This window comes from Panthera uncia (genome assembly GCF_023721935.1).
Source record: "Panthera uncia isolate 11264 chromosome D3 unlocalized genomic scaffold, Puncia_PCG_1.0 HiC_scaffold_8, whole genome shotgun sequence".
NCBI classification, from domain to species: domain Eukaryota; kingdom Metazoa; phylum Chordata; class Mammalia; order Carnivora; family Felidae; genus Panthera; species Panthera uncia.
Window position 1 is genome coordinate 64,793,573 of NW_026057586.1, and position 130,932 is coordinate 64,924,504.

Here is a 130,932-nt window from a genome sequence, read left to right on the forward strand (position 1 = left end):
TTTTTAATTTATTTTTGGGACAGAGAGAGACAGAGCATGAACGGGGGAGGGGCAGAGAGAGAGGGAGACACAGAATCGGAAACAGGCTCCAGGCTCCGAGCCATCAGCCCAGAGCCTGACGCGGGGCTCGAACTCACGGACCGCGAGATCGTGACCTGGCTGAAGTCAGACGCTTAACCGACTGCGCCACCCAGGCGCCCCTCATGGTTTTCATTTAAAACTTTTAGCCATGCATCACGCATAAATACAATTATACCAAACTCACTAGTTTATATAAGAGTTGGACCTTATGTTTCTGGCAGATAGAGCAGGTTAGTTACCTGTTCAATAGGAAGGCTAAAGCTTTTCACCAGTGTTCACGGAGGAGGCCTTTAAGATCTTTTTGCCCTGATATATAATCTTATGGAGGCCATGGACTAAATGTTTGTTTCCATTTTGCTTTTTTTTTTTTTTTCAACCCCAGTGAGTTACTTTGTTACTCAGCAAGCCCTGTGAGTTACTCAGTGAGTTACTCAGCAAGCCCTGAGTCCTTTGAGAGCCCCCAGTGGGGCAGGGGGTCTACATGCTAGTGACTATGGGAGCTGAGGGGCTGGAGGGAAGGGGAAGGTATGGCAGGGTGGACTGGGACGAGGAGGGAGGGGCTTGCAGGGGTCATATCAGAGGATGTAAGGTTGCTGGAGGGGGAGCAAAGGTGGTAAGCTAGGAAGGAGGAGAAGAGTGGATGGAAGGGAGAGGTCTCAGAGGAGCCACTAGGGGAGATCAGCAGTTTCCCACGGAAGCCATTGAAGTTCCAAATTATCCTTAGTAAAGTCATGCCAACAGGAAAGGAAGCAGACAGAATTAGCACCGTGGTGGCATATTGTCAGCAGGGGTGCAAGAAGGGGGTTTCAGGGGACACCTGGGTGGCTCAGTCAGTTAAGCGTCCCAACTCTTGATTTCGGCTCAGGTCATAATCTCATGGTTTGCCCCACATCGGGCTCTGCGCTGTCAGCAGAGCCTGCTTGGGATTCTCTCCTCCTCTCTGCCCCTCCCTCTGCTCACGTGCGTGCTGTCTCTCTCAAAATAAATAAATAACGTTAAAAAAAAAAAAAAGAAGAAGAAGGGGGTTTCAATCTACTGAGAAGCTCCTATAGGAGGAGCAGGATCAACCAGAGAGACAAAAAGGTCTCCCCAGAAGCCAGGAAGGACTTCCAGCCCAGGAGCTACCTTCTGGAAGCTCCTCCCACCCACCCTCCAGAGTATATTCAGAATCATAGAATCAAAACCTGTCCTCACTGCTGTAATGGACATTTGTTGGGAGCACTGGATCAGGAGTCCGAATCGCTACCAGACTAGTGAGCAGTGAGCAGCAGACCAGAGATGGGACAAAGGTCCCTGTGGGTGTTGCCATCCAACCTTTGACGAGTGAAATGGGGAGTCCGTGTTCAGCTTGCACCCAGGGGCAGGGCTGAAACCACACAGTTGCTGGGGCTTGCTGATAGTGCCCATGAGCTGCCAGAGCTTCCCCAGTTCCCAGGCAGAACGGGATCTTGGGCTCTGTCCTGTAGGGCTGGCCTTGCGGCAAGTGGCCAAGTGTGGCTTGGCCATAATAAGGAAGGTTGGGGGGTGGGTGTTATTTTTGACATCTGGGGAAAGAGGTCTAAGAGAGGGACGCTGCATATACACTGTGGGCCCGTTGGAAGGAAGTACACAGGGCAAGCGGACTCTGCTGTGATAGGAAGGCCCCTTCCCCGGCCTCCAAGGACCCCGAGTGTAGAGGCAGGCGTCCCTCCCTGGTGTCTATGCAGCTCCCCACCCGCTACACTCCCCCCCGGCCCCCCCCCCCGGGGGCAGACAGCTGGAGGGTGGAGACAGACTCCTGAGTGCCTGGGTGCCCCAGGGAGATGAGAGCAACAGTTGTTTCTCTGGATCTTGCTTCCTTACTGGGGAATGGCACGTCCCTATTCCTTTTTTGGAACAGGGAGGGCCACAAACAGGGTTGCCGGTTTTGTCTTCCACTGTTTTCTTTGGACTGTAGTAAAACATACAGAAGTCAAAATTTGCCATTTTAACCTTTTCAATGCTACAGTTACACAATTCAGCGGTATTAACTACATTCATCTTGTGTACCCATCGTCACCATTTCCAGAGCTTTTTCATCCCCCCAAAACACAAACCCTTTACTCATTCAACATTTCCCCCCCCCCCCCCCCCCCCCCCCCCCCCCCCCCCCTCCTTTTTTACTTTCTGTCTCTATGGATTTGCTTTTTCTACTTATTTCATGAAGTGGAATCATACAGTGTCTACCCTTTTCTGTCTTTTTTTTTTACATAGCATGATGTCTTCCGAGGTTCATCCATCCATGTAGCAGCATGAATCATTGTCTCATTCATTTTAATGACGAAGTACTAATCCATTGTACGGACACACCACATTTTGCTTATCCATTCGTCTGTTGATAGATGGGCTGTTTTGAATAATGCCTCTATGAATATTGGTATGCAAATATCGGTTCAAGTCCCTGCTTTCGGTTCTTTTGCGTATGTACCCAGGAGTTGAATAGGTGGTCATATGGTAATTCTATATTTAACTTTTTGAGGAGCCACCAAACTGTTTTCCACAGCAGCTGCACCATTTTACATTGCTGTCAGCAGTGCACAAGTGTTCCAGTTTTCCCACATCCTCACCAACGTTTGTTATTTTACACACACAAACACACACACACACACACATATCTTTAAAAAAATTTTTTTTAACATTTATTTAGTTTTGAGAGACAGAGTGAGACAGAGCATGAGTGGGGAAGGGGCAGAGAGAGGGGGGTACACGGTATCCAAAGCTGGCCCCAGGCTCTGAGCTGTCAGCACAGAGCCTGACACAGGGCTCAAACTCACGGACTGTGAGATCATGACCTGAGCCGAAGTCAGACGCTTAACTGACTGAGCCACCCAGGCGCCCCCATATGTATATATTTTTAGGGGGAGAGTGAGAGAGCACACGCAAGTGGGAGAGGAGCAGGGGGAGGGAGAGAGAGAATCCTAAGCAGACTCCACACTCAGCGCAGAGCCTGACACAGGGCTCAATCCCAGGACCATGAGATCATGACCTGAGCTGAAATCAAGAGTCGGACGCTTAACTGACTGAACCACCGAGGTGCTCCTGCTATTTTCCGTTTAAAAAAAAAAAAAAGAAGAATTTTTTTTTTTTAAATAGCTATCCTGGGGTGCCAGATTGGCACAGTCGGTTAAGTGTCTGACTCTTGATCGCAGCTCAGATCATGATCTCACAGTTCATGAGTTCAAGCCTTGTTTCGGGCTCAGCGCTGATGGCACAGAGCCTACTTGAGATGCTGTCTCTCCTCTCTGCCCCTCTCCCGCTTGTGTGTGCACATTCTGTCTCTTTCCCCAAGTAAATAAATAAACTTTAAAAAAAAAGATAAAAAACAATAGAAAAGAAAATAGCCATCCCAATGGGTAGTATGAAGTAGTATCTCATGTGGTTTCAATTTGCATTGCCATGAATAATGATGTTGGGTATCTTTCCATATGCTTACTGGTCATTTGTGGATCTTTGGAGAAATGTCTATTCAAGACCTTTGTCCATTTTCTAATTGGGTTGTCTTTTTGTTGTTGCATTGTAGGAATTCATGATTTGCAAATATTTCCTCCCATTCTATGGGTTGTCCTTTGGTTCTCTTGATAGTGTCCTTTGATGCTTTTAAGTTTAATGAAATTCAATTTTTTTTCTTTTGTTACCTGTGTTTTTGAAGCCATATCTAAGAATCCATTGCCAAATCCACGGTCATGAAGATTTACTCCTATATTTTCTTCTAAGACTTTTATAGTTTTAGCTCTGAAAGTCAAGTCTTTGATTGATTTTCAGTTAATTTTTGTATGTGGTGTGTGGTAAGAGTCCAACTTCATTCTTTTGTAGGGGAATTTACTTGTCCCAGAACCATTTGTTAGAAAGACTGTTCTTTCCCATTGAGTGATCCTGGCACTCTTGTTACCAAATCATTTGATCATGGCACCTGAGTGGCTCAATCAGTTATGCTTCCAACTCTTGATTTCAACTAAGGTCATGATCTTTCAGTTGTGAGATTGATCCCTTCATCGGCCTCTGTGCTAGGCCTGAAGTCTGCTTAAGATTCTCTCCCCCCCCCCGCCCCTCCCCAACTCATGCTCTTGCTCTCTCTTACAAAGGAAAGGAATGGAAAGGGAAGGGAAGGGAAGGGAAGTTAAGGAAAGAAGGAAATAATTTGATTATAGATATGAGTGTCTGTTTCTGGCCTCAGTTCTGTTCTGTCAGTCTATATGTTTATCTTGTGCTAGTACCACACTGCCTTAATTACCATAGCTCTGTAATAAGTTTGAAATTAGGAAGTATGAGTCCTCCAACTTTATTCTTTCTCACAATTGTTTTGGCTATTCAGATTCCAAATGATCTTTCAAATGGATTTTTCTATTCTTGCGAAAAATGCCATTGGAATTTTGATAGGAATTGCATTGTATCTGTAGATGACTTTGGGTGGTATTGACATCTTAACAATACCAAATCTTGCAGTCCATGAACATGGGATGTATTTTTGTTAATTTATGTCTTCATTTCTTTCATGCCCTCATGATACTAAATGTATCATCTGTGGAGGCCTTATAAAGCTTCTTCAGTGAAACACTGAAGCCCATGAGCAGCTTTTCTTTGCCCACCACTGCCCTGAGGTCAACAGCCATGAGAGATAGGAATCCCAGGATCCTGCATTGAAGTTTTGCCTCCAACCCTCAATGTAGTCAAGAAAGCATGTATGAAACTGTGCTCAGTGAGCCACTTCAAAACTTACCTTATGGCCTGTCTGAACATACATAAAACAGAGAGGATCTTAGCATGCCATTTGGCTTCCACACCCTGGCCTTTTGGCCAGGGTTGAGTTTCCTTTATCCTCCTGATGATCCCTCCTCCCCTTGTGGTGGTTTAAAGTCCCATCATTGTGCTTTCTGTCTGCATGTCTGTTAGGTAACCAGGACTCAAGGTCAAAGCCGAGCCTCCCTTCAGGTGTGGCCCCTCCCTGTGCCCTCCTGTCAGCCCTAAGGAACACAGTGCTGTGCAAAGTTATGAACAGACAGACCTAGAGATTAGAGACTTAAAAGCCAAATTAAAAAAAAAATTTTTTTTTTTTAACGTTTATTTATTTTTGAGACAGAGAGAGACAGAGCATGAACGGGGGAGGGGCAGAGAGAGAGGGAGACACAGGATCCGAAGCAGGCTCCAGGCTCTGAGCCATCAGCCCAGGGCCCGACGCGGGGCTCGAACTCACGGACCGTGAGATCGTGACCTGAGCTGAAGTCGGACGCTTAACCGACTGAGCCACCCAGGCGCCCCTAAAAGCCAAATTTTTAACAGAATTCAAGTATTATGGAGATTGAAATTTATAGTTTATGACTCCAGGGTCCAGCAAGTAATTGATTATTTAAGTGGAATATTACTTCTTATTTTTGATATATATTTCCAACCTTTATTGGATATTTTTTTAAATACAGAGAATAAAACAACATGACGCATTATATCATCACCCAAACACTACTATGGGTATTAATAGTAATGCTAACAAACACAGATGTGTGGTTAGGAAATCCTGAGCAGTGGAAAGTTCTGGCTCCTTCAGGCTCCATGGGCCTCCCCTCATCGTTCCCTGTCATCTGTCCCCTAGAAAAGAGAAACTCTGCCCTTATCCACTGTACCCACCCCCCACCCTGTGTCCGCTCATCTGCCTCCTGGGTTATGGTGCATGCTGCCCTGCGGGAGCCCTTTCCCAGGGTGGCCCCTGGAGCTATGGCAGACAGAATACCCGATTCACACTTTCTGGCATGGTGGGACCCAGGGCACACCGCAGGCAGGGGCACCCCACTGTGGTGCCAAGACTTGCCATACCTGCTCTGGACTTTGGGCCTTCTGGTGTAATCTGTGTATTTGCCCTCTTGGCCCCTTTTTCTCTTTGGATCATCTTTTTCTCATTGATTTGTATGTGTTCTTTGTAACTCACTCTTGGTCTTCTATGTCATTTCCAAATTTATAGTTATTTTCCTGGGGAAATATGGCTTAAGCAAAGTGGTTCATTCATTTCTCCTGCTTTTCATAAGGGACAGATGCACATCCTGTCATAACTTGCAGGGCAGTGCTGATGAGGACCAGGGAGACTCTCCCTGGTGTCCCTGGCCGGGTGACACTGCAGGGGACATCTCACTACCTCTTTGGGGCCTTTTGCTCTCAGAGGATGGAAAAGTGAAGTGCTGCCCTGGTGGGCAGGGCTGGCCTTTGGGAAGGGGCCCAGATATCTGGACCCTGGTCATTTTTAGGCTACAGTTTCTGTTGGTGTTTATCTAAAGGCAAACGAATTCTGCACAAATGTTATCTGTCTTGCTGCTGAGCTCAGAGAAGGAGCACACAGACCCCTCAATCGGCATGGAGGGCAGGAGCCGGCTATGAGAGTGACTCTGAAGGTCAGGGTAGCACTGGGAGCAGAAGAGCAAGTGTGGGCCAAGGAACCGGGGCCACTGCATGTGCATACTCCGACCTGTTGCGAATACATCCACTCTGCCTTGTGTAAATAGGCCACATGGCCTATACCACCGGCATCTGGGTGTCTACACTCACCTGGGGCAGAGTCTCAGCTTCCTGTTCATCCTCTGCCCTGTTCTCCAAGCCACCACTGTCTCCTCATGGTCCAAGGTGTGGGGGTTTGGAGCCCTCAACGGTCCTCAAAGTACTCTTCCCACTGAGGCCCTCAGTCTGCCTGCTCTCCCTGATGTGCCTTTCCAAATGGGAGCTTCTGGGAGTGCAGAGTCCTGTATGGTGGTGGCTGTGGTTCAGCAAGCCTTTCCTGTGAATAATCTGTGGCAACCATGGGCCCCAACAGAGGCTTCCGTGTTCCTCTTTATTTTGTCCTTAACCATTTTATAAGGGGTCTAGCCTGAAATCTCAGCATCTACCCTGAATATCTTGAACTCTGCTCTGTGCTAATGAGGAACCCAGGGCTGAGTGGCTCAGCCTTGTCTGTATCTCCAGGGCCCCACCTGACTGGGTTCCGAGCTACCTGCCTAAAGGGTGGCTTGCCAGGGGAGGTTGTGCCACACTTGTCGTTAGTTGTCTGATAGAGCTGGCATGTCTCGCTTACCTATGGTATAGGAGGCAGGACTGGCCTTCATTCTGGGACAGACACATGACGTGTGGCCATCCCTGAGGGAAGTGGTGAGTGAGTCTATGCCCTGAGTGCCTGGCCTGAGAACTCACTTAAAGGGCCACACAAACCTCCTGGACTGTTCCTGGTGTGAGCACCCAAGGGGGCTGCACACAGGACAGAGCCTCCCCTGTGCCCACCTCTGTCAGAGCAGCAGCTGACCCAGGCTGTCTGGGAAAGCACCCAGGGAGGAGAGCTGTGATCAGCAGGTCCCCAGGCAGGACAGCCAGACATACCTACTCTGTGCACCTGATGGCACAGCCCTGGGGGCAGGAAGCTGTTTGGGGGCAGAAAGGTCTGCATTCCCCTGATGTTGAGATGAGCCAGGCAACTGGGACTCATAGCTAGCTTCTTGAACCCTGGGCCCCCATCAGCATTGGCAGCACCCCCAAACTGAGGAGAATGTGAGGAAGCCAGGAGGGGCAGGTCTGCAGTTAACGCCAGGGTGGTTTGAGCTCCAGAGCTGGCTGCAGGGCTTCCAGGCTAGTCACAAGGCACTGAAGCCCGCTGCCTCCCGCCTGGCTCTCTGCCCTGCCCCTTCTCCCCCCTCTTTCTCACTCCACCCTATCCCTACCCCTTCTCAGATGCTGGAGGCCCCACCCCTGCTGTTGGCAGCCTTCTCATTGGGCCTGGTGCTGCTGGTGCTGCTGCTGTGCCACTCCTACTCGGGCTTTCTCCTTATCTGCTGGAATGAGTTCGTCCTGCAGCCCCTCTACAACCTGTTCATGGGCGACACCAAGGAGCAGCGCATCCTGCGTCATGTGCTGCAGCATGCGGTGGCCGGGGACCCACAAAGTGTGCTGGAGGCCATCGATACCTACTGTTTACAGAAGGAGTGGGCTATGAATGTGGGTGACAAGAAAGGTAGGCAAGCCCAGCCTGCAGGTAGCGGGCCTGGGAATGGAGATCCCCGATGGAGCAGCACAGCCTGTAAAGGAGAGGCCTGTTATCACCCTGTTTCTGGATGCTGGGGTAGGGGCTTGTCTGGAGCCTGGAGGCTGGAGCTGATCACCCACCTTCCTCGGCCAGGGGCAAAGGCTGTGCAGAGACCCCAACACCCACATCGCTGTCCTCGTGGGGAAGGAGGGACATTTGATAAACTGCCTGGGACCCTTCCTTGCCCCATACCTACTCACCTACGAGTTGGTGGTAGGCCTGGCACTGGCATGCCGTCTGATGGAGCTGGGTGAGGGTGCAAGGCAGGCAGTGGGTTCCTGGCTGTCCCTGCTGGTCATGAGGGTGTACAGAGCTCCTTGGACTCTGCCCAGCGCAGGCACCAGGGCCCCCTCCTGACCTTTGGACTCCAGCCTGGGGCACAGGCATGTGCTGTGCTGCACTCCTGGGAGTTGGGCCCTCATGGGCAGGGTGGGGTGAGGGCTTCTACAGAGGGCAGCTCTCGTTTAGGACGAGTTGGGGTCAGCCAAGAATCATCTGAAAGAGAGGGACCAGAGTGCGCTGAGACCCAGAGGCCTGAGGGACCCTGGGAGTTTGGAGAGTGTGTTTAGTGGGACAAGGGGAACAGGGGAGGCAGGCATCTGTAGGGACTGATGCTCAGTTTGGAATGAGCAGGTCCAAGACCAGGAGTGGGTCACTTCCCTCTGCCCGTGCTCACCCTCTCATCTGCCCCGCAGGCCAGATCTTGGATGCAGTGGTGCGGGAGCAGCGCCCATCGGTGCTGCTAGAGCTGGGGGCCTACTGCGGCTACTCAGCCGTGCGCATGGCCCGCCTGCTGGAGCCCGGGGCCCGACTGCTCACCATTGAGCTCAACCCTGACTACGCCGCCATCACCCAGCAGATGCTGGACTTTGCAGGCCTGCAGGACAGGGTGTGTTGCTGCCCCAGGGTGATAAATGTGGACACTGAGACACCAGGGGTCAGGTGCAAGGGGGGAGGGGAAAGGTTTGGGTCGCCCCAATGCAGTTCAAGGCCACATTTATCCTGTTGTGCCTGGCCTCATGGCACCTCCTAGGCCAGGCTTCACGGAACCCCCAGCAGCTCTGTGAGGGAGGTCTTGCCACCCCACTCCACAGAGCAGGAAACTCCCAGGCTGTCCTTGGAGGGAAGGGGGTAGAGTGGAGACTTATCTCCCCAGAACCCCAGAGAAGACTGGTAAGGACATTTGAGTGTCCAGGAAGGGTAGCCTGTCCCATTTGGGTGTGGACACCAACAGAGTGCCGTTCCAGGTAACCGTTGTGGCCGGGCCATCCCAGGACATCATCCCCCAGCTGAAGAAGAAATACGATGTGGACATGCTAGACATGGTCTTCCTTGACCACTGGAAGGACCGGTACCTGCCAGACACTCTTCTCCTGGAGGTGAGCTCTGCACCCACCTGGTTCACATGGGCCTCAGTGTTGGTGGCTGGTGCAGGGGCCGCCCCAGGTGGCCCTGGTGGCACAGGTGATTTGGGCAGGCCCACCTGAGGTCACGGAGCATGGAGGGCCAGAGGAAGCCACAGGGGTGGTGTGGAGATGGGAGGAAGGTGGTTCTGGGCAAAAAGGCTCGGCTAGGCCCGCTAGGTAGCCTGTACAGGGGCGGCAGGGAGGGGCGAACACTAACAGGGCATCTCCTGCCCATTTTCCCCAAAGGCTCCTTATTGTGCATCCCCCTGCACCCCTATCTCACCATCCTCATACCCCATCCCATACCAGCCCTTAACGCTGCTGCTTGGCCAGCCCCAAAGTGGTGACTAGGGAGGCTGCCTCATCCCCAGGTAGAACCCTGGATGGGCTGTTAATGAGCTGACCCACGAAGCTTAATATTGATGACCGCTACCTTGTCTGTCCCAACTGGGCAGTCAAGATCACACTTAGTGGCTACTTGGCCCTCCACTGAGAACTGGGGAGGTTTTGCCCCACCACGGCCCCCCCACCTGGAGGCCAGCATGGAAGGGTCCCATGTTGTCTGTGTCATGCTAACCCATCTCAGCTCGCACAGGGGCTGGTCACTCGGCCCAGGGAAGAGAGGCCATGAGCATGGTATGCATGGCCATTGGAGCCACGGCTGAAGGCTGGGCAGGACCTTGCACACAGTGAGTGGTTCTGGAGCAGGCATGGAGGGCCAGGTGCCTGGATGCAGCAGGAAGGAACCAGCCCTGGCCTGGGGGCTATGAGGGCACAGGATGTTCTGGGAATGTGGGCCAGAGCCATGTGTGGAGGGCCTTGAATGCCACACAGGGTGGGGACATGAGGGGCTTTAAGCAGGTGAGAACAAGGTTAGATCTATCCTCAGGAAAGATCCCTGTTGGGGATAGTGGGGAGAGATGGCTATAGAGAGGGTGGTGCAGAGACCTGGAAACCTCAGGGAAGGGCTGAGAGTGGGGAGGGGATCCATGGGCTAGAAGTTGGACCGGTCACCTGCATTGGCTGAGATAGGTGGTCAGTGGAGGGATGTCAAGAAGACCCAAGGCCCAGGAACCAGGCAGCTGTGGGGAGCACAGCTCCCCACAGCTGCCTGGTGGAGGCCCAGCTCCAGGCCAGGGGTGTGAACCTGGAAATCTGGTGTGGAGGGCAGAGGCCAGGCAGCCAACCCAGCTGGGCCTGCACAGGGATTGGGGAAGGGATTTCAGCAGCTTTGGTGTATGTGATAATTACAAGGGCCTGCATTTATAGAAAAGTAGCAAATATTGCCATTTAGAAACTAGGAAACTAATAGTTTTCTCAGTGCTGCTTGTTCAAAGCTGGTAATTATCTCAAAAGAAAAGAAGTCATGAATTGGGAATGACTACTTTTTTAAACACACATTCTGAAGCCCTGCAGCTGGGCTCTGCGGGCCCTTGGTTTATGCTGGGTCAGCCTGGGGCTGCTGGCTGCTCTGAGGAGGCCCCACTGCCATGTCACACGGGCTCTCCACAGGGCAGCTTGAGTGTCCTCACAACATGGCGGCTGGCTTTCCCCACAGCCAGGAATGGGTGACAGAGACGGAAGGAGCAATAAGGGAGCCATCATGCCTTGTATAACCGTCTCTGAAGGCATACACTGCCACTTCTGCCTCCTTCTCTTTGTTACAAGACAGTCACTAAGCCTGGCACACACCCAGTGGAAAAGGAACCACAGAGTTTAAAAGCACCTCAAGTACAGGCTACCTGGTCCTCTGAGGGCTGTTTCCTCCCAGCAGGTTTGCTCAGGTTTGCTCAGACGGGGTGGGCTTCTCCAGGGGGGTCTGTGTCCTCCATCAGGAGGCGTGATGTGTGGTGAAAGGTGGGGTAAGTGCTGCCATTCTCTCCCTTCTGACCAGTTTCTTCAAGGATGGGTAGGCCCCAGCACCCTCCAAACACGTCCAAAGCTTCTTCCTTTCATTCCTTCTTTCATGGTCAGCTCGGTTTTTAGTGTCTGATGACTTGTCCCAGCTGGGGCCAGCAGTGCCTACTGAAGTCAGCTCCCGAGCAGCTCGACCCCACATATGAGGCTCAGAGCCCTACTCCTGGCTCACCTTGTCCATTTCCCACTGGAGACCTCAGCTCCCCTTCTAGGGCCTGGGCCGGGGTGCCTTCTCCCGGATAGCTGTTTTAGGTTTTTCTGGCCAAGATTGCTAGGGAGTTTTCTTTTTAGAAGAGAAAACGCCCCATGCTTCACAGTGGTACTTTCTGTTTAAATTCTGGCTCATGGATTGTCCCTAGCCTCACTGACCTCACAGCTGTGTTTTCCACTCTGGCCAGAGGACCCTTGGCTTCCCCCACAGCCCACAGGCTGAAAGTGACTGTGGTCACCACCAGAACTGAGACCCTTGTAAGACTCTGTCCTAGGGCACATCCCTGGAGGGGTACAGAGTTAAATCCCCATGTTTTAAAATCACTTAGAGATGCCCATTATGTGTGGTCCTGATGGCAATTTGAGACACTCCTGGGGTCACTTTGATTTTGCTTCTGATGTTTGGCATTGCTTTTTTTTTTTTTTTTTTTTAATTTTATGATCGTGTGAAAAAGAAGCTCCATGCTTCCAAAGTTAAATCTAGGACAAGGCAACTGGTGTGACCCATTGCCCTGGTCTGACCCTCTTCCACAGGCAACCATTTCCTCTCAAAGTTTTTTTCTATTGTTTCCTATATTCTAGGCAGCTCCACCCCCAGCTCACCATCCTGGCTGGGTCCAGCTGCTGCTTCTTCCTTCTGTAGAGCCCAGGCCCAGGCATTGGTAGAGATAGAGTGTTCAAATGCCAGAGTTTGGGGATGTCCAGGGCAAACCCCCAAGGGGCAGGCTTCTTGGTGGGGATGTCTGCCCTGCCTCCACCCCCATCCCTCCAGGGTCACCCTCGTCAGGCATTAGGACCTCCAGTGACAGTGCACAGCAGCCCGTGCGCTGGGCACCAGGCATCTCACCTGGAAGAACCATGTGTTCCTGGCACTGGGTGACTGAGGGCCCCACTAGCCTTGAATCAGTCCTGTGGCCTGAATCCTGGCTCCACTGCCTCCTCCATTTACTCATCCAGCTAGCATTATTAGCCACTGTGCGTGCCACATGTTGTTTTAGGGGCTGGGGATGCAGGACCTAACAAAGAGCAAAAGATTCGCCCTCACAGAGCCACATTCTGGAGGCAGGATTTGTGCTCAGCACAGCCCTTTCTTGGAGTGGCTGCTGCCAGGGAGGAGATGGAAGGCAGTGGGGAGACCCTCATGCCAGGAGCTGACTCCAGGCCAGACAGAGGCCAGTGTGTGGAGCCTCCACCTGGCCAAGAGCACCTAACCTCCCCATTTGTGGTTGGTTTAATGGGCACCTGTCACCCTCACCCCTTCCCACCATCTGTCCCCTGCAGGAGTGTGGCCTGCTACGGAAGGGGACAGTGTTGCTGGCCGACAACGTCATCTGCCCAGGAACACCAGAATTCCTGGCATATGTGCGCAACAGCAGCCGCTTTGAGTGCACACACTTCACCTCGTACCTGGAGTACTCGACAGTAGTGGATGGCCTCGAGAAGGCTGTCTACATGGGCCAGGATGGCCCAGCACAGCCTTGACCACCCACCCTGCTCCAGGCTCCCTTGCCAAGCCTGGTTATGAAAAGCACAACAGATGCACCTCCGCCAACCCTGCTTTTGCAGTTCTGGGGTCTGTCCTCAATGTAGCACACTTGAGGCTTGTGAGGCCAAAGCCTGCCTACACTGGACCCTCTGCACGGCGACTCTGGGCTGTCACCACTGGTCCACCCTAAGTGCAGCCAGCTTACCATGCACAATCACTGCAATACATCTGGAAAGTACGTTTGTAAATACCAATCAGAACAGGTGGTGCCTGTGATGGTGTCACTCACTCCCACCAGCATTTTCGATCAATTAGGTTTCTTACATCGACAGGTCCTCAGGCACTGACATATTCAGCAGACATTGGAAGTGGGGGGGGGGGGGGGGGGAGTTGGGAACATTTGGAAACTGTTGGGCTGTGCACTCAGTCTGTCCTTCAGGTTTGCCATCACCAGGTGGCAGCAATGCCTCAGTGATGGCACTGTGCCCAACAACTATCCACTTGTGATTCCTGCATTCTTTCACCTTCTTGTAAAGAATGAAACACAACTTTACTAACATCAGCTCAGTGTTAATAATCCTATATGCCAGTATCACATTTAAAAGATGCTAAAAAAGAAATTAAAAATCTAAATATTTAAATAAAAGAGATCAACTTAGTGCTTCTTTTTAACTGCTGCCCTGCTCCTTCTCTCCTGTGGTGCCATCAACTCTGGCACCACACCCAGTGTTCCCCTTCACTAGATGCTAATGCTGGCCGGGGGGCTCATGTGGCCGGGCTGAGGGTACCTGTTGCATCCCCATAGGAATGTCCGTAGCCCCCATCTGGTGACTGGGTGAGCCCCCATCTGGAGACTGTCCCGGGAAACTGGAACAGGGCACTTGGCCAGGCTGAGGGTACCTGTTGCATCCCCATAGGAATGTCCGTAGCCCCCATCTGGTGACTGGGTGAGCCCCCATCTGGTGACTGGGTGAGCCCCCGTCTGGAGACTGTCCCGGGAAACTGGAACAGGGCACTTGGTCAGCCTCTGTGTCCATTTCTGACCAAGCAGATACTAGGGAAAGGTAGACATGGGGCCCCACCACAGTGCAGGGTGTAGTCTCTGGCACCTGGCCCCTTGGGGTCCCTGGGTGGCAGTGAGTAGAAGCAACTTGCCCAGTCCTTCCTGGCCTTGTTTATGGAAGAGTGGGCTCAGACCAACTCTGGCATTTATAGATTGCCCAGCTAGCAAGTAATGAAGTAGAATTAGTTTGCATCTCTCTAAATCCACAGCTGCCTAAACCAACCCTGGCCCTCTGGCTCCCTCAGAGGCTCCTTAGGGATTCCCCTACCCACCCCACCCCCCTCACCCCATCCTGGCTGAGCCCACCTGCATGTAGACGAACCTCTGGCCAGGACACCACCCTGGGACCCAGGTCCCAGTTAACCACCCAGGAGCAAGCCCTCTCCTCTGAGTGTGTAGAAAGGGGATCACAGGAGCCTGGGAGTTCATGTGTGGAAACACTCCTGGGGCCTAGGAGCTGAGCCCCCTATGGACACCACCTCTACCCATTTCCCACCTGACAATCAGGGAGGAGCAAAAGATGTGAGCCATAGAAGATAGAAAGTTCCTTTGTTGCTTTTTTTAATTTTTAAATTTTCTTACAAAAATTTAGGTGTTTACCAATACAGTCTTATTTTGGTTTTGTTTTTAATGCTTTTTGTCAGTGTTCTTCTTCTGTTTTTAAGTCACAAACAGCAGGCACTAGGCAGCAGTCCCCCGCTGCTGCCGAAGGTCAGTCCCAGAGGTGTGACTCAGGGCTCCGGCAGACAGGATTGGCAGCCATGGCCTGGGCCAGAGTCGCTCAGAGAAGGCTCCTGACACCCATCTCACTGCCTCCAGAGCCTCTCTGCACGGCCAGCCCCTGCCCGTGTTCTGTCTGCCATGCAGGGTGAGACTCAGAGCCCAGTGGATCCCCTCCAGCTTCCAGAGTTAAACTCCTTCCCTGAGCCCCCCTCCCTGCTAGACTCCTCTGGGGCCTTGCACATACAAGAGCACACTCTTTTACATTACCAGCCCCAAAACAAAGCCCGGTGCCTTGTCCTGCCACCTCCCTGGGCCCCACCCTGGCAGCTCCACTGGCCTTCTCTCTCTCACTCACACACAGCACCATGTCAGTAAACAGCTAACTCAGCCTAAGGAGTTAGGAGGGGGGGCAGGAAGGGAGGTGTGTCCAGAATGTCCGGCCCTGGCTCCCAGGTGAGAGGCGCTGCCAACCCCTGGCGCCAGGGGGCTCCAAGCTCCACAGCAGGGTCTGTGAGGGCCGGCCCTGGAGTTCCCTTCTTCCCAAGATCAGATCCCTAAGAACAAATGGCTGGGCCCGAGCCCTAAGAAGGGAGAGGGGGAAGGTTGAGCAGGGTGGCCTGGTGGCTAGGTGGACCCCTCCACAGGCTATGCCAATGAAAATGTGGATAAAGGCGGCTGCTATGAGTGGTGCAGGCTGACCCCAAGAGTCTGGGCATCAGGGCCAATCTGACTTGCTGGTCCAGTGGGGGCACTGTGCTTAGGGCATTTAAATGTGGGGGGACCATCCCTGCTCTCTGGCCTTATCTCCTCTGGGTCCTTGATGACCTGGGCTGGGACTGAAGACCCAGGGAAGCATGTCCCTCTCCGACCTCAGCCTGTCCATAAAATGGGCATTTAAGCCTGATGAGTTTGAAGTCAGGGTCCCACCAGGGAGCACGGAGGGAAAGAACATGCAGCCAGCAGAGATTAACAAGAAGCCCCTGCCCAGAGGACGGGAAACAGTTGAATGAAAAACCAGACGAGAGAACGTACCAGGCATGCAAGCTAGACCCAGGAGTCAACGGGCTGAGGCTTAGCGTCCCCCACGGCGTCCACCAGCCTGACCGCAGGCCTGCTGGGCCCAGGCGGAGCCTTCCTGCCGGGGTCGGGCTGCAGCGGACGGGCAGTGGGCAGGAGGGCGTTAGAGGCAGAATACAGCATGTTAGTCAGTGCTGACAGGTTGGGGCTGGGCCGCTCAGCGGGTAAGGCCAGAGACAGGGTGCACAGGAAGGGGAAGCTGAGCTAGTGTGGCTCACATAGATGCGGAGTGACACGTGGACACACACAGGCCTGTGCCCAAAGCCAGGGGATTGTCACAGAGTGGACTGGGAGGTGTTGTCATGGAGGCAGGACCATGGTGGGCCCTCACCCACTGCCCACTCACACACACAGGCGGAGAAAGATGAAGAAGACACACTTGCTCAGACTCCCCTGGCTCTGTGCGTTGTTCTGGGCAGCGACCCTGTCCCGTGCCCCCTCTCTCCCAGTGCATATGAGCTTCAAGTCACCTGTACCCATAGACTGACTCTGCTGGTAATGTTCCTGAGGCGGGAGGGCCGGTCGTCAGGCTTGATCTCCCAGCCCAACTGCCTTTCAGATGAGCTCCACCCCAGGCTGACTGGGCAGCCTAAACTCAGCACCTCGCCGGCGCCCCTCTCAGGCAAGCCCTAGCTATGCCACATCTCTAGGCACCTGCCCACAGCCACTTACTTTCAACGGTTCCTTCTCAGAGGCCTCCCCCGCAGGGTCACTGCCTCGAGCCCTCCACTCCCTCCGGTCCACAGTAGAGTATCCATCTTGGGGTGGGGACATGAGGGGAACTCTGAGGGGCAGGCACCACAGGAGCAGATCTCCCTCTCAGCCCAGATGCAGGGGGGGGCCCACCTACCCTGCCCCAGCACTGTGCGGGAGGACTAGGTCAGGTCTTCTCACGACCCCTCCCATGATGGTGGCTCAGAACACACCAGCCCCCACCCAGTCCCCCGCAGCTGGCAGGCCAGATCCCAGCTAGGCACTGACCCCTCCCTGGCTGTCCACCCCTCTCACCAGTACCACTAAACTGAATCTCTTCCAACCAGCACCTCCTTGGAAGACCTCTCCAGCACCAAACACACAAGACAAAACCACCTGGCCCATCTCAGCACCTCTCCCCTCCTCCTCCCCAGAAAACAAGACGCCCTGCATTATCTGCACTCACCTGGGCCAAGTGCCTCCATGGGGATCACGTCCCGGCTGCCCGGTTTCTCACCATCTGCAAGGCACAAGCCAGGTGGCTGGGGATACAGTGCAGTGGGGATACCAGAACAGACAGACCCCCAGCACAGCTGGCCTCTTCATCACTAACTTCTTTGCACCATTCTGCCACACCTCTGTCATTGACAGCACCACCCCGGCTTAACATCAATGTGGACACCATGGGTGTAGAGGTGGTAGGAGGCTACAAGCCAGGAAAGCGCCCCCCACCCCTAGCCCTCACCTGCCTTGTCACTATCAGTGCCCCTGGGTAGAGGAGCATCTCATACCTTAGGGATAGGTTTCCATGCCCCCACTCGGTACTCACCAAGGCTCCTGTCCACCAGTGGCAGCGTGCTGTCGTCAAAGCCTCCAGGACTTGGTGCTCCTTTGGGTCCCTTGGCAGTAGCAGTGGCTGACTGTGTATGAGAAGAGGTGCACAAAACAGACAGGATAGGGTATAGGGTTAGGGGCGCTCCTGTGGGGGACCTGGCCTGGAGAAGTGAAAGAGGGAAAGAAAAGCCAGGCAGGCCGCACCTGGAAGCGTGCCTTGGTCCAGCCATCTTTCTGCAGGGCACCACGCAGCTCCTTGTAGCTCCATACAGTCTGTAGCACGTGGGATGCGGCCTTCGCCTCACGTACTGATTGGCTGCAGCCAGGTCCAGGGCGGGGTCAGCAACCGGCCACGCCCCCCTCCCACTGGGACCCCACCCTCCCCAGGCCAGGCCCTCAACCACCTGGTAGCGCCAAGTGCCACCAGCGCTGGAATGCCTCGGGCCTGTAGTAGTGAGCGTGCGTTGTCCAGGCTGTCAGACACGATCTCGTGGATGGTGTTGAGCACAGCCACCACCGTGTCCTCCTCCAGGCGGGCACCAGGTCGCGCCGGAGCCTGTGCATTGCGCACGTTCCGCACCAGCTCCGCCATGGCATAGCTCCCTGAAGGACAGGGGCAAGTGTTAGGACACGCCTCTGCTCACCACAGCGGGAAGGAAGGGGATTCAGACAGGGCCTCCACCAGGAAAGCCCCAGGAAGCTGCAACGTCACCTGCCGTGTACAGGGGATAGGCTCTGAGACGATTCAGGAAGACATGAGCTCCAGTGGCTGGGACAGAATGACAGGGGCAGGGCCGGGCCCTTGACCTCCCCACCCTGCCCGTCCCTCTGCCCCTGCCCGTGGGACCCCAGAGCAGACCACCGGGCTCTGTATCCTGGCTCAGCCCCACCAGTGTTCTCACCAATGAGGTCCTTGTTGCGCCGGTCCAGCGAGAGGTTGCGGAGGGCAATGGCAACAGCGCGCACCACCTTGTCAGTCTCGGACTGCAGCAGCTCCACGAGCACCGGAAGCCCACGCTCCTTGCGCACCGTGGCGCGGATGTACGTGGCCCACTGTGGCAGTGGAGCAGGTAGGGTGCTCAGCACACTCAGGCATGACTACATGCCCGGGCACTCTCCCACCTGAACCCTGGCTGTTCCCTCTGGCTGGACCCTCCTCCCTGGCATGACAAAATCCAACCCAAGCAACTCAACTCTATCTCCAGCTTGCATCCTTTGTGCCCCAAACCGCCCGGAACCTTGAACCTCCTGGACCTCGGGGAGACATGGTGTCCCCTACTCTCCCTCCCAACCTGGACAAAGTCAGAGGCAGGCACCAACAGGATACCTAAGATTTTCTCTGTCCCCTCCCTACCAGGCTTGGCCTCTCACCATCCAGTTGCCAGCGCTGAGGTTCTGCAGGGCGCCAGCGGCAGCCTCCAGGGTGTTAAAGTTCCGGCTCTCCGTGAGGAGGGAGAGGTAGAGACGTACCACCTCGGGCTGATACAGCAGCTCAAAGCCTGGGCACAGAGCACCCACCACCCACAGTCACCCACACCTGCCCCCATTATCCCCTCTCCTCCCAGGGTGAGAGTCAGCTGGGGCCAGGGATGGGTGTGGTGCAGTGAGGGAAAATTTAACATCAATGCATTCACTCTTTATGGGCCACCCAAAGGAGAAGGCATTCCCATTTCATGGAAGAACAGAAGCTCAGTGAGATGCAGTGGGTCTAAGTGAGGTCACTGTTCCTTTGCCCCTGGTGCAAAAGAAATGGTACTAGACCTGCCTGGCAGCCAGAGCATCCAGGAGGTCAGGGGTAGGGAGGGAGGTGGCAGCCAGGGTGGCTTCCCTAGCAACGGGACTCAAACTCCCTAATAACAGAGCCCGCCCGCCCATGTAGATAGGCTGTACAACTAAGAGGAGGAGCCCTAGCAACAAGACCCACCCTCCCTAGCAACAGGGCCCTATTCCCTCCTATGTAACTAAAGCTCTTTCCAGTGGCCACCCCTAGCAACAGGGCCTGCCTTCTCTGTCTACAACCTGCTCAACCACTCCGGGCTGCAGCAGAGTTGCCCCAAGGCACTCAGAGAGGAGGGCCTGAGCAGCCTTTCAGCTGGCCTGTACCCAAACATTACTCCCTCTTCCGGGTCCTCCCACCTGACATTTCATCACCCCCTCCACATTCCTCATGCCTCCTTGGTCCCTCTACTCCAGCCTCCCTGGGATTCCTGTTCCCCAAATGCTCCAAGAATGTCCCCCATGCAAAACACCCCTCAGGGTGTTTGCAGGAGCTGGTCCCTCTGCCTGTGATGCTTTCCTCTAGACCTCCCATGGCCGGGGTCTTCCACCCTGCTTGGGGGTGTCTGGGCTTGCAGGGTGGGCTGTGGCTTGGGACTCACTAGGGCAGATCTCTCTTACTCAGGCTGGATTCCCAGTGCCAGCACACAGGGCTCCAGACAGGGGATAAGAAAGACAAACTACTCTGCCCCCCGTGTGATCAGCCTCTGTACTAGATATGACTATACACCCCAACTCCCAAACCACCCTGAGTGAATGTGAGCTCCTCAGCTGATACTGGAAGGTCCTGCCCACCTGGTCTCTGCCCTTCACCGAAGGCCTCACTCTAGCCCCTCTAGTCTTTCATATGCTGTGTGACCTTGCAATCGCCTGGCCTCTCTGTGCCTGTTCCCCCCACTGCCTGAAGTGACCCACGGAACTGGCCCTGATTCTGAACCCTTAGCAGGTGCCCAGGGACTGGATGGTCCTCTGGGGAACCCCATACCTGTGGTCCTATTTTCCATCAGATCCCCAAGGCCCTTCAAGCCTGTTTAGTAGCACAAAGCTTCACTACCTGGATAGGCCTGTGCCTGAACTCTGCCTCTACCCACTCACCTTTGGCAGCCTCAGTTCGCTTGGGTAGGTCTAGCGTGTCAAAGTTCCGGTCCATCTCACCATCCTTCTTCCCTGGAACAGAGTAGGGGGAGGTGAAGCAGACTCTGCAGAGAATGGGTGTGCATCAGGAGGGCTGGACACAGCACTTTCCTTCCTGAAGCAAACCCAAGAGCACCCCCAAGAGGTCTTGGCAATGGAACACTATTCTGTGTTTAGGTAGGCAGGGAGGGCCGGAGAAGGGCAGTGGTGGCAGTGGGGACTGTGGATGTCCCAGCCTTGCCCCCAGAAGCCAGAACTCATCTCCTTCAGATGCTGGGAGCAGCACTGCAGACCACCCAAAGGCCTTGCAGCTGCCAGGAGCTAGGAGCCCAGGCTGGGTGGCAGGTAGGTACAAAGCTGAGGATTGGCAAGGACAGGATGTGCCTGGTTGAACAGTAAAGCAAAGCTGGGGCCAAGAGTCCCAGCCACAAGGAAATGCCCACCTGGGGTCAGAACCTGGTCCCAGGGTCTGCTGGCTAAGAGAGACCTCGGCCCACAGGCTGAGCCCCTACAGCAGCCCCACCTAACACTTGTCAGCCTCAGCCTGCACACCTCCATGAATGAGCTCGCTCTCTCCCACTCACCCTCATCTCAGATGAGGGAGCTGCTTCTCCTCTGAAAAGCAGCAGAGCAGAGTTCAGATGATCTGGGATCCCAGCCTCGTGGGGCCTCTCTGTCGTCCCTCTAAGCCATATATTGCCTCATTCCCAGGGACAGACTTTGTTCAGTTACCCCTGGGGACGAATATATCCAGGCCCTGCCCCCTCTTTGGCTCTTCCTGCTCCAGCTCCAGCTCCAGCCCTGCAGGGATAGCTGAGTCTGAAGTTATAGAGGAACAGCCTGTTGGCCTCCCAAAAGGTCCAGGGCTGACATTCCTGCCATTGTCATGCCCACACAGTTGTCATGGAAATGGCTGCTTGGAGAAGGGACTGGGGATGGGGCAGGGCCCTGAGACTGGACTGCCCTGTAGTTGTCATGGAGATAACTGCCTAAACAATAGGGCAGGGGGCACCTCCCTGGTGCCCACTGCACCCACCAGGCCTGGACAGCAGGACAAACAGGGACTCACCTTGATGGAACCACTCCTCTGGGCAGCCGGAGGAAGCACAGGAGAGAGGAGACGAGCCTGAGTGGGCAGCAACCCCCCCCCCAACACCCTCCCAGGAGGCCTCAACTTCCCACTGAATACCCTGGGTTGAGTAGATGGGTCATGGAATCCTACCGCGATTACTTTGGAGGGCTGAGTGCCAGCAAATGGGATAAGAAAGGGGAGGCCTGGAATCAGAACAGGTCCACATGATGGGGAGGAGTGGGTGAAGGCAGTGTACAGATGTCACCCGGCAGGTGCCAGGGAATGCAGATCCTGGAAGCTGTACCTAGCAAATGCTGGTCAGGATGGTGTGAAGGCAGGGTGGGGTGCTGCCCTCAGGGCATCTCAGGGTCTTCAGGTGCTCTATGAATGCCAGGAGGCAGCATCGTCTTTGATACTTCCCAAACATGAACCCATAGAACCCTTCCCAGAGCTGAGGGACCGAGTCGAGGCAGCAGCAGGGACACCACACAGGTTCACTCCTGTCCTCCCCTGGGGGACCCACAGTGCAGATGAGGGAACGCCGGCCTGACAGCTGGATGACCCAGGGGGCTGGGCCCAGCCTCCGAGGCTCCCGGCTTCCCCACCTGCCCATCAGGAGCTGACCAGGTGGTCTCTGGCTTCCGTGTCTGCCATGGGTATGGAAGAACTTTCAGCCTTGGGTTGCATGGGGAGTCCTAGAATGGTACCCCAGTCCCTCCCACACACCTTTGGCCTTCTTGCCACCGAAACAGCCAGCGTCATCCCGCTTCCGGCGCTGGGAGCCTGCAGCACCGCCTGGGGGCCCAGGCTCAGCCTCCTGGTACCTGTCGGCCCCAGGCACCTCCTTGTGCACATGGTAGGACAGGTTCCGCATGATACACACACAGTTCTCCACCGACTGTGGGGAGAGGAGAGTTGATGGAGCAGGGCCAGGTGGGCACGGAGACTGCTAACCTTCCTGGCGAAGACTGGCCACAGCCAGTGTGCACAGAAGGAACCAGGGATGCAAAGATGGGAAGGCCTAAGCTAGGGGGCCCATGTGGCTAAGAACTCCCAGAGAAGGGCTGAGGAAGAAAAAAGGTGGAAAACACACTGTGTGTAGGACCTCATCCAGGGCTTCGGGAATGTCCACTTCAGTGTGGCCACTATGAGATGGTCCATGCCCAGGGCGCTGCCCGAGACCGGTATGCCTACTCCCCCTGTACTGCCCAGATAGTTTAGGGCCCCCTGGGTCCGGTTCCTGCTCCATCTCCCAGGACCCTTTGTAGGAAGCTATGAGACTGCCCCTGCCTGGGACCTGCTAGAGCCCTCCCTGCCAGGCTCCACCCACCTTGTTGTCCGTGTCCTTCCTGCCCACAGCTGACTGCAAGGCGTGCAGCAGGGCGTCTACCAGCCCTTCACATTCCCGGAGGCGGCGCCGGGCCTCTGCACCATCCGAACTCACGTTCCTGGGTGGCCAAGAGCAAGCCCTGTGACCCCTGGCTCCCATGGCAAATTCCCAGCCCTCACCTGGCCTTGGGGTCTTGTCTTCATCTGTAAAACAGGCTCTGACACCACCCTGTTGGGGCTACTGACAGTTCCCTGACCACTGAGACCCCAGGAAGGAGCCTGAGCCAGGCAACTGTATGGCGCAGAGGGCCTTCTCTGATGACCGGCTGAATTGGAAATGGGCAGAAGTGGCTCCAGAGGTGTGAGTCCATTTGCAGGCAATTATGGGCTTTCCCTACCCCACGGGCAGTTCTGGGCTCCACCTTACCCTGAGGTGAGGACCCCATAGGGCCACGGGGGTACATCCTGATGGACAGGCAGGACAGTGGGGAGCCAGCGCTGCCTGTGGGGACTCCACAGGGTGGGAGGGTGAGGGCAGAGGTTGCAAGGAGGTAGAATGAGGCCTCTGAGGCCACCTGAAGATGAGGGTCCTGGCTCCCCCTACCCTGGCTGTCACGGTGATAGGAGAGTGTATCAAAACTGAGCAGGGCTGGGGCCATGGGGTACTACATGACAGCATAGCAGACCTTGTCCAGAGGCTGCCCTTGGGCTGAGTACAGCCTCATCAAGCCCCATTCTCAGGACTCAGGCAGGAACTGTGGTATGGCTGTGAAGCTCCTAAGACTTGGGTGGCTAGTTCTCTTCCACACTTTACAGGACATGAGAACATGGCTATTCCCAGTTTTGCATGTAGGCTCTGGTGCCTGGCTCCCGCCTCCTTGACCGGGAATAGCCCTGGGTGACCTCACAGGGAATGCCTAAGCCCAGCCCCCACCCACACCTCAAGCAGCCTGATGTGTTCTTGAAGACTGTTGTCCACTCGGCATCCCTTGGCTTGGAATCCTCGTTGGGCTCACGTTCCCAGCCCGAGTGGGGCACAATGACCTCATGGGTTAGTGTCTGCAGGCCGTGATCAATGATAACCATCTTCAGGGGCTCATAGGATGACAGGTTCCAGAGTGTGCCTGCAGGATGCCATCAAGCAGCCAGTGCTGACCACACAGGCAGTGACCTCCCTACCTCCCCATGTGACCTTGCTCAGGACCTGCCCCATCCTTCGTCAGCCCTACATCAGATTAGAAGATAGGAAGTGACAGGGGCGCCTGGGTGGCGCAGTCGGTTAAGCGTCCGACTTCAGCCAGGTCACGATCTCGCGGTCCGTGAGTTCGAGCCCCGCGTCAGGCTCTGGGCTGATGGCTCGGAGCCTGGAGCCTGTTTCCGATTCTGTGTCTCCCTCTCTCTCTGCCCCTCCCCCGTTCATGCTCTGTCTCTCTCTGTCCCAAAAATAAAATAAAAAAAAAAAAAAAAAGAAGATAGGAAGTGACAAAAGCCATGAGGAGTCTTGGGTGCCTACCCTGGCCCAGGCAAGATGTGCACAGGCACTCAATAATAGCTACTGGCTGGGAGGAAGCATCAGAGGGGCTGGGACGCAGAGGAAGGGCTGGTAAGGAGCCTGTGGCTAGACACACAGGTACCTTCTCTTCCTCCATCCCTTCTCAACCTCATGGGTGGATGGGACTACTGCTCCATTGGCTCTACCCAAAGTGGTCATGTGACCCTATCTGGCCAATTGGGTCCCATGAGGCACAATCACTCACCACTGCCCCATTGGAGGGTGGGACCAAGAGGCTGGACCTGGAGAGTACAGGGACATGGGGGCAAGTGGAGAGGGGTCCTGCCTGAGGGGCAGCAAAGTCCAGAGATAGAGACACTGGGGACCACTCAGTCTGAGCCTGATGCCTACCCCCCAGCAGCTGGGACTCCTGACTAAATGGGTGGGTGGGGGGAGGGGGGTCTTTTTCTGGCCAAGCCTCGCTCTCCTCCTCCCTGAGGGATGTGGGGAACCCAGGTACCACTCACCTGTGACGAGCTCTCGAACCTCATTGTCCCGGGCAGCCCGCAGTAGGCGCACCAGGGCAGGCACACCGCCACAGTCGCGGATGGCAGCCTTGTTGTCTGTATCTCGGCCATAGGAAAGGTTTCGCAGTGCCCCACAGGCCCGCCGCCGCACCTCTGCCCTTGGGTGGTCCAGCAGAGCGACGAGAAGAGGCAGGCCCCGCAGCTGCCGCACACGTCGCTTGATGCCCTCGTTCTCAAAGCACAGGTGTTGCAGGTAGGCAGCTGCGTTGGCTTTCACGGGATCCACGGGGTGCCGCAGCATGGCCAGTACCTCCGGCAGCTCAGGGTCCCGCCAACGTGGCTCCTTACGGGCGCTGTCCACTGAGGGCGACCGCCGTACCACCCGGTCCAGGCTACCCAGGCTGCCCCGTTCTGGCTGGGCCAGGGGTGCTGTCGCAGCTGGAAACGGGGGCCGCTCCTCCATCAGCTCACCGCCATCATCTGCCACATCCTCATAGGCCCTGTGCAGGCAGGCAGGGCATATGAACATCTCAGCACTGTCACAAGATGCCTGCTCCAGAGTGGCCTCACCATACTTTCTCCGGGGGACCATGAACCCATTAAGGGCAGGGATAGGCCAATAACCTCGGTATTTGACCCCAAGCACCGAGTGGGTGCTGAGAGTCATGACCTAGGCCAGCAAGAACGGACTCCCAGACAATGATGGAGCCAAACACCAGCCAATGGTTACCAAGGCTTGCATCAGGGAACTCACTCACTCTCATCACCATGCAGTGTTCCCCAATTCTGAGCTAAATGCGTTTCTATGAAACATCTGTGTCCATGACTGGGAGTCCTGCCTTTCCATGAGGCCCATCTCTGCAGTGCAGGATCTGCCAGGATCTGCAGGTAGGAGGTGACCCTCCCCTGCACACAGCCATCCTGGTGGGACTCTATGAGGAGCATTCAGGCCACCAGTCCCCCAGAGCATAAGATGTCTCTGTGGGTTGTCACCATCAAACCCACTTCCTAGGGCAGAGATTAAGGCTAGGAGGGGTCAGGTGTCTTGTCTGCGGTCACACAGCACAATCCATATGAAGGCTGTGATCACGTTCCCACTCTACAGATAGAGGAACTGAGGGCAGAGATGACAGAACCAGAGCCTGTGCTAGGAAGAGCTGGGTGGCTTAGGTTCTGGCTGCTTTTGTAGGGGAAACTGAGGCCCAGGGAAAGGCTGGAGCCTCAAACTCAGAGAAATGTGCTAAGCCTCTTGTGCTCATGTCTTCACGGTTATCTGACTAGAACAGGACTAGCAGGCACTGGGCACTGTCACTAACCTCCCTAATGTCCTAGACCCACAGGGAGGGTACCAACTGCAACTCCACCATCCCAGAGGCTGCCCTATTGCTGTCTTTGAAAAGGACTCAGTCCAATTCAAACTAACATGTGTAACTTAGCCCTGGCAGCTACACTTCCTGTGGAGGATTCTCTGGTGGGGGAGTGGAAGGCAGACTTCCTGGAGGCAGTCAGTGGCCGGACACAGGGTGCTCACCTGGTGCGAAAGCCACGCCCACACTCAGGCCTCCTCCTAGTGGCAGTGCCATAGTCAGGCTCCAGCTCCGGGCCACCCTCGTCATCGGCAGCCAGGCTGCGTGTGTCATCCTCCAAACCATATGGCTCCGCCTGAAAGCGCTCGGGCTGGGAGCGGCCGGCTGGCGGCACAGGCTCAGGGCCTGCAGGAAAGGCCTCACGTCGGCCAGGCAGTGTGAAGCAACCATCCACGGGGCCTGGGCCAAGGGGGCCACGTGGGGGCCGCACACCCAGCCCACGGGATAGACTGCCGTAGCTGGGGACATCACGGGGCTCAGTGCCGTCGGTAAAGCTGCCCCCACTGCTGAGGTAGGCACGGGAAAGCGTGGCTGCTGGGCCACCCCCACGTAGCAGGAAGTGCCGGTCCAGGGGGCCATCTGCGAAGGGGCCTAGCGGGGGGCCGCCGTCCAGCAGGGGGAGGCCATCTGGGCCTACAGGCACTTGGCGCACTGTTCTCGTGGTCACCGTCTTGACCGTCTTGGTGACCTGGTGGGTAAGTGGGTGGCCAATGGGCTGGGCAGCCTGAGAGGCCTGGACACTGCCCCAGCAGGGCCAGGGTGGCCTAGATCTTCCACCTGAGCAATAGGTGGCCCCTGGGAGGCCACTCTATAAACGGAACTATGGCTACACAGCCTACTTGCCCACTGCCTGGGCCCCGCCATACCTTGGTCTCAGTGCGCCGGGTAGTACCATCTTCTGATGTGACAATGGACACGTGAGAAGTAGGTGTACCAGGGTCCTCCTCTACCGTCACAGTCTCCTCCAGCACCTCGGGCGCCTCTGGCATTGTGGCCAGCGAGGCCTGGCTGCCCGGGCTCTGTTCCTGGGCAAGACGGGGGCTGTCAGTGTGAGGAGCCACAGTTCACCCAGCCCTGGAGTGCAGATGCTTGTACTGGCCTAGATGCCAGGAGTGCCTTCATCCTACCCCTGGAACCCATGGACCCCAAGGCCTGTCTCAGCAACAGCTAGTGAAGACAGCAGCTCCAGTCTTGTCTCTGAACACCATGGGGTGCCCTGGGGGCTGACCCCCAGTGCTGGGGCCTCCTTGGGCTGAGTTGGCAGATGAAGCCCCTGACCCCAGTAGTGCAGTCTTGGGCAGCCCTGTCTGAGCTGCAAGGTTCCTGGCTGCTACAGGTTCCTGGTGGGGCAAGGAAGTTGGTGGGATCTGCACGTTGCTCTCCTGACATGGCTCACTAGCCCTGGCTGGGCCCTCCCAGTATCCTGGGCCTCCTCCCTGACCCGCCCCAGAAGCCTCCAGTGCAGAGGCCTTGGGATAGCAGTTTCAGCACTGCTCACTGACTCCTCGTGGCCACGCCCAGGCTCCCACTGTTCCCAAGGCCAGCTAGACGCCCTCGCAGGACAGAAATACCCAGTTCCCAGAATGCCCAAAATACCCTTGCTCCTTCCGGCCTGGACACTCGTGGGGTGTTGAGTGGGCACAGCCTGGCCCTACCTCATTTGGCCCAATGGTTGGTGCCCCCCCCTGAAGTGCTGAGTGTTCTATCAGAGCCCAGAGATGGTGAATTCAGGCCGGGTGTACCTAGTTGGTCCTTGACAGGAATCCTGGTCCCCTCCCCACATACCTCTCCCTAAGCCTCTCCAACCTCAGTCACCCACCTCATTCTCAACCTGCAGCCCCCCCTTGCCTTCCTCTCTGCAGGGGCTGACCATGGTAGAATTACAGGCAAGATGGCTCTGGACGAGGCCCTCTTAAGGCCCATATGCCTATGGCCCGACTTGCCAGTGGAGAAACTGAGGCTCAAGGAGGACAGGCCAGTCCATAGCAGAGCTGAGCAGACTCCTGCTGTGCTGATTGGCAAAGGGGCCTGAGGGCCAAAGTCTATCTACCCCTGGGCCTCTGACTACATGGGTCCTCCACACCATGCCAATGTCCTAGGATAGCATCTGGCCAGGATGGGTAGGGGCTGAAACCCAAGCTGCAGTGGGCAGGCAAGTGGGGGCACATTCCTGGGCAGCCAGGGCCAGGTCAGCAGGAGGACAGGACCTGCTCTGTGGCTCAGATACTGTGCCTTGAAGGATCAGTCCCCCATCTGGGCCCCAGACCTCCGAGGCCTACACAGAAATGGAGCTGAGGCCCAGGGAAGGCCATACTCATATCTGCCTGCCACTAGACCCCTACTCTGTTCCTGGCCCTGGGCCTGAGCAGTGTGTAAGGCTAAGTGTCCACAGCTGCCCTAGGGTCTGCCTCCCTAGGTCCTCAGGGTGTGAAGTCTCCTCAGGTTAGTGTCCTGACCTGAAAAAAAATGCTTAACTGAACATAGTTGTTGAGGTTCTGGGCCCCTGAAAACTCTTCAGGGGTCCAGAGAGATGCCTGGACCATATCAGAACAGGTGTATCCCCTGGGTTCTGGTGACACAGGAAGGAAGAAATCACAGAATGCAGCCTCTTCTCCCAGAAGCAGGACCTCAGAGGACAACAATATGTGATTTTATAAAAAGGAAAATTGAGGCCTGACAGAAGGGAGAGGATTGACCAGGACTTCACAAACCTGGGGAATTTCAGGTATCCACAGAAAAGGCAAACTTTGCAAGGCCTTTTAGCTACACCTCACCCCTTGTGGGCCACAGCCTTGGTTGCCACTCAGTGTTGCAGGTGGAATGCCTGTTGGGGACCTGGCCAGGAAGGAGGAACATGTTCCCTGGGAAAGAGAATAAACTGAGACCCTAAATAGGGACATGCTGGTGAGCTGCCAGGCAAGGTGGCCTGGCCTCTTCTCTGAGGGCATTGGGAGATAGTTCTGGAGCAGATTCAGGGACAGCCTGTCACTGCTGAGGCCTCGGCTACCCCACCTGTATTTGGCAACTATGGGAGCAAATGTGTGGCAGGCACTGAGCTCTCTGCCAGGCTCTGGGAGCCAGGCATGGAGGGGTCTAGGACCACACGTTGGTGGCTGCAAGTGAAGGGGAGGGGTTCAGAGCAAGACTGACAGGAGGGGACCAGAGCACTGTCAGGAGGGCATGGGCCCTGAGTAGACTTGCATACATTTGCATAATTAACACTCTCAGAGAAGAGCCTCCTACTCCCTGGTTAGGGGGTGAGTGTGAGAAGGGAGGAGGAGGAGTAAGCAAACCTCAGACCTCAATGCTACTCTGAGGCTCAGTTTATTCTCACTCTAGTCTATGGTGAGGGTCTGACACAGTGCAGTGGGAGACAAAGGGATGCAGGTCTAGGAGAGCCAAGTTCACCCCCCCACCCTCTGCCAATGAGGCCTGACAACCCTGCAGCATCGCCTACTAATACCCAACCCAGGCAGCCCGGTAGTGGGATTCTGAGGCCCCAAGAGCCCCACTGGCAAATGACCTCAGGGAGCTAAAAATGGGTGATGACTTCACCCAGACGGGCAGGCAGGCAGGAGCGTGAGTCAGCCTGTGATCGCAGGAAGGCCTGGCCCCCGTTACACACTCCTGGGCACACATGCAGATAAGGACCTAGATACACATGCACATACCTGGTTCCTCCAACAGGGACGTATGCACATATATATACGTATGTATGAGCACCCAGCCCAGTGCACAGACCCAAGCACATCAACCCTAACAGCCCCCAGTGCACAGTGCCCACTGCCTCCGGAGGGACTTGCACATATGAACACATCCCATTACCTCCTCCTACCTCCTATCTCTGTGTCCAACTCCCTAGACATCCACTCAACCACTCACTATGGGAGTTTCAGAGCTGGCAGCAGAGTGGGGAACCAAAAGCCTACAGTAGGGATAGGCCCAAGGTCAACCTGATGCTCAGGCCTCTATAACATCTTTGGGGTAGTGACATGGGATGGACTGATGACCAGCACACAGTTGGCACTCAATAGAGGCAGTTACCCAGGGTGACTGCATCCCCTCAACTGGCTTCAAGACACTGGTCTAGGGCTGCAGGTCCACCTACAGCATACCCCAGGGACCCCTGGCCCTGCACCTGAGGTTCCCCCCTGCACCCCAGACACAGGCACCAGCCTGGACACACCACCCTTAGCCCTTCTCCATATCCCAAATCTTGCCAAATCCTGTCGACTTACTCTTGTCACCTTTCCCCAGCCCTAACTTCATTCTTGCCCCTCTTCCTGGGACCACTGACCTGCCTCCCATTACCTACCTCCAGGGCCCAAACTATCCCCTGGCACTCCCATCCATGGTCTACCTCGTCCATGGCCCACAGGTCTGGCCCAGAGTGGGGCTCCTGTCCAGACCTGGGGTTCCCCATGGGCTCCCTTGAACTTGTGGGAGGGGAGTGGCCCAAGACTCCAAGCCCAGAGCCAGAGTGGCCAGTACTCAGAGAGGTAAACCCACAACCAGTCACCACTGCTCTCGAGAGGGTCCCCAGAGGCATGGAGCTGGGCATAGCAAGAGGGCCCTAGGCTCTGTCACACACCTGGAGCTCAGCTTCCTCATCTGGAAGTGGGAAGTACCCAGGGTATCAAGGCCATGGGACAAGGGGGATAGTGCCAGTCCCACCTTTGTGGCCTGATCTAAGGAATGTGGGGAGTAGGAAACAATGTGGGACAATGTGTAGAGGGGCAGCCACCTGGGCAAAAGCCCACAATAACCTCTGAGGTACATGTGGGAATGGCAGAGAGAAGGAACAGGGATACAAGCCAAGTTACAATGGTGGAGTCTGGACTGGGGTCGCAGAGGCTCACCAACTGCACTTGATAGATGAGAACTCATGGTATGTATCATGAAAAACAAACCTCAGGGCAGGTGCCCCACCCTGTCCATGGTTTCACCTGCACACAGGGAATGCGTTAAGGTGGGATACCATACCTGGTTCCCACAATCCCTAGTCCTGGCTCACAGAGGGCACAAGACAGCTGGTACTGAATAAATGAATGAATGAATGAATGAATGAACGAGTGGAAGAGTAAAGGAATGAAAGTGTCCCCCTGCCCCCTCCACCCCCAGCACAGTCATCACGGATAGAGTCCAAGACAATCCAGGCTGGGTCTCTCACCAGAGAGTGAGCCCTTGGCTACCACAGATGTCATCTCTTGATGCCCACAGCCTCTGCCCAGCCCTGGCAGATGGGGAGCTCACACATCCACAGCAGCAGTCCACCTGCCAGGGCTTGCAGTCTACACTGAGTGGCCAAGAGGCCAGGGGGCAGTTGGTGCCCAGCAGACACCACTGGTTGCAGCGTTGCAGGGGATAGCAGGGCTGGCTTCACCCATCGCAGTTTCTCCAAGCCCAGCCCACATCCAACAGCTACACAATGGCCCCAACTCCCCCCAGCTGACCCCTAGATCTCTGGGACAGTCACTGGCCAGACCCTAGGGGCCATACCAGAGATGCACAGCAAGCAGAAACCCAGCTGCCAAAGGTAGGCAGGAGTGATCTACCCCCTAATCACAAAGGGCCTGGGGCAGTTGCTCCTCCAGTCAGCCTCAGTTTCCCTGCCTGTTACTGGACCACAAACACTCTGAGTACAAGGTGCGGGTAGCCCACACGCCTCCTTCCAGCTCCTTCCCAGTACTGGGAGGCTGACTGACCGGGTTTCCCTCAGAGACCCCCTCCCGCCTCCGCACGTGGGCAGGGCCCTCCTCCACCCCTCCCCTCACGTGCGCTGCCGAGGCAGACAGGGCTTCCATTAAAGCTCCAGAAGCGCCTTCTCAGGTCCCCAGAGTCAGAGCCCGCGCTGGGAGTGTGAAGGGGAGGGGAGGCCCACCAAGCTCCCCAGGGAGCAGGAGGCCTAGCCCGGCTGCTCTCTCTTGACTCGGCATCCCTCCTGCACGGAGCGGCTGCTCAGGAAGGCTCTCACCCACCACCCAAGACCTAGGCACCTGCCCTGGGCGCTGCCTTACGGTGCACCCACCCCGATCCCTGCCTTCTTCTTGGCGCGGAGTCGCACCGCCTGGGGTCCTTGCACCCGATCCCCAGAGACCTCGTGGCCCCCCCCCGCGCCTTGCACACTCCCCCCCCCCCCCCCCCCCCCCGGGCATCGCTCTCACTCCACCGCCCCGCCCGCCCCGGGCCGAACGGCGGCGCCGGTCCGAGGCACAGACAATAGCCGCCTTCGGCCGGCAGCTCCACGGAACAAAAGCAGGTCCTCCCGGGAAGGCCGGCGCCCCGCCCTCCGCCGCCGGGCCCCAGGGATGGTGCCCCCACGCCTGGGACCAAGTTCCCTCCAACCTGTCTGAGTTCGGCCGGCATCGGGCCGGGCTCGGCGGGGGGGTGGGGGGCTCGGGTCGTTAAGGGCGGCGGCGGCGGCGGCGGCAGCGGCAGCGGCGGCGGCAGCTGAACCGGAATCGGCTCCGGCGCCTCGGCCGCTCGGGCTCGGGCTCGGCGGACTCGCTCCCCGCGGGGGCGGATCTGGCGGCGGTCACGGCTAGCAGCCAATGGAGCGGGGCCGCGCCCAGGCGGGGCGGGGCGGGGCGGGGGTCGGTGGGGCGGGGCGAGGTCCCGCCCCCTACCCCCGCAGAGCGCGGCTCTGCAGCCAGGCCAGGGTTGCCCCTAACTCTGCGGCAGCGCGTCTGGGCTCCTCGTTCCTCTCCTCCCCACCGTTGGAGTGACATTTTCCCGCCGAGTGACTTTGGCCAAGTCCTGCTTCCCAGGACTCATTTTGCCTCCAGTATAAGAGTTCACGGGCCCCTCCCCGTGTAGAATTGGGGAAAGAGTTCTGGCAGAGCAGGGGCCAATGCAGCCATCCTCAATAGTACAAGCTGCTCTAACTTCAATTAGTTGCCCCCTGCTGTGAAATGAGGGCTGATCAGACAGTTGTTACAACGATGTCAGCACCGCAAGGCCTCTCGGGACTTCCAGATCTGGTCCAGGCCCTTGCCCAAAACCCCATGACGGACCCCGACAGAGCCTCAGTTGGGGCCTGCCAAATGGACCTGCACTGATCCACTTGTCTTGGGTTCTCCCCATCAAGATACAGAGGCCCCCACTCTCTGATAGGTGTCAGAGCAGATCAAATGGGGGTGGGGGGGTGCTCAATTGTTAGATGACCCTGGGTGAAAGCTCTTGAGCCAAACTAGCTTCAGACACTCTCTCTTCCATGCCTTTGATCCACTGGGAAGTGGTGGGTGGGGAGTGGTATCAGAGGGTCTGGTTTAATCAGAGCTTCTCCAAACTAGGGTGCACTCCAGCCTAGCGTGAAGGTATGGCCACACCCTGGGGAGTCTGGCTGTCCTGGATGGAAACGCAGACACAGAAGGCTGGTTTGGGCTGGGGCTCTCCTGGGTCATACCCTACAAAGGCAAGCCAATGACTCTTATATCATGAATAAGGGCACTAGGCTCTGAGATAATAACAGCAAGGGCAAGCCCAAGGAGGTCCATGGGTCTGGCAAGAGAGAAGGGCAGGGCCTGGGCTTCCTGCCCCCTCCTGCTTCTCCCTAGACCCCACTCAGAAAACCCAGCCAGCCCCCCAGGGGCCACTCTTCTTCCTGGACATGTCATGTACATAGCCCATGCAGCCAGCATACTCAAGCACTCTGGGTATCCACCGCATGTGGATCTGAGCCTCAGTTTTCCCACCTGCACAGGGATGAGTTGCCCTGACCACTGGCCCCTGTATCCTCCATCCATGGCAACCTCACATGGAGCCACCTGGGATAGGAGCAGCAGCAGGAGGAACTGGACCACTCCCCTGAAGAACTTACATTTGAGCTGCTTCGGCCTTCTCCCAAATTTCACCAGCTGCTAGTGCCCCAGCCACATACCCACCTTGGCCTAACCCATAGCTGGCAAGGTCACTAAAGGTGTTCTCCCATGAGGAGAGGCCGGTAAGGGCTGGTGAGGGCTAGTGAGGGCCAGCCCTGCTCCAGCCAGCTGTTTGGTGGGGTGGAGCTCTTCCTGCTGGAGGATTAAGGGCAGGTGGCCACGACAGTGGCACAATCTGGGGAGCATGGCAGTAGCCCTTAGCCTCTCAACCCCTGAGCCCCAGCTACCTGTCCTGCCACTGGCCCTGAGCTTCACAGATTCCAGCTCTGACCCTGAAGACCAGCTCCAGGAAGCCCTGGGCTCAGCAGGTAGGTCACTGGGCATCTCTTGCTGAGACAAATCTGGGAAGCAGTTTTGGCATCAAGGCTGCCAGGCCTGGCCAGCGGATATGGCCCCAATGTCCCCATCAGCCCTGCCAGTCTAGCCACAGCCCTGGGAACACATGCTCTCTCCGATCTCACCCTGAGAAAACCATCTCCTCCCAAGAGACAGAAAACCAAAGGCTGGCCGGGAGGGCAGTGGGTGGGGAGGGGTCGGGAGGGGTGGTGGCCTGAGGTCTTTAGTTCACAGCCCCAAGGAAGCCAGGGCAGCTCCAGGCTATGGGAACATCTTTCTGTGGGGGCATCAACCCTCTGGGCTGGAGGCTAAAGACCTTTCCGGCCTGGGAGGACTAGATAGAGAGCCTGGCGCCTGAAGGATGGCCTCAAGGTCACTGACTGCCACTGTCCCCATGTGCCCCAGCTGGGCTGCTCTGCTCCCCAACCACATCTGGGGGTACAGGCCTCACCCTTTGGAGTGCCTGAGATCCAGGGGGTGGAGGGGATGGCTCTAGCACCTCGCCCCATCCTGCCTCAGGCCTGGCCTCCTATGGACTGGCTCTGTGGCCCACCTCAGCACCAGGGGCTTGGAAAGACAGCTCCCCAATGGTGGGGGCTGCTGGTGGGTCTGGGCCCTCTGGAGACATGTCTGACTGTATGCCACGCTGAGCTGTGCATGTGGATTGCCCACAGACAAATGAGAACATCAAGGCTCTTGGGGTTAAGATCACTTGCCAGGTCCCCCAACCTGACACAGGCTGTTGCTTCTGAGCCCTCCATGCCCTAGCTAGGCAAAGCTAGCCCAAATGGGTCAGTCTCAATCGAGACCAATACCTTCCTCCCTTTCTGTCCAGCCACAGAGGTCCAGGCTGCCTCAAGCTGCCAGCAGTCTATCTGGTTCCCTGGAGCTGGGGCCCAGTGACCAGAGCATGTACTGGGGGACACACTGCGAGGAGGTGTGGCTGCCAGGTTTTGGAAGGCAATGGTGCTATGCCTGCTCATGGAGGTGAGCCAGGGAAACTGAGAACACTACTGGCAGGATCCTCTAGGGTCATTCTGAGAAACCCTGAAGACTCAGGAGGCCATGGCACCCCAGGCCTCTGGGACAGGTAGTGAGAAGGGGCAACAGTGGAAGTCCTGTAGGGTGGACTCCTACCCAGGGAGCCACCAGGGACAGCTCTGCCCTGCCTATCGCCTGCCTTGTGCCTCAGTCAATAATATGAACTGAAAAGTAACAATATGAACTGAAAAATCACACCAAACTCCAGATATCCCACGTTTTCTCATTCTGCCCCTACCACTCCATAAGCCGGTGCTCTTCCTGCCCCATCCGCAGATCAGGCCCTGGGATACAGTGGTGGAAGGAGGAGTCCTGGCCATCTGACTCCTGACTTTAAAGTTCTCAGGGCCTGGCCTCAGAGCAGACAAGGCTCCATGCATCTTGGGGCTGAGTTGGGGCCTGAGCCCAGTCTAAGGGCAATGGCTGGTGGGGAAATTGAGCATTCTAGGTCACCCTCTGAGCTGCAGTCAGAGCCTGGGGCCTTGCTCGAGCCTTACCCTAGGGCTGACTCACTGATGCATGCGACGAAGGAGAATACCATGGCAAGGAGACTCCAGGACTGGAAAAACCCAGTCACCAGGGTGACCACTGAGCTGCTCAGAACAGACCTTGCCCAGCTGCCTGGGCTCTGAGGACTCACTTGAGTGGAGGGTGCCATTCTGAGGATTGGGCTGTGTCCTGCCCATTCATCACTTGGTGTCCTACACACCCAAGTGAGACTTCCAGCCCCCCTTGGGGTCCCATTTTCCTCCCCTCCTCAGAAGTCCCAGGAAGTCTTACAATAAATCATTCAATTCAATGCTGGCTTGTGGTCCACCAAGGCCCCTTGATTGTTTCCCAACTTGGCCATTTTCACCCTTCCTGACTCACTGGGGTGTTACCTGCAGGACCAGCTGTTGCCAAGCCATCGGCAGGGGCTGCCCACTGCCCACACCACCACTGCCCACACCAGGCTGCTGGGCGCGCTCCAGCTGCAAGGCAACATGGCGCCTCTCCTGCTCCAGAGCTCGCGTCAGTCTCTCAAAGCGGGCCTCCTGCTCCTTCACTGAGGCCAGGATGCTGGCAGCTGAGTGCACGTTGCAGTCCTCCATGACCAGGATGCCGGCAGGCTGCAGGCAAAGCAGAGCATGGTCAAGGTGGGGCTGGGGTGGAGGCCTAGAGAGGCCATCATAGGCCCCCTGCCCACTGCACACATAGATCATAGGACTCACTCCCAGACCAGAGCATCCAGCTCTCCAGAGAGAAGCTGCATTGATTAAATTCTAAATTAAAAGCCATTAATCTGAGGCTGGCCAGAAGCAGCAGGCTCCCTCCCTAAAGAGTGTAGGGCTCTCAGCCGGGAGCCCCTGCTTCCTGCCAGGTTCAGCAGAACCTGAGGTTCTGGGTATCCCAGAGTCCTCTGGGAAGGGAAGGGTAGGAAGAGCTGGTGTGACAACCTCTCAGACTTCCCAGGGCCTCTGCTGTCCATAGCACATGCCAGTTCATCCCAACCTCATGGGGCCAGCACAGACCCACCTCACTGAGGCAGATGCTCTGTGGCCCAAAGAAATTGGGAAACCCATCCACAGCCACACAGCTGGTGTGGCAGAGCTGCTGTACCAGCGGGCAGGGAGACAGAAGCCATTCCATGGCCTCCTGGTGGGTCAGATACTGAGGCAGGTGAGGAGATGACACTGGTCTACAGACCAGCAGTCGGGCCTCCACTCACAGCCACACTGGCTGGGAACGAGAGTGGCATTTACCCACATGGCAGAGTAAAATTCAAGTTTAGCCTGGTTGAGATTCTGCACCAAGAAGTGGCCCATGTGCCTCATGCCTGACCTGGAGGGAGGTTGAGGGCAGGGTCCCAGGCATCTGAGGCCCAGTCTGTGGGGAAGGTCAGGCCTGCCTGGGGCCCTGCCCACTGCTGTTCCTGAGGGCCCCAGGATGGTGGGTGGGGGTGGCAGGGACTTGGCAGCTGCAACAAGCCAGCACTTTCCTCGCTGCTTGCTCCCTGGCTGCCCAGCATATTTGTTTTTCATGAACAAAAAGAAGCAGGGGAAGCATGTGGAGCACAGACCCAGGTGCATGGCAGCAGGCAGGGTGCAGGCCATGCAGCCATACCACTAGGCACTGTGGTGCAGTGCCCAGTCCTGCTCGGGGCCTCCTCCTGGCCCGGCCCACCCCAACCAGTTGAAGCTGACTCTGCCAGCCCCTGTGCCCCTGCACAACATAGGGGCTGAGCTTAGAGACACGGCACAGTGGGTAGCACCCCTGGAGGGCCAGCTCTGCTGCTCACTGGCCCAGGTGGAGCCAGCTTTAAGAACAGAATCCTAGAAAGGAGGGGGGGTCAGTGCTGGGCCTGATCACTGGTACCAGCTGAGCGAGGGACAGGGTTGGGGGGAACGGGTGTACTTCGAGGTGAAAAGACACCATAGAGCCCAACCCACTGTGAAGCTGGGGAAACCAAGGCCCACTGAAGGCAAGAGATCAACATAGGTCCCAGAAGCTGAGCTTCATTTCTCCAACACCTGTCACGCAAATAAAACCATCAGTGTGACCTAGCAGAGGGGCAGTGAAATCAGCATGGCCAGCTAGAAGAGGCAGTAGCTGGCAAGGGGGCAGGGGAGGAGCTTGGGGGGAATGAGGGGAGTGAGTTATAGACTGGGTCCTCTGGCCAAGAGGGAATGGAGGACAAACAGCATGGTATGTCCATGGCTGTGGGCACACAGCCTTCTGTGCACATCCACTGTTGCCTAGGCACGGGTCCCAGACACACACAGGCCCCATGCAGTGTCACGTAGGCACTAGGACTTGTGCATGGATAGACTGAACCTGGTAGCCCCAGGTGGGCATGGGTGGGGTCTTCCTCCCTGGAGGGCAGCACAAGGTGGGACAGGAGGTGGAGCCAGGTCACTCAAGCCCTTGGTTGCAGCATGGGTCTCAAGGCTCTGGGAGGTGATGATCAGGAAATCTACGGGCCTCATATCTAGGATTGCCCTTCCTCCTTGTGCCGAGACATGGGTTCCTGACTGACCTCAGGCTCCCCTTTCCTGCTCCCAGCAGGACCAGGCTAGGGCTACAGACCCTGGGGATAGCAGCTGAGGGGGCAGCACTGGCCTCCAGCTTTCCTGCTCCAGGCCCTCCAGCATATCCCAACTCTGAGGTCCAAGAAGCCTATGCAAGGGGTATCTACTTACTTTGACTGCCCCCATCCACCCAGCTAGGGCCCAGAAATCTAAGACTATGGTGAGAAGGTGGCCAAACCCATACTGACCTTTCCATTGCCCAGTTCTCTCAGCTGGAGCTAAATGACTGTGTGCCTCCCAGGAGACACCCTGAAATGCCAGCCAGCTTGGAGGAAGAGTGCCCTGCAGCCGTCCACAAAGAGCAGAGACTCTGGGTCTGGGGCCCATGCCCTCCACCCCAGCCCGAGGGTGTACCCCTCTGTCTGCCTGTGAGCAGGGATGCTGGGCATGGAGTCCCCTCCTCACCTGCCTTAAGTGTAGCCCTGGGGTATCCAAGAGGCATGGTGCTGGCTGAGGACATCCAGGAAGCAGGGAAGACCTAAGCCTACTTTTGTGACATGGTGGCCTTCCTGGGTCTGAGGTACATAGCCTGTGCATAGGAGCACGTGTAGGTACAGGTGAGCCAGGCCAGCATCCCAGAGAGCAGCTTTTCGGATGGTAACTCAAATGCTATTTTTATATTAAAACAATAAATATGTGATGACATGGAAGCAAATTGTACATGAATTTTTAAGATTGACCATGAGACTGGGGCACCTGGGTGGCTCAGTCAGTTAAGCATCTGACTCTTGATCTTGGCTCAGGTCATGATCTCATGGTTTCATGAGTTTGAGTCCTACATCAGCTTTGTGCTGACAGCATGGAGCCTGCCTAGGATTCTCTCTCCTCTCTCTCTGCCCCTCCCCCACTCATGCTGTGCCCCCTGCCAAAATAAATAAATGTTAAAAAATAAATTAAAAAGATCAACTATGAGATTTTTAAATATACTTTTTAGTTTATTTACTTACATTTTGAGAGACAGAGAGAGAGAGAGAGAGAGAGAGCAAGCAAGTGAGCACAGGAGGAGGGGCAGAGAGAGAGAATACCAATCAGGCTCTGCACTGGCAGCGCAGAGCCAGACATGGGGCTCAAACCCATGAACTATGAGATCATAACCTGAGCTGAAGCCGAGTCTGACATTAAACTTACTGAGCCACCCAGGCGCCCCAATGGACCATGAGACTTTAAAGACATTTTCCCCAGAGGGGTGTCGGGGCAGGGCCCAATCCTGGGGAGGGGTGGGCACCAGACTGGGAAGGCCTAGGGCAGGCAGGGAAGCACCACACTTGTGGGGTCTCAGCTCACCCTTGCTCTCCTCTCTGGCCAGTGTCATCACAGCTTCTATTCACCTGGCAAGGGTCCCACACTGTCCATCAGGTCAACCCCTCACAATCCCCACCCAGACCCCCACCGCTGGTTTGGCAGTCCTTGGTGGAGGCTGCTTCTCAGCATGCCCAACCACCTGTGGAGTTGACTTAGCAAGAAGACAGGAATGAGCATGCAGTGCAGAGCCAACCTCACCTGTCCCGGGCAGGAGTGAAAGTGGTGAACCTGGGGAAAGCCTGCCCTCACCTGGACACTCCAGGAGTGACCACAGGTGCTGAGTGGATAGAGGGATGGAAGGACAGGAGGCTGGACGGAAGGAGAAATGCATGAATGAGTGAACAAATGTGTGGATAGGAGGGTGAGTGGGTGGTTGTGTAAGAGGATGGCAGTGGATGGAGAGGGCTGGTTGTGTGAAAGGATGGCACTGGATGGAGAGATGGCTGGACAGTCAGATAGGCAGGTGAATGGGTACAAGGTCATCGGGGGGTTGATAGTCAGATAGGTGGATGAATGGGTACAAGGGGTGGGTGGGTAGATAGTCAGATGGGTGGATGAATGGGTAGGCAGGTGGGTAAGAACAAGGCTCTGAAACACTACTGGGTAGAGGGAGCCTGGACCCTGAACACTCTGGGACACGACTGTGGCTAGCACTTGCTCCATCAGGAAAGCAAAGGCACGATTAGAGGAACTACGGGGAGATGCTGATCATTCCCCGGAAACCTAAACCCACATTTGATGTCTTCCTGCTGACCCAGACATTCCTCCTCATAAGGAGTCCAGCCAAACCCTGCTCCAGAAAATCAAATTATGGGGCCTGAGTCCAATCTGGGTTGAGGAATTAGAGGAATTTCCTAAGGGTCAGGACGGCAGGGGGAGGCAGGCAGGAGGCCTGGGCGCCAGTCCCGACCCCTTGCCGGCCATCTGTCGGCACACTGCCAGCTGTCCCCCAAGAGGGGAGAGAGGGGACTGGCCACTGGTTGAACCTCATTCTGCCCCACTTGCCCCCCCTCCCAGATAGGGAGGAAATGGTGTAAGCAGAAGCAGAATCCAGGCCTGGTAGTGTCAAAGCCCCTTTGCCTGGGAGGGCATCATTTCCCCTATCCTCAACACTGCCAGCATGGAGACTTGCTCCCAACACTGCTGGCCAGGCCTCATGGGGAGCCCATTTTTACCCTGTCACCCCTACTGTGGTCAGATGGTACCCACAGCTGCGGGGATAGCTTCTGGCCAGCACACAAGGATGGGCACTGAGCCAAGGCTGGAGCCTGGGCCGTGGGGTTCACACAGGGCGGAGTCCATGTCTGCCTGTCCCACCCAGGACTATAGTGTTGCTCCCAAGTCAGTGTAGGGCCTGGGCTGTCTGGGCAGGAGGAGGCTATTCTTAACCTCAAAGCAGTGGAAGAAATTGCCAAGGAAAGACAAACCAGCTTGACTTTGTGAAAACGAACCATTACTGTACATCCCCCCCCCAAAAAAGGGCCACGTATTGTGGTTATGGTTTTTTGGTTTTGGTTTTTAAAGTGACACCATTTACAGTAACATATGCAGTGAGCATTTCAGACAAAAGATGATAACTTGCTTCTAGACCTTGACTTCATCACAGTGGAAGCTGGTGAGGGGCACGTGGGGACATGTCACACTAGCCCCTCTATCTCTGTGCATTTACAACCTTCCATAACAGAAAGTGGGAGAAAAAATATAAAGACAACCAAAAGACAATCAACACCTTGGGATTAGGTCTTTGTAACATCCAGCAGTAAAGTGACACCCTTCATCTAGAAGGTACTCTTGCAAGTCAATAAGGAAAAACCAGAACCTCAACTCCAAGTGAGTAAAGGCTATAAACAAGGGATGTGGCCAGAGATATAAGATGCAGAGCAATGAACGTGGACACCATCAAGCGTGCACGCACCCTGAGAAAAGACTGGAAGGAAAGGCCTTTCAGGCCGCTGGGGCACTCTGGGCGGCAAAGTTCTGTACACACCAGTGTTGCCAGTGCTCTGTGAGGACCCGAGTTACTGCTATAGTTGAAGGTAAGGAAGAGACGGAAAAGCAGCCACCTGCCCTAGCAGGCCGGCAAGTGAACAAGGAAGACTGGGAATTCAGCTCCCCAGGGGCCTGAGCAGTACCCCTTGCAGATCAAGGGAAGCAGAGGGATTTTCAGGGAGCTGATAGAGCCATAATTGGATTTAGCCTGGAAATTAGATTTCCCCAGCAGAGGAGGTACCCCTGTTGCAAGTGACCAGACGCCATGGTGGGGGTGAGGGTTGGAGAGATGGCCCCTTAGTGACCTCCTGCCCCCAGGCTATCCACACAGGCACCCAGCAGCACCCATCTGATGATCATATGGAGGACAACTCACATGTGCAGGGAGAACAGTCTGGGGAGGGAGGGCTCTTCCCCTGTGCCAATGGGGCACCCTAGGCCAAGTGCAGGCCAGGTCCAAGGCAGCACTGCTTAGCTCCAGGACAAGGGGGATGCTGAGCAGGTAATCAAAAGGACAAGGGGGCTGTGGCAGTACTTGATGCAGGAGGCTCAGGGACACATCAGGCAGGGACACCTGTAAGGGCCCAGAGAGCTTGAAGAGTGGGAGCTGAGAGCCTGGGACTAGGAGTGACTGGGTGACTGTGGGCTGGACATGGCAGAGGCAGGCCTCACCTGGATGTGAGTGCAGGGAGAGGCAGGTGAGTATACCAGCTGCTTTTCCTCGGTGGGAGGCCTGAGCACAAGGGGCCACCATGAGAGGCACCTAAAGGGGTGGCCTGAGATTCCCACTGGGGCAGGTCTCAGATACTTGCTCCATGTGCCAGCTATGGCACACCCCAAGTCTCCTTGGTTCCCTGGGAAGTGCCTGTCAGAACTCATGGAATGGAGATGGATAGCTCTCCCCCAGGCCCCAGGCTGGTATTCAGGGAAGTCCCCTTGCTGTCCCTCCTGTACCTGACCCAGATTCCAGCTGCAGCCATAGCCCAAGGGTGATGCCCTGCAGGTTCCAAGTGTGGGTATGGGCAGCAAGGATCCACCTCCTCTGGGGTCTCTGTTACAGCCAGTCCAGGAGCACCCCAAGGGCTCAAGTCCCCAGGGCTGGGGAGCCATGGGGCTCTAAATGGAGAGGGTGGGGACTGGCAGTCCCACTGCCCTCTCTGCTTGCACCAGTAGCCACCCACTCCACCTTGGTCATGAATGGGGAAACTGGGCGGGGGGCAATGGAATGGTCAAGCGCCAGGGTATCCTACTGTATGGAAGCTGGCTAGTTTGCTGCTTCCAACACCAATGCCACCAAGGGAACTTGAGTGGCTCCCTCATCTCTTCCAGCAGAGACTCATACTCACACCCTCCCCAACATACACTCTATCTCAAGGGCAGCAGAGCAGCATGCTGGGGCAGTGATGAGGGTTCAGGCTCAGAGTGCCACCCTACCACACTCTGGGGTGTGCAAAAGACCAAGGCATTCCTGAGGAGGGGGCTGAGGCTCAAGGCCAGGCTGGGACCAAATGCAGACAGATCCGATTGGCACCAGAGCCTGGGAGCCCAGTCCCTACTGAGGGGCCAAGGGGCCCATGAAATATCCTGATAGCCCCACTGAGGTATAGCTGGGCAGCTGTCCAGCCAGGTCAAGGGCCACAGTGAGGCAGATACAGCAGTCACCCACACTGGCTACCAGCCTGTGTATACCAGGAACACCCTTCCCCCCCCCACACAAGATGGTAGACCCCCTTCTTCCTGGCCCCCTCTATCACCATGGCAACACCCAGGCTTCTCTGTGAGGGACAGAGCCTCTTTGTGGTGGCACAAAGCCCCTTTGAGGGGCAGTGGAGGTGCAGCCCCCAGGAGCCTGTGGCCAATAAGCCTTTGGGGGGAGGGTGTGGTGAGGCAGGGCCCCTCAGCCCAGCTATCCCCCTCTTGCGTTGCAGAGCCAAGGAAGCTAGTATGGGAGAGCCTGGTGATTAGCAGCTAGAACGAAACCCCCCGCCGCAGTGCCACCTGCCCCAGCTGCCCACAGAAGTGTCCTTGGGATAAGCCCCACAGCTCTCTGCTAGAGTCTGGGGGATTTTCCATGTCTTCCTCATCATTTTGACAAGGAACACGTTCTGCCTAGATAAGTGGCTATGGGGAAACTCCTGCCTGATGGGAAACCAGGCTCAAGACCCAATGGGGACTGGGCACGGGAAGTGCTTGGTGGGCAGACAAGTCAGATGACAGCAAGTCTGGCAGCAGATCTGCTGAGGGGGCTGTGCATGGCATCCCAGCTCATGGTCCCTCGCTTCTCTCACCTGGCTTCCCCTCCTATAGGGGGTGCCTATCTTTGCCTGCTGGCCCCAGGGAGAATGCAACTGGCCCAGTTCTGTGGCCTAGCGCAGGCCTGCTGCAGAAACAACCTCAGGACAGACTTGTGTAAGAGGGAAACTGGCTATAACATAGTTTGCTCTAGGGTAGGGGAAATGAGACCCTGAGGGCAATGTGGGCCTGGTGACAGGGACCCAGCACAGAGCACTCCTGCCCACACTCCAGTGAGGAGGCTGCCTTGTCAGGGCCCCATCCCACAGAGAGGGAGGTTCACCCTACCGGGCTCCCAGCAGTGGAACCCCTCCCCACCCCAGCCTGTAGGTCCTTGCCACCCTGACGGCTGCTGACTAGGCACTTGGCAGTGCCCCTGCATGCTGGGCACCCTGCCCGGCAGCCCTCCCCAAGCAACCTCAATCTGACCCACTGCAGCTTTGCTAACTAAGCCACTGGGGTGGGGGATCATGGCCCTGGGGCAGCAGCTGGGGGTAGAGCTGGCCCCAGGAGAGATCAATCCCTTTTGTGGGCAGCTCTATGCGGGTCCCAGAGAGGCTGCCAAGGGACCAACCCTGACATGGCAGTGTCCACTGAGTCAATAAGCACCCCCTCCACCCCTACCTCTCCCTCCCTGTCTGGTTTCCCTGTCACATTCCTGCTAGCTGCTTGCGGGCACCAATGTGCTGCATTGGACAATCATTAGCAATAGCAGGTCAGTTTTCTCCACAGCCCTGGGAGGGGTGGGGGTGGTGGGGCCTATAGAGAGGGGGGCTGCCAATAAAGCCCAGCCCAGGTTCTCACTATCCTTGCTGCTGGGGCCTGGGCTTAGCAAGATCCTCCTCAGCCTTCTAAAGGAGGTTCCAGGGGAAGAGTGAGATGTGTGCAAAAGTTGGTCCCTCATTTATTTCCTCATTAGGAACACTGGAGACCCAGCAGGGAGACTCTGCTGGGCCTTTCCAGTACAGTGCCTGGGACAGGACCAACAAACACCAAGGTGGCAGGAAGACCCTCCAGGAAGACCCGAGAGGATGGCTTCAGCCATGGCCACCTGGTTCTAGATGGTTCAGAGGTGAGTGTGGGTGAAAGAGTAGAGCATGCCCTGCAGAGGGAGGTTCCAGGCCCTTCCACCCTTGCTCCTGGCCCCACAGCATCAAAGGGCCAAGTCCCCTCTAGTCTGTTTCTGCCCAGGGTCAACAAGCATGTGACCATGGCCAGCTCAGGCCTCTCCTGGGGCCCCCAGAAACATCCCTTCCCTCCCAGAAACTTAGCTGGCTACCAGCCTTGCTGCTCCTAACCCCCTCTCCAGGCTGGGAGCCAGCTCAGCTGCTCCTGAAGCTAGGGAGTGCCCATGGCAACAGGTCCAGACACCACCAACCTCCAGCCAGCAGCAAACTCCCGCCTTTTATATACAAATGACCCAGTGGGAAAGGGCAGGGGGCTCCACTCCACCAGCCCCAGCACAGACTTCAGGCCCTGCACGTCCTCTCTGGCTCCCCTACCCACCCACACATACCAAGAGAGCCTGCTAGAGGCTGGACTTGTCTGTGTGTCCTACCCCTGCCCAAAGGAGGTGGGAACACTGCAGAAGGCAGCTTACAGTTTGGGGGCCTCCTAAAACTCACCTGCAGGCACATGTGAACAGCCACCCACAGAAGCATGAACACCCCCCCCCAAGGATGCATGATACACCCACAGGCACATTTACACCCCACTATGCTGTGTGGTGGCTGCTGAGCTCACTATAGCTGCTCTGTGGGGCCTCACCTGCCCCACCGGAAAATGGGTGGTGGGTAGCCTGAAAGTCCTGACAGGTCCTAACTGGGGGAGGGGAAAGTAGGACTAGCACTCCTTAGCCATTGTGGCTCATGCTAAGGGTCAGCATCCTACACAGACCCCGTTACTGTCCGGAACACCTGCAAGGCTGCTGCCCCGCATTGAGACCTCTGAAGCCAGGCCTGTCTGTGGCACCACAGTCTGCAAATGGCCCCAGTCTCTGGTCCACACCAACGTCTCTCTGTAGCAGGTGAGGGTAGCCGGGCCACAGACCCTGGACACAAGCACCCAGCCAGCACAGAACTGCCTACAGCACACCAGCACCCTAAGGCAAATCCTACTGCCTTTGAAGGACCCGAGAAGAGTTGCGTTTCACTAAATTACATTTAGCATATTTATTAGCACAAGTATTAGGGAATAGCTGATACGTGTCCTCAAAAGGTCAAAGAGAGTGTTGAACTGATGAATTGGGAACATACCATAATGAAAAGGAGCAATCTGAAATGATGACCCAATGGAGATTTTAAACAAACAACAGCAGACAGGACACGGCAGCAAATCTGCAGAGTGAGGTAGCAGAAAGCATACTCGGGGCAGTCCTTCCAAAGCAGCAGAAAATGACAAAAAGTTGATGAAAGAGGGAAGACAGGAGATGTAGAAAATAGATCCCAGGGCTAAACTTCCACAGAACAGGAATTCCCTGAGGCAGGAAGAGTGGATCGGCACCCCACAACATTGCCAGAAGCGGGGCTTTCTGTCCAGAAAACAAGCTAAGAAAAGTGTGGATATGCCTATTTCTGGCATTTTACAATTCACTCTTGGTAGGCTGATGTTTCCCCCAGTCTCCTAAATGTTTGATATCGGCTCTGCAGTATGGGAAGGAGGCCCACCCCGCCTGATCTGCTGGCTGTGCAAACGTTCCCAGTACCCAGGCGCACTGAACTCTGGGTTCACATTCTCCACCAGGCTGTCCACATCCTGGCGGGGCTGGACATCGTCCATCCCCAGATGTCAGCTGCACATCGTCTTGCCCACTCACCATCTCTTGTGTTGCAGACACTTTTACAACCAGGAATAGCTGACAGCTTTGTTAAACAAGATGCCTGGCCTCCTTAAATCAAGATCTTTAAAAAAGTTAACCTAGCTCTGAAATTCCTTAAGGAAACTTCATAGTGAAATTCCAGGATTTTCAAAGTCATGATTTGCCATTCGCATGATCCATCTTTCCCTGGGAGGGAACAAACATGGCTCACTGGGAGCTCACCAGATTGCCCAGAGAAGTCCAGGCTATTTCAATTAGGGGGTCACCCTACCATAGGCAGAAGCTCCAGGCAACATCCCTTGGGGTACAAGGGCTGCTGAGAGGTTGAACTGTATTTTCCAGCAATGCCCTGATATGCCATGTGCCTTAAGATGACTAGCTGTTCCTAGCAGTCCTTTGTTAGCTGCCTGTGGGGAGTATTTTTACTGTCTCAGGATATCTGTGCATCTGTGGGCTGATGAGTATAAGAGATTAGGTATTAAAAAGAGAGAGAGAGAGAGAGAGAGAGACACTAGATATGAATCCATGAAACACAAAGTTCAGCCAAGCCAAACAACAACAACAACAACAGAAACCCAAACGATACACACAGATGCCGGTACACACACAAACATGAAAGTTAAGTATACGACGGATGTGTTCATTAACTAGAAGGTAGGAACGTTTTCACAATATATTTGTATATCCAATCCTTACAATGTACATTTCAAACAGCTTACAAGTTTATCAATTACACTCAGTGAAACTGAAAAAAAAAATGAAGTAAAACAAAGGAACATTTTAGCTATTTTAATTTTACAAATTCAGTTGCTTAAAAATAAACTTGAGGGGTGCCTGGGTGGCTCGGCTGGTTAAGCAGCTGACTTCGGCTCAGGTCATGATCTCATGGTTCATGAGTTCGAGCCCCGCATCAGGCTCCATGCTCACAGCTCAGAGCCTGGAGCCTGCTTTGGATTTTGTGTCTCCCTCTCTCTCTGCCCCTCCCCTGCTTGCTCTCTCTCTCTCAAAAATAAATAAACATTAAAAATTTTTTTTAAATAAAAATTTAAAAAAGTAAACTTGAAAAATGTAAAAAAAATTCCCAACAACACCCATCTCTTGTGTTCCATATGCCTTTTCTTTTATATTTTAAAATAAAAAAGATTATAACAGAGTACTATGAACAACTGCACACCAACAAATTGCATAACCTAAATGAACAAATTCCTACAAACACACAATCTACCAAAACTGACCCATGAAGAAACAAAACCTGAGCAGACCTGTAACTAGCAGGGAGACTGAATCAGTATTCAAAATCCTCTCAAAAAAGAAAGGCCCAGGACCAGGTGGCTTCACTGGTGAATTCTACCAAATATTCAAAGAGGAGTTAACATTAATCTTCAAACTGTCCCCCAAAATTGACAAGAAAGGAGCAGTTACTAACCCATTCTACAAGGCTGGAATTATTACCCTGATACCAAGCCATAAAAGAAAATTATAGACCGGGGCACCTGGGTCGCTTAGTCGGTTGAGCATCCAACTTTGGCTCAGGTCATGATCTCACAGTTCATGAGTTCGAGCCCTGCATCAGGCTCACTGCTGTCAGCAGAGAGCCTGCTATGGATCTTCTGCCCCCCTTTCTCTCTGCCCTTCCCACCCCCCTCAAAAATAGACATTAAAAAAATTATGGACCAATATCCCTTATGAATATTGATGCAAAAATATTCAACAAAACACCAACATACTGAATTCAGCAGTATATATATTTTTAAATGTTTATTTATATATTTTTGAAAGAGAGAAAGAGAGGGCAAGCACGTGTGCACACACACACTGGGGAGAGGCAGAGAGAAAGGTAGACAAAGAATCCCAAACAAAATCTGTGCTGTCAGCACAGAGTCCAACATGGGGCTCGAACTCATGAACCATGACATTATGACCTGAGACAAAATCCAGAGTCAGATGCTTAACTGACTTAATTGCCCAGGCACCCCATGAATTCAGAAGTATATTAGGATTATACATCATGACCAAGTAGGATTTATTCCTAAATGCAAGGATGGCTTACCACATGAAAGTCAATCAACATAATATCCTGTATATTAACAAAATAATGGGGGAAAATGGTCATTTCATTGGGGAATAAAAGACAAAATTCAACACTCTTTTATGATATAAACACAAAACAAACTTGGAATAGAAAGAAACTACCTTCATATGATAAAGGCCATACATAAAATGTTACATCATACTACGTATGCTACACATCATATTGTCACCACAGCTTACATCATACTCAATAATGAAAGACTTAAAGCTTTTCTCTTAACATCAAGAAGGCAGGGATGCTGCTTTTGTCATTTCTGTCCAAGTCTTCTATTAAATATCTTGGATCAAGAACTACCCTACGACCCAGCAATTGCACTACTAGGTATTTATCCAAAGGATACAGGTATGCTGTTTTGAAGGGGCACATGCACCCCAATGTTTATAGCAGCACTATCACAATAGCCAAAGTATGAAAAGAGCCCTAATGTCCACTGATGGATGAATGGATAAAGAAGATTATATATATATATATATATATATATATATATATATATATATATACATACACACACACACATACACAATGGAGTATTACTCGGCAATCAAAAAGAATGAAATCTTGCCATTCACAACTACGTGGATGGAACTAGAGGGTATTATGCTAAGCGAAATTAGTCAGTCAGAGAAAGACACATATCATATGACTTTACTCTTAAGAGGGCTTTAAGATACAAAACAGATGAACTTAAGGGAAGAGAAGCAAAAATAATATAAAAACAGGGAGGGGGACAAAAACATAAGAGACTCTTAAATATGGAGAACAAATAGAGGGTTACTGGAGGGGTTGTGGGAGGGGGGATGGGCTAAATGGATAAGGGGCATTAAGGAATCTACTCCTGAAATCATTGTTGCACTATGTGCTAACTTTTTTAATTTAAAAAATAAATTAAATTTAAAAAAAAAGGAAAAAAATCTTAGATCATTAGGCAGGAAAAAGAAATAAAAGGTATCCAAATTGGAAAGGAAGAAGTGAAATAATCTGTTTATAGATAACATCATTCATGTAGAAAATCCTCAAGATTATACACACACATACACACACACACACACACTCAGAACTGATAAACAAGTTCAGTGAAGTTATAGGGTACAATATAAAACAACAGAAATCACTAACAATGAGCAATTTAAAAAGGAAATTCAGAAAATGAATTTAGTTACAATAACATCAAGAAGAACAAAATACATAGGGATAAACTTAACAAAGGTGAAGAAGGACTTGTACACTGCAAAGTATATAACCTTCCTGAAAGAAATTAAAGCTGACATACATAAATGGAAAGATATCTCATGCTTCTGCAATGGATGACTTGGTATTGTTAAGATGTCAATATCACCCAAAGTAATCTACAGATTTAATTCTGTCCCTATCAAAATCCCAATGGCATTTTTTACAGAAATAGAAAACTCCATCCTAGAAGCCATATGGAATCTCAAAGGGCCATGAACAGCCAAAATAGTCATAAAAAAGAACAAAGTTGGAGGTCTCACACTTTCTGATTTCAAAATTTATTACAAAGCTATAGTAACCAAACTGTGCGGTCATAGCATGAAGGCAGACAAAGACCAGTGGAATAGAAAAGAAATAAATCCTCATATATATATGGTCAACTGATTTTTACAAGGATGCAGGAAGGAACTGTCTTTTCAACGAATGGTGCTGAGAAAACTGGATATCCACATGGAAAAGAATGAAGTTGAACCTTTATCTTACAACATATGCAAAAATTAACTCAAAATGCATCAAAGATCTAAACGTAAGAGCTAAAGCTATAAAACTCTTAGAAGAAAACACAGGGGAAAAACTTTGTGATGTTGGATTTGGCAATGATTTCTTGGATATGACATCAAAAGCATAGGCAACAAAAGTAAAAATAGATAAATCGAACTATATCAAAATTTAAAACTTCTGTTCAACTGACACAATCAACAGAGTAAAAAAACAATATAGAGAATGGGAGATTTTCAAATCATGTATCTGATAAGGGATTAATATCCAAAATACGTAAATAACTCCTACAACTCAACAACAAAAAATAACCCAATTTTAAAAATGGGCAAAGGATGTGAACAGACATTTCTCCAAAGAAAAATATATAAATGGCGAAGAAGTATATGAAAAGATGCCCAATCTTACTAATGTTAGAGAAATGCAAATCAAAACCACAGTGAAATGTCACCTTACACTCATTAGATGGCTACTCTCAAAAACACAAAATAACAAGTTTTGGTAAGGATGTGGAGAAATTGGAGCTCTTGCACAGTTAGTGGGATGTAAAATGGCATAGCCACTATGAAAATCAATACAGTGGTTCCTCAAAAACTTAAAAATAGAATTACTGTACAATCAACCAATTCCACTTCTGGTTATATATCCAAAAGAACTGAAAGCATGGTCTTGAAGACATATTGTACACCCATGTTCACAACAGCATTATTCATAAGTGCCAAAAGGTGAAGCAACTCAAGTGCCTACCAATAGATGAATAGAAAAACAAAATGTGACACAGACTAATGGATCATGAACCATTATTATCAATGGAATGTTATTCCACCTTTAAAAGGAAGGAAATTTTGACACATGCTACAACATGATAAATCTTGAGAACATCATACTAAGTGAAATAATCCACTCATAAAAAGACAAATACTGTATTATTCCACTTTTAGAAGGCATCTAAAGTAGTCAAATTTATAGAAAGACAAAGTGGAATGGTGGTTCCAAGGACTAGGGGGAGGAGGTAATGGGTCCACCAATGGAAACAGAGTGTGAATTTTGCAAAATAAAAAAGTTCTGGAGATTGGTTGCACAACAATGTGAATATACCTACTGATACTGAACAATACATCTAAGAATAGTTACAATGGTCAATTTTGTGTGTATTTTATCAAATAAACATTTAAAAAGAGCCATCTTGTGTAATAACTTAGAATATGCAAAACATTCTTTTAAATAAATAGATAAAAGATAAAAATTCAAGCATACATAGAGTTGACTATTTAGAAACAATGAAAAACTTATCCAGACATTATACATAAAAATGTATGGATTGTAGAATGATGGTGGTCAGGGGTTGAGGGGTAGAGGAAATGGGGAAATGCAGGTCAAAGGTTATACACTTTCAGTTATAAGATGAGTAAGTTCCAGGGATCTAATGTACAGCACGGTGACTATAGTTAACAACACTGTATCGTATACTTAGAAGTTGCTATGAGAGAAGTCATTGGTTAATGCTCTCACCATAACAACAAAAACAATGGTAATTATGTGGGATGAAGGATGTGTCAACTAATTTTATTATGTTTACCACAAAATGTTTACCATTTTGCAATACACATGTGTACCAAATCATCACACTGTATGCCTTAAATTACACAATACTATATGCCAATTATATCTTGACAAAGCTGGGGAAAAAAATAGCCAAAGCTATACTCAGAGGTAAATTCATAGTTTTAAATACTTTCATTAGAATACAATAAAGAATGACTATGAATACGAGTACACCAGAGCATAATGAAGAAACACTAAAACATCCTTTGCAGCAAGTTTCCTAAGTTTTCTCTCTGCCTATTTCTAAAGCTTCCCCAGGTATAATACCCAGACAATTTCCAACAGAGAGAATCAACAACATAACTGAATCCAAAATAAAGAATACTCAAATGTGGTTTAAAAAAAAAAAAGAATGAAGGGGCGCCTGGGTGGCTCAGTTGGTTAAACATCTGACTCTTGATTTCAGCTTAGGTCATGATCTCACAGTCATAGGATCTAGCCCAGCATAGGGCTCTGTGCTGGGTGTGGAGTCTACTTAAGATTCTCTCTCTCCCTCTGCCCCTGTCCCCCACTTGCTCTCTCTTTCTCTCTCTCTCAAATAAAAAGTTGAAAAATTTTTTTAAAAATTTAAAAAGAAGGAATATGAATAAAGTCCTCAAACCAAGATTCCCATTGAAAAGACCAATGCAACTCTGACCACCTTTTACATGCCAGAAACAGAAATTTCTAATGTATAGAGTTCAGAGAGAACAGGACCTAAAGAAGATACAGAAAATTAACCTGTAAGCCTAGGATTACACTGTAAAGTTCTGTCACCAGCTCTTAGGCCCCTGCACACACAAAACAGACACAATAAATCTAAACCTTCCCCTGCTGCCACAAATGGTACCAAAGGTGGGGGGGTGGGCAGTGGGGACACAGACCACCTTGGCCTCTGCTGGATTACAGGCCAGAGTGGAGTAGCAGCCACCATGGCACCTGGCAAGCAGCAGGTTTCTGTTGCAAGAAGGAAGCAAGGATGAGCGGCTGGAAAACAGTATCCACACCAACAGAGTACTGTGGCTCCCGTGCAGGGGCTGTACTGAGGAATCACAGCATGTGCTCTATGCTGAGGCCAATTTTTGCAAGAAACTAGAGAAATGTCAGGAGAAGGACTGCCTCAGGCCCCTGAAGGCTCAAGAGAATGCTGCCTTGCTGAGGGCATCTCTGCATCTAGAATGATGCAGAGTGTGAGTCTACATAGACCCTCACTCAGGCAGACCCTGCTGAGTCTGGAGGTGGGTATGGCAAGAAGCAGGGCTGCTGCTATCACAGGGACCAGGTATGGCTTTTATCCTGAAGGCAACAGGGGGATCTCATGTGAGGGAGAAACCAGACAAATATTTGCTGAAGGAGTCAACAAGAAAACCAGGCCCAGCTCAAAAGCTTTCCCTGCCCCCCAACCAGCTTCAAGGAAGGGATAGCTGACACTCCTCTACTCTCACCCAGCCCCCTCCTCCCACCCAAGGCAGCTGTTCTCAGACCAGGGGTCTTGTCTGAGGTTCACTCCTCCTGCCCATCGACTGTGGGGTCACTCTAAGCAAGCAGAGCAGGACAGCTGGAGTCATGGAAGGGGGACAGAGTTACCAGGAGCAAGGGGGACGTGCCTGCCTGCGTGCTAGGCCCAGGCTTCTCACAGGGCACGAGGCTTCTGCCTGTTACAGACGGCCGCCTTCCCTGCACCATGCCCCTGGGGAATCGCCCACCCCCACCCCTGGCAACACTACACCTCTGGACGTATTGGCCCCATAAAGACAAGAGCCTGCAAGCAGAAAGGCTTAATTAAAAATTAACCAATGTTGGGGCGCCTGGGTGGCGCAGTGAGTTAGGCGTCCGACTTCAGCCAGGTCACGATCTCGCGGTCCGTGAGTTCGAGCCCCGCGTCAGGCTCTGGGCTGATGGCTCGGAGCCTGGAGCCTGTTTCCGATTCTGTGTCTCCCTCTCTCTCTGCCCCTCCCCCGTTCATGCTCTGTCTCTCTCTGTCCCAAAAATAAATAAAAAACATTGAAAAAAAAATTTTAAAAAATTAACCAATGCCCTTGTTTCAAAGGTTTGGCAAATAAACGTCTGGAATTATTTCTTCAAATACAAATACTGAGATAGTCTCATTATAACCAATAGCTCCCTACAGATAGGCAAATGCCAGAGAACTGTCACCAAGAAGACTGGAAAGGGGAGGATGCGCTTGCCTGGAGCAGGCCTGGGAGCAAAGCCCAGCTCTGCTTGCTGAGCCTCAGTTTCCCCATCATAATCCCCCACCCCCTTGCTGGGAGGCCTAAAGGAGAAGATGGTTTTGGTCCCACACAAGTCCCTGCCTCAGTTGTGGTCCTAGCCATGGCCTGCCCACCCTGGGACTCTGGACAGATCACCTGCCACCCTGGGTGACAATGAGCCTGCCACTAACCCTGGACAGATGGCAGGTGAGGCTGATAGTCTGTGCCCACTGAGGGGGCAGGGAGCAAAATGGGGAACTTTGGTGCCATAGTCATTTGGCTTCTGTGGTTCAGTCTTGTGGCCTCTCCCAGCCCTTCAGGCACACCCAAGGGAGCCAGCAGGATCCAGGAGGCACCTCCCTTGGCCTTGATCTTGGGCCTGGGGTGTGGGAGGTGAAGAGAGATGCTGTTTTGTGAACGGTGGGCCTTGCTGGGGCTGAGACCCCTTCATCTACACCATCCCAGACTCCTCAGTGGCCCAGGCCTCACTTTCCCCATCTATATACTTGGTGCCCCCCCACCCCTAGGCACTGTGGCTCAGATCCCATGGGCAGCAATGGCCCATGGGGGTGCCAGCATCTCCCTCCAGGGCAGAAAGTGAAGGCCCTGGGAGCACAGGGATGGCAGCATCTCTGCAGCCTCATTATCTTGCAAAATGCAGAGAGCAGCAAGTACATTCAGACGAATGAATGGCCTAATTAGGATTTCACAGAGAGTGAAAATATTTTGAAAAGAAAAAGTTTAACTAAAGGCATATTCAAAATACCAAACTCATCAACTGCTAACATCAACCTGGCAAGATGTGCCATGGGGGTGGGGTACTTCTATCTCCCCACCTGATAGTGGGCAGTCTTCCTATGAGTGAGATAAGCTGGGGGTTGGGGGGCTGGGTAAATGCAGGGCCAGGGTAAATGCTACTGTGGGCTTGCAGAGACTGGCCAGGAGAGCCAGCACAGCACCATCTTGCCTGGTGGCCTGGGCGATGTAGGCCTCAGTAGTCTGGCCCTGCCGCACTGACCATACCACCAGCCGTGAATCACCCTGTACGAGGGATGGCACAGCCAGAAGCTGGTGCAGCGCTCATGCCATAACTGCAGCAGACCATCAGCTGTGCCAAGTTCTTCACAAGGCCAATAGGGTGAGCAGAGCCAGGGTCTGAACCCAAGTCCCACCACATAGAATGTTCTTCCTTCTGCCCTGCCTGAGAAGAATGGGTTGCTGGAGTGGGAAGGGGCTTGGGGCTCCCCTGGGGACTTGCCCACCTGGATATGACCCATGAGTCTAATCACAAAGGCCCTCAGATGCCTGGCTGAGAGTCACAAAGGAGAGACAGCAGCCAGTCTGCACCAGGCTCTCCAGCCACACCAACAAGGGCCCAGCAAAGGCTCTACGAGGGCGGGAACCTCTTCTCAGTAAACAAGAGTGCTCAGAGGAGGGACAGGCTCTCTTGCAAAGGCTCCGAGCCATGGGGAGACCAGCATAGGACATGCCACAGATACACACAGGGAGGGCCAACTGTCTCCAAAGAGTGCCAGGGAGAGGGACCTGACAGAGTGGTTCCAACACACACATGTAGGGTAAACATGCAGAATAACCATGACTTTTGAGGACAAAAGACTGATTGAGGGGAAGCTCTGGCCTGATCTTAATTTTTAACTAGGCAGTGGGTGTCGGCTAAGGGCTGGGAGCTTTCCACAGACACCGTAAACCTGAACACATTACACGATGCTTCCAATTTCCAGTGACAGAAAATGTTAGTCAGGAAATGGCTCAGATACAAGTGAAAAACAAAGTTAAATCCTCACCTTCTGTTTCTATCAAAATAAATTCTAGATGAATGAAATCTTGAGTGTAAAATGTTAAACTAGAAATACCTCAGGGTAAGATAAGGGTGTATTTACCTCATTAGGTGCTCAGGAAGGACAATGGGATAACTGAAAAGGGAAAACATTCAATGGATTTCACCACAAAATATGAAAGATCTCTGAAGATGAAAAACTGTCCTAAACAAAAACTGAAAGATGGGGAAAGAATGTGCAGTAGGCCAACAGATGAGGGATGAATTCATACTTTAATAATAAAGACTCCTATCAATGGCTGAGATACACATCGAAACGCCAAAAAAACCCAGCATGGGGCAGGTGGTCACAGGAGCACAGCCATGCTCAGCACAGCTGCATGGAGGCCAATGACAAGGCCACTGAGGGGCAAGGCCAGGCTCGGGGTGGTTTCCCAGAGGTGGTATTGGTGCTGGCATGGCTGCAATGGAGGGCACCCATGTACCCCAGGTATCAGCATCACTCCCTTACCGCCTTCTGGCTCCCCCTTCTCGGGGAGCCCTGCTACTCTCTTCACTACCTGGCAATTCTACAGGTGGTCACTTTCTCTGTAGCTGCCTCCTCAGCCAGGCTGGGGGCTTCCCAGGGGCATGTCTGTGCCTGATGTGGTCACAAAACCCAGTGTCTGATATAGAGCTCAGCACAGGGGTGCTGAATGGCTGAAGGTGAGTATGGGAGATAGATGGGTGCTTGCCATCGATTGCTGTCCCAATTTAGTCCCAAGGCCTCCCCATCCCTATCTCCCTTTTGATATGGGCAGGGCTGCACCCCAGGGCCTACAGAGCAGGGAGCTCCTAGCCAGAGCCCAGGTTCTGCTTCCCAGTTTGTGAAATGGTTTCAGCCCAGAGCAGAGATGGCATGAACGCCACTACTATCCCTCCAGTGCCCATGGCAGACATGAATAATCAATTACTATGGCAGACAAGAATAATCAATCACCACATTCAAGAAGAGCAGGACAGAAACAAAAGAGAGGAAAAGGCAGAGAGAAGCACAGAGAAGACAAGAGAAAAACTGGGAGAAGACCAGGAGGAGGTGGCAGGGATACACAGGGACAGGAAACAAGCAAGCAGTGCTAGGAAAGCGGGCAAAAGCAGCAGGCAGGATAAGGGAGACCCTGTGACCAGAGCTATCATTTGGTGTTTGGCTGGTCTGCAGACCTGAGGCCTGGTGGCCTACCAGGAGTTAAGGGGGGCAGGGGCCAGCCCCCTGCCAACCTTGCCCTTAGAAACCATGTCACTCATGCCACAAGCAATGCCAGATTCTGAGCCCAGGATGCAGCCTGGGCCTCTTCATCCCAATCCAGAGGTCCCCATGTGGCCCAACAGCCCACGACTGAGATGCCTGGCCTGAACTTGATCTGCCCAGGTGGTACACCACCAAATGGCAGCTTCCCACACCCACGGTCATGTGGAACAAGGAAGAAGGAGCCGGGCCCTGTCCCTCCCTGTTCTACAGCCCTTGGCATAGAACACTGAGGTGTCTAGAGGCCTGGGGTCTCCCAAGTTTGTCGCCTCTGCCTTCTCCCCACCACTTGAGTATGTCACTGGCTGGGCCAGGCCGTCCCCGCTGGATACACAGTACCACTGAGAATTCACAGGACTGGGTTGGCCAAGCCTCCCATAGAGACATCACCCAGTGGGGCAGGAGCAGATGCCCAGGCTGGGGACTGGGCACCCATACTGGCAGAACAAGAGTGACCAGAGGCATTTTTATGAGGCGTCTCTGTAAATACAGCCACCACAGCAAACCCTGAAAGACCAGGGTTCGAACAGGACATATCTTCCCACCATTCAGAGGGACCTGGGGGACACAGGGACCACACAGCCTCCCAACTCTGCCATACTTCCCAAGCACCATACCCTAGTCTTGCTGGAGGAGTGACTACCAGATGAACCCACAAACACAGAAAACATCCAAGGACACGGGCCAGCACGTGATGGCCTGTCCCCAGCTGGTAGCTCTAGTCTCCCCTGGGCAGCAGGGACCACCTGAGTTAAGAGCCAAGCTTGGTGGGCTATGCCGATACCAGACATGGTTATAGCGGGCATCCAAGTCAAGGTAAGTGAGGATCAGATCCAGCCAATGTCCTGGTTGGTCCACCCCACTGCAGGCTCACCCCTCGAGCCAGATATCAACCTGGTAACTGCTGACCACACTCAGGGCATCCATGAGTCCAAGCATTGGGAGGCCCCCATGCCCACCCCTGTCTAGCATTGGGGCTGTGCCCACCCAAGTGAGGCTGACCAGAAGAATACACCACCCCGGGTCATAGTCCATCCCTCAGTCAACCACACCTGACAGGCCCACTAGGACACTCTGCTGTCCTATGCAAAGAGGGGGATGTCCCCAGGCCAAGCCTTGGTTGCTTACCTATCTGGAGGGGAAATTAGCATGTCCCAACATCCATCCTGATGTCTCCAGATCCTGCAGGAAAACCAGAGGATACCTTGTGAAGCCAACCTGTTGGGCTAAGTCCTTTCTAGATGAAGCCAGACCCCTGGTGGGGGCACTGTCATCCCTGACCCCGAGGTCATCCTGTGGTGCTCCTGATGTGTACCCACACGTTCGTGCACATTCTCTTATCCCCACTCACCTGGACTACCGCTACCACAGTCCCTTGTAAATATTTCTAATGCTGTTCACTAGCTCCTTCAACACTGATTGTTCAGCTCTAGAATGATAATAACGTCTTCCCCATTCCAGAAAGCTGGATGTGTCTTGATGTGATAAACAGCACAGCAAGGAGAACTTCTGCACCAGGATCTCACTGGCCCTACCGAGTCGAACCCAACACCCGCCTAGTCCTGCTCTCCCCACCTGGACCCCACTCCTGCCCTGTGTAGCAGGCCACCTGCCTCTCCTGATGCTCCTTGGGGCCAGCCCAGAACTCGTGTCCCTGTGAGAAAGGCAGCCTAACTTCAAGATCCCAGGACCCAGGGGCCAGAGCTATAGCTAGGAGTACCTCACATGCAGGAGCTGTAGCCCCATGGGCTTTCTGTCTCATCCCATGACTCAGGAGACACATTCCCTGTCATTGTATCTAGGCCTGGGGACGATGCCAGAGAGTGTGTTATAAAAATGAAAAAACAGGGTGGAGGGGCACCTGGCTGGCTCAGTCGGTAGAGCGTGCAACTCTTAATCTTGGAGTTGCTGAGTTTGAGCCCTACGCTGATTGTAGGGTTTTAAAACAAAACCCAAATCTTTAAAACAAAAACCAAAAACCAAAACCAGGGTGGCACAGAGAGGAGCGGAGGTCTGAGAAAGTCATCCCTGGGGGGTCAGGGGTGATAGAAGCTCTCTCCCCTGGGCTCTACAGTGTTTTCCAGATTGTTCCGAGCCTCTAATTTCCTCTTGTGGACATGGCCTATTTGGGGGCCCTGAGAGTGGGTATCCCTGCCTCACAGCAGCCCCTTCATCATGAGGAGGGGTTCTGAGTCACAGTGGGATCAATGGAGGAACAGGATGCATGGGTTCAGAGGCAGGAAAGAACGGTGGCCTGAGCCAGGGAGCCAGGCATGTTTGCACGTACGCCTATATCCGTGCACACTCACTCTTGTGTGTGCCTGAAAGGGCAATCTGGGAGGGAGCCTGCCCCCCTGCTGCATCCGCCCTGCCTGCAGCAGAGGAGCTACTGTTCCTACCCTGAGGTCCGAGGCTCAGGGAGCAGCTTTGCTTGGAGTGTGACATTTCTGGGACACTTCTGTTTTTGGTTTAAATGTTTATATAGGTTTTGTCCCACAGAGCACCACATGCCTTCCTTAGTCCTGATAACTGCCGGCCTGGCCTCTTGTTCAGTGCTGGCCTTGTGCAAAGCTTCACGAGGTGCTGCCAAGTGCCTCATCTTACTCTTGCCAAGTGCCCTGGATTGGCCCAACACCCCATTTTACAGATGGGGAAACTGGGTCCAGGATTTGAACTCAGGTCTTCCTACTCCCTGCACCCCTACATCAGCTGGGGATATTTGTCTACAAGAAGAACATGTTCCCTCCCGTGGGGCTCTGGCCAGGCTCAGAGCTCCATAAATACAGAGGAGAGCCAGTATTAGACACCAGTGGGGGGTAGGGGAGGGCATTTGCAGGGCTGCTGTTGGGGGGAGGGCACTAAAGGTTTCCTGCAGGAGGGTAGGGGGAATGGGAGGGTCTGGAGGATGTAAAGTGGTGGCAGCTTTGGAAGGCCCCAGGTCCCTGGGGTGCCCCTGTCACAGGACACTACATAGGTGGGGGCAGGGCAGAGCCCTGAGGGAGTGGACATACGTGACATACGAAAATAGAATCAGTGACGGGATTTGTGATGAGAGCGCAGGGGGTACCTGTCTTGAGAATCCTTTCTTAGAGCCCTCTCAGGGCTGACTTGCAGGCTTTGGGGTCACTCATCTGGCCAAGGACACCTGAACAAGGGAGCCTGGGGGCTGAGGGGGCCACCAAACCTGCCCCTTATCGGGCTCCATCCTCAAATGGGGAGGGTCCTGAGAAATGGAGCAGTTCCATCTGCCTATAGTAACCTGGGCCTCATTTTGCCATGGGCCTCCTCACACTGGGTGCCCCGGAAATCTGTCCAGTCTGCCCCCAGTCTTGGGAAGGTCTGCTGCATCTCAGGTGGGGGCAAGAGCCCAGGACACAAGGGGCTGCCAAGCAGCCAGTCCTGCAAAGCCATGGACTTGTCGTGTGTCCGTAGCATGAGGCAGCTCCATGAGCACAAATGGAATCCAGAGGAGAGACAGGGCCCAGGCTGGGTGGGCGGGGCAGGCAACTCAGGGCTGTGGCAGGTGCTGAGGAACCCGCGTGGGGGGTCAGGCAGGTCTGCCTAGGAACCTGCTCTGCACTCAAGCCTCATGCCCTCCTCCACCATGAGAAATCCCAATGTGCTCTTCCAGGCCCCTGGCCACTTTGGATACAATGTGAAAAGGCACCCACTTCTGTTGCACCTTCTTTCACAAATGAACAGAAGAAGTGCAGCCTCATCCTGACTGGCTGGCTCAGAATCCTCACCTGGGTGGTGGCAGGGTCAGCTAAGGAGGCCCTTGGGGCACAGGCCTGAAGAAGGCCTCACTCAGAGCCTATCGTTGTCCTTGCCCAAGCCCCATTCAGTCCCTGCATCTCCTCTTGCCTGCACCAAAGGTGATGAGGGGCTCTCTGGTGGTTACTGAGGGGCCTCGCCCCAGGGATCCTTGCTCCTCTCCAGCTTGTACCCTGGACAGGCAGACTGGAGAAAGCAGAGCTCTGGCCCTACCAGGTGCCTCAGGGAGGGGTCCCAGCACAGAGGGAGGCTGGGTGGAGCCAGTCTTGCCTGCCATGGTGGTCCCTGGTGCCCTCTGGTGGCCGTATTCAGCTAGTTGTGGCTTTGCTAGAGGCTGTTGGCTCTTCAGGATCCACTGAAGCAGTGGGAAGGGCCTGTGCCTGACACACAGTAGGGGAAAGGAGGAGGGAAAGATGTGGATGAATGAAATGGGTGTCCATCAGCTCAGGGCCTGACCTGTGAAATAAGCTGAGATGTGCAGCTGTCCCAGTCAGGAAAGCTCAATATGGGATCCCTGACCCCATGTTCCCTCTGTTTATTCCCTGATTCTGGGTCTTCTGCTGAGCAGCCCAAAACAGCATCATGGTCTTGATGGAGGCTGATGTCAATAAAACAGATGCCTTCCCCTGACTTGAGCCGCCACTGAGAAGTTCCCAGAACCCCTTTTGGCCCCCCTGGCAGTCCTCAGGGCTTGCCTCCAGGACAAGCTTGACCCCCACTCCCTCCCACTGCTGAGGCTAGGCCAGGTCACAGGGAAGATGCTAGGGACTGGCTAGAGCTCTAGCATGCCTAGTGCCCTTGCTTCCCAGCTGTGTGTAACTCTTGGCTCCTCTGGAAGGTGCAGGATCCTACTGCTCATGCCCCTCAGGCCTGGCCCCTGAGGAGAAGAGAGTGCAGTACATCTACCTTGAATCCTTATGCAGCATAAATAGGGATGGAAGTACAGTCCTGCCTTTACAGAGCCTCAGAGATGCAGAGACCTCTGGAACTGGGAAGAGACCTGAGGGGCCACCTCTGGAGGGGGTGCTATGCAACCCCAATATGGCATGGTGGGGAGCTAACTTAGCAGGTCTGAGGACTAGCCCAGTTTATCTGGGAGGGTCTTGGTCAGCAAGTATTTGCGTCTGTAGAAAAGACTATAAAGAAGATCAGGGCAGGGCTGGCTTGGCTGTGACCTTCCTAGGCCAGCACCAGACACCTGAGCATAGTGAGTGCTCTGTGCCCAACCCCGTGCTGGGTGCTAATGGACCATAGACTTGAGGAAGCAGGGGACAGACATGGCACTGTGGGTGGGACAGGGCAAGGCTGGAGGAAAGCATGCATTTTTTTTTTTTAACATTTATTCATTATTGAGAGACAGAGAGAGACAGAGCACGGGCACGGGAGGGGCAGAGAGAGGGGGAGACACAGAATCTGAAGCATGCTCCAGGCTCCGAGCTGTCAGCAGAGAGCCCGACGCGGGGCTCGAACCCATGAGCAATGAGATCATGACCTGAGCCGAAGTCTGACGTCTAGCCGACTGAGCCACCCAGGTGCCCTGGAAAGCATGCATTCTTGATTCACAGCCCCACTTGCTATGGCGAGACTCAAGGACTGGATCACCTGCTCAGGAACTACTGGCCATGGGCCCAGTATACTGCCTAGAGGCTCTGACTGTCTCCTGTGTCCAGAACTGTCCCAAGTCCAGAGATACAGTGAGCACAGGACAGGCAGGACTTGCTCTGGACCAGCAGACCTCTGGTGGTGGCCCACATCTCTAGTGGTCGGGGCAGAGGGAGGGGATGGAGGCTGTCAGTCTACCTTTGCTGCATGTCTTCATGGGAGGAGATTGCCCTCTAAGCCTTAGTTAGTTGCCCAAGCCCCTGGGCTTATAAATCCTGACTTGGTGTGTGCCCTGCACAGTGATGCAAGTGACAACAGGAAGGGGTGTGAGAGGTGGGTAATCACCTGAGGTTACAATGAAGAGCCTAGCCCAAAGGATGAAACCCTGTTGGGGTGATACTTTTCCATGTTTCTAAACATGATTGGGTCTAAAGGGAAAACAAAGTCCCTGAGCAATGTTTTCAGTGATAACGCTACGCATAGGTTAGAAACGGTGACACGTTGTAAGTACCCAACGTTTAATTAAAGATTAAAATGGTAAGGCTCGGGATATGAGGCTGCCTTCGCTGGGGGAACACCTTGGCAAACCTAGGCTGAGTACCACCCCAGGTGGGGAGGACGCACCTCTGCCACGGGCCCGGTATCCCACAGAGGGGACTCAGGGGTGTCAGGAACGGGGGATCCCCGGTCGGGGCGGCCCCCGTTCAGGGCACCAGGCAGGAACCCCGGGTGGCATCCCCTCCCTCGTCCTCTAGGCGGCGGGAACACCGGGAGCAGGGACATCCCCTTGGCCCCGCCGTGCCCTCGCGCGTTCCGGTGGCGCGCCGCCCCGGGAAAGTTCCTCCGGCCCCGCCGTCCCTCTGACCGCTGTAAAGTTTCCGTGGCTACGGGACCCCAGCCGCAAGGCACCCGGCGTCGCGCAGGGCAGTAAAGGCTGCGGGTTCCGGCCGAGTCTCCACGGGGACGCGCGGTGCGGGATGCCCTGGCCCAGTCGGCAGGGCCCCGAGACCGTGCACAAAGGGACCCGCCCCCCGTAGTTCAGGGTTTCGCGCACCGCAGCGCCGGCAAGGTGCAGGTGGGGCGGGGCCCGGCTTCTACCCCGGCAGCTATGCCCGGCCAGACGTCGATTCCCGGCCCAGGACCCCATCTCGACCCAGCCCCTGCTAGACCGCAGTTGCGAACCCGTCCCGGACCTCTGGCCTCGTCCCAATCCGGGCCCCAACCTCCGGACCCCGCCCCCCCCGGCCCGAGCCTACCTGGAGCGCGGCGTGGGCGGCCCCGCAGCGTGGCCCCCGCCCCCAGACGGGCGTCCCCAGGTCTCTCGGCTCACGGGGCGCGACGTCCCCAGGGCGAGGCGCGGTTAGCGGTCCGCGGGGGCTCAACTTGGACGGGTGCAGGGGCGGACCCCTCCTGGGCCCAGCGTGCAGCCCCAGGGCCAGCCCTTCCCACCCCTCGCGCGGCCCGTGCGCAAAGCGGGTCTGGCCAGCGACGCGACCCTCCGCCCCGCCCCCTCCGAACGCGAATTTTCCGATTGGTCGGGAGACCCAGCGCGGCCCGGCAACCGGCGTCAATTGGACGGGCGCTGGGAGACGCCGGCTTGCCATTGGGCTCCCGGGGTGTCCGTCCCAGCCACGACCGTCCCCTTCGTGGAGGGGCCAAGGCCCGGGCACCTGCCGGGACCGCTGCGGCGGCCGCGGGATCCTCGGGGCCGCCCACTCTCGGCCGCCTTCCAGGATGTCCCCGTGCCGTCCGCCCCGAGCGGGGATTGGCAGACCCCGTGCTCCTTTCTCGGTTTCCAGTCTCGCCGGAACCGTTCCTAGTTCGCTAGGGTCCTTTCTCCGGCCCCTGCTGTTCGCCGGGAGCAGCGCGCCGCGCCCTTCCCTCAATATCTGATGGTATTCTTCACGCAAGCCGCGCGCGAGAGAGTTCCACTGACTTCCCATTTTACAGATGGGAAATTGAAGCTCAGAATTCTCACTTGCTTTAGGTCACCTGGCTCAAATCTAGTCCGTCACACTCTAGGGCCTATGGGTTCTCAGAGCAGAGATACGGGTCTGAACTTGGCTCAGCGAGGCAGGATGGAAGCCGTGTTTCTGAGGCAGAAAGGGCCTTTCGGTGAACCAGAGGTTTTCCTCCACCAGGTCTGAATCTACGGACACTTTGACTCAGCCCACCCTGCAGGACTGCCACAGGAGTGCCCTCCCTAACCTCCTCCATCAATCACAGCTCAGGGCCTGGGGGTGGGGAGGAGTTATACCCCCCTCCCCCCCCCAAACACTTCCTGGTGTCCCATTTTCTCCACCCTACTTGGGGTCTTGGAGGAACACTGTGGGGTACAGCCACCGGAGTAGAGTTTAGCACAAGGTGCATTTTTTTCTGCCAGATAGCAGCCACCTGTTCCCTGCAGTGACACGAGGCACACATATAACAACAAATGGGACCATAATCCTTGGCCAGCTCCTCTTAACTTTATGGTGTGAGGAGGAACCAATGGGGTTGCTGCCCATTGGGGTTATTTCAGGAAGTTCATGATATGATGGCCCCTTGGCCAGTGACTCTGGTGCATGCTTAGTTCTAAGCCTTTCCAGCCCTGGTCACACCTGGAAATCACCAGATTTTCAGCCCACCGTATTCCCCACGTCCACCCAGGGAGTCACAGGCCCATGACAGTGCTAATGGGGAGACCAGACATATATGTCTTATCCACCCACATCAGGAAGCCAGAGTGTTCACCCAATAGTTGCTTGATCAGAAGAAAGAAAGTGAAGTGATGTAGGGCCAGAACTCACCACTGGTACCAACATTGGGTCCCTCCTGTGGTACCTGGCACACACAGTAAATCCACCCTAACAGCCTTTTAGAGCCAGGCAGCCACAACCAATCAATTGAAGTTGACGCTTGAGGTGAGAGACATTTGACACTCTGGCATACTGATGTTGCTTGTGGCTCTGAGCAGGTAGAATGAAGTGTCCTTCTCTGGAACACAGGGGGCCCTAAGAGCAAGATAGCTCTTATCTTATGGAGCTGCACCACTGATGACATTCTGACCCAGCTGCTTTGTGGGCTTGGGGGTTCTCTTCCTTCCATTAGGAGTGGATTTCACTAGTCCAGCTGTCCTACAAACCTCCCCGGGGGCATTGGACCCTGGTCCTCCTGGAGCTCTATTCTCATAGTGAGCTTGTAGTCCAGCACCATCCCTTTCCCACACACTTGCTGATGGTGGCAGGAGGGGCTGGACAGGCCTTTGAGAGAGCAAAGGGGAGAATTGTGCTCCAAAACTGGCCTAAGTGAGGACTGCCTCCCTGCCTCCCACTCCAGGCAGGATTCTGTACCCCAAGCTGGATTACCAGCCATATACAGGGGAGCAGAGTAGACAGTGTCAGTGCCAAGAGGACTCAAGGCTACTCTCTGGCAGTGGGCCCACCATGACCCAGGCTGCAAGTAGGGGTCAGTAACAGTCCAAAAGCAGGATACATAGCCCCAAGTGCTTGACCACTGCCACAGGGACCAGTAACCCAGTCTCCTCCCTCTCTCCCAACCTCTCCACCCAGCTGGTGGGCATCTACGTAGGGACATCCCTGGGACATGTGAGGAAAGCTATAGAGGGAAAAAGGTTTCAGCTGGAGGTCAGGAAGAACTTCTCAACAGTGACAAATGTTCAGAGACTGAAAGGGTGACCAAACAAGGTAGTGAGCTCCCCATCTAAGGATGTGTGTCACCTGAGGTGGGGTGGCAGTGAACTCTTTCCAGTCCTGAGACCCCAGGGTTCAGCTTCCAACCCCAACCCATCTTATCTGGTCTTATCTGCTCCCTGGCACCAAATGTTGTCCAGACTGGAGTCAGTGGTGACAAAGAATATCAGAGTGCCTGCCATGGCTCCATCTAGATGGGGAGAGTGTAGCTGGAGGTGGGGCTGGCCCAGAGCCATATGCTTCCGTGGCAGACCAGGATTTGAACCTCTGTACAACCCACGCATGACCACATCCCCTTTTTCTGGCAATGGGAAGGCACCATTCTGTGTCCCACTCCTCTGAGGTATGTGGTCCAGTGTTTAGGAAAGACCGGTCTGCAGCTGCTGCCCTGTATCCCCGGGCATGGTCACATGTGCCTAAGCCCCAAGTCTTGCTTGTCTAACACTACCATCTCTTGGGTGGGCTGCAAGGTCTGGCTGCCTTGAGGGAAATGACTGGCACCAGCCCAGAAGGATTCTCCTGCTGGATGGTGGGAAGGAGGACCATGCATCAGGCTGGGTTTGCTGCCTGCTGGCCATGAGCCTTTGGACGTCTGGAGTCCTCAGTAAAGGGCTGTAAAGGGCTTCTGTTGGGTTCCAGGAGGAACACAGAAAAGATGGCCAGAGAGTTGGGCTGGAATGGGCCTTTCGGTGTGTCAGACAGGTTTGGGTTCAATTCTTGCTTTTGCTGATCACCAGCCAGGCCCTTTCCTTCTCTAAACCCCAGTTTTCCACAGGGCATCAGTGCTCTGAGTCAGGGTCAGTACAGTAGGTCTTCACACAGGACTGGGAAGCTAATCCAGCCAATGACACTTGCCATCTTTTTTTTTTTTTTTTTTTTTTACCTTAAGTGAGGTAACTGCACCGATCTTCAGTGTTTGCATCTGTAAAAAAGGGGGAATGACAGCTGTGGATTGAGACCCTAGGTGTAGCACATTGTTATTACCCTTTTTTTAAAAAAAGATTTTACTTTATTTTTTTAAAGTTTGCTTATTTTGAGAGAAACAGAGACAGCGCGAGTGGGGGAGGGGCAGAGAGAGAGTGAGAATCCCAAGCAGGCTCAGCCCTGTCAGTGCAGAGCCCTAGGCTGAGCTCGAACTCATGAAACTGTGAGGTCATGACCTGAGCCTAAATCAAGAGTCTGGTGCTCAACTGACTGAGCCACCCAGGTGCCCCAAAAGATTTTATTTAGTAATCTCTACACCCATCATGGGGCTCAAAGGTACAATCCCGAGGTCAAGTGTTGCATGCTCCACTGACTGAGCCAGCCAGGTGTCCATTATTATCCTTAATGTAACTGTCATCCTTGTTATAGTTTGCTGAGCGCCCACTTTGGAGTAGGCCCTGGTCCCTGGGCCTCTCACTCTCCACTCCCCCAGCCCCACACTCAGGCTCCAGACACAGCCCAGAGGTCAAAGAAGGCAGAGAGTCCAGTGAATGCCTCTGTCCTGTTGCGAGGGCCCCCAGTCAGTGCCCCTTCCCAGCTCTTGCTCACTTGCTCACCCATTACAGCTCAGGGTGGGCCAACTCTTCACCCTGGGGCCTGGACCTGTAGATCGGCCTCCGGGTGGGCTCAGAGACCACGGTGGCTGGGTGGGTCCGGAGAGCCTGGTCCAGGGTTTGTCCTGAGTGTGGAAGGGATTGCAGTAGGGAGGGAGGCCAAAGGCCAGAGTGGCAGAGGCTGGACAAAACTGAGGGCCATAAAGAAAAGGGAGGGATGGCCAGGTCCAGAGCCACGAACCCGCCTGAGGGATGGGTCCGGAAGTGGGCATCCTCCTATAGCTTCCAGCGAAGGCCGCCAGGTAGGTAGGTGACCTACGTCCCCTGGAGCTCAGGCCGCGTCCCTAATGGGCCCCCGAAGGCATGCTCTCGGGCCGCTGCAAGTGGCGCGACCTCCTGAGGGCGTCCTCCAAGCTGGGGCGCCCGGAAGGCTGGGAAAGCCGCGGGAGCCCCGAGGCCACCACACGCCCACGCAGCCCGGAGGCTTGGCGCAGCCCTGGGGGCGGGGCGCCGGGAGGGCTGCAGACCCCGAACGACAGCGCGCGCAGCCAACGGTGGTCCGGGTCGCGTTATGTCGCCCCGCCCCTAACGGCGCAGCCCAATGGCGGGCTCTCAGAGGGCGGGGGGGCGGGGCCTGGGCAGCGGCGGCGGCGCGCGGGCGCGGCACCCGGAAGTCTGTGGCGGCGGAGGCGGTGAGTGCGTGGCTGGCGGCTCGGGCCTGCGGACTCCGCTCCCTGCAGGGCCGGCCCGGGATCGGGGGCGCGGGGCTCCGGGGGCGCCGGTAGGGAGGAGAGGGGCGGGGCCTCACCTCCCCGCCCTGCCTGTTTCCCCTTCCCGAGGCGTGGAATGGAAATCCAACGCCGGGTCCTGAGAGACTAAACCGAGCCGGAGGAAGCGCCCCATGCGTTACTGGAAGGCGTTTCTAGTGATCCCCGCCAGAATGGGAAGCCGGGTCCACTGGCAAGGCAGGGCCGGTCTCGCTGCAGGGAAGCAGAGACTGGCTGGGCTGGGAGCTGCGTGGTCGCTGCGTGGTCGCTGCAGGGTGGGTGGGCTACGCCCTCAGACAGCTCTGAAGCCCTGAGTCACGGTGCCACCTCCATGTGGCCTGCTGCGGGGCAGCCAGGTGACAGCTGATGTATGTCTGAATAGGCAGCAAGTGCTGGGTCATCCCTGCACTTGGACACGCCTTTTCTGGGGTGGAGGAGTTGGTCAGACCATCTCCCAGGGCTTTGGGGGTGGGGGCTGGGCAGGGCTGCACCCAGGGCAGGGGCTAGCCCTGGTGCTGGGCTTTCAGACCCCCTTCCCTGACTGCAGCGTGTCAGGTGCTTCATGGCCTACCCCTGGGCCACAGCTTTAGACAGAGTCTTCTGCCCTTGGACCAATCCCTGAGCCTCAGCCCTTTTCCTCCAGCAGGGATATCACATGCTGGGCTCAGGCCTGGCCTGGCGTCCTGCTCCTGACCTGCTGACTGCTGTTTTGCTGCTGCTGTTTAGGCTCAGAGCTTTCTTCCGTGAGGCAGATGTGATGTGATGACAGCTATAAGAGGTGCCTACAGCTGGTAGCACTTTGGAATGCTTTCTCAAACTTGCTTGTTAATCCTCTGGGCAACTTTTTTGGGCAAATCTTCATTGATTGGATGCTGTCCACAGCGAAGAAAACTCAGGCTGAAGGGCAGATGGTGTTTCCAAGGTCACGCAGAGCCAGGGCCAGGTTCCAGTGCCTCTGTTCCACCTGGGCCACTGTCTCAGGATCCTGCCTGCTTTGGGTGACCTGTCTGGTGGCCTGGAGGCAGGAGGACGCAGTAGAGCCTCTGTCCCCTCCTCTCCAGGATCATAGTGCTCCTGTGTGGTGGGTGGGCTACCCTGGTGCGCCCCCCCCCCCCCTTATCTGGCCTTTGATCATTAGCCCCATTCCTGTGACTTCATGATACTGATGTGTCCACAGACTGCAGGCCACTCTGACTGGGTTGCTGCCACTGCCTGCTTGGATATGTGGTGACAACAGCCTTCCCTGAATGAAGGAAACTGGCCATCAGCTCTGCCCTGGCTGCCCAGTCCCTGAGCTGTTGTTACTGCCCTATGCTTCTTTTGTGACCTCATTTTGTGGGCTTTTAGTTATGTTTCACTGTGGATGTAATTGTGCAATGTCTTGGGGTCTCGTTCTTGTGTCTGGCTTCTGCACCAGAGGGCAAGCTCTCTGAAGTCATCCTTGGTGCCTGCCCGTGGAGGCTATTTCTCAGCCTGCTATTTCTGAGGATTTCTGTGGAGAAGTGAGGGGCCTCCAGAGTATGTCTGGAGTTAAATGGCCTATGGCAGAGAGGCTGGAAGGGCTTTTAGAAGTGGTGCCACACTTGTCATTGACACACCAGATGTGTGAGAACTGAGTCCATCCTTTGGTGACATGTCTGTTCGTGAGGACAGCACCATGGAGTCTGTTGGTCCAGACCATGGGGGTTGGGTGATGGATTCCATGAAAACAAGGTTGCCTCAGGACACTGAGCTGCCTTTCCAGGTTATCAGTGCAGCCTTTTTTTTTTTTTAAATCTCTCTCAACTTTTCTTTTTTAGATTTGCAAAAATGATATATATATACTTAAAAGTAAAAAAAAGCCGTCCACCATCTCTTGGTGGCTACTGACACTCAGGGTACATCTGTGAAAGATTTCAGGACCACACTAATTTTAAGTGCTTGCTTTCACCCTCTTTTGATCTTTTGAGGGGTTGGTGGGAATACTCCTTTGTCCTTTATTAAGCATGGGGGCAGTGGGGCCACTGTGAGGCTGGGCTGGCCCCTGGCTTGTGGGGAAGCCAGGAAGGGTTAAGGTACAGGGGCTGTCCTGTGTCCAGGGCTTTCTGTAATATTCATTGTTCCCCTCATGTGTGTCACTCCTTTGAAATGCAGGGACAGTGACACTTGGTGTGGGGTTGAATTAGTGCTCCCTAAGCATCGTGGAGATCTTAGGAGAGAGTATCCCTGTGGAAAATTTGTCACGGTGAAATGCCACTCAACCAGAACGACAAAGCATAGATTGTAGCGTCTCAGTTGCTGAGCTCAGCTGGGCTGGCGTGCTGGCGGCGGCGGGGCGGGGTTGGGGGGGGCATGTTGCAGTGGGCCGCTGCTCAGAATATTTACAGACGTCAGGGCTTTCTCAGCCAAGGCCCCCAGAACAGCAACACTGTGTTCCCATGTGTGTTTACCTCCTCTGCTGGCAGATGCTGGGAAGACATTACGCATCATGCGAAAAGAGCAGTGGATGCTTTCCAGCTCTGGCCCTGGGGGCTGCCACAGTGATAGCCTGGGCCGCATGGGGCGAGGATGAGGTGTCTGGCTCCTCAGCCCTGCCGTGTGAAGCTGGAGGGCCCCTGTCCTCTGCATGCTCTAAAGAAAAAGTCAGGCTGTCTAGCCTTAAAAATTATCCCAAAACGTGTAAAGTGCTTGGCAGAGTGAAATGGGGCTGCAGATTCTTGGGTCCAGGTAACCTCTGTGCAAAGCCTTAACGTGTGCAGCCAGCCTGGTAGGAGACTGATGTGATGTGAATCGGAAGCCTCAGTTTAACGAGTGTCTAGGCCCCCTCGGCTCTGTTGAGGCCAGAATACCTTCCCATTCATTCATGTGCATTCCTGTCATCCTTTGCTGCATTCTGGCCTAGCATGTCGTCCAGAGGCCTGTTGGCCTTTTTTTTTTTTTTTAATTTTTTTTTTTTAACGTTTATTTATTTTTGAGACAGAGAGAGACAGAGCATGAACGGGGGAGGGTCAGAGAGAGGGAGACACAGAATCCGAAACAGACTCCAGGCTCCTAGCTGTCAGCACAGAGCCCGACGCGGGGCTCGAACTCACGGACCGCGAGATCATGACCTGAGCCGAAGTCTGATGCCCAACCGACTGAGCCACCCAGGCGCCCCCCTGTTGGCTTTTTTAATTGACAAAGGAAAGTGATCCCACGGAGGGCTTAGGCTCCCCTCCTCTGGCACCCCGGTTGTCAGGTGTGGCTTTGCTCTCTGCTCATGTGGGTTGTGTGTCTCACAGCAGCTCAGCTGCAATGGGTCCTGCTTTGAAGGGTTTGAGCCAGGGCTGGGTCCACTCTTGCCCAGTCTCTCATAAACAAACAGCCTCTTCTTCAGCCTTTCCGGAATTCCTCCCCACGCCAGCCTGCCTGTAAGAGTGCATATGCTTTAAATGAGCACCTCCATGGGTTGTACAGTGGGCCCAGCCATACCATTAGCATCCATGTCAAGAAGCTATGCCAGTACCCCAATGTCCCCTGTGTCCCCTCTTGTCCCCCAGACCAGGTGGCCCTGCCCTGACTTCTGTCCTAATGGATGAGTCTTGCTTATTTCTGGTTTCTGTACAAGTGCTGAGCAGTGTGCTGTCTGCCATGGGGCTCGCTTGTGTCATTTCCTGGACACTGGCACACGCACAGTGCCAGGTGTGGTAAGCAGGGGTGGGGCATGGCCCAGCACAATTTGTTAGAGTTTTAGAAAATTCAGTGACTAGCCAAGAGGGAGACTTGTCCTCCAGACAGATACCAGAGCATGTGCCAAAGCTGAGAGGCTTCATGAATGACAGGGCCCTGCAGAGACCTGGGACTGGGTGTCTGGGTATGGCTGAGGTAGGAAGCCCAGCATGGACCGAATGGACGCCCAGTAGCTGGGAGGCAAGGGGGTCCGTACCGCACAGTACCCACCAGAGCAGACCACAGCCTGACCTGAGAACTAAGCCAAAATACAACCATACAAGGAAGCCCAGGGAAATGGGCTCTAACTTGGGGACAGGGAGGGTTGCTGCTCTGTAGTAGGAGTGGGAAAACTTGTGGTAAAGTAACACAGTTTCCGATAAGCAGTGCCACAGGCAAGGCTACAAGGCAGGGCAGTACGGGAAGAAAATATTTGTAGCTCCTGGAGCAGACAGGTTGTGAGCCTGCCCACACCACATGTACCTCACTACAGATTGCGCAATAAAAGCCCAGGATCCTGTACCCAAATTGGTGATTTGTGGACAAAGGCGTGTAGGTGGCTGTAAGATGCACAACCCCTGGGATTTGCCAGTGAAACCATGGTGAGGGTGTTTCCTGCCACCCTGAGGAGGGCTGCCATGGCAGGTTGTGGTGCTGGTCAGGACACTCCTCTTGCACAGCAGATGGTACCTGTGCCGGATATTTGGAGGGAGTTGGGCTCACCTAAGAGCATCATCCTCTCACTGGCCATTCTGCCTCCTGGGTCTCTGTACCCTCTTCAACCCATTTGCAGAGCATGTGCACACGGCTCCCCTGTGGCATTCTGCAGGGGGTAGAAACTTGATGGGACCAAAACACCGGGAAGAGCCAAGAGGTAGAGTGAAGGCACGTGTCCCCTGGGAAAGCTGTGCAGCAGCTAGCAGGCTGGGGGTCATTGCCCCTCAGTGAGGACAGGTGTGCACGGCCAGTCAGCAGGAAGACAGGACGTCAGGGTAACCCCACAACGCATACCCATACTTTGCTGAGAAAGATCTGGAAGCATATAGCTGACCAGATACGGGGCTCTTGTAGAATGTGTATGCTTGGAAACTTTCCAGATGAGAGTGTGCTCCTGGGTAACCTGGCTGTGGAAACCACAATCATAGACTCCGCTGGTCCATGGGAGCTGCTGGTTGTGGCTGCAGGGGGCATGGAGCCTTGGGCTGGGGATGGATGAGAGGGCAGCAGATGTAGGAGGACAGGTGGGACAGGAGGAAGGGAAGGGAGCAAGCCTTGGTGCAAACGCTGGAGGAGAGGATGCTGGTCGGTGTGGGGTGAGTGGCTGGCACAGTCAGTGTGTGCTGCCCATTAGCCCCCAGGCAGTGTGGGGCCGGCGGCTGTGTGGCATCAGGAATACATAAGAGGGAGATGGGCGACCCAGCAGTACTGAGGTCTGTCCCATCCCCCTGCCAGGTCCTTCCCCGTCTGGGCTGGCAGTGACAGTGAGGTCCTATCAGTGTGGCCCTAGGCCCCTCTTGCCTACTCTCCCAGTGAGCCTCCATGAGGTTGCTGACCTGCCCTCCCTGGCCAGGGAAATAGATCTTCACCATTGGTCAGTCCAGGTGCCAGGCCTTGTCCCCACATAGCCCTCACCTGAGCCATTGCAGCCGTCACTACATCTCTTGGCATGTGGCCCTGGCCCATCTTTGGCCAGGCTATCTGCCTGCCTGCTTGAGTTGTTTTCTTGTCACGCTCTTGTTAGATGCCACGTGGAGTGAGGTTTCGGGCTTGACTCAACTGAGGAGCCTGGTTCTTCTGAAAGAGGGAGTTTACCTGGCTGAACTTGGCCATTAGGATAGTGCTGTTGGTTTCTCTGGGAGGCAGGGGAGGAAAAAGGAGGCCTCAGCTGGAGAAGGCAGGTTTCAGAGGCAGCGGGTGAGCAGGCAGAATGGAGCATGCAGAGAACTCTCGAAAGCCTTATCAGCAGATGGGCTGGGAGTGCCTGGAAAGCTTCCGTGCTTTGCAGCCAGCACCGTGTGCTAAGAATAACTGGTGCCGAACTCATGACCCATTCTTCCGGTTTTGCAGAATTCTCAAGTGGTTAGGGCAGAGGAAAGCAGGAGTTATGACCTGGGAAGACTTCCTCTAGGTTTTTCAGAGAGAAAGGGGAAGCCCTTGGCTTTGGTTTGAAGTAAACTTCTTGCTTTTGCCTCACACCTCGTAGGTCCTTCAGGCTGGGGCTCAGGTGTGCTGAGGGGCTCCAGGGGTGTGCAGGGAGCGCAGGCCTGTGCTGCACAGGTGCTTACCTTGGATCCGCCCAGGCTCCCGGTGGAAGACGGGGCAGAGGTGCACCCTCAGGCTGTCACCCCAGGGGACATGGTGCTTCCTTCCACAGGGCTGTTTCTAGGCAGGCCAAGGACACAGCAGGAGGCCGAGGCTGAATGGGTAGGTGTGAGGCGGGCGGTGGGTGTGCTGCTCCCAGTACAGCCTCATGCACCTGCTTGGCCTGAGTCACAGTCCCTGGGCTGGGGGCCTTTGTCGGATGGCATCAGAGAACGTACTTCCAGAGCTGCAGCCTTTCTGTTTGCTGCAGGACTTTATGCTGAGCCCTATTTAATGCCAGAAAAGTCCTGGGTAGTTTTGTACAACAGAGTTGTCTTGGCCATGCTCACAGATTTTTATGTGAAATCTTGGTTATGACAAAGATTGCCTGGTTGCTGTGTGCAGTGAGGAGAGTCTGTGTGAGCTGTGGAATGTGGCGTCGCTAGGAACCCGTGGTGAGGATGCTCCAGAGGCATGGAGCTTGAGCAACTGACTGCTGATGCCACCTCCTCGCTAGTGGGGCCCAGCCCCGTGGTTTTCTTTACCGAACAGTCCAGGCCATAGTAAGTGTCTCTTCCACTGCACACAATTAGCATGAAGTGATTTGTTCCCACCCCCGCCAGCCACTGTGCCATGCAGGTATCTTGGACACTTGTCAGGACAGTTGGCCACCTGACAAGCTTCACTCTCTAGCCCCATTGCTCATGTGGCTTCCCCTGCACGGCCTGGGCCACTGTCTGGGATCTTCCATCCCTGTGGGCAGCTCTGAGGCCCGGCTGTACCCTTGAGTGAGACAGCAGCCCCAGTGGGACCGTGTGTGGACATGGTGACTTTTTTTGTCACCGATCACTAGCTTTCCCAGGGGCTTCTCAGGCCCTGGGGTGGGTCGACCACTGGGAGAATGGTGAGGCCACCAGGGCCACTGCAGTGGGCATGCCGGTTTCTGAGCATTTCTGTGATGTGGCTGGGTGGAGGGGGTTATGGATGTGCCAGGGCAGTGAAGATGTGCGGTGCTGGGGGTGTCTGGCCTTCTGGAGGCCTTCCTGGGAACATGTGCAGGGTCAGGAGGCCCACTTGATTCCAGCACCCCACATGTGCCTGCTCCTTCCCTCTGAGTACAGCATCAGATGGCTACCCCGTTACCAAGGCACATGGGCAAGGCTCCTAATCGGACCCCCTCAGCACCCTCCTGCCTGTCTCTTCCTCCAGCTGTGGGCTGGCCCTGGCTCTCTGGGGTGAGCCTTGGCTTATGGGCTTCCATGGGCATCCAGATACTCCATGAAGTCTTGGGCTTGCATGCCTCATAGAGGTGGGGACCAGTGGGGTGAGGATGTCATTGAGCCCAGGCATGCTTCTGCCCAGGACACCACCCTCCCTTACACATTTTACCAGCTCTGGTGTCCTTTGAGGGTAAGCTCCCCAAAACAAGCAGAGAAGCCACCTAGCATGGATGAGCCCCAGCCCCACCTGGCATGGTGGGGTCTATTGAAGCCGTTCCCCCTCCCTTTCCCACGGTGCCAGCCTCAGAACTGTGGAAAGTGGAGAGCAGTGTTTTAGTGTCCCAAGTTGCCAGGCAGGCAGGCATACAGCAACGGGGGCAGGATACTGTTTGCCACTGTTGGCAGTTTCAGCCTCCCGCCTATCCTGTGTTCAGCCCGTGGTGGCTGTCTCCAGAGCTTGCTCTGGGAGCCCGGAAAGTCAGCCCTGAAGGTGGCCCAACAAACAGAGTGTCAGGTAGCATTTCATCAGGGCCTGGGTGGGGGCATGCTGGGAAAAGGGCCTTGCACCCATGGGACCTGCCCAGGTGAAGGAGGGTGCTGGCATGGTGGGAAGTGAAGCCGCGAAGGGGTGGGGCCGGTGGGCAGCGGGCCTGGCTTGAGTGGGGGGTGAGGGATTGGAGAGAAAGGCAGTTCCTGATGGTCCCCTCCCCAGGGGCTGGCTTTCCTCTGGTCCTTCCCTCCCAATGACCACGTCTTCATCGAGGCCGCAGCCCTGGGCTTTGTGCCCACAACTCTGGCGCCAGGCTGCCTGGAGACTCATCAGTGGCCTTTCCTCCAACCGCAGAGCCCTCCCCACTACCACTGTCTGGAGGGCTGGTCTGCCACCCACACAGGCTGGCTAGGATGGTGAGGTCCTACAGCCAAGTTGGAGGGCTCTGCTTCTGGCTTGTGAGCTTCAGTAGCCAGAGCTGCTCCCGGCCAATGGCCTTGCTCAGTAACTGGGCACACAGCCCAGAGAGGTGCACAGCAGGCCAAGACATGATGACCTCTTCTGACAACCCAGAGCTGCATGTCCCTGGTGGGGCAGCATGTCCCTGGGGGAGCAGCCCTCAGAACAGCCCTCTGTCTCGGGGCTTCGGGTAGGTGGGATTTCAGAAGTGATGGGCTGGCAGGGTTTCCCCCACTGACCATGGTTGGTCTGGTTGCCATAGACAGTGCCAGTTGGCCTCCTCACCTGGAGAATTCTCGTTTGTGGGAGAGACCAGCTCCCTGGGGGTGAGAAGGCCTACGTCTTCGGTGCTGGGCTACAGCCATGTGGCAGGTGGGACACTTAGGTCCCCAGGAGGTGCCACATGCTTCCTACCTCCCTGTACTGCGTTCTGGACAAGTTGGTCTGTCTCATTAGCTGTGTCTAATCTGCTAATTTAGAACCCACCGCTGAGGTGGGTTTTTTTTTTTTTTAAGTTTATTTATTTTGAGAGAGAGAGAGAGACAGAGAGAGAGAGAGAGACAGAGAAAGAGAGACAGAGAGCGCACAGGGGAGGGGCAGAAAGAGGGAGAGAGAGAATCCCAAGCAGGCTCTGCGCTGTCAGCACAGAGCCCGATGAGGGGCTTAAACTCACAAATGGTGAGATCATGCCCTGAGCCAAAGTCAAGAGTTAGGCACTTAACCGACTGAGCCACCCGGGTGCCCCCATTGCTGAGTTTTAATTCATGGTTACTATAGCTTCTGATTTCTCAAAGTCCTCTCCAGTGCTTTGTGAACCTCCTGATTTACTCTGTCTCATGTACTTTTGCTGCACATATTCTCAAGCTTTTTCTGCAGTCAGAGCATGGTTGGTTTACTAGACATGTGGGGATCACTTTTTGCTGGCTCTTATGGTGCTTTGTTTCATTATGTGGTTCTTTCTGACTGTCCTTCTCTTTGTCCTTGAAATGATTTGTGAGCCCTCTTGGAGGTTTAGCATGAAGATGAGAACTTTGGCTTGCCAGGTGCCTGAGGGCACTTACCCGTGCAGGAGCCACTCAAACCAAGTCTTGGCATGAGGATCCCTGGACCCCCAGTGCGGACTGGCTGTGCTCATGTGGCTTCTCAGGGATTCTCTCCCCTTCTGTGTGCTGTCCCTGTGGCCCCTTGGGGTGGCTGTGGATATAGTCCATCCTTACCCTAGGAGCATTGCCTTTCAGGGGCCCAGCTTCACCCTGACGGGGTGGAGGGAGGGGGTGGGTTTCCTACTTCATTCCCATCTTGGGGCAGCCCTGGGCCTTGTCTTTGGTCTCACTTAGCTCCATGGTCACTAGAGTCCGGTTTGCCCAGATGGACCAGTGCCTCAGGACAGGAATCATAGCCAGGGTACTCTGCTTTCTTTCCTCTCTGGGTCTTCATGTTCTCTGAGATATTGCCTAAATCCTGCATGACTTTGTTAGTTCTTGGCTGCTTTTAAGATTTTTGCATATTGTTTTAAGCATTTTGAGTTGTTTTTGCTACAAGGGTCAGTCCCAACAGCCTGCCCACCAGTATTGATATCAGGTGACCCTACGATGATGGCCCTAGTGGGCACTACCAGGGCACCCAGGGGTGGGAACCCAGCCTGCTCCTGTCAACTCGGGGCCCTCTTCCACATCAGGCACTGCCTTTGGCTCTGTCCTGTGGGGGCCAGTGGCCAGCAGCCCATCTCACATAGCTGTTCATCTCCCAGCATCCTGCACTTCTGCAGTGGCACTGGTCACCATGGTGACGTCTCACCTGCACAGCCAAGGGCTTTGCTGAAGATAGGGATTGTTCCCCTGAGGTATCACCAATGTCCGTACCTTTGGGGACAGGGAGGAACTTGGGGCTGAGTTGTGGGGGTCCCTCGAGGGCCTGTGGGAGCCAGTGGTGGCTAGCAGAGTGGATCCTTTCTCCCTGACTCCCTCCCCTCACTTCCCATCCCTGCCAGACCAGTAAGCAGAAATGAATGGAGAGGTAGGGACATGGTGTCATCCACACGAAGACCTACAGGTGGCTCTGAGCTGTGGTTGTGTCCATAGTGCCAGCCTCAGGCTTTGGCCCCTCCTTGGCTCTTCTGTGTTCTGTCACCAGCTCCCTTGCCACCTGTCCACCCACCCTCCCACTCTTGGGTACTGCCACAGCTTCGATGGCAGGATTGTTGTGGTGGGAACTTCCTTCTGTGAGTCCTGAAACAGAAAATGTTTTACTTCACAGACCCAAGAACTGGGAGCAATTGCACTGGCATCAGAGAGGGGCTCTAAGCTCTCTTCAGTTCCTACCCACCCCCACGGCTGGGGTAGGCTTCTCTTGGAACTGTTCTGTATGGATGGAAGGGACCCTAGCTTGGGGCAGTGAGCTGGAGCCATCCTTGGCCTACTCCTGCTGCTCCCATGCCTGGGGGGTGGACTGTGCCAGTGCCCCTCATAGCAGGCTGGTCCCCTCCCCTGTGTGGCTGCTCCAAGGCTTGGGGGCAGAGGGGCAGGAGAGGCAGAGTGTTCATGGTTTATGTTGAAACCTGGAGCGAGGATGGGCAGTGTCTGGGCATCTCATTCTACCTTCTCTATGAGCTGGGGGCCAACTCATAGACCTTCTTTACAGATGTGATCCCTCTCCCACCCAGGGCAGAGCCCAGACCTTGCTCTGGTAGGCACTGTGTGCTTAATACTCTTGGGGGACAGGCTACTGCACAGACCCTCCCCAATCCTAGGGCACCCCAGGCTAACGTGCTTGGAGCTCAGTTGCCTCCTCTAGACACACACATGCACACAGTCACACACACACATGCAGACGTGCAGAAGCCCACATGTGCACACATACACAGACATGTCCTTATACTTACACATGTGCACAGACCTTCAGGCCTCACATACATGCACATACTTGCCCGTGAGGTTCTTTTGGAGGCATCTTTTTGGTCAGGGCATCTATGCAGCCTCTTTGCTATCCATTTCATGGCTGTAGGAGCTGGCTGTGCCCTGGAGTGGTGCCCTGGCTCATGCACACATACAGGACTAGAGACCCTCAAAGTCACCTCATCCCAGGTCAGTGGCCTCAGGATCTCATCTCTGTTCTCAACTTCGTTTGGGAAAAGACCTGCTGGTCCTAGAGGTCCCCAGGCACAGGGCCTGTGTGTGCAAAGGTATGCACTGAGTCCCCACTCCCCAGCACCTGGATGCATGTCCATATCACTAGCACATGTGCTTTGCCTCTTGTCTGCACCTGCTTACATGGGTGTGCAGGGTCCTCTGGGTCCTCTGGGTCCCCTGGCTCTGTATGTGCTGTCATGAGGGCATGTGCTGAGGGCCTGCTGTGGTCACTGCTGCAGAGCATCCCCAGGCCGGTTAGATATGATACAGCCCTGCCTTGAGGGGCTGGGGGGCTGGAATTGGTGCCATTTCCAGGGGCTAGGATGGATCAATCTGGGTGGTGGGCATGGAGCAAACCACAAAGCCACTCAGGTGTGGTGTGGGAGGGTACCCACCTGCTGCCCCCACCTCCCCCCCCCCCCCACGTGGTTCTTGTTCTTGCTGCCATGGCCACTCTCCTGTGGTGTGTCAAGGGCCAGTGAGCATTGTAGGCATCAGGGGACAGTCTGGCCTGTGCTGATATGTGTGAACATTTAAGGAGATGGTTATGTAGTGCTGGTGAGTGTCACAGTGTCTGGCACGTGGTTCTGCCATGTCGGTGAGGGTCAGGGATATCACAGAGGTGGTTCTGTTCTGGGCCAGGGAGCATTGCAGGTTCGGGAGGGGGCAGTGTTCTGTTGTCTGCCATTTACTCAATGCATTTTTTTTTTCCTTTTTTCGCAGACTGTGTGGCCCCGTGTGAACAAAGCTGCTCTCAGGGACCCATGTGCATCATCTTCTTTAAGTTTGATCCTCGCCCTGTTTCCAAAAATGCTTACAGGTAACCCCCTTGCTCTGTGTCTTCTGTCCTCTGTTTGGCATAGTGCCTGTGTAGGGACTGGCTCTACAGCCTGGGCCTGGCCTGTCCAACAGTGGTCACTCAGTGTGGGGCACAGCAGAGAATACCCCTTGCTGGTAGGAGCTCTGAACTGACGTGCAGAGGTGCTGAGACTTTGCTAACAGTCACTGTGCAAGCAGGACAGAGGAGCAATGGGGTCCAGGTGGGAGTGCAGTTCTGTGGTCTCTGTAGGGGCACCAGGGGCAACAGAGCTGGCATGATGATGACTAAGAGCCCAGTTTGGACTGGCTGGTCTGTGTTGCCAGTGGGAAGTGTGGGTGCTGGTGCTAACACGTAGGGTCTGTCAGTCCTGAGCTGGAGAATGAGGATGGGGGGGGGGGGGGGGGAAGCTGGGGGACCAGCAGAGGAGGTGGGGAACTGAGGCCAGAGAGGGGCGAGACGTGATCCAGTTCTCCCTGCTCCTCCCCATGACCCTGGGCTCTGGATGGTGCCCCTCCATCTCCCAGGTCACCCCAGTGGAAATCCATCCAAGTTTATCCAGGCTGAGGCTGAGAGGTAGCCCACAGCCAAAAGTGACATTCGAAACTGATCACTAGTACAATTGCCTGGGAAGTGTTCATTGTTTTAAAATCTGTACCAGGAATTATTTGAACGATTTTGACTAACTTCTCAGATTTGAGTCACCATGCAGAATTACACAGACACCATGCTGCCTAACTGTGCTTAATGAAACTCATTCCAGGCCAGGGGCTGGGGAATGAAGAGTGTCCAGTGTTTCCTTCATGCAGAGGAGTGGACAGAGGGGCCAGGCCAGAGTCCTGGAGCTGACCCTGATTAGCCCCCAGCAGCATGAGCTGTATGAGTCAGGATGCAGTGGGTGGGATCCAGGTGCAGTGATTTAAGCAGGGAAGTGTAATAGACAGAATTATTAACTGTAACAGGATTGGAATACCCTGGGCAGAGCCCTGTCCTCGCCCCCAGGCTGAGATTCAGACCTTGCTGGGGGCACAGCCATGGCGCACTAGATAACAAAGTAATCTCTGGGGTGCCACGGGCAGCAGAACTTGCTTGGAGTCTGCCCTCTAGGGTGCTGGCAACTGTTGCAAGAGGATGCTGGGGGAAGGCGCTGGCCACTGGGTGCATGCGGGAAGCCACAAGTGTATCTGGACTGATCTTAGGGAAGCCACACATGTTGCGGGAATGTCCTGAGGAAGCACATTGCATCCAGGAAAAGAAGCCTCTCCACCTGCGGTGTCTCTCCAGTGCCCTCTACTGATAAAACCTAATATGATACTAGCCACAAAGTTCAGCTCCTTTATCATGAGGAGAAAATGAAGGGCAAATTTGGGGCTGAGACATAATAAATGGATAACTGACACAATCTACCCCCTTGCTACTGAGGTTTCATGTGTGCCCTTCTATGCTCACATGAACTCTTACACACTGATAAAATGACTCTCCTTCCACCTGACAAATGCAGAATTTCTCACACATTTTGATAGCAGTCTGACAGTTACTGAGTCTGTTGCTGGCTATATCATTACTTCTAGATTTAGGGGCAGCCTCACTAGATATGCTGTTTCTGAAGGTTACCTCCAATCTCCTGCAAGTGTGGGAGGAGGAAGGAGGTCTCTTGCTTTCGCTCAGGACCTGTGCATCACTGCTAAGACCTCTCCTTATAGTGATTCATGGGTTGTGATTCAAGATGGCCTCAGTGTTTCTCTCCAGTGTATTTCAAAGCTCTAAGCCAAAAACTATATATGCCACCTCTGGTGACTGACCAAATACACTTGGTGTTTTCCCTGTTGTGGGAGGGCAAGAGGGGCTTCTGGTGGCTGGTCCTGTTCTTGCTGTGGGGCTGTCTGGCCCATGAGAATGGGTGGGCTGCAGGCCCTTGGTATCTGCGCTTCTGTACATTTGTGATGTGAGAAAAGGATGGGAGGAGCAAGGAGGAGGCTGCCTCGGGAGGTACACTGCAGCAGGGCCAGTGAAGAGACACCTGGTGAGCCGAGCCTAGGCTCATCAGAGATTACAGAGGGGCTCCCGGTGCCTGCAGTGAAATGGGGAGCAGGCCAGGCTCTGGGGCCATCAGCGTGATGGGGAGATCCTGGCTATGCAGTGCTGCCAGGAGCCATCTGGGCCAGCAGGGCCTGCCCCATTGCCCCTTACTTGGGCTCCCTCCTGCTTTAGCCATCCCTGTCCTGGCCTGGGATGCACCAGCCTCTGCCTGCCGCCTTAACATCCGCTGCTGTGTCTTCATCTTACCCCCATCTATTAACTGGCAGGAATGGGAGTGCGTGCTGTTCTAACCATTTACAAGTGTCCAGCACAGTGGCATTAAGCACATTCACATTATTGTGCAAGCATCCCCACCGTCCATCTCCAGAACTCTTCATTGTCCCCAAATGAAACTCTGTCTCCACTGAACACTAACTTTCCATTGTTCCCACCAGCTCCTAACAACCACAGTTCTAATTTCTGTCTCTATGACCTGGACTATTCTGGGGACCTCATTAGTGGAATCATAATATTTTTTTGTGACTGGCTTGTTTGACGTGGCATAGTGTCCTCAAGGTCCATCCCTGGTGTAGTATTGTCAGAATCTCCTTCCTTCTTACGGGTGAGTAACAGCCCATTGTATGCATGGACTGTATTTTTATCCATTCATCCATTGATGGACACTTGGACTATTTTCACTTCTTGGCTGTAACGCTGCCGTGAAGATTAGCGTTCAAGTGTCTGTTCGAGTCTTGCTTTCCATTTTTTTGTGTATGTACCCAGAAGCAGAATTGCTGGATCATATGGCAAGTCTGTATTTGACTTTCTGAAGAACTGCCCAACTGATTACCTCAAGTATCTTTGATGGCCATGCAATAGGCTTCCCAAGCCATGTCAGCCCGTGTCCTGTTTGGTGGCAGAGTTATGTCTTCACAGTGTGTCATCATTGAGTGCTGTCCAGACCAAGTCCTTTTGCGCCAAGCCAGACAAGCCAGGTGCTAGTGCCACCATCCACTTGGACTCTACTGCCCATAAAGCTGGTGCACAGGGCTGGGACCCATTGAAGACCCTGTGCTCCATGCGCTCTCTTGGGCGCCCTCAATATCATCACGTGTTCAGTAGCCTCTTGACCCTCAGTGTAATGGGAAGTACCTGTTTTTATTTGTGGGTTACGCTCATCCCTGAAGTCAGTGTTGCTCCAAGGTCAGATGATTGTAGAGGGGACTTTTTTAAAAAAATATTTATTTATTTATTTTGAGAGAAAGTGTGCATGAGCGGGGGAGGGGCAGAGAGGGGGGAGAGAGAAGCAGGATCCATGCTGTCAGTGCAGAGCCCAGCATGGGGCTCGATCTTATGAACTGGGAGATCATGACCTGAGCTGAAATCAGATGTTCAACTGACTGAGCCACTCAGGTGCCCCAAAGGGGACTTTCATAGCTGGAATGGTGGCCATCATTGCCATATAAAGTTGACCTTTAAACAACATGGATTTGAACTGTGTAGGTCTACTTACATGCAGATTTTTTAAAGTACAGTACTGTAAATGTATTTTCTGTTCCTTATAAATATTTTTAAGATTCTTAATTGAAAAAAAATTTTTTTAATGTTTATTTATTTTTGAGAGAGACAGAGCATGAGTGGGGGAGGGGCAGAGAGAGAGAGGGAGACACAGAATCCGAAACAGGCTCCAGGCTCTGAGCTGTCAGCACAGAGCCTGACGCGGAGCTTGAACTCACAAACTGCGAGATCATGACCTGAGCCAAAGTCGGATACTTAACCTACTGAGCCACCCAGGTGCCCTTAAGATTTTAATTTTTTTTTTTTTAAAGTAATCTCTATACCCAATGTGGGACTCGAACTTATTGCCCCTAGATCAAGAGTCGTGTGCTCCTTTATTTTCGGTAGCTTACTTTATACTAAGAATATGGTATGTAATACACATAGCATATAAAATATGTGTGAATCAACTGTTTACATAATTGGTGAGGTTTGTGGTGAACAGTAGGCCAGTAGTAGTCAAGTTTTGGTGGAGTCGAAAGTTATATGTGGATTTTTGACTGTGCAGGGAGGGAAGTTGATGCCTCTAACCCCTGTATTCAGCGGTCAACTGCATATGTAAATATTAACTTAAACGTTTCCTCTCTGCCCTACAGAAAAGACTGAAACATCCTCACTTTTGATGCTATGGGCAGTGTCATCCATGGCTCTGCCGTTGCCAGATGCTGATCTCATGGGAATGTGTTTTTTGGCTTCCCAGAAGTCAGTCTCTGGAAGACGAGCCTGTCCCTGTCATGCCCTCCTAGGACTGACCCAGCGATGTTGCCACTTTGCTGGCCTGTTGTGAAAGATGTGGCTCCTGAAGCATCTCTTCTTCTCTTGGGCCTCATTCAAGCATCATATCCTCTGTTTTCCCACAAGAGAAAGTGTGGCCCATTGCACAGCATGTATCTTGTGATCTGTCTGCCCAGATGTAGCAGTTATAGTCTGTTGCTGAGTGGCACTCAGGGGGCCCAGGAAGGGAGGGGGGAGCCAGCGCAGCACGTGCTCAGGGAGTGAATGTGAGCATGGCACCTTCTGCAGAACATCTCCAGGCCTGATACTGGGCTGGGCCCTGGTGTCATGGATCCCACGGGTCTACACCTCCCATCCGCCATGTCACTGCATCTCGCTGTTGGGGATGCCCATCCCTCCAGAGGTGGCAGCCATCCCCATGTCACATTCCACTGGTCCCTCCCCTCCAGGCACTTCCCTGGCATGACCCTCCAAGAGCCCTTGGGCCTTCCTGTCTGTCTTCTTGGTGCTGAGCTGGCCCTGGAAAGGTGGGCTCCTTGAGTGTCACTCTCTCCTGGGGTCACCCCGACATGGTGCATCATGACCCCTGCCCAGGGGTGTGATTCCCCTGGGTGGTCCCAGCCTCTGCCTTCCATGCCTGTTGTTACCTGCCACTTAGAACCTCCATTTTTTGGTGACAGTTACCCAGTGTGAGGACTGTCTGAGTGCCTGTTGGTTCTGCTTGTTTTTAATTTTAGTACCAATATCTGCAGCACTCCAGCAGGGAGCATAACAGATAAGAAATTATGTTAGCAGCCTATAAGATGCTGACTTAGAAGTTTTGTGTGGGCTGCAGCCTTGCCCCAGGGTCCCAAGTGACCTTACTCCATAGAGGCAGCTGTATTCCCATGGGATTCCAGTTATTTCCCTGATTGTAAAGGGGTATATCCTCTTTCAAAAAAAAGTCATACCCTACAAGCTATACAAAGTAAAATGGGAGCTCCCATAACCCTTGTGGCAGGCTGATGGCCACCAAGATTTCTGCCCCTGCGTACATACCTGTGTCATCTGTTCTCGTAGTTGTGTGTGGGACCATGGGGCTAAATGTGAAGGGATTTTGCCAATGTAATACAAGTCCCTAATCAGTTGACTTGGAGTTCATCAAATGAGAGCGATCCTGGATGGGTCTGACCCAGTCAGGAGAGCCCCCAAGTGGGACCAGGCCCCTCCTGAAGAGGTTAGCTGCCATGCTTGGAGGGGCCCACAGCTGGGAACCAGGGGTGGCCTCCAGGAGTTGAGTGTGACCCCAGCCAAGGATGGGAATTCTGCAGTAACCTCAGGAACGTAAGGAGGATGCCAAGTCTCAGTGAGACCCTGCCAGTCGGCACCTCGAGTGCCACCTCAGGGGGCCCTGAGCAGAGTACCCAGCACAGCCTGGCCTGCACTCCTGACTGCAGACTAAGATAAGAAGTAGGTGTTGCTCTAAGCCGCAATGTTTGGCAATTTGTTAGGCCACATAGAAAACCAGTACACTCCTGATCAGGTAACACCGTCCTGGCTATCACCTAACCACCATCTTTATCAAAATGTTTGTTTAGACTCCAGAGCTAATTCCCTTTATTGGCTCCAGACTGTAGGGGCTGCTGGGTGAGCTGTCACATCCTTCTGGGGGCTTCCATGTCACTGCTGGTGACATCACTAGGCCATGGGCCCATGCAACTGCTACCTGACACTAAACTGTCCCCAAATGGTGCACAGACTCACCCCCCGCCACCAGATGGTGCATAGGCCCACCCCAGATGGTATACTGACTCAGCTTCTAGAGGTGCACAACTCATCCCCCAGATGGTACACACCCCTCCCCCAGATGGTGCACTGACTCACCCCCCAGATGGTGTGTAGACTCTACCATCCCAGATGGTGCACAGACACCCCCCCTTCAAGATGGTGAGCCGACTCCATCATCCCAGATGGTGCACACTAACCCCAGATGATACACAGACTCATCCCCCCAGATGGTGTGTAGACTCACTCCCCCAGATAGTGCGCAGACTTACCCCCTCAGGTGGGACACAGACCCACCTCCCAGATGGGGCACAGACCCACACCCAGGTGATGCACAGACACCCTCAGTAGCAGGGTGAGGAGTGCCCGTTGGTGATGAATAATTAGCAGTTTCAGTTATTAGAACAAAACAAAGCCATGGGTGACTTGCTGTCCTCAGAGCCCCTGACTGTGGTTGGCCTATGCCCTGCCCCTGGGTGCTATGGCACAGATAGACTTTTATTGGTATTGAAGTACCCAGAAGTGGTGAGTGAGGGAATACTTTCTCTTACTTGGAGCCTTGATGTGGGTACTCATCACACCCACATGTTTCCGAATTAGGTATTTAATGAAATCCCCAGCAAACCACTAGAAATTCAGCTAAATAGCGACTCTTGCGACAAAAATAACCCAGCAGTTAATATTTCTAGTTAATAACAAATGCATGTCACTGCTCCATGTTTAAAAATAGGAATTGAGAATCATAGGACAGAAGGTTCTGCTCAGTCAGCTTTTTTTTTTTTTTTCCCCTCAATTTTTCCTTTTCTGGAGACTTATGTAAGAATCAGAACCAGAAGCCAACATCACCAGTCTTAATTCAGGTGCTGCCTTCCTGGCCTCCCAGCCTCCTGGCCTCTGCAGCCCCCTCTCCCCACAGGTATCGGGATGAGTGAGCAGAGGAGGGGTGCTGGGTGTCTGAAGGAGAACACTGTTTCCTGACCACAAGAAACAACCTCCACCCACAGGGGTTGGTGGGATGCCCGGCCCACAGAAGCAACCTGTGGGAGCAGTGCCAGCCAGGTTGGATCTGAAATTCAGTCGCAGAAGAAAGGGACAGAGTAGATGTGGCAGGAGGCAGGGGTCTGGGCCCAGCTGGCTTCTCCCTAAGGCTGACTGCCTCAGCCAGGGGCTGGGGTCTGGCACGTGGAGCTACAGAAGATTGTTCTATGGGTGGCTGGGGTTCGTATCAGGGACAGTGACCTCCCCCCCGCAGGGGCCTATCCCTGAGACCTGGACCACTGTGTCGGGATAGAGAGCTATCGCAGGCCAGACAGGTGTCTTTAAGGTGGTGAGACTCCCAGGGCAGACCCAGAGGGTTTGATGGCCATCCATAGTCCTTGGCCATGTTGGTGCTTGTGGAGGTGCAGAGTTGGGTGCTCACCCTCTGTGCACAGGATGAAGGCACATCTGTGGTCCTGGGCTGTGGTGCCAGTGCCAGTTTCACTTTCAGTTTTATGAACTTCTTTGTTAACTCACATTTCACCACAAGCAAATGTTCATAAAAATCTAAGATTAAAATCAAAAATTATTTTTGGAAACTTTTTAGGATCTGACCACATATTAACCCCAGCATGGCCACAGGCTGCCAAGCCATAGCTCCTGGCTCCACGTCCTCTGTGCACCTGCCCAAGGTGTTCAGGACCCTTTGGCAGTCACTTCCTAGACCCAGAGGTCTCATGGATGTAGCAGGGGTGGACCCCTTCCATTCAGTCACTGTCTATGGCCTTATTATATTTTAAATGGCAAAGCTGACTAGAAACTTTTGAAACTAGAACTAGAACTCTTTTGAAAACACGGACATCTTTTCTACTTGCCCACAAAATACTTGTTTGATTCATAATGCAAAAATCTAGAGAAACGCGGAAATCCTTACGTTATGAGCTTCCTTTCCCCAAACACCCCAGAACACAGGACAGCAGCTTCCAGAGTTCCTGCGCTTGGCTGCCGGCTACACGCGTCCCCAGGGCCCTTCTGAGAGGCATGCTTACACTTCCAGGAAGTTCACGGGCTCACTGGGGGTGGCCTCAGGGGAAGGAACACATGGACAGAGGGGGAGTACCTCTGCCACCTGAGCACCTGGGACATGCTTGGTGCCAGCTGCTCAGAGCCCTCCCCCGCGTAGGCCCTGATCTTGTGGCCCTTTTTGGGTGGGTAGGAATATGCAGGGTGGGATGGGATACGTACCTTCACCCAGCATCTGCTTGTTTCTTTGGCAGGGCCCTGGGGCACAGTCTTGGCCAGAGGCTCCCTAGGAAACAGCCCTATCTGGTGCCATCACTGACCTTTGTCTCCTGAGGTTTCCTGTCCTCACTAGGACTTGCCTATGTTGCTACTGAGGCGAATTCTTTGGTAACAGGAGAAATAAAACATGGCTTTTCTGTTTTCCCCTGAGACCCTTAGTCATCCTTTCTCTTTCAGGCTCATCTTGGCGGCCAACAGGGATGAATTTTACCACAGACCATCCAAGTTAGCAGACTTCTGGGGGAACAACAATGAGGTTCTCAGTGGTGAGTTTTTCCTCCCAGGGGGGTGGCCACAACATGGCAGAAAGTAGGCGCCCCCAAGTGGTTTTATCTGTTCCTGGTGCTGCTTCTGAGTATAAATGTGGAATGAGTAAGTGGACACTCATGGGGCAAGCTCCCAGTTTGGGGTCTGAGGCCAGCATCGGGGCAAGCAGCCCCAGAACTGTTTACCCAGCACTGTCCACGTGGTTTCATGTGTTGTGGATTCCCACAAAAGTAGCTGGAAGGATCAGTTGGTTTTATTTGGATTCATCTTTTCACTGTGGGCATATGGTTGGGTGTGTATGAAATGCAGGTTCACACTCGATCACTCTATGAAGCATCATAGTTGTGTGTGTGTGCTTGTATGACTGCACTTATGCCTCCATGTTTTTGTTTTTTGTTTTTTGTTTTTTAAATTTTTTAATGTTTTTTCATTTTTGAGAGAGAAAGAGAGAGTGTGTGTGTGCACGCGGGATAGGGGCAGAGATTGAGGGAGACACAGAATTTGAAGCAGGCTCCAGGCTCCGAGCTGTCAGCACAGAGCCTGATATGAGGCTCAAACTCACGAACCATGAGATCATGACCTGAGCCGAGGTAGGACGCTTAACTGACTGAGCCACCCAGGTGCCCCACACCTGCACTCATTTCTGTTTACACACCAGCACCCCTTGCTCCAGAACTGGCCTGAATTTGGGGAGTAGAGGCTTGGTTGGGTCATATTCAGATGGGAACTGCCTGAGGAGTTGTCGTGGAGGTAACAGTCATGTCTCCTGCCAGTCCAGGTGGCAGCCTCCCTGAGTCCCTTAGAGTGCAGTTCCTGCCCATGGGGCAGGCAGGGGTCTACTTAGAAAGATGTGGACAGGTGTTGGCCAGGCCAGGGGTCCATCTGTCTGTAAGCCAGGCATCAGGGAAGCACAAGAGAGCCTGGCAGAGCTGACAGGGATGCTCAGGTGCCCAGTGGGCTGAGTGGGTGGCCTCAGAGGCCTGGGGAGGCTGTGTGTGCCCTGCTTTGCCTGCGGTAGCTAAAAGCTCGACTGGGAGCACTTGGGTTGGCTCAGTTGGTTAAGCATCCGACTCTTTGGCTCAGGTCATGATCTCACAGTTCATGAATTTGAGCCCTACAATGGGCTCATGGCTGACAACCCAAAGCCTGCTTAGGATTCTCTGTCTCCTTCTCTCTCTCAAAATAAGTAAATAAACAAAACAAAACAAAACAAAAACTTTAAAAGTTTTAAAAACCTTAAAAAATTTTTTAAAAGCTTGACTGTGGAACTTCTATGGAAGGCCTCCTGTGTAGACTGGTCAGGTGGTTGTGTGAGGAAAACCCTGCCCAGGCTGGATCGTCCTGGTGCCGTGTGGGAGGACAGGAGTGGGGAGACTAAGGAAGGGCAGTGTTGTGGACAGGAAGTCTGGCAGGTGGTGGGGAAAGTTGTTGTGAGTCTGTGAAGGAGGCTCCACTCACTGAGTGCAAGAGGGAGAAGAGGCTGGGGCTCTGGACTGTGTATTGGCCTCATCAGAAGCTGCACAGGAGACATGTGAACTGAGGGGTGGGCTGGGACTGGCAAGGAGACCCCTGTATGTAAGCTCTAGGCACCGCAGGACAGTAATCTGTGTGAAGGGGGTGGCTTGTGTGTGGGGTCCTCAGCTGGGCCAACCACGGCTCTCCCAGAAGTGAAGGGGCAGGCCTGAGGGGCTATGTGATGAGGTTCTGAGGGGAACCTACGGGCCTGGCCAGTACCGTGCTGGCCATTCTTGGGCTAGGATGGAATGGGAGGGGGTCATGGGGATGGGGCAGTCTGTGCATGTCGCTGTTGCAGGGCATGATTGGGAGGCTGTAGTGGGGGGGGGGGACGAGGGGGATGAGGCCCTGATGGCACTTTTTTTTAATGCTTATTTATTTATCTTGAGAGAGAGAAAGAGCACGTGCACGCGCGTATGGAAGGGGCAGAGAGAAAGGGAGAAAGAGAGTCCCAACCAGGCTCCAGGCTCAACATGGAACCCAACACGGGGCTCTATCTCACTACCCTGAGATCATGACCTGATCCGAAATCGAGATTCAGACGCTTAACCAACTGAGCCACTCAGGTGCCCCATCTTACATTTTCGTACATGGTGTGAGGTAGGGTTTGAGGTTCCTATCTCCTACTACATCTCCCCAGTTCTTCTAGTCTTATTTATTGAATAGATACTCTTTCCCCTGTTGCATTCCTAGGGCAACTTGGTTGAACACATGTGTGTGGGTCTATTCTAGACTCTCTCATGTCCCATTGATCTGTTCCTCTGTCTTGATGCCAACGCCACACTGTCTTGATTACTGCAGGTTTTTAAGCAAGTTTTGAAATTAGGCAGGATTAAGTCCTCCGGCTTTGTTCTATCTCAGAACTTCTTTATCCATCCTGACTTCTTTGTGTATGCACATAAATTTTAGAGTCAGTGTAGTAATTTCTATAAAACAAAAAGCTTGCTGGAATTTGAATTTCAGTTCTGTTCACTCTTTTAGTCATTTGGAGAGAACTGTCATCTTACTAATATTGAGTCTTTGGTTGAAGAACAGGACATATTTTTCTCTCTTAATTAGAGCTGCTTGACTTCTCTCAGCGCTGCTCTGTGGTTTTTAGTCTTTAGGTGTTACACATTTTTCTTTAAATGTTTTCCTACTTTTTGGTTTGGTTTGGTTTAGTGCTATTGTAAATGGTATTATTAAATTTTCATTTTCTGATTTTGCTACTGTTTACTTACTAGTTCTTGTAGATTTTTAAAAATTAATTTATTATTATTTTTTTTTAATCTCTACACCCAAAGTAGAGCTTGAATTCAGGACCCTGAGATCAAGAGTCATAAGCTCTTCCAACTGAGCCAGCCAGGCGCCCCCTAGATTATATCTATATCTATATCTATATCTATATCTATATACCTATATACCTATATATCTATATATCTATATATCTATATATCTATATATCTCTATCTCTATCTCTATCACCTATATCTGTACATCTATATCTATATCTATGTAAATATAAATTTTTTTTTGGTTGAGGGGGTAGATTCCTTTTGGATTTTCTTTATATGTTATCCTGCTGTCTATAAACAGACAGTTTTACTTCTTCCTTTCTGATCTTTATATTTCTTATTTCTTTTATTGTTATAACTTATTATTATAAAAATGACATTTTAATGACTTAGTTGCTTTTACCCCAATCTTCAACTAAAATGATCCTCTAGTCTAGTAAGATGCTTTCCTGTGGCTTTAAGGGCCTCACTGACCCTGTGGCGAGGCCCCTTGGAGTACTAACCATGGCCTGGGCCTGTGGGGTGGGGATGAAGCTCACAGGTGGGCCTGGATATACCCCGGACTCCTAGTGAAGTACCCACCCTAAGGACCTGTGTGTCCTACTGGGAGAGGACAGCCAGTGGCCCTGCACCTGATCCAGGGTGTGGGATTGGGGCATGGTGCCGTTTCTAGGACAGAGCTGACACCGTGCTCCCAGCCCAATGCCGGTCCAGGCACCAGCATGCATTCTGCATGTGCCAGGTTTTACTGCAAGCTTTCAGGGACTCCTGTGGGTATCAGATGTCATCCTAGGGGGCAGAGTCTCTCTCATGTGCCCTGTGGGCTTTGGGGCTGTCTTGCAATGAGGAGTTCAAGCCCCTGTCCCATAGCTAGGACTGCTGGACTGATTATGTGTCTCCCTAGGACATAGGGACAGGGCTGTGGTAAGTGCTACTGGTGGTGACACCGTCATCTGTCACAGGACTTGACATGGAGGAAGGCAAGGAAGGAGGCACGTGGCTGGGCATTAGCACACGGGGGAAGCTGGCCGCGCTCACCAACTACCTGCAACCACGGCAGGACCGGGATGCCCGGGGCCGAGGTACCATGGGGCAGTGGTGGAGCGGGCAGGGCAGGGGGTGGGCTTTCCTTGGGCACATGTAGACACAGGAGGTGGAAGAAGGGGAAGAGGGGTGTTTCTGGTCCTGAGGCCCACTGGCTGCCATTACTGTGGGAACCACCTGCTGCCCGGCCCACGCAGCACCCACCTGCACAGATAGGGTTTGCCCCTCTCAGGGAACACTCTCCACATTTGTGCCCCAACCAAAGTGTCACTTCTGACTGTCGTCATTGTTCCCCACCTGTCAAATGTTTGCAGAGCAATACCCCCTTGGAAGACATACATTGTTCCCACGGAAGATTTTTTTCCCTCATGCTGTACTTCATTAGGGGGTATAATTGAAGAAAAAAAAAATTAAAACCCAACAAAAACAGAGTTCTTGATGCAGACCTCCTTAGCTGCTAGGTCAACGAGACATGGCTGGCATGGTGGTGTTTAGCTCGTACCAGCCCCATGTCAGTCTCCCCATGAAGAGGGACTCAGCCCTGCTGCCTTGGCCACGTGTGTCTGTCCCCTACCCACAGGTGAACTTGTGACCCACTTTCTGACTACAGACATGGACAGCTTGTCCTACTTGAAGAAGGTCTCTGCGGAGGGCCACCTGTACAACGGCTTTAACCTCATAGCAGCTGACCTGAGGTGGGTCTGCTGGGAGGGGGATGGCAACCCACTGGGTGCTGCCACAGAGCTGGGTCATGGGCTTGACAGGAAGTGGGGTTCCCACCCTGCCACTAAGCTTGGGGTACTGTGGTGGCCTCCCCAGGGACATTGCTCCTGTTGGACATGGTGAGGGTCCCGAGGACCAACCGACTATCATGGGGACTCAACGAACAGAGCTCGGGCTTTCTGTGGTGCCGTGAGGGCCACCAGCTCCTGCACGACAGCTGTAGCATGACTCCAGTGGGCATCTCCAGGCATGAGGTCTTCCCATGTCTGTGGCGAAGGAGTCCCCTGTTTTGGCGCTGCCCCTCACATGCCCTGCTCTCTGGTGGCAGAAGCGTCCCAGGCTAGAGAAGGAAGGTCCAAGCACCGCTGACTGGTGTGGAGCCCGGCACCACGGTGTGGTCGGGTGCTGCTGAGCACTGGAGCCTCATGGCGGCTTCTCCAGGGAGGCGTGTCTGAGCCTGCAGCACAGCTCATTTCAGGTTCTGCAAGGCACTCAATGGATAGCTCCCTCGGCCTGTCTGGAGTTGTCAAGGGGCAACAAAGCTGTCCCAGCTGCCCACGGGCCCTGTCACCGGAGGACATGGACACTCGCCTGTACAGGCGTTTGGGGCAAGTCTTTCCCTACTTGGAGTCAGACAAGTAGGCAAGGAGCAGAGGCAGGTGGAAGGGTCCCCAAGGAAGCACGGGCCTGGAGCCTCAGGGGTGCCTGTGCTGGCTGAGAGTTAGGAGTCTGGCTGCTGGAACCCAGCAGAGGGCCTGGGCCATGTGGGAAAGTGGCATTTGGGGATGTTGCCAGGTCCACGTGAGGCACACAGAGGTGCAGCAGCCAGCAGTTACCTGCCTGGCTGTTTGGGGGATGTGCTGAGCCCTTCATGTGCAACACTTGGCACGTCCTCACAGCCACCACCCTGTGTACACCTGATGTGGCTGAGCTCCGACAGGCAGCTGACATGGCTAAGACCCCTGCTGGAGTGACATAGGGCTGGGGTCTTGTGGTGCTTCTCTGGGCACCTGGCTGGGGGGTCCAGGTGCCTCTGGAGACAGTAGTCACATCCCATCAGGTGGGCACCAGGTTGGGAAGAAGCACTGCACGCACGGCCGTGGTGCCACTGGACACCAGCCGGTAGCATCTGTGTTTCTGGGCCGCCAGTGGCTGTAGCCTGGCTTCTCAGAGTGTGTTTATCTCTGTGACTCCCATGCCTGGACCCTGGCCACAACCCTGTATTAGCTCAGACACCAGCTACCCTGCTCTGGACCTCCACAGGGCTGCCCGTAGCCCAGGGCCTATTGGTCAGCAGCATTTGCTGAGTGTCAGTTGAGAAGCGGGCACTGCCTGTGGTCCACTTCCCACTGCGGACACTGAGCTTTGTGGTGAAGTAATTGTTGGTGTTTGGTGCAGGTTAGCAGGAGTCATGCGGGACCCATGTCCCTGGCGGGGGGGATCCCAGAGCCCGTGCCTAGGGCTGGCGGTCAGATGGCAGGCAGAAGCAGGGGGATGGCTGGGGTTGCATGTTAGGTGCCAGTCTCCCGCCTGGCCCTGTCTACAAGCGTGCAGACAAATGTGCAGACAGAAGAGTAGACGCTATTGACAGTCTTGGTGTATAAGGCAGATCACGTCAGGTGGGGGAGTGGTAATGTCACAGCCACGAAGGATGGCCAATGTGGAGAGGCCCTGGCTGGGTGTTCCCACCTCTGATGCCCCAGGGCCCATGTGCATTTCTCTGAGTAGGCCTTGCAGAGCTGCTGGAGGATTCAGGCATTTGTGGGAACAGCCCGACAAGGTGGGTAGGGTGTCCTGTGCTCCCTTCCACAGGACTTGTGCTTCAGAGATGTGGCCCAGGAACTGTAGGCGTTTTGTGTATTTTGCCCTTCGGTGAAGTGGGCATCCATCTCTCACATTCTCCCTCCCTGCTGCCCTCTCCTTGTGTGCCCCTGCTGCCAATGCCCCAGAGGTCAGTGGAGGTCGTCAGTTTCCATCAGGGTAGGTGGTCAGTGCCCCATGGTTTGCCAATGACCAGATGCCTGTCCTGAGCCTGTTTCCTTCTACAAGGAGCCCTAGGCCCACTGTGCCTTAATTGTCCACTGCATGTGGACACACACCTGCCGCGTGGATAGTCGCATTGATGTGGAGGCTGAAGTGTCCATGGGAGGAGGTGGGTGCTGGCACAGACACTTGTTCCCTTGCCCTCCATGCTCCCCCTGTACAGGGACCACTTTGCCTATCTGTCGTTCTGTGTACATCTGATCCAGTCTGGGAGACCAGTAACCCAGCAGGACTTGGTGCTCAGCAGCCATGTCAAGTGGCTGGGTGATGAGGGCCCTGTGCTCTGAGTGGATGCATGCATGGGCAGGTGGCTCCTATAGGTAGGACTTGGGCCCATCAGTGCCTGAACAGCTCTCCTGGCTCCTGGGGCCATAGGGTTGGACCATATCTCCCTAGACACAGCCCTCAAGGACGGGTGGCAGCCAGGGGAACCCAGCGGGTTATTCCCGAGTGCCAGGTGTGCAGGGCAGAGGCCAGAGGGAGTCAGTGGTAACCAAGCAGCCCTGGCGATAGGTGCCGGGAAGAAGTCAGGGCCGAGAAGAAAAGAATCCCATCATCATCATAGCTGGTCCCTAACTAGGCATGGGGAGAGTTGGTGTCCAATCCATGGGTCTTCATGCTTTCTAGGTTTTTGCCTACAAACAAAATTCCTGAAGTCATTAGCCAGATAGCTTAAGAAATGAGCCAGCAGCTGTGGGGAGGAAGAAGAGGAGCAGAATGTGAAGCCATGTGGGGCCAGAGTGGGCATTGCCGGTGGAACTCCCCGGTAGCCCCACCTGGTCTTTGCGATTGTTCATCTTGAAGGCTCAGGTCCCATGTGTGGTGGTCTCCGTGCCTCCAGGAGGGCGGCTCACAGGCCAGGAAGAGTCCTTCTCCAGTTTGCAGAGAAGGCAATTCTAAGTCTTAGTAGGAAGATTTGCTATGGTATTTAGTAGGAGTGGGAACATTTTCAGCTCTGAGCATTTTGAACTATTTTTAAATGTACATGCAGTGCATGAAAGTAGGCAAATGTGATCTTTGATGCTTTGTTCTGAAGCCTCTGTTACCCTGGGGCATCCCTCTCTGTCTGGAGGTATCCAGAGATGAGCTGTGTGGGTGGTGACCGGTGTTTATGGGTACAGAGCAGTTATCGACACATGAGCCTGCAAGTACCCATGCCACGGGAGCATTCAATGAGGCAGGAGGGTCTTTTAGATGCTGTCCCTCCCAGGCTGCTCCCAAGCCATTGGTCCCTGCAGTGGGCCGGGAGTCAGGAGCCAGGAGACTCAAAGCGCCTACCTGAGAGGCCCCTGAGAGGCTGGAGCCCTGACTAGCTCCTGCCCTGGCTATGGCGAGCCATTGTCCCTGTGCTGGGAATGGGGCCGTGGGGATTGCCAGGCAGTAAGAGATCAGAACCCCCCATGGCTCCCTTCTGACCCTCTCTCTCCTCCTGTCTACAGCACAGAGAAGGGAGATGTCGTTTGCTACTATGGAAACCGGGGGGAGCCTGAGCCTGTCGTCCTGGAACCAGGTAAGCCTCCTCTGGTGGATGGTGACAAAGTGGGGGCTGCTTCTATAGGGACACCTGTATACTTTTCAGAGCCTGGGTCCCTGTCACATTTCTCTCCTGGGACTATGCTCTTCTGCTGTTTGTGTATCTTACGGCCCCAGAGTCCACATGTCAGGCTGCCTACAGCCAAGGCCACCTGCCCACAGCTTAAGCCTTCCCTAGCACTGAGCTCTTAACTGCCAGAGAGAATCAAAAACTAAGAGGCAAAAAAGGACACAGGCCCCTCTTACCTTTCTTACACAGGCCCCTCTTACAATTCTATGCATTGGCTCAGAGGCCTTTGTGGAAGCATCTGGAAAACACCCCTGTGATGCCCTCCCTCAGTTTATCAGTACTTGAGATTCTGTGACTGGAGATGCTTGTTTTCTGCTCAAGAAAGGAAGGATGGGATAGAGGGAGGGAGGGAAATCATTTCAAATACATCATGTTGTTTCCTTGAGCTTGACCTTGCCTGATCCGTGTCACTTTTTTTGAATAGCAGCTTTGTTGGGGCGCCTGGGTAGCTCAGTCCATTGGGCATCCGACTTCAGCTCAGGTCATGATCTCATGTTCCATGAGTTCGAGCTCCGCGTCAGGCACTGTGCTGACAGCTCAGAGCCTGGAGCCTGCTTCAGATTCTGTGTCTCCTTCTCTCTCTGCCCCTCCCCCGCTCACACCCTGTTCCCCCGCCCTCAAAACATAAATAAACATCAAAAAAATGTAAATAGAAGCTTTGTTGAGATATAATTCATGTATCATATAATTTACTCATTTTAACTGTACCATTCAGTAGGTTTGAGTCTATTCTCAAAGGTGTGCAATTATCACACCTGCTGTTGAACTGCTATTGAATTCTGTCACATTTTCATCACCCTAAAGGGAAACCCCCATCCCCATTAGCATTTACCCCCCACTCTTCCTACCCCTCAGTTCTAGGGAGACGCAGAATCCAAAGCGGCTCCAGGCTCTGAGCTGTCAGCACAGAGCCCAATGCGGGGCTCAAACTCACTAACTGTGAGATCATGACCTGAGCTGATGTCGGATGCTCAACCGACTGAGCCACCCAGGCACCCCTCTTTCTTTCTTTCTTTTTTTTTTAAGTTTATTTATATTTTGAGAGAGAGAGAGAGACAGAGAATCCCAAGTAGGCTCCACACTGTCAGTGTTGAGCCTCATGTGGGGCCCAGACTCACAGACTGCGAGATCATGACCTGGGCCAAAGTCGGGTGTTTAACCAACTAAGCCACCCAGGCGTCCCCCACTAAGCTACTTTCTGTCTCTGTAGATCTGCTTGTTTTAGGTATTTCATATAAATGCAATCATACAATATGTGGCCTTTTGTGACTGGCTTCTTTCATACCATCATGTTTTCAATGTCCATCCATGTTGTAGCATGAATTAAGGATTCATTCCTTTTTACAGCTGAATACTAATTCCGTTGCCCAGATATTCTATATGTTGTTTCTCCATTCATCTGGTTGATGGACACTCAGGTTGCTTTCACCTTTTGGCTCTTGTGGGTAATGCTGCCGTGAACACTTGTTACAAGTTTTTGTGGGGACCCGTGTTTTCACCTTTCTTGTTTTTATACCTAGGAATGGAATTTCTGGGTGGTAAGGCCCCTGTGTAGCCTCTTTTGGGAGCTGCCAAACTGTTTTCCAAAGTAGCTGCACCATTTATGTTCTCCCTAGCAGCATGTGAGTTTCCGATTTTTCCACATCCTCACCAACAGTTATTATTCTTTTTTTTTTAATGTTTATTTTTGAGAGAAAGACAGAGCATGAGTGGGGGAGGAACAGAGGGAGAGGGAGACAGAGGATCTGAAGCAGGCTCCACACTGACAGCAGAGAGCCTGATGTGGGGCTTGAGCTCATGAACTGTGAGATCACTACCTGAGCCGAAGTCAGATGCTCAACTGACTGAGCCACCCAGGTGCCCTGTCTGTCTTTTTGATTATAGCCACCCTAGTGGATATGAAGTATCTTATGGTGGTTTCGATTTGTGTTTCTCTGATGGCAAATGATACTGAGCCTCTTTTCGTGTACTTATAATTCATTTACCTGTCTTCTTTAGTCCTTTGCCCATTTTTTAAAATTGGGTTCTTTGTATTTTTATTATTGAGTTGTTCTTTTTTTTATTTTTAATTTTTTTCGCATTAAAAAAAAACTTGTTGCTCTTGATGGATAAAGCACAATGATAACCCAGCCTGGTGGCCCAGCAGAGCCAGGGCTGTCTTCCTTGGAGGTGGCTATGGCCACCTCAGACTTAGGTTGAGATCCTCACCTGAAAGCTTGTGGCTCCCTGTCCTCAGTGCATCTTTCAGGGTGCATGACTCCGAGTTCACCTGCCACTGCTGCCTGCGGCTCCAGGGGCCTCTTCACTTCAAGGCCGTGCCTCTCCTTTTTTTGACATGAGAAACCCTTTTCTTTCTTGTCACACATTCTTTTAACCCACTGAGAACTTGTTCGGAGAAAGTAGCGCTGAGACTCTATGGCTCCCTCTTCAGGGTCCTGGCCAGTATAGAGTAGAGGTGGGCCCTGCCCACTCTCACTGAGTGAGGCTCTTGTGATGTTGGCAGGCTCCCTAACCACTGACATATCCAGCATGTACCCCTCTGGCCTCAGGTTGCTGATTCTCCCACCCTTGACCTTCTCAGGTGGATCCATACCTTGCAGCTTTTTCCAGCTTAGAGATGGCGGTGAGATGGGGAGATGGTTCCTTCTTGAGTATCCCCTTGCCTGTGCCCAGTCGGAATTTAGGTTGTCTATTCCCTATTATTCTGCCTATCAAGGCCCCTTGACACCTGTGCCTCAAGGTCTCCTGTGAATGCCCTGCTGTGTTGAGTTCTCCACTCCTTGCCACACAGACGGGTCAGAAATACACATAGAGAAGGTGCTAGAGTATGGGGTGGCCTGGCCTCAGTACCCCCGGACCATACTCTTGGCCCCTTGCCCAGGGTGGGTAGGTGGGTGGGTGGGAGTTTACCCTGAATTCAGACAGTGAGGTCTCTGCACCGGCTGGAGTATCCCCCTTTCTGCAGGGACCTATGGACTAAGCAATGCACTGCTGGAGACACCCTGGAGGAAGCTGTGCTTTGGAAAGCAGCTCTTCCTGGAGGCCGTGGAGCGGAGCCAGGAGCTGCCCAAGGATGCCCTCATCGCCCAGCTCCTGCACGTGCTCAACAATGATGAGGCGTGAGTGGGCAGGTCCAGCTGGGGCAATCAGAGCATCCCTCTTCTGCCCTAGCCCTGGACATAGAGTCAGGCAGACTCTCCTGTCCTGGGAGGCTCATGGAAGGGACTGGGACACGTTCCTCACCCTGGGGTAGCCTGTACGGACACACTGTTTTTTGCTCCTCTCCTACCTGCTCCCCTCCTGGGCCAGTGCACTTGGAAGCTCAGTGCTCTTAGAGGCTTGATGCAGGCCTTTGTGGGACAGAGAGTAGCTGGAGGTTCGCCACGTCCGCACACAGCTACTGGGAGATTGTAGAAAGCTCCCCGGTAGTTCAGAAACCACAGAAACAAGCAGACGACCTAGGGGTATGTCATCAGGTTAACTGTCCTTTCAACATGCTGTCCTATCAGTGCTGTGGCACAGACATGCCTGTCCCAGGAATTGCCTGGGGGAAAGTTGCCCCTGACCTGACTTCCTTTAGGCACTTCAGTGGCCTCTGCACAGGGCACCTGCCCTAGGGACACCACCCTCTGGTGTGTCTTGGCCATCAGCTGGGGGTCAAAGGTGCTGGCAAGCTACCTTCCTTCCATTCAGTAATGTGGCCCATACTCAGGCCAGGCCACTATCCTGCCCAGATGCCCCCGTAGCCCCTCAGAGGAGCCTCCACGGGCTGCCTCCCACTGTTCTCTCCTGGGACCCTCCTGGCCCCTTGCTTACTCTCCCTCTCTTCTCCAAACCACAAACCACGCTCCTTCTGCTTCAGCACAGCCGCCCCTCAGGAAAGTCCTACTTGGGCTGGCCCAGCATCCTATGCTCAGCTGCAAGTCCACGTGGCCCTTGGTCACTGTCTGCCATCCCCTCTGGCCTGAAATGGGGTCCTGGCTGCCTAGATTGACAGCTGTGGTCCCAGCACCAGCTTCAGTGGCTGGTAAGCCACAGGGCTTGAATGGGCTCCTGTCACATGGAGGGATGCCCGTGGGGTACCTCTTGGAGTAGGCAGGGAGTGTGTGGGGCCAGTGACTCCCTCAGCCAGGCCCCCACCCCTAGCACCCCAACCACTCAAACCTCACCAAGACAGGAAGGTGAGTTTGCTCCGGGAGATGGCTTCTGTCCTTCCTGTGGGTGGCCCTGTACAGCTCTGACTAGATGGACCCCTGACATTTGCAGATTCATCAGAGCCTTCCCCAGTGCTCAGCTCACAGGTGCTCATGTCCCTGGGTCCTAGGGAAGGCTCCTGGTGGTTCTGGAAGGGGGACTGGCCCGGCAATCACTATCTGGCAGCCGGGGCTCAGTGATGGAGTCCTGAATAAAAAATTGGACTGAGATTTGAGGCCTTCATCAGGAAAGTGCACAGAACAGTCCTCATGGATTCCCCAACCACTTCATGAAGCTGGTGGGCTCCTTAGACACCGCAGGCTTTGAGGACATCAGGAGAGGCTGCAGGTTGGGTGGGTGGAGGCAATGGTGACCCCTCCTCTTTCCTTCCAGGCAGCTGCCAGACCCAGCTATTGAGGACCAGGGCAGGGAGTATGTGCAGCCCTTTCTGAGCAAGTACGCAGCTGTGTGTGTGCGCTGCCCAGGCTATGGCACCAGGTACGAGGGGCTGCTGGGTGTGTTCAGTCCTGTCCCATGAGGAACCCGGCCTTCCCTCAACTCTATGGATCCCAGAGCCTCTGCCCTGTCTAAAAGCAGGTGCTATTTCAGCTTGGGGGGTTGTGGGGCCAGCAGATACCACATTAGTTAATGTTAGCATGAAATGCCTGCTGGCTCCCATGGGTGCTGCAAGAATGGTTCCTGGGCTGTTTCCTGCTCCCTACACAGCCATAGGGGAGCTGGGATGGCTATGGGCACCCTTGGGTTGGCAAATCCCTGTGGGCGCAGAGGTCCCACTGCCCGGCACTTCCCCTCGCTCGCCCTATGTCCTTGAGCCTGTCACATTCCCTGTGTGACCAGGGCAGGGATTATTAGGTTATCTCAGCCTGGGGACATCACCTAACGGAAGGGCAACTACTAGTCTCAGCTGCAAGGAGAGAATGCCTGGGAGGGAGGAGCTGTTGGCATCAGTGTCTCCTGTGCCAACAAGTTCCTTCCCTGTCTCTCTCCCTCCTGGGCAGAGGAAGATTGGCTCCGTGTGTGTCAGGGAGGCCCAGTCCGCCCATGTGGTTCTGCCCAGGGTAGCCCATATGCTATACTTGGACCTGCCTGGGAAGTACAGAAGAGGGTAGGCTTCTGGACCAGCCAGGATGCTCCAGGAGTGCGCATCTGACCCACCTGGCCTATAGGCCGACTGTAGCCGTGTGCACAGCCACATCTGCCTGGACTTGGCTTACACCAGGCCCCGTGGGTACCAGCCTCCTTCCAGGCTGGAAGCTTGCTGTGACTATGATGGATAGGCCAAGCTCTTAGGGGCCCACAGCCGTAAGGACTCAGGGATGGGGTGCTTGGGTGGTGGCAAGTGCTGAGTGATGCCAGGGTGATGTCACATGTACTCTGAGTGCATGGTGATGTTGCAAGTATGCTTGGTGTTCGGGTTCAGGTCAGCCCAAGTCTTCCATCCTCCAGGAAATGACAACTTCAAGCCCTCTAGCTGGGGAATAGGATGGTAGGCAGGGTCAGGGTGGTGTCAATGCCCAGCACTGATGCTCCAGCACCTGAGTGTTATAGACTTGAATGGTGGTCTTTCCATTGGGCAGGGTTTTCCCTTGGCAAGTGGCAGGGCATCAGTTTTTTTCAAGCTTGTCCTCTGTCATAGACTTATTTTCTTATTTTCCTGCTCACGTGTACTCATGTGCATGAGGCAGAGTGCCAGGTCTGCTCCCTGGCTGAGTGTGTGGCTGCTGGGTCCAGCTGCAGCTGGACCAGTCTTCAGCATGTGTGTGCCCACCCTGGGTGTTGGCCTGTGCTCAGCTGCTCAAGGACCTGGTGCCTGCCCTCTGTCAGGGGGAGACAGGAGCTGACTAAGTGAGGTATGGCCTTGGGGAGGGCTGGCAGGAGGAGAGAAGGTGCACTGAGCATTTGGGATGGGTAGTGGGGAAGGAGGACAGGAGAGAGTTCCCGGTGACCGAGGCCTCATTTGAGGCTCTGACAGGCAGGCAGGAGGCTGAGGGCAGAGGGCTAAACGTGGGCCCCTTGCTCTCTTTCAGAACCAACACAGTCATCCTCGTGGACGCGGATGGGCATGTGACCTTCACAGAACGTAGCATGCTGGACAAGGACCCCTCCTGCTGGGAGACCAGCACCCACGAGTTCAAGCTGCAGAGCTAACCCTTCCCCCTGGATGTGGCCACTGGGCTCCAGGAAGGCCCTGCCTCGAGGGCTAGTATGGATAGGAACTATCACATGTACTGCCTGTGACTTGGCCAGCATCCCCCAGGACCAGGGTCCTCTGGTGTTTGTGTGACCTGTCTGTGTTGTCATGTCCAGCTCAGGGTCCACCCTCATGCCAGTGGGAGTGACAGAGTCACATGGCCAGGTCTGAGGGGGGCTCAGGTGTGCTATGCATGTGTGAAGGCACCTGGGCCTACCCCCTGCCCAAGCACAGAGGCACATACTCAAGGCACATGTTTCCACGCATACCTGCAGGTGCATGGTCACACACACACACACACACACACACACACACACATGCACATATGAGCAACAGAGAGGTACACACACACACTCCCAGGCATACCCACACATGCGTGCCACACAGGCAGAGGTGTGCCTCTCACATCCACATGTGCTTCTGGCTAGTGGGTCTTTGCTTTGACCAAAACAACAGGAGTAGACTGTTATTTAAGAGTGGCTCCTCCTCTCCTGGCTGTAGTCCACTTCTGGACAACCAGACTTGCTCTTAGAGAGGAGAGGCCCCATTTGGAATGAGAAATGAGAACAACTCCAGAAGAACCTGCTTTCATAACAGAAGCACCGCCTGGTTGGTTGTCCTTTGTGCTCTGGGGGATCTCCTATGTGCATGGGGTGGTCCTGTGGGGGAGGGGAGCGGTCTTGCATGCACCAGGGGTCCTGTGTATGCTGAAACACCTTGCCACGCTCTCAGGCACCTACTTGCCTGCCCACTGGGATCATGGGTCCTGAGCAGGCCCATCTCAGCGATGGAACACGGCCAACCCTTGCTATTTCCCTTCTCCTTGGGGAGTCGGACTTCATAGGAATCTGTCCTTGAACGTGAGACCTTGATAATAAAACTCTGAGGTGTGGTGAGTCCATGCATTTCAGATCCTTGTGTGATGGGGGGACAGCTGTGCAGGGGATCAGTGGGGTTGCTCTCCTGGCCTGCAGGAGCTGCCAAGACATTTTCTTCAGAAGGAGCCTCTTCCCACTTTCTTCTTTTGCTCATGGGTTCCTGAGCACCATGATGGAAACCTTAGGGTCCGTTGACCTATCCATCCATCTGTCCTTGGGCAGAGGCTGGGGTCTGAGAGAGCTTGTGTGTATGGGACATGGTAGGTACCAGATACAGGGCCTCCTGAGCTGGACTGAGGAACCAGGGACTCATCTGGGTGAAGAGGAACCTCCTGAGAGTGTAGTGTGATCAAGCCTGCACTTGGGGTGGACTGTGGAGGCCAGGGGATGGTAGGAAGGAGTGGGTTTCAGGGCAAGAGGACAAGTGGAGTGTCTCTTAACCCCAGGATCCTGGTTTTGGACAAGCACTTGGGAATTCTTGTCCCTAGCCCCAGCTGAGTATCAAGGAGTCCCACGTGTGTCCAGTGCTGAGACCCAGGCTTCCATTGCCTTTGCAGCTGACCCCCAACTTGGCCTTTTCAGAGCCAATGAGAGCTTGGGGTAGGGTGTGGACCTGCACTGGGTCCTACTTGCGTCCTCAACCCTTCCCTCTTACCACCTCAAGCACCCCTCAGGGGCCCAATGTCCTCCTTGGCTCATTTTGAACTCAGGAAAAGTGTCTGAGCACGCTCAAGTTTGAATGGGATCCCCAGCAGCAGCATAGCCCATGCCTGCAGGCCCAGGGGTAAACTGGCCCCAAGTCCCACGTTTGCTGGTTGAGCCTACTGAGCCAGGCTCCTAGCCTGGGTACTGCTGATGCCCTTCGTCTGCCTCAGTGGGCCATGCCACATCATGGACCAGTGCTCCACACCAGCACTCACCCTGGCCAGGCGTGTCGGCCCTCATGGGGCACCACTGGGCTGGTGCAAAGCCATCTGAAGACTTTCCTAGTTGTTTGCCTCTACCCAAGGACAGGGCCTTCATGGAATACTCCTGCCCTCAGCCTGTCCTGAGCTCCCCAAGGGCCTGAGCCCTCTGAAGATAGGGCAGCCCAAGATGTAGTTCTATCATTATGGGTTGAGTTGTGTGCCCCCTGAAAGATCTGTTGGTGTCCTAGTGCCCGTGCCTCAGAATGTGACCTTAATTAGGGTCTTTACAGAAGTAATCAAGATAAAATGAAGTCATTAGGGTGGGCCCTAATCCATTGTGACTGATGTCCGTATCAAAAAGGGAAAATTCGGACACAGGGACAGACATGCATGCAGGCAGAATGGCCTATAAAGACGAGCTATGCTGCATCATGCTAAGAAACTACCAGAAGCTGAGAGAGACCTGGAACAGATCCTTCCCTGGTGCCTTCCAAGGGAGCGTGGCCCTGCTGACACCTTAATCTCAGACTTCTGGCCTCCAGAACTGTGAGACAATAAATTTCTGTGGTTTAAGCCACTCATTTGTGGTACTTTGTTATGGCACTCTAGCAAACTAATACAATTGTGACCTTCGCTCTACAGATGAGGAAATTGAAGCTTGGGGAGATACCATAATAGTGTGTCAGTCCCCTGGCAGGTGGGAAGGCAGAGTCATGAGGCCAGGAGGGAGCAGGATGAGGACAAGGTACATCCTGGGGTGTCTTCCCTTGGGCCATGGCCCTCCCATGTTGGTCTCATCTGCTGCCCTGTACCACCCCCATCACCTCACTTACCTTGCCCTTGCCCCTGCCCCCACCCTTGGCCATGCTTTCTGCACAGCTCCTGCCCCGGGGCCTTTGCACTTGCTGTCCCTTCTGGTTGAAGAACTCTTCTCCCCCTATATCCAAACCACACTCTCCCTCACATCCTGCAACTCTTTGGTAAAGTCTTGGGAGGCATCCCATGTAAAGTTGCATTCTGCCTTGCCTTGGTCCCTGCTCTATTTTCTATAGTGGTTAGCACTGTAACATGCTATACATTTTGCTTGATTGTTTCTTGAAAGTCTCCCTGTCAGAATGAGAGCTCCAGGAAGGCAAGGCCTTTCCTCTTTTGCCCATCACTGTATCCTCATGCTCAGGCCAAGTAGACATTTGAGCCAAGTATGATATTGCTGGCACTTCCCAAACTGCCATTCATTTAGGCCTTGAAGTGAGACCCTTTTGCAGTTAGAAGGGACCCTAGGAAACTATCCCTTCTAGAAGTGCTTTTGATGTGCCACACGGAAGGCTTGGACCTGACCTTGGCATAGCTTAGCTAGTCCTCTCTGCTCATCACCAGATGCATCGGATCCCTGAGTCCCCTGTATGGGTCCTCTTTTCCCAGATGGATGGGGAATTCACTGCCTCTTCAGATGCCCCTTCCCAGATGAGCTGCTTCTGCTCTCTAGCTCTGAACAGCCAGTTGAGGTATGTTGGTATGGAGTCTGGAGGTGTGGAGCTGACCAATATGGAAGCCAAATCTGTGAGTAAACAAGACCAGTCCAGGAATGCAGCTTGGCCTTGGGGCTTGTCTTGGCAGGTCTGAGCTGCTGGCCTTCTACCTGCAGAGACACCCTCCCATCCCTCTCCCTCCCCCGACAACCCCTCCTCTGCCCCCCACCAACACCTGGTTTTTTGGTCTCATCTGCCAGCAGATAGCATCATCTAGGCTCTTTAGCAGATACCTGGTTCAGCAGATACCTGGTGGAAACAGGAATCCAGAGAGAAAAGTTTCCTCCCACAGCTTGGGCTAGAGTTCCAGCTTCTAGGCATCCATCTGAGGATGGAGTCAGATGGAGACTGTGGGAAGCCAGCTGTAGTGTGTCTGAGGTCTCAAGGCTGAGGCAACTTGCCAAGCAAATGACAAAGTGTGGAGAGGTTGCTAAGGCTGGATGGTGCCATGCCAATGGATCCTATGAGCTCTGACCACTGGGCCAGGGCCAGCAGCTTGCCCAGCCACAGGGAAGCTGGCCTCCCTTGGCCAAGTCCAGGAGCCAGAACCTCATGGGGCTCGTTCACATTTTATTGTGAAGTAGCTTGTGCTAACCACTGGAGCAGCCAGGTGAACAGAAAAGGGGTAGGAAGGGACGGATGAGCCTGGGTAGGCCTCTAGCTTCCTCACCTGCAATACTCTCTCTCACCACCTTTTTGTTTTTGTTTTTCAAGTTTATTTTTTAGTAATCTCTACGCCCAACATGGGGCTTGAACTCACAACCCTGAGATCAAGAGTCACATGCTCTTCTGACTGAGCCAGTCAGGTGCCCCTTTCCCTACCTTTTAAAATATTTTCATTTTGAAATGATTTCAACTTAACCAAAACCTTGAAAAAATAGAACAAAATATTCCAGTGTCCTTCACCCCAGTTCCCCAACTATTAACACCCTATCATTAGCTCTAGTAATATAATTACGACCAGGAAATTAGTGTTGATATAATACCACCAGCTACCACCTACGTTGAATTTTTTTGTTTTTAATTTGAGAGAGAGGAGAGAGAGAAGGGCAGAGGGAGAGAAAGAGAATCTTAAGCAGGATCCACCCTGGGATCATGACTTGAGCTGAAATCAAGAGTCGAATGCTCAACAGACTGAGCCACCCAGGTGCCCCAGATCTTATTTGAATTTTACCAGTCGTTCCACTTATATCCCTTTCCTGAGTCAGGTTCCAATACAGGTTCCAATACAGGTTCCTGAGTCATGATCCCACATCACACTTAGTTGTGTCTCCTGTAATTGAAGACAGCTTCTCAGTGTATCTTTGACTTGAATGATCTTGACACGTGAAAAGCACCTGCCAATTTTTTTGTAGAATGTACCTCATTTGGGTCTGATCTTTCTTCATTCAGGTTTTGTCTTTTGGGTAGAAATACCCACAAGTCAGTCATGCATGTCCCTTCAAGAGGCCCAAAATATGTCCCTTTGCTGGTGCTGACTTTTCTCTTTATTTTTATTGAGGTTACATTAGTATACCACAGAAGGTACATTTTAAAAAATGTTTTATTTATTTTTGAGAGAGAGAGAGAGAGAGAGAGAGAGAGGCAGAGAGAGAGAGAGAAAAAATGCAAGTGGGGGAGGGGCAGAGAGAGAGGGAGACGGAATTCGAGGCAGGCTCCAGGCTCTGAGCTCTCAGCAGAGAGCCCTACCTGGGGCTTGAACCCACGAACCATGAGATCATGACCTGAGCTGAAATCCTAAGCTGAAGTCGGACTTAACGGACTGGGCTACCCAGGAGCCCTCAGAAGGTACATCTTTAAAGTGTAAATTTTATGTTAGGAGGTGTATACATTTGCTGGTGATCTCTTATATTTGGCTAGGTGGTGTCTCAGGTTTTTCTCCACTGCAGTTACTATTTTACCTTTGAAATTAGTGTCTCGGGGAGAAACTTTGCAGCTCCCTAAAACAACAAAAAAAGTCCCTGCCAGTTCTCACACTTTTGCCCGCTATTTTTAGCATCCATGACTTTTGTCTGCAGGTTTGTGCAGGCTGCCAAAAGGGAGATGTTCTATTTCCATTTATTCACTGGGATTCTGGTCTAAGGATAAACTGTCTCTTCTCCCATTTTACTCATACCCTCCCTTTTCTTAAGTTTCTGAAACGGTGTGTGTTATTACCGAGTGGAAAAATGCCGGACAGTTTAGCATATGTCTGTTGTTTTTTTTTTTCCTAATGATTATGTTTAATGGTTTTAATTGGAGACGTGTAATGCCGGTCTGTGTACTGTGTCGTCCGCATTATCTAACAAAAAATTTTTAACGTCTATTTATCTTTGAGAGAAACAGAGTGCAAGCAGGGGAAGGGCAGAGAGAGAGAGACACAGAATCCTAAGCGGGGTCCAGGCTCAGAGGTGTCAGCATAGAGGTCCACGCGGGGCTCGAACCCACGAACCGTGAGATCATGACCTGAGCTGAAGTCCGAGGCTTAACCGACTCAGCCACCCAGGCGCCCCCATTTTTTTTTTTTTTTTTTTTCCGAATGTTTTCCTCCGCAGGATCTAAAGCAGCTAGGCGCCCTATGCTCCCGGCGCTTCCCGCGCTCTCCCGTTCCCGGCATCCTCTGTGCTCCTCCTCCCCCCGGCATTCCCTGCGCTTCCCGCGCTCTCCTGTTCCCGGCATTCGCCGCGCTCCCAGTTCCCGGCGCTCCTCGCGGCCGCCGCCCTCCTCACGGTGAGCCCCGCCCAGGAGGCGACCGTTAGCGCGGCCGGGGCCTGAGCGCCTGGTTCCGCCCACGCGGCCGCGCTATTGGGCCTAGCGCCGTGGCCGCTAGCGCTGCGCTTCGCCGATTGGCAGCCTCCGCAGCCCGCTCGGCGGTCCCCCCCAATGCGGGGTGGCCGCGCGCAGGGATTGGCCGCGAGCCGCCAAGGCCCTCCCTCTGCTCGCCCCGCGCGGCAGGCGGGTCCCGCCGACCGGAGAGAGCTTGGGCGGCCTTTCTAGATAGCGGTATCCGTGGCGGTAGCGGCCAGGCCGTGAGGGTCTCCCTGCTTTGGTCGGGCTGCGGGCAGCTCGGGCAGGCCGCGGGTGCTGGAGGTAGGTGCGGGGCGCGAGGGGCGCCCCGCGGGGTCGGGGCGGGCGCTGCGGCCTGCGCGAGGGCGCGCCCTTCCCCTCCCTCCTTCTCGGGCCGAGGGCTAAGGGCCCGGGCAGCGAGGCGGGGCGGGACGGGAGGGCGCGAGGCGGGGCAGCCACGCGGAGTCCCAGTCTTTGTGAAGCATCATGGCCGCGGGCCTCAGAACGCGAGGCGGAGGTCCCGCTGTGGGGGGTGGAGGGGGGGCGGGCCCCAGGCCCAGGTGACGCCGACTCCGGTCGCACTCCCGCCCGGGTAAACAGCCCGAGTGTAAAGAGGCCCCTTACTCTGTGGGCCCGAAGCTGTAGCGTCGCTTTCAGGCGGGAAAGGTATGAACAAGAGTAGTGTTCGCCCAGGACCCTGCCGGGTGTAACAGTTTGGGAAATCTGAGAAGTCGCCCAAGTCTTTTTCTCCACCAAATGCTCATGGATTGAGTGTCACGTAGATGAACGGATTGTGGTTTTGTTGTAACAATGGTCGTGGTAAAAATAAACGGAGCGGGGCAACCTGTTGATAGTGATACCTGTCAAGTATCATTCGATGGACTTGGGTTGCTCATGGTAGGAATTTGATTTGCTGTTCTGCATGCTTGCATGTACCTTGTTATCTGATGCACGGCAGTCCAGGCTAGGGCTGGTGACTGTGAGGACAACCACCAGGTGGAGACCCTCTGTTTCCTGGCCGCAGACTGGACTCCCAGTCACGGGGCTTTTGGCAGACTGGCCCAAACCCTGCCGCAGGCTGTCACTCACCAAAGAGAGTGAATGGCCAGTCAGCGGTGCGCCTGTGAGTACAGGATGTGAGGTCTGTTAGAGGATGACTAAAGGAATGGATGAGGTCATACTGCTGCTGGGTTGGGCGGGAGGCTGCAGTGTGAGAGGCTTGACCGAAAGGCAGCAGCCCCAGCATTGTACATCACAGCTGCTGCCTCGATGGCCACCCCAGCAAGTGGACTTCAGTGAAGGGTGCTGTCCAAGCCTGTTGGTTTTACCCTATGTGCCAGGGATCCAGGGGAGCCTGCTGCGAGTCTCCTGATGGCTCACAGTCCACTTGGCAACCAAGGTTTACGTCCATATGTTCAGTCAGCTGAGGCAGTAGTGGGGCCGATGGCAGGAGTCACTCTTTGAGCCCCTTTACGGCCAGGCACTCTGTAGGGCACTTCCTGGGGATGATTTTATAATCTGACCATGACCTTGGGGGTAGGAAGCCTGAATTTCACTGGTTTGCCTGGTCTTGGTCCCTCATAGTAGTTGCCCTCCCCCTTTTGGTGGTCTCATCCAGGTTCCTGGCTTTAATGCCCTCTTCCTGACATCTCCCATTGCCTTCTCCAGCCCAGGCCTCCCTTCTGAGCTGCTGCCTCTTCCATATATCCATGTATTACTTTGATGTCAAGTAGCCACGTCCAAAACCAAACCCTGATCTTCACCCACCCCACAACATTTCTCATGCTGCCTTCATCTCCTCAATGCATGACAGCTTTGTTCTTGAGTTTAGAGTCACCTGGATTCCTCTCTTAGGCTTCCGTGCAACACTCAGGACCATTTCTTAACACCTCCAGCTTATCACGCTGCTCTGAACTGCCTGGTGAGCCTCTTAGTTCTTCTCTTTGCTCTCACCCTTGCTCTTCCCTCTACTCACCCATGGTAGTTTTTCTGGACACAGAATGGTACTTTTAAACTGTAAGATAGTGTAAAACCAAGGAAGTGAGGAGGGGAGCCACCTAGCCTGGGTGGTAAAGCAGCTTCACTACTTTCTAGCTGTGTGACCTTGAGCAAGTTGCTTAACCTTTCTGTCTTTAACCTCTCTCCGTGCTTTGTGAGAATGCCTAACACTCTTAGAACAGGGCCTGGCTGAGTGTTGGCTGCCACTGCTGTCCTTGGATCATGTGACCTCACTGCTTGGACCCTCTTGTCCAGTAGCCCATCTCTCAAGATAAGGGCTACAGTTCTTGTCTCACTCCACCCTTCAGCACACTGCTTTTACCTGCACTTCTGCCCCAGGGCCTTTGTTCTTCTCTGTTACCTGGAACATCCCCTCCTCCCACCCCCCTAGCTCACTCTCTTCTGCCTACAGATGGACTCTGGCTGTGCAGCCTTCAGTCTGCCCTTTCTGAAACTGCTTCCCCTCCCCCAACTCCTTGCTTTGTTTTCTCTGGAATACTTCTCACCATTTCTTAGTTGTTTGTCCATCTCTCCTGCTAAAATGTGAGCTCTGTGGGGCAGAGATTTTGTCCATTGTGTCCTTAGCATCTAGAATGGTTACATGTGCCACATGGAAAGCATTCAGCAAACACTTGTTGAATGAGTAGAACAAGCTTACTAGAGGAAAGTAAGGAACTTACCCAAGACTGCTCCATTGTGAGCTCTGAACCTTGAGCTGCTGCCCGCCCCCCCCCCCCCCCCCCCCCAAGGGCTGGGCAGGCTTTCCTGATCTCCCAGGGAGAAAGAATGGTCTCTTTCTCTACAGCTCTCTGACTCCACCTTCTGTACCTCTTCCAGGGTCATTATCATCTTTGCTTTGTGCTTTGATCCTGGCAGCTGCTTGGCCTTATAACATGGTGGCAGGTGTCCTCCTCCTGTACCACCCATTGTTTTCAGCCCCCCTCCCCCCGCCATTTTCAGCCCCGAGAAGCACAGATTCGTTCTTGATCTGTGTTCTGTAGTACTGAACATGCTGACCTGTCTGTCCTTCTCTGAAATGATCTTTGTTGGTTGCCAGGAGACTGGCCTTATTCCACTTGGTGCTCCTCCTGCCTGTTCGGCTGTAGCCACCTTAGCGTTTACTGCAGTTCTGTGTCTTGTTATCCGCATGCTGTATTCCCTTGATCTTTAGCACCTTTAACAGATAAACCTTTGGGGGAAGTATCATTAAATTTCCATTGAATTCAGAAATGTAAGGACATCTTAGAATCTAGGAAACAAGAGTGACAGCTCAGTGGTCATGGCCCTTCCAACTGCATCCAGGCAGTGGGGACCTTGTTTCTTGTTCATGGTAGTACATCCCTTAGAGTAGATGGCCAGTGAATATTGATTGAATGAATTAATTAAATCTAAACAAATCTCTGGTTTGTATGTTGCATCACCTTGAAACTACAACCACCACCCTCTAGTCCTTCACTGTAAACTTCTTAAATGTGTGATGTCTGCTGTCTTCTGTTCTATCTGTGCAGCCAGTCAAGCTGCCCTGGGTGGGCATGGGCATGCATGTGCATATCTGCACCCATGTGCATGGCATGTTCATGCGTGTGTGTGTCAGCATGGCGTGGGAGTGTGTGTGCATACACATTTGCGTCTGCACGTGCTTCTCCTGCTTTGATGTCTGGCCCTCCCGCGGACCTCTGGGTTTTTGGATTGTCCCTCTGACCTGCCTTTTCATGTCATCCCTTTTGTTGTCCTTTCTCCGAAGGGAAGCTTCCCAGAGTGACATCCTCAACCCTCTTCTTGGTCTATGTTGCTTCTCTGGGCAGCCTCTCTCCTGTGATTTTGGCAACTACCACCTCGCTGATGTGTTCTGGCCTTCTGTTTCTGGGCCAGTCACAGTTGCAGAGCTGCCGCCTCAGACCTGTTGGACAGTCTGCCTGGAGGCTCCGTCCATTCTCCTCTGCAGGCTTCTGCCTGAATACTGGAACACGGGGGACCCTCCAGGGGAGAAGCCTCATTCACCTTCAGTTCCCTCTTGTCTCTGCTCTCCACCTCTGCACGGTCAGCAGTGTGGTCAGTTCTGTGTCTTCACTGTTCTTGAGGGCTCCAGCCCTGTCAGCAGAGCCTCTTTCACACCTTTGTCCTCTGGCTTGGAGGACTGCCTTCTATGCCTTGGGCATAGGCACTGGGCCTGGCACAGCAGTCAGTCCCCTTTTTCAAATAGGGACTGAGTTGTGGTGTGTGAATCACTTGACCCTTGGTGGCTCCTTATTGCCCCCAGGATGGAGCCAGGCCCCAGATGGCACCCAGGACTTCCTATGCCTTGGCTCCAGCTGTCTCCTGAGGCTCCCCCGACTGACCCTGGCCAGGTTCCCTTCCCCACAGCCACCACCCCCTCCTCTACTGGGAACAGAACCATGCCACCTCTGGCGACCTCAGCACGCTGCATCACTGTCCCGGTCCACGTGCCACCTTGTGGGCCCAGGAGAGCCCTGGGGTCCCTGGGTAGCAGAGCGCCTGGCCGTATCTCTGAGGCCCTAGTGCCGCAGAGTTGAGCTGAGGGTCTCGCACTCGCCCTCTGACTGACCCAGCCCTAGCAGGTGAGTGGATCCATGTCGCTCTGATGGCCAGAGGGAGGCCACACACCTTATGTGTATTCTGGAAAGGGCAGCCTTGCACCGCGAGCTTGCTTACCTAATAAACTGAGTTAGGGGAATGCTGCGGTGAAGTTTAGCCTAGTTTTTTAAAATCTTTTTTGAGTGTTAAGATAATACTGTTTTTGTGCTTCTGAAGTAGGAATTACAGTGGACAATTAATATATTTAACTTTGGACTTAAATTATAATTTAGGTGTTGAAGGAAAAGCATAGAGCTAATTTGTTTTGAAGCCTAGAAGGTTCTCTAAGGCAGTAGTATTTTAAGTTCTTTACTACACTGTTAATAGCACTTGGTTCTCAGTGCCAATGAAGCAGAAGGTTTCTGTCATTTTGTGACGATGTTTTTAAATCTCTTTGCAGGTGGAAGAAGAAAGGTGCCACTTTGGCATGAAGACAGACTCGCTTAGTCGTCAGTCATTTAAGCTGAGTGCATTGTGATTTCCAATAATTGAGGCAGTGGTTCTAAAAGCTGTCTACATTAATGAAAAGAGCAATGTGGCCAGCTTGACTAAGCCGCCAGCGTGTGCAGCGCGGGCAGGACGGTACCCGGGTCTCAACGGACTTGTGCATGTTAGCTGTATAGATTTATGTAAGGTTTTTTAAAACTCTGGTCTTTTAAAATAGTCTTAACCACTTTTACTATGGAGACATATGAGAGTCCCTCTCCTCTCCCGCGTGAGCCCGCAGGAGAAGCAGTGATGGAGAACCGAGCTTGCCCCCTCCAAGCGCTGCCCCGTGAACAGTCTCCACCACCTCCCCTGCAAACGTCCAGTGATGCAGAGGTAATGGACGTTGGCTCTGGTGGTGATGGACAGGCCGAATCCCCTGCTGAGGACCCGCTCAACTTCTACGGAGCTTCTCTTCTCTCCAAAGGATCCTACTCTAAGGCCCGCCTCCTCATAGACCCGAACTGTAGTGGCCACAGCCCGCGCACCGCCCGGCACGCACCTGCGGTCCGGAAGTTCTCCCCTGACCTTAAGTTGCTTAAGGATGTAAAGATTAGCGTGAGCTTTACCGAGAGCTGCAGGAGTAAGGACAGGAAGGTGCTGTACACAGGAGTGGAGCGCGACGCTCGCACAGATTGCGGTCTGGCCCTTAGCCCTGTCAGTGGAGACGTGCATGCTTGTCCTTTTGGCGGGAGTGTTGGGAACGGGGTAGGCGTAGGGGGTGAGAGTGCTGATAAGAAGGATGAGGAGAATGAGCTGGATCAGGAAAAGAGAGTGGAGTACGCAGTGCTCGATGAGTTAGAAGATTTTACTGACAATTTGGAGCTAGATGAAGAAGGAGCAGGCGGGTTCACGGCTAAAGCAATCGTGCAGAGAGACAGAGTGGATGAAGAGGCCTTGAACTTCTCCTATGAGGTATGTCGGCGACCCCTCCTTTGGAGCACTCTTAGCAAAACCCAAAGAGAGGTGTTGGGAACTGCAGCATCTTTTGAAAGCTGATGTTGCAGAGAAAAAAAACAAAACCAAAAACCCGTATGAGGTGGAATGACGTTAATGTGGAAAAGAAAAAGCCGTAAGAAGTCCAGGTTTTTAAGTTTTCCAAAGGTTTGGCTGAGTAGTCGACCTTGTACTCTTTATGCAACCTGAGTTGGAAGGTGCTGCCGAGAAGCACTTCCTGGTGGGATGTGCACCTGTATCAAGCATCAAGCATGTTAGTTGCAGTTGTCAGTTTCATCCTGTTTGTTTTTCAGATGATCACGCAACATAAAGGCATACCGAGGCCCCACTTGAGAGTGCCTCATTTCTGTGTCTGTTCTCACTAATGCTGTTAAATTTGCCTACGGTACAGGAACGCGGGCTCCGGGGGCCATGGTGTCTGAACAGCATGTTTTGCAGGATGATTTTGACAACGATGTCGATGCTCTGCTGGAAGAGGGCCTTTGTGCTCCCAAAAAGAGGCGAATGGAAGAGAAATACGGAGGAGACAGTGACCATCCGTCTGATGGAGAGACAAGTGTGCAGCCAATGATGACCAAGATTAAAACCGTGCTAAAAAGTAAGTCAGCCGGTTAGAAAGTAGTGTGTTTGTGGGACAGCAGAAGTGTAGGTTTGAGAGCCCCCGGTGCCAGGTGGTGGTCTGGGCAGTGGGCACATATTTGATGGAGGACGGCCATGTCTGATGAAGGGGAAACAGATAAGACACAAGGATGTAACAGATGCATGACAACCCAGGGGCAGGTTGGGGTGTCGGCTGTGGATACACACCACAGAGTGGCTGGTGTTGTGGAGAGGAATGGGGAGGGCACTTCTGATGGGGTGAGGAGGAGGGAATGTTGTATGCTGGGAGATGACAAGATAGGCAACTAGAGAGTGTGGAGGCCGAGGCCAGAGGCAGGTACAGCACCACGGCAGGGAATGGTTGCAGTCTGGGTTCTGGATTCAGTAGAGGCAAAGGTATTCCGAAGCCGCACTTGGTTTTTGGGGGTGGTGGAGGGAGTTGGGAGGCAGCCAGTGACATGCTTGTGCTGCTGCTTTGCCAGTGTGGTATAGGTCAAAGAGAAGTCGGTGTCAGTTTCTAGCTTTCCTGGCCTGGAGGTACCTGTGAGTGTCCAGGTGGAGATTAGGCAGTGGAAAGGGGCTGAACAGATGCGTGGGGACTTGGACACACAGTTGAGACCTTAGGCTGGGGGCCGGGTTGCAGAAAGTGGCCTGGTGTGATGGGAGGAAATTGAGGGGCCGGTGGTGTCCTGTCTCTGACTAGAGTGGACGTGTCAGCAGTGCTGGCTGCTGGCACGTGTCTGCCTGGGTTAGCTAGTGGTTGGAACAGAATGGGTGTTGGGTTTATCAGCTGTAGATGGGGATAAGCCTAGGGCCTCAGCTTCTGGGAAGAAGGGGTGTGGGGGCAGTCTTTACTTCGGTGCCTCCAGATATTTGCTTTGTACTCTTTCTGTGGTTTCAGCAATCTGAGCAGACAAAGTCCTGTTCATCCTGAGTGGCCCACAGGTTCACAATATGCCTGTGACTGCAGGCATGCCACTTGGCCTGCCTGCACTGGGCAGTCCTGTACCTTTCTCTCTGCAGCCTTCTCCACCTCACCCACCTGGCAGCCTGCCCCATAGTGCAGCCTCCCAGGAGCTGCAGCATGGGCCTCATGCTCACAGGCGGCGTGTGAGCTGCATGTGAGCTCTTCAGATGGCTGGGCCAACTTTATGACTGCTGGTTGTCACAGATGAGTGATCCAGGTGCACCTGCCAGTATTGCCATGTTCTGGTATCAGGTCAGGGGTTAGCACTGCTGGGTGGGGACCTGGCACTGGGATACCACTCCCTTTACCATGAGAGTCCCTGGTGCCATTTTATTGTATGTATATTTTTTAGATTTCATTTGCTTTTTTCCTTTTGTTTCTAAATTTCTTACTTGCACCCAGTACCTGTAAGATAATTAAGTTTCCGTTGAATCTTTGTGCTTTTCCCAGTAACCAGGCCTGTCAGTGGCAGATGTCAAGTGGGTAACAAGTCTTGAGTCTTTTTCTATGACTGCATGTTTACATGGTTTAGCAAGAACTGACTTAGAAATTTATGAATTGTGAGTGTTTCACATGCTAGTGAGAGCATGCAGCTTAGGTACAATGAAGGCATGTTATCCAGTCACAGGGAGCAGTGGTCGACAGACATGCAATTTATTAGCAAAGCTAACCCAGTCCCTGGGGTGCCTCTGGCCACAGCCAAGGCAGGCAGTGAGGAATTAATGCCCTTGATGCCCACAGCTGTGCAGGCAGCAGCTGAGGCTATGATTTGTGTCTTATAGAATCTCATCCCAGGCTCCTTCACGCACCACATGCTGTTCTAGGTCTAAGAGTACAGCAGTGAACAAGGTGGACAGCTTCCTCTGTTGAGGAGGAACTTAGATTCTATGGGTTAGAGCTATGTAAACACAACAATTGAGCAGAGTTTCATGCATAGGAGGTGCTGAGCAGCAGATGGGGCTGGGACAGGCTCTGAGGAGGGCAGGGTACTCCCCTACTCTCCTAGTTCTTAGAGGTTTTTTTCAATACTTGGTTGGCTTTACTGTTCTCATCTGCTTGTAATTTTGAAGACTTCCATAACTCGGAGAGTTTTTGAAGTGATTGTGGGATGTTCTTGTCTTTATGTAGGTCGTGGCCGTCCTCCTACGGAACCGTTGCCTGATGGATGGATCATGACATTCCACAACTCTGGAGTCCCCGTGTACCTACACAGAGAGTCTCGGGTGGTCACCTGGTCCAGGCCGTATTTCCTGGGAACGGGAAGCATACGGGTAGGGGATGCATCAGTCATGAATTTAGTCTTGTAAGTTTGCAGACTGAACACACACACGTTACACTTACATCGTAGCCAAGCAGAGGCAGGTGGAAGGCATCGGATGTTCAGACCTTTGGGGTCATCCTTGTAATCTGTGTTGCAATTTCACTATCCGCAGAAACATGATCCTCCTCTGAGTAGCATTCCCTGTCTGCATTATAAGAAAATGAAGGATAATGAGGAAAGAGAGCAAAGCAGTGAGCTTGCCCCCAGTGGGGAAATGTCCCCTGTCAAGCCGCTGAGCCGATCTACGGAGCTGGAGTTCCCCCTGGAAGAGCCTGACTCCATGGGAGCTGACTCAGGGCCCCCTGATGAGAAGGACCCACTGGGGGCTGAGGCTGCCCCTGGGGCCCTGGGGCAGGTGAAGGCAAAGGTCGAGGTGTGCAAGGATGAATCAGTTGGTAAGTTTCCTTCCTTCCTTGTTGGTTGGGACCCATCTGCAGGGATGTGGCTATATTCCACGCCTTCCCTGCAATCACATTCCTACTGCTGAAGGCCACTTGTTCCTAGTTATGTATGTGAGGAAGGGGCTTCTGGGGACCTGTGTCCACTCTTATGTGGCTAGAAAGGTGCGTCTCCCTGATCTTAGAACCCGCCTGGTCTGCAGGCCCCACATGGCCAGTGCTGCCACAGAGGTGGCTACAGTCAGTGCAGATCGGCCTTTTTCTCCAGTCACTTTTGTGACCTTTCCTGAAATTCTGGTTTTTCAGCAGGATGTGCTCTCCTGGCATTGTTTTGATTTACCTTGATGGGCCCAGAGTGAGCTTCGTCAGTCCACGGACTCAGCACTGGGGGATGGCCACTATTCTGTGGACATTTCCTGCTTCAATCCCACTATTGTTTTTGGCTGTGTTGGTGTTTCTCTTCTTTTTTTGTGTGTTTTTTAGCCTAGGCCTCCCCATTCAGTTTCTTTTTCTTTTAATGTTTGTTTTTGAGAGAGAGAGAGAGAGAGAGAGACAAAGTGAGAATGGGGAAGAGGGAGAGAGAGAAGGAGACATAGAATCCGAAGCAGGCTCCAGGCCCTGAGCTGTCAGCGTAGAGCCTGACGCGGGGCTCGAACTCATGAACTGAGAGATCATGACCTGAGCCAAAGTTGGCCGTTCAACCGACTGAGCCACTCAGGCGCCCCTAGGCTTCCTCATTCAGCTCTTAGTTTGTCTCTATAGTGGTGGCAGATCCCTTTCAGCCCACCTGCTGAATCTCATTTCAAGGAGGACTTTGTGTTTCTGAGGATTTTTGGTAATTGCTGTTTGGATATTGTCAGTATTGCTGCCCAGCCTGTCTTGTAACTCTTATTTATGAGGAGCCTAGAAGAGCTGGGATCAGGGGAGCACCACTGCTGAAGAAGGGGAGGGTGTCTCAGAGAGGGGTGGCCTCTGTGGAGAGAGGTGTCTGGGGAAAGGCAGGGTGTGTCACTAGCCCCCAGCTTCCCCAGTGGACAGACTGCGTTCTCCCCACGCCTGCCTGCCTGCTGTCTCCCTCCTTATCCACGTCAGCCTCCCCTGTCTTCTCTCCGGGTGCTGGAGCTTTTCTCAGGACCTGTCTGAAGGGAGCTTTTGCTTTCAGCCTTTATCGTAGAGGTTTTTTTCTTCATACTATCTTTTAGGCACACAAACACCTGAATGTGTTCCTGTTTTTTTGAAAACACCTGCCTTTTATTTCTAATTTCATTCCCATGGGAGAGGTTGACCACTTGTACTTGTTTGCAGACTCACTTCCCTGCATTCACGTGTAAAGAAATATGTGGTTTTGGTGCATAATTAAGTAGGTGCAGGTACGTTGTTTCACAGCTTTGTGTTTTAACCGTATATTCCTCAGTCTTCACACATGGAACTCCTCCCTCCGCTTCCACCGGCACTGCTCTTTGGGCTGGCCATGAGCCATGACAGTCCCTGCCTCAGGGCTTACACTTGAGTAAGAGACCAGTTAGGCTGACATGATTCTCTAGGATGTCCTGGGAGGGAGAGGGGTAGTGGGTGCAACAGTAAAAGCAGAAGGCCCCTGGGAACTTCACTGAGTGGGGTGGGTGGTGAACAGTGGGGATGGGCCAGGGACTGTGTGGGGCGAGGCATGACAGGTGCCAAGGCCCAAGCCACCTGCTTGTGTTGCTGAGTGTGCTTGGGGCCAGGGTGCCGGAGGGGAGAGTGCAAGGTGTGCACTGGGTGCATAGCGCTTTGGCTGCTGTGGTACCTGTTTTGATACAGGGAAAAAAGGCTTGAAGGCCATCTGATTTTTTGTTAGTTTTTAAAGCTTTTTCTTTTTCTCCTTTTTTCTTATTGTTCTTGTTCCAAATAAACTAAAAGAGCATCCTAGAGGTTTGTAACTTGAGTAATTTGAGGAGCTGCCAGAGTGAAGGGACCTGATCCTTTGCTTTCTTTGCTCTTTGAAAGGAAAAGTGAAAGAATGGGGATGGTGTGGTGGGACCTGTTTGATGGGCAGCCCGTTGCTGCCCAACTTAGTGGGCAGAGAAAACATGACTCTTATGTTGGAAATTAGCAATTTTGTTCTCTGGTAAATCCGCACAGATCTGGAGGAATTTCGGAGCTACTTGGAAAAGCGTTTTGACTTTGAGCAAGTCACTGTGAAGAAATTCAGGACTTGGGCTGAGCGGCGGCAGTTTAACCGAGAAATGAAACGGAAACAGGCGGAGTCTGAGAGGCCCATCTTGCCAGCCAATCAGAAACTCATCACTCTGTCTGTGCAGGATGCACCCACAAAGAAAGGTGAGTTGGGGCTTGTAAATTTTATCATTGGCAGATTGATTATACTGTTGTTTTTCACTTGATGGTCTTAGAACATATGCTTGGTGTGTGAATTGCGTTTACTTCAAAGCTTATGTTTACCCTATGAATGCAGAGGTGCACTGTGTTCATGGTGGTGAGCCCCTAATTGTGAGTGAGTCGCTAACTTGGTGGTGCCAGGTCCCAAGTGCTAGCTTGCGGCAGGTCCTCACGCTGTTGCTGAGATAGGCCTTCTTGTCACAGAGTTTGTCATTAACCCCAACGGGAAGTCCGAGGTCTGCATCCTGCACGAGTACATGCAGCGAGTTCTCAAGGTCCGCCCTGTTTATAATTTCTTTGAATGTGGTAAGTTTGACCTCCCCCATCTCAGCCCCGAAGAATCCTACACCTTGCTGGGGTCATGGCTGGGAGGCGGGAACTGACCATTAGCCCCACTCTTTGGGATAGGAGTGAAAAGGCAGGGCAGGGAGAAGGGCACTGCAGGTGGGCAGGTCATTTTCACAGTAGTGTGCCCCTTCTGAGGGCCAGTGCCTCTGCTTCCCCTTCCATTATCTATGCTCCCTCCACCCCCACCTTCCGTTCATTCCTTGCTCCAAGGAAGGCCTCCCTTGCTGTGTTTCCACCTGCCCCCAGGTGGATGGAGTGGCCTTAGGCCTGCACTTCCCACCACCTGTCTCCTGTGGCCATCCTCATCACACCTTTGTGAAAACCAGTTTATCCTTTTCTTGGAAGTCTGAACCCAGGAGTCACGCATTATTTTTCATGTTGTTTCTTTGACTTAACTGCATCTGTGTGTCTCCGCTGCTCACAGCCCTCTGTCCATCTTTCATAGACATTGATCCCTATCCCGGCTTGGCCTCTGGCCTCCTGTTTCCCCTCCAGCTTATGAACCCGTAGTCTCCCATTTCCCAAGATTTTCCTGGCATGCTCTTTGCCTGCTGACCAACCCTTGGCCCTCTCTCCATGCCTCGGGAGCCCCTGTCTCTGCCCTCCAGCAGCAGCCCTGACCCTGCCTTGTCTTTTGGTGCCAGCAGATTGTATGTATACGTGCGTGCATGCTTTTAATGTCTTGGCAAGTGTTTTTAAAACAATAATTTTAATTTTAAGAGAACCCAAGTGAGCCTTTTGGTGCCTCGGTGACCATTGATGGTGTGACCTATGGATCCGGAACTGCAAGCAGCAAAAAACTTGCGAAGAATAAAGCTGGTAATGTGCCTATTTGGGTGTCAGAGACCCATGCTACCTACTGTGTCTGCCTCTCCCCTTAGCTGGGGAGGGCTGGGGGTAGAGCAAATCCATTTTATTTATGTAATCATCTACCTTGGTTTTTTAAAAGTATGTGCTCTTTGGAAAAGACTCAAGTAGAGGAAGTAAAGTGTGAGAAATAAAAGTAGAAAATGCAAACCTCTGCTCGGTGGAGGCTGGGCCAGAATCTTCCAACCTTGTCCCCACCACTCACAGAGCTGACCAGGCTGTGCCTAGCACGCATACTAGAGCGGGTTTGTATTTAAACTGAGCAAAACGTGGGCATCTTAGGAGATGACAAACAGGTGGAAACGTATGCAGTCAGCATTCTCCTTGAGTGGTTTTGACATGTGCGAGGACGATTTCCTGAGTCCTTCAAACTGCCATTCATTGAACATAGCCTGTCAGATCCCTGGGAAGGCCTATGTTTCTGGTTAAAATGGAAACCGTTCTGCCTCACCATTAGGATTACTTGACCTCTTCTTGGGAGTAGAGCATATTGCATGGTGCATGTTGGGTGTACCCAGACACTGGCGCCCACAATTCCATTCTTGAGGTTTCTCTGTTGTGTCTTCCAAAGCATGAAGCATGTTGGTTTATCACATTCTCACTAGGTCTCGAGGGTGGTGAAAGTGCTTTTGCTCACGTGACTCAGAATTTCCTTTGGAGTTGCTTTCTTTGGTGATGTATGCTGAGGATGATTGGGAGAATATGTTACTTTCTATCCTTTCGTCCCGGGTTCTCCCTCAAGGCCTGCTGTCCATCTTAGGCAGAAAACTGACAAAAGCCTTTTTCAGCTCAACAAACTGGTGCTACTAAGGTCATGGGGCACATAACCAGCAGAGTGGGGCTCACTGTGGGAGTGGAAACGTCCTGGCAGTGGGGCTCTGCTCTCCCCATGTGCAAGGATCCACTTCTCTGCCCAGACCCCAGCTGCTCTCTTGATTCCTCACTCGGATGTCTTGCCAGCACCTACAACTCTACAGGGTCAGACTTTTGCCCCTCCCCTGTTCTGCAGCACCCCCCACTTCCCCACCCCAGTGGTGAGTGGCAGTCCTGCTCACGCAGAAACCTGTGCTCAGCATTGAGTCATCCCTCTGCTCCATCCTGCAGATGCTTTCTCCAAAGTATCTGTCCAATCGCTCTGCTTTTCCCTGCCACACTCAGCAGCCTGTTCACTCCTCAGGCCTCGCTGCCTGGCCTGCTACAAGTACCTCAGGGCAAGAGTACACACAGCTCGGTGTGGCTTACAAGGCTGCCCACAGTCTTAACGCTTGTCCCACGGCCTCTTTGTTTAGGATGTGCACCTCCCGTCCTCTGCTCTCCCTGCCTGTGAAGTGCTGCTTGCTGTTCCCCAGGGCCCTTGCTTCCCTCTGAGCCGTGGGTACTCTGGCCCTACACAGGAGTCAGCATGTAGCTTGCTCTGGAGTTAGGAAGCAAGCTGGGCCTGAGCCCTCACCCTTGGGGTTTTTCTTTTCATAGCCCGAGCTACGCTGGAGATCCTTATCCCTGACTTTGTCAAACAGACCTCTGAGGAAAAGCCCAAAGACAGTGAAGAGCTTGAGGTGAGTGTTGTGATCCTGCCCTGTTTGGAGCTGTGGTTCCAGTGCAGTGTCCGCACCCCACCCTCCTCACTAGTGCAGGTTATGCTCACGGATTTAGTCACCCAAGCTCTAGGTGATTTTGTTTTGTTCATACTTTATAAAAGGGGAAACTAGCTTGTCTTTGTGCAAACGGGGAAAGGTGTTATTTTTGTCAGAGATTTTTGTCCCATGTCTTGCAGTGAGTGGTAAAGAATGTGCATAATAAGTGTATACGGGAATTCGTCAGCTCTACCCTGACTGGAGATCCATGGTGAGAATGAAACTTTGAGACTGTCTGTAAAAGTTATGTTGTTCTTTGTATTAAGAACTACTTAAAACTACTTGTGAACTTTCTTGGGTAAATATGATAAAATGGATATTTGTAGTAAGGGCTTCTCAAATTCTGAGGAAGGTGTTCTTTTTTATAAGTTCATTAAAAAGATTTTTTTTAAAGTTTATTTTAGAGAGAGAGGGCATGAGTGAGGGACAGAAAGGGAGAGAGAGAGAATCCCAAGCAGGCTCTGTGCTGTCAGTGCAGAGCCCAATGTGGGGCTCAGACTGACAAACCATGAGATCATGACCTGAGCCAAGATCAAGAGTCGGATGCTTAAGCAACTGAGCCACTCAGAAGCCTCTCTAACAGTTTTATTGGTGTGTAATTTATATACCATGAGTTTTGCTCTTTTAAACCGTACTGTTGAGTGGATTTTTGTGTATTCAGAGTTGTACAATCATCGCTTGCAGTGTTCTAATCTTAGAATATTTTCATCTCCCTGTTCCTTGCCCCTCAACCCCTGGTGACCACTAATCTCTCTGTCTTGATGGATTTACTAGTTCTGGACACTTCATACCAATGGAATCATATGACATGTAGTCCTTTGTGACTGGCTTCTTTTACTTACCATGCTGTCTTAGCTGTAGGTTTTATCAGATTGAGGAAATTTCCTTCTGCTCTTGGTTTGCTGAGAGTTTTTTTTAGGAATGGATGTTGGATTTTGTCAAATGTTTTTCCTGCTTGTACTGAGATGATTGTCAGGTTTTTGTTTTTTACTGTAGTCATGTGGTGGTATATTGCATAGGTTTTTGAATGTTAAACCAACCTTGGATTTCTGGGATAAATCCCACTTAGTCATGGTGCACGTAAGTTTGATGTGTTTGCTGGATTTAGCGTGCTGGTATTTTAAGGACTTTTGCAGCTATATTTATAAGGGATACTTGTTTGTAGTTTTCTTGTGATGTCTGGTGTTGGTGTTGGGGTAATACTGTCTTTACAGAATGAGGTGGAAAGTGTTCCTTTCTCTACTATTGGTGTGGAATATTTCGTGAAAGGTTGGTAGTAATTTTTTAAACATTTGATAGAATTCACCAGTGAAACCATTTGAGTCCAGACTTGAATTTGTCTGAGGTTAGTTAATTACTAATTCAATCTTTTCACTTTTACCTCTGTTCAAATATCCTTTTCCTTTTTGAGCTGGTATGGAAACTTTGGGTTTTTATAGGAATTTTTCATTTCGATCTAGACTAATTCTTTGGCATACATTTATTCGTAGTGTTCCCTTATGATCCACGTTGTTTTGGTAAGTTTGTGCTGCTCCTGCTTTCATTACTGATTTTAGTAGTTGAGTCCCTCTTTTTTTCTCTTGGTCAATTTAAAGTTTGTCAGTGTTGTTGATCTTTCAATGATCTAACTTCTGGTTTTGTTGATCCCCACCCCTCCCCACAATAGCTTTGTTACTGTCTGTTTCATTTATTTCTGCTGTAGCCTTTGTTTCCTTTCTTTTGCCAACCTTAGGTTTAGTTTGTTTTTCTTTTCTAGTGTCTTCAGAGTATGGATTGGAGATCTTCTTTTTATTCTTTTTATTTATTCCATTTAATGTTATTTTTTATTTATTTATTTATTTATTTTGAGAGAGAGAGAGTACACACGAGTAGGGGAGAGGGGCAGAGGTAGAGAGTGTGAGAGAGATTCTTAAGCAGGCTCCATGCTCAGGGCTCAATCCCACAACCCTGGGATCATGACCTGAGCTGAAATCAAGAGTCAGGTGCTTAACTGACTCAGCCACCCAGGTGCCCCCTGAGATCTTCTTTCTAAATATTGGAGCTTGGGCTATAAATTTTTTTCTATGTACTACTTTCACTGCGGCCCATAAGCTCTAGTGTGTGTTCTATTTTTTGTTCACCTCAAAGTGTTTTTCTCATTTCTCTTGTGGTTTCTTCTTGAACCATTGGTTATTTTCGGAGTGTCTACTTTCCATCTATTTGTGAATTTCCCAAATTTCCTTTAGTTATTGATCTTTAATTCCAGTGTGGTTCAAAAACATAGTTTGTATGATTTCAGTCAGTCTTTTAAATTCATTGAAGTTTGTTTTATGACCTAACATATGATTTGCCCTAGAGAATGTTTTATATGCAAGTGTACTATGGAGTGAACCAGATGCCTGTTAGGTCTAGTTGGTGTATAGTGTTATCTTCCTTTGTTGGTCTTCTGCCTAGTTCTATCCGTTCTTGAATGTGGGTATTGGAGTCTTCTGCTGTTGTTATTGAATTATAGCTTCTTTCAATTCTGTTTTTGCTTCATGTATTTTGGGGCTGTTGGTAGCTACATATATGTTGGTGGTATTGGGAGGTAATTAGAAATGTATGTTTGGTCTTTGTTCTTGGTTCCTGGTGCAGAGCTTCTAATGTAATACAGTACATTAATGCGTTTTTTGTCCCTATTTCTTTAAAAAGCTGCAGGTTGATAAAGGTGAATGTTTTTTGTTATTTTTAACAGACTCCTTTTTTTAAGATTTTTTTCCTATTTATTTATTTATGAGAGAGAGGGAGAGAGAGAATCTCATGAGGGACAGAGAGAAAGGGAATCCCACACAACAATGACAGTGCAGAGCCCGAAGTGGGGCTTGAACTTGCCTGAAGCCGCTCTCAAACTCATGAACTGTGAAATCATGACCTGAGCCTAAGTCAGATGCTTAACTGACTGAGCCACTCGGGCACCCCTTAACAGGCCCCTTTCAACCACATCTGAGTTTATGTTAATGAAGTAGCTTTTGGACCATTCCTTTGGATGGGAGCTGGTTGCCCAGGGAATTTACCATCTAATTAGAGGGTTGGGACTTTCAGGGCTTCCCCTTCCCGTGTGTTTGGGGGGAGTCACTGGATGTTGAGCTAATTGCTAATGGCCAGTGAGGTAATCAGTTATGCCTGTATAGTGAAGCCTCCATTAAAAAACTCTTAACTGAAGGGGTTCAGAGAGCTTCTTGGTTGATGAACACATTGAGATGCTGAAAAGATGGCAGGCTTAGAGAAGGCATGGAAGCTCTGTACCCCTTCTTTTATACTTGCCCTATTTATCTTTTCCATCTGGGCTGTTTCTAAGTTATATCCTTTTGTAATAAAGCAGGGCTCTAGGAAGTAAAACGGAGGAAGGGTTGGGAACCGCCAGTATATAGCTGCTCAGTCAGAAGCACAGGTGACAACCTGGACTTGAGGTTAGTGGCAAGTGGTGGCAATAGTCTTGTAGGACTGAGCCCTTAATCTGCAGGATCTGCCCTAACTCCTGGCAGTTAGCATTAGAACGGCTTGGTGTGGAAACACATTCATTTGGTGTCACAAGTGTTCAAACCAGAAGTCAGTTCTATTTAATGTTTATAATGGTTATGTCACCTTGATGGATGAACTCTTTGTCATTATTAAATATCTTTTATCTTTAGTAATATGTTTTGTCTTAGTGTCTTAGAGTCAGTTTTCTCTGATACAGTCATTCCTACGTTTTTTTTTTTTTTTTTTTTTTTTAATATTTATTTTTGAGAGAGAGACAGAGTGTGAGCAGGGAGGGGCAGAGAGAGAGGGAGACACAGAATCTAAAGCAGGCTCCAGGCTCTGAGCTGCCAGCACAGAGCCCGATGTGGGGCTTGAACTCACGAACCATCAGATCACGACCTGAGCTGAAGTCGGACGCTTAACTGACTGAGCCACCCAGGCGTCCAGTCATTGCTACTTTCTGATATGTCTTTCCATCTTTTTACCTTTAACCCGTTTGTGTGTTTGAATCTAAATTGTGTTTCTTCTACACAGCATAAAACTGGGTTTTGTTTCTATGCATTCTGTCAAATCTCTGCCTTTTGATCAGAGAGTTTAATCAATTTGTTTTTTAAAGATTTTATTTTATTTTTTAAAAAAATTTTTTTTTAACGCTTATTTATTTTTGGGACAGAGAGACAGAGCATGAATGGGGGAGGGGCAGAGAGAGAGAGGGAGACACAGAATCGGAAGCAGGCTCCAGGCTCTGAGCCATCAGCCCAGAGCCTGACGCGGGGCTCGAACTCACGGACCGCGAGATCGTGACCTGAGCTGAAGTCGGACGCTTAACCGACGGAGCCACCCAGGCGCCCCAAAGATTTTATTTTTAAGTAATCTCTGCACCCAATGCAGGGCTTGAATTTATAACCTTAAGATCAAAAGTCACATGCCCCACCGACTAAGCCAGCCAGGTGCCCCTTTTATTTTTTTATTTATTTATTTAAAAAATTTTTTTTTTTTTTTTTAACATTTATTTATTTTTGAGACCGAGAGAGACAGAGCATGAACGGGGGAGGGTCAGAGAGAGGGGGACACAGAATCTGAAACAGGCTCCGGGCTCCGAGCTGTCAGCACAGAGCCCGATGCGGGGCTAGAACTCCCGGACCATGAGATCATGACCTGAGCCGAAGTCGGATGCTTAACCGCAGGTGCCCCTTTTAAATAAAGTTAATCAACTTTTTTTTCTTTTTGGAGGGGCCTTAGTCAATTGAAATGTAATTACTGATAAGGTAGAATTGATATATACCATTACACTGTTTGCTTTCTGTTTTATGTCTTTTTGTTCCTCAGTTCCTTTGTTACTGCCTCTTCTGTTTTAAATACTTTCTAATGTACCACTTTAATTCTCTTGTTTCCTTCACTGTATATACACATATTTTTAAATTTTTTTTAACATTTATTTATTTTTGAGAGACAGTGTGAGCAGGGGAGGGGCAGAGAGAAGAGGGAGACACAGAATCTGAAGCAGGCTCCAGGCTCTGGAGCCTGACGTGGGGCTTGAACTCACAAGCCATGCGATCATGACCTGAGCCGAAGTTGGACACTTAACCAACTGAGCCACCCAGGCGCCCCTCCCTGTATATTTTTAAGTTATTTTCTTGGTGATTGTCATAGGGTATAACTGTAACATCTAAACTGAAAACAATCTAGTTTGGACTAATGCCAACTAACTTCAGTTGTATATAAAAATTTTGCTCCTATAGCTCAATTTACCTTCACCTTTATGGTTATGTTGTCACAAATTACCTCTCTGTATGTTGTGTGTCCACAAACATGGATTTATAATTATTGTTTTACGTAGTTGTCTTTAAATCTTTTTTTTTTTTTTTTAATGTTTATTTTTGAGAGAGACAGACCGTGAGTAAGGGAGGGTCAGAGAGAGAGGGAGACACAGAATCCGAAGTAGGCTCCAGGCTCTGAGCTGCCAGCACAGAACCTGACACAGGGCTCTAACCCACGAACTGTGAGATCATGACCTGAGCTGAAGTTGGATGCTTAACCGATGGAGCCACCCAGGCGCCCCTATATCTATTTTTTTTAATGTTGGTTTATTTTTGATAGACAGAGACAGACTGCTAACAGGGGAGGGGGAGAGAGAGGGAGACACAGAATCCAAAGCAGGCTTTAGGCAGAACCTGATGTTGGGCTTGAACTGACAAGTTGTGAGATTATGGCCTAAGTCAAAATTGGACTCTGAGTCAACTGAGCCACCCAGGCGCCTCTATATAGTTGTCCTTTAATTCAGAAAGGAAAAACAGAATTAGAAACAATATATGTTTATATTGTCTTTTATTTACTGTAGTTAGCTTTATTTTTTGTAATGCCCTCAATTTGTTTATGGTCTACAGTGTCCTTTTATTTTGGCCTGAAGGCACATCCCCCCCCCCCCCCCCCCCCCCCCC

General features: G+C 53.0%; 4 protein-coding genes and 1 long non-coding RNA gene across 12 annotated transcripts in view; 4 read left to right on the forward strand and 1 right to left on the reverse strand.

Moving 5' to 3' along the window:
* COMT (catechol-O-methyltransferase) overlaps nt 1-13,540 on the forward strand; it is a 20,438-nt gene extending 6,898 nt beyond the window's left edge. The window contains exons 2-5 of the mRNA XM_049620585.1: nt 7,795-8,074; nt 8,842-9,035; nt 9,394-9,525; nt 12,961-13,540. Of these exons, the coding sequence (XP_049476542.1) occupies nt 7,795-8,074; nt 8,842-9,035; nt 9,394-9,525; nt 12,961-13,161 (807 nt within the window). The 3' untranslated portion in view covers nt 13,162-13,540. The remainder of the gene's footprint in view (nt 1-7,794; nt 8,075-8,841; nt 9,036-9,393; nt 9,526-12,960) is intronic.
* A 1,481-nt stretch (nt 13,541-15,021) lies between these two features.
* Nucleotides 15,022-64,504, reverse strand: ARVCF (ARVCF delta catenin family member). Of its 3 annotated transcripts, XM_049620580.1 has the most exons (19): nt 64,311-64,504; nt 58,807-58,860; nt 36,391-36,618; nt 27,119-27,277; nt 26,417-26,940; nt 24,886-25,385; nt 23,807-23,990; nt 22,868-22,985; nt 22,264-22,435; nt 20,427-20,498; nt 18,927-19,054; nt 18,458-18,608; nt 17,960-18,158; nt 17,760-17,871; nt 17,551-17,641; nt 17,188-17,241; nt 16,701-16,786; nt 15,984-16,100; nt 15,022-15,532 (listed from the first exon to the last, which is right to left on the reverse strand). In XM_049620580.1, the coding sequence occupies exons 3-18, from the start codon at nt 36,598-36,600 to the stop codon at nt 15,996-15,998; spliced, it is 2,865 nt and encodes a 954-aa protein (XP_049476537.1). In that variant the 5' UTR covers nt 36,601-36,618; nt 58,807-58,860; nt 64,311-64,504; the 3' UTR covers nt 15,022-15,532; nt 15,984-15,995. The 3 variants fall into 3 exon arrangements, with proteins under 3 accessions (XP_049476537.1, XP_049476538.1, XP_049476536.1); XM_049620581.1 differs by lacking the exon at nt 15,984-16,100; XM_049620579.1 differs by lacking the exon at nt 15,022-15,532 and having other exon boundaries at nt 16,009-16,532.
* LOC125914913 (uncharacterized) lies at nt 43,751-48,595 on the forward strand. The gene is made up of 3 exons (XR_007455477.1): nt 43,751-44,875; nt 45,080-45,232; nt 46,055-48,595. It is a non-coding gene; the product is annotated as an uncharacterized LOC125914913 (long non-coding RNA).
* Nucleotides 64,505-68,918: 4,414 nt separating the features above from the next.
* TANGO2 (transport and golgi organization 2 homolog) lies at nt 68,919-105,288 on the forward strand. 5 transcript variants are annotated; one of them, XM_049620594.1, is made up of 10 exons: nt 68,919-68,976; nt 81,060-81,156; nt 89,686-89,774; nt 93,527-93,646; nt 94,189-94,303; nt 97,814-97,884; nt 100,559-100,600; nt 100,943-101,096; nt 102,565-102,669; nt 104,220-105,288. In XM_049620594.1, the coding sequence occupies exons 2-10, from the start codon at nt 81,101-81,103 to the stop codon at nt 104,338-104,340; spliced, it is 873 nt and encodes a 290-aa protein (XP_049476551.1). In that variant the 5' UTR covers nt 68,919-68,976; nt 81,060-81,100; the 3' UTR covers nt 104,341-105,288. The 5 variants fall into 5 exon arrangements, with proteins under 5 accessions (XP_049476551.1, XP_049476552.1, XP_049476549.1 ...); XM_049620595.1 differs by lacking the exon at nt 68,919-68,976 and adding an exon at nt 69,007-69,829 and having other exon boundaries at nt 102,569-102,669; nt 104,220-104,307; XM_049620592.1 differs by lacking the exon at nt 68,919-68,976 and adding an exon at nt 69,009-69,829.
* Nucleotides 105,289-110,579: 5,291 nt separating this feature from the next.
* The window catches only part of DGCR8 (DGCR8 microprocessor complex subunit), a 37,164-nt gene continuing 16,811 nt past the window's right edge, over nt 110,580-130,932 (forward strand). Inside the window, exons 1-9 of one of the 2 annotated variants that reach the window (XM_049620586.1) lie at nt 110,580-110,767; nt 115,458-116,458; nt 116,939-117,098; nt 119,196-119,338; nt 119,501-119,783; nt 121,908-122,105; nt 122,367-122,468; nt 123,231-123,329; nt 124,851-124,933. In XM_049620586.1, coding sequence (XP_049476543.1) covers nt 115,739-116,458; nt 116,939-117,098; nt 119,196-119,338; nt 119,501-119,783; nt 121,908-122,105; nt 122,367-122,468; nt 123,231-123,329; nt 124,851-124,933 — 1,788 coding nt within the window. In that variant the 5' untranslated portion in view covers nt 110,580-110,767; nt 115,458-115,738. Of the gene's footprint in view, nt 110,768-113,236; nt 116,459-116,938; nt 117,099-119,195; nt 119,339-119,500; nt 119,784-121,907; nt 122,106-122,366; nt 122,469-123,230; nt 123,330-124,850; nt 124,934-130,932 lie in introns of those variants that run through there. The other variant, XM_049620587.1, reaches the window with a different exon arrangement.

What these genes read in the sequence shown, in the direction of transcription:
- ARVCF (XM_049620579.1), bottom strand. Translation starts at nt 36,600, where the DNA reads ATGGAGGACTGCAACGTGCACTCAGCTGCCAGCATCCTGGCCTCAGTG. An exon ending in GCGAACTGAGGCTGCCAAAG is followed by an intron (nt 19,055 to 20,426) that starts GTGAGTGGGTAG and finishes CTCTGTGCCCAG; the next exon opens with GCTTTGAGCTGCTGTATCAG. An exon ending in ACTGGTGGACAGGAGCCTTG is followed by an intron (nt 17,242 to 17,550) that starts GTGAGTACCGAG and finishes TGTGCCTTGCAG; the next exon opens with ATGGTGAGAAACCGGGCAGC.
- TANGO2 (XM_049620592.1), top strand. An exon ending in TTTCCAGCTTAGAGATGGCG is followed by an intron (nt 100,601 to 100,942) that starts GTGAGATGGGGA and finishes CCCTTTCTGCAG; the next exon opens with GGACCTATGGACTAAGCAAT. An exon ending in TGCCCAGGCTATGGCACCAG is followed by an intron (nt 102,670 to 104,219) that starts GTACGAGGGGCT and finishes GCTCTCTTTCAG; the next exon opens with AACCAACACAGTCATCCTCG.